Source organism: Phoenix dactylifera, chromosome 11, assembly GCF_009389715.1.
Source record: "Phoenix dactylifera cultivar Barhee BC4 chromosome 11, palm_55x_up_171113_PBpolish2nd_filt_p, whole genome shotgun sequence".
In the NCBI taxonomy this organism is placed as follows: domain Eukaryota; kingdom Viridiplantae; phylum Streptophyta; class Magnoliopsida; order Arecales; family Arecaceae; genus Phoenix; species Phoenix dactylifera.
This window is the reverse complement of record NC_052402.1, coordinates 14,503,919-14,645,237: the sequence shown is the minus strand read 5'-3', so window position 1 is coordinate 14,645,237 and position 141,319 is coordinate 14,503,919. Positions and strand designations below refer to the sequence as shown.

The following is a 141,319-nucleotide window of genomic DNA, read 5'->3' as shown; positions in this document are numbered from 1 at the left end:
ATGAGAAAATTTCAAGGGCAATATGGTAATTACACTAAAGGTTAGTTTGGATATTTTTTTTTTGGTTTTTGGGGGGTGTCCTGAGCAGGGGGGGTGTATATAGAACTACCCACCGTCTTCCAGAAAAATTTAGAGCCAAAAGACAACTTTGCCCTTACAGGTTTTCCTTTTTTTATTTGATCTCCTTAAAACCGTTCACCCGTTTCCGGGAGTTTTCAGGAGTTGGGATTCTGACTCACGACCATCCATGCCCCTTTCACGTGCATTGACACGTGCCTACCACTTATAACCCAACCCCCCTCCCCCCTCCCGGCCCCCAACCCCCAACCTCTCTGCCCTAGGTTCTCCCTTCCCCTTCCCGTGCTGCCATTATCCCTTCCAAAACCACCTCGATTCGACGCCGAGCTGCCGTTTCCCGTTGATCTCTCGTGGCTCGTCTTCTTCCCTAGCTGAGGTGATTTCTTCTTCTTCTCCGGAGTGAAGTATTTTTCGCTTTTCTTCCCTAAGCTTTGGAGAGAGAGGAGGAATCGGAGAACAGAGTTCATAATTGCGTGTGCGTGTTTGTGTTTCTTCTTCGTTTTTGCCATGGGAAATAAATTGAGATGATTCTGTTATTAGGAAAATCAATTTTTTCCCCTTTTACCAATGAAAACAGTTTTTTTTTTGGTACAAATTACTTTTCGTTTCATGGCTAGATCTATTAGTCTTCGTTTTCTTGTGACGAGCTATATGAATCAACATTGAGAACCTGCCATTCTGTTACTCGTTTTTACCCTCCCAGGGTTTGAATTAAACTGGACTCATATTTAGCCAATTATCTTCTTTGTGCCTGGCCAATTCGATTTTGGCAGTTATTAGTAAATCAGATTTCGGAATTCTGCATATTTAATCTGAATATGAACATATAATGCTTCTGAAATCAAAGCCTTTGAATGTGATTCAGATGTAAAGGCCCATTACTTATCTGATAATTCTATATATTTAAGATAATAATATTAGATGCAACCACTGTATGATAGATTGGACTTTAATGTCTCATTTGGTCTAAATTCATTATGTGCACCAATTAGTATCTTATTGATATCTGTATCAATTTATATGGATGTAACTGATGTCTAGCTTGTATCTCCAGCCATTAGAACTAGTATTGGATATGGCTAATTTTGGATTTGTATCTGTATCTCTCCAGAACATGTATGGCTACTGATTTTACTGCTTATTTAATGTTCATATCTATATATGTATTTGCTGAATAAAATTGGGTGTGGGTAATACTGATTTTATGCTTGGGTTCAAATATCAATAATTCATCAAGCCTGAGTACAATTAGATGCTATTTATAGATTAGCTACTATTTGTACACCTGATGCAGCAATATGTAATCTGAAGTTCATAACCTAGTCCATGCACAGCATTCATATCGTTTGCATTTTTTTCAATTTTAATATCTATCCAGTTGGTTTTTGGCTATTTAAACAAAATGCTATTTATCAGAATTGCACCCTGAGTAGAAACAATTGATGGAATTGTTACATTAAAGTTCACCCAGAATGATAAGACAAAGCATTCTGTTTCTATTTATGTTACAGACCAAATCCTTACTTGAGTTTTTTTGTCAGCAGGAGGTTCTGAACATATGTTAATTGAAGCTACCCGATCTTTCAGTCAGTTGCTTTCTCTCTCTGTTTATCAAAGAAACAGCTGAGTTGTAACATTTGAAATATTATGAGTGGTGCTCCGAAGAGGTTGCATGAGGAGGGAGGTCACTCTACTCCTTTAAAACGACCACTTGAAGAAACTGGCATATACTCGAGTCCTGGAAAGCTAATTCAACCAGTTGGTAGTGACTTTCACCTACCTTTTGAACACGGGCAGGATGGACGATTTGCAAAAGTCCCACGTGTTGAGCCCCGCGATGTTGACAAGAGATCATCTCTGCTGCATCGGATGCCTTCAACTCCTAACAGCTCTTTAGACCATCCAGTTACATCTGAAAACAGGTTAGATTTCAAAAATTCAAAGGATGCCAGAGAAGTTAAGCCTGAAAACCGGGAAACAAAGGCAGAGATTAGGGACCTGCACACCGATGCTAGGATGGATACTCAAGGTAGCAAGGTTGAGAATGATTCAAGGATGGATACTAGGGGGGATGAAAAGGAACCTAAGTCTGATAAGGGTCCTCACATTGACTATAAGGGTGACATCAGATTTGATAAAGACAATTACACTTCAACAAGTTCACACCTAAATTGGAAAGACGGCAAAGAACATCTAAGGGGTAAAAGATATTTTGAGTCCCCTAATGATGGTTTGGACTCATGGCGTGTCGCAAGGCAAAACACAGATGAAGCTGGAAAGGATATCACAACAACTGAAGAGCGGGATTCCATGGAAACACATGAGGCTGTTGGAGAAAACAAAGTTGATCTGAAAGGTGAAGAAAAAGTCAGAGATAAGGATCGGAAAAGGAAGGATGACAAACATAGAGATTATGGAGAAAGGGATAAGGATAGAAATGACCGTAGAAACAGTATGCAACAAGGTGGTGCTAGCAATGAACGCAAAGAAGTGCTGCGAGAAGAGAGGGATATGGAGAGGTGGGAGAGGGACAGAAAGGACACTCAAAAAGACAAGGAACGGAATGACAGAGAGAAGGACATTATTAAGAAAGAGTCATCAAATGCAAATGAAAAGGACGGTTTACACTGTGAGAAGGAATTTGTGGATGGATCTGTCAAAGTTGCTGAGCAGGAAAACTCAACATTTGAACCTAAGAGGCTTAAAGATGACAGCTGGAAACCTTATGATAGGGATTTTAAAGATAGAAAAAGAGAAAGGGATGTAGATGCTGGTGACAGACATGAACAGCGTAGCAAGTGTTATGACAAGGAATCAGATGATGGATGTGCAGAACCAGATGGAGCTACAGAAAAGGATAAGGAAGTTTTTGGTGGTGTTCAGCAACGTAGGAGGATGTTGCGGTCAAGGGGGACTCCTCAAGTACCTAACCGAGAACCACGGTTCCGGTGTAGAGGACGTGATGAAGGGTATGCTGTAATATAATTGCGCTTGGAATCTTTCTTAAAAATGCAAATTTTTGGAACCTTATCTTCCGTGCATTCATGCACACATGCACATAAATTCCATCTATATACATACATCAATATTCATAGGCACACTCACATATATATATATATATGTATACATTTACAATTTATTTATGCTAATTTGAATGTACACATACATATCACTTTCTAATTATTTTATGTGCTAACATGCCAGCTTGAGAGAAATATTGATGGTTAATTTAAATTTTAGTGTTCAGTTTGTTTGTTAGGCATAGAAGTTGATGGTAGTCACCGGGGTTCAGTTGGATCATCTGCATTACGTCCACCTTTCTATGAGGAAGATACAAAATATGGAACTGAGCCTGTTCTCAGTTTTCTTGACCTTATATTGTCTGCTGTTATAGGACCTTTTCACTCTGGTGCTTCTTAGTTGTACTTAATGTTTTTAAGAACCGCTGCGTTGGTGCCTGCCTTATTGTTTGCATCATGTTTGCACGTTAAGGACGAGATTAATCTGTAATCATTATTATTTATTATTATGTGAGTACCATCCATTTACTTAGCATCATTTGATTTGATATATTATGTGTTTTATGGATTCTTTCTTTTTCCCCCAGATTTCTGCATTGGGCTGCTTTGACCTCTGTACACCTGCACAATTCCTAGGCACCTGCACAATTCCTAGGCACTAAGCAGCCCATTGGCTGCCAGTCAGCTGCCTATAATATTTTAGCATTTACTTCAAAATCCTGCAGTTATGTATCTACCTTATTTTGAAGAGAAAGAAGATCCTGATTTGCGTATCCCTGAATAACTTTCACAGATGTGCAATTCCTAATATAGTCATTAGACAACCTTAATTGTTAGCTTCATTTGCTTTCCCCTAAGTTGGTTTATATTTGAAAAGGCAATTGTAGAAAGCTATGTTTAAGGAAAAGAGAAAAGCACACTCCAAAGAAAAGGACACTAAGATTCCCTCCTTCCTTGAGGTGATAAGGAGAGTGACAGAATAACTGCAGATGACAAGATATTATATTTATAAAAGAAAAATACAATAAAATGTCGGCAAAAACAAGCTTGTGGGAGTAAAGGGAACAACTACAATTGAAAGAAATGTGCTAGAGAAGCTCTATTTTAGTGGCTTAAAAAGGAAAAAGAAACTAATTTAGAGTGTTGCTGTTAGAGAAATAGAGAAGAAAAAGTTGAATAATGGAAAACCATCTAGGTGGCATAGAAAATTGGCTTCTTGGGGGTTATTTAAAGGTGGGAACAAGTGATTAGTTTAATTTCTCTATCTAAAGCTGATGAAATTTGGCCAAAGATTTTCTTTTTCCTCTTAATGGATAAATGATACGTTCATAGACCAGAAAATATCTGGCTCATAAATAGGTGGGTGATAAATTTATGGAGAGAGGTGGTGGGGTCATGTGAATAGCAAATGATATTATAAAAGGGGAGGCATGGGGTAGGTACTTGGAGAATTGTTGAAGCCTTTAGGATGCCTTGACTCGTGGTGGCCCCCCTTAATTCTGTCCACGGTCCTTTGATTTATTGCATGCATTTTGAAATTTATATTCTTGCTATGTCCTGAATAGGTTTCTATCTCTCCATCTTTTTATATCTATTCATTCTTTTTGCAATTTTGCATTTAACATCATCCTCCCACCTTTATTGGGTTGAATTTTGGCTTTTTTGAGGTGTATCCTCGAACAGAAAGTAGTAAAATTTGGATATTTATCATTTAAATTTGAGAGATAATTTTCTGTCTGCTATTTTTAGTAGCTTCATATGCTTTATGTGCTTCATTATCCCTTATTAGACATATGCTGATTACTTTTCTCTTTCTTTTTTGACCTTTTGCAGATCTCAAGGTCAGCCAATCTATATCATTTCTTCTTTTAACAGGTTTTGCTGATGCAAATGCTTGATTGCAAGTTGAACCAAGGGGAACATCTTGCCAGTGCAAAGCCATGTTTCTCTTCTAGAATTTAAGTTCATGGATATGCTTCTAAAAGAAATATCCATACTTGCATTTAATTGTTTACATCTTTTTTCCATTGATTTCTTCCTTTTTGCTTACTTTTTTATGATGGTTGATTTATTGGCTATAATTTTTAATTCATGCTGTTGAAAGTATTTGAATCTGGCAATTCACTTCCTACTCTTGGGAGACCTATCGTATGGTTGTGGGCCTATGTATGGCTTGTTGTATTGTTGTTACATTTAGTTAGTTGCCTGGGCACCTACACTATCACCTGGGTGATAGACAAGCCCCTGAATGCCTAGATGAGCCTTGCCAGGACCATTATATATACATGCTTACATAAAAATACTTATATATAAATGTGCCTATTAATAGTTACATATATATATATATGTAAAATAATGTGAATGCATGTGGTATATATGAACATGCAAACACACAAATGTATAGGTATACATACATAACTATATTACTTGTATATAAGCATGCATAATAATATATAAACATGCATACGTAATATATAAATTTTATTTTGATTTTATCTAATAAATAACATGTTTATGATGACAATGGAGTGGCATATTTACCTTTGACTTCAAAAAGGCTATATTACCGAAAAAGTAAATTAGCTTAAATTTTAGGTGTTAAACATCTAAAGAAAACAACAAATCTTCTTTTATATTTATTATGAATTTGGTTGCATTTAACAGACTATAATTTATCTTTAAAGTGTTCTAATTGTTTATGTTCATAGTGTATTCTCTGAAGTTTGTTAAAATGTTTAACTTATTGTAGCTAAATCAAAAAACTATCAGGTGAGTTTGGACCAGGTCTGTTGCCTGAGTGAGTGCCTAGAAAACTGCCAGGGTGACATTGCTAGGCTATTACATGGGGTTGCCTAGGCTACTTGGCAAGGCTGCAAACTTGAAACATGTCTTTATGTAACACTTCTACTAGATGATGATGCGTTGACCTGACATAAGTTGGATGGCTCAAAAGATGATCAGAGTCCATACTAAGTATTTGTGTTTCTTTAAGTTCAGCTCTCTATCATCAAGTTGGATGTTGACAAAATTATGACCCCAAAGAGTAATGGTTCAAAAACGATCGACGAACCCCACATGGTCGCCTGGGCTATTTGGCAAGGTTGAAATCATGTCTTTAGGTAACATATTTACTAGATGATAATGTGCTAACCTGACATAAGTTGGATGATACAGAGATGATCAGAGTCTATAATAAGCATTGACCCATGTCCCTTAATGTTCAGCTCTCCATCATCAACATGGATGTTGGCAGAATTATGATCCCAGCAAGCAATGGCTGATAAAAGATCAATGATGACCTCCCTCATCTCTTAAAGTGTATTAGTAATCTTTAGTCTTGGGCTGTGCTATTTGTTTTTATTTTCTTTCATTATTGGTTTTCTGCATATTTTGTAGTTTTTAGGATAACAAGAACAACATATAATTGTCAGACAGAGATTATAAATTTTCACTCCCTGACATCTCAGAGAACTTTCCTTTTGGTAGGAACTATTGGATCACACAAATTGATGCAAGACTCTAGGTATCTTGGGCCAGCAACAATGCATAACACATCCTCATTAAATCACACACATGTATTTCTTAGAACTTAAAGTCATGCCAGCAAATTTTCTGATGATTGTTTAGTTTATTGATTATAACCTCTAGCTTTCCACTAAAATAAATGCACCCGAACAGGTTAACTTGTTACTAACTTGAGGCCATACATCTTCACCTCTCTCATTCTCAAAAGAAAAAGTTCTATGTGTGAACTTCCAGTTTCTCTTCTTTTATGTCTAAGTTTTCAGTCTCTCAGCTTTATGTCTGTTCTGAATTTGTTATACAGACTACGTTTAAACGTTTGCATCATTCCTCAAGCATCTTTTAGTACTTTGAGCTCTAGATTTATTGTTGAATTCTTCACTATATTTCAGTCGTTGTGTATGAGGATTGAGGTGCTTATTTAGGATGAACTCCTGTGTCATCCTTAATAGCTAAATCTGGCACCTATGAACCATTTAATATTGTTTAATGAGCTGGATATCCCTGCCTTTTATGCATAAGATGCGAACTCAGATTGATATTGCACAGGTTCTTGTTTTTTCTGATCAAGTTTTTAAGGCAGCGAGGCATCCCCTAGTTGGTAGGGAGCCTAACTATCTAAAAATAATGTAGTTACTCATTCTTTTTTCAAATAATATATTATAAAACAAATACACTGTTATAGCATAGAAATTGATTAACCATAGCATGGTTTCATTTTACTAATTGACCAAGTCCAACATAAGAGTGATAAAGGAGAAGCAGAGTTAATTTTAAAAGTTAATTCTGAAAACTACAAATTTGACTACTATAATAATAGAAAACTGAAGCTTATAAATCCCATATTGCATACCCCCCACCCAAAAAAATTGCAACAGTGAGGGAAATAGAGAAAATCAGAAAAATAGAGAAATGGAAAATAAACAGAAATAGGGATGAAAAGAAGAAGATGAAGAAAAGGAGAAGAAAAAGAATTGATTTTTTCTTTTTTCAAATGAGAAGGCAAAGCAGAAGAGAAGAAAAGAGGAAGCAAAAAGGAAAAGAGTAAGTAGTGTAAAAAATAAAAAAAGGAGGCCTTTTGGCAATCAGACAAACTGTGGGCACCTATTAGAGGGCAGCTAGTGGTTGAGTGGCTGTTGGAGGTGTCCTCCTGAGCCTCTAGTTGGTGGTGCATAGGCAGATGGGTAGATGACAGTTGCAGAAGGGAATAACTTGCCATAGTACCATTGAGAGATGAGGGAGGTGTCGGATTGGAACTTGGAAGAAAGTGAAGTGGAAATATATCTTATGTTATTTTCTTTTAATTGAATGTTTTTCAGTCACAATAATGAAAATAAAGTGCAAAAGCACCAAAAGGAAAGAGCATATATCTGCTAATATAAGAGTGCCTGCCCTTCCATGACCTATGCTCTCTAAGTGCCTAGGCACTTAGGCAGTGCTTTTGATGTTTATGCCACTTCCTATGAATAGGTTGCATTTGAATGTAAATAAATGATTTAATTAGAATTTATCTATCTGAGTATCAAGTAAAGCCAATTGCTTAAGTTATGATTTCAGTTCCTGTCAAATACTTCTGGTATGTGGATTAAGTGTTAGACAGGCAACCTGATTCTATCAACTTTGACCTGAAGGATCCACACAAATCAATGCCATTACACCTAATTTTGGACCTTTTGTCTGGTTCCATTTTAAATACAACTGGACCTGGACTAGATAATTTTGTCTTGATTGTGTTTATTTATTGGAAAAAATGCGGTAAAGATAAGGGGAGATTTTAATTTGTTTACTCATGCCGAGGAATACAGGCAAGGAGCTTTAGGATTCCACATGTTTTTAATGGTTGTTTTTGGGAATAGAGTACATAGTTACTTATTTATGCTCTGACAATATTTGTTATTTCCTTTGTTGTCTGTAATTGGTTGTCCATATATTGCAGGTAAACCTGAAGTATCTGCAATTGTTTATAAAGCTGGCGAATGCATGCAAGAACTTTTAAAATCTTGGAAAGAATTTGAAGCATCTCAAGATACTAAAAGTGATGAAAGCTTGCAAAATGGTCCAACTTTGGAAATCCGAATGCCTGCCGAATATGTTACTTCCACTAACCATCAAGTGAGCACTAATTGATTAGGAAAAAAATATTCTTATTATCATTTTGATACACAATCTCTCAGTGTTCTGTTGAATACTTAGTGAGAATTTTTTTAGCTTGTAAATTATGTAGGGCATGTGAAAATGATTGTGGCAACTTGCTATAAGTGGTCAATAATGATGACACGACTATTTTCTCTGAAATTCCTTATAGTTAGCCCCATCGAATAAGTCATATGACATCTTTTGTAGGGCATAACTATAAAAAGAGCCTGCAAAGTGAATTAGTGGTGTTTATAACAAGTGCTAACGTAATGCCAACAGATGTACCAAAGTTCTTTGGTTTATGCCAGTTAGCTGGAGGTCTACTGTGTTTACATTTTATGTCCATATATACCTACACATTTATTGAGATCTACTGTGTTTATATACAATTTATAATGAGAAACGAAAAAGGTCTATTTTATATGATCTTAATCATAGGAATTGATGAGGCTACATGTTTAGTCAAAAATATGTCCCAAAAGAAAAGTTATTGGTGTAAGGTTCATTGCCTCTGCATTTATGCATGGTGTTTGTAGATCCTAAAATAAGACATCAGATGTTATTAGCTTGTAATGCATCTCTAGTGGTTGTTTGGTTATTTTTTGAAATATATGTTGTTTAGGGGGTTATTAACAGATGCATTTGCAGGTCAAAGGTGCCCAGCTATGGGGAACAGATATATATACGAATGATTCAGATCTAGTTGCCGGTATCTATTTTCTTATGCATGCTATTTGTGACCTTATTTTCATCCTTACATTAATGTTCTTATATGGGTCTTCTTTGCCAGTTCTCATGCACACTGGTTACTGTTGCCCAACATCATCCCCTCCCCCACCTGCCATTCAGGAGTTACGGGCAACAGTACGAATTCTGCCACCACAAGATAGTAAGTTCACAATTTCAACACTATTTACATATTATTTTTTGTATGTTATGCATATTGGGAGTTGTAAATGCTTTCAACTGCATCAACATAGCTGTGTAGCTTTATGTGCATTAGACACATCTTATTGATTAATTTGGGATAGTGTCTTTACACTAGAATTGGGTGATATTGGTTATTTTTTTATTTTATATTGACTTACAATGAAAGTGGTTTTTTCTAACTTTAGTACCTAGATTTTTTTTTGTGAAACTTTATAATGTTGATATTTGTGAATGACATGTTATCACAGAGTGAAATGCATTCTCTCTATATCATCTGGTATCTTAGTGATACTTGAAGAAATAATATGAGTAGTTAATTTTTAGATCAGTTAATGCATATGTAACTAGAATCAAGTACTTGTCCTGGTTTTGATGTTCTGTATAAGCTGCAAGCACAATATGCTAGGTAGAATAGTTTATCATGGTTAAGAACTTCTGTGTCTTTGAACTGTGAATGCAATTAAGAAAATTGTTGATATGGAATGTCCATTTGTATGGCTTCAATGTTGCTTATTATTTTAAGAATTGCTGCAAGTTGGTCGGATGGTTTTTCTTATACATGTTGGGGCTCACTTAGTGCACACATATTGCAGGTTATTAATAGATCTATGCCCAGTCCAGACATGAATGGGGGCCCAAGTAACTAGGCCTGATGTCTTTTGTTCTTTGTTTTTTTTGTGGCCTCATCCTTGGAGACATGACTAATTTGAATTGGATCAAGTTTCTGGGCCTATTGAATTGATAGTTAACGTAGTAGTATAAGCTGATTATATACTTTTATATGGAACGTATTATGACTTGGAGGAATCTGGAATTTGTAATAACTAAACAGTGTTTTCGCAATAGCCTCTGCACTTCCTCTGACATTTGCAGTAATTCCTTATGTAAAAGGATTGGACAAATTGCTGTATTTTTTCAGAAAGCATCTAAATACATAATATTTAAATCTTATGGTTTAGGGAATATTCTTTAGCTTTTTAATCAGTTATTTGCCTTTACTTAATACTAGAACTGACATTTCAACTTGCATTGTGATAAGTAGAACAACTTGATCTAGTTTGCTTGAAGCAAACCAAGTTTGCTATATTGTCAAATTCCAGTCTTTACAAGGATCCCTGAATTTTACATTTTAAATACCTAGTCTGATTTTAATTTTGATGAAATGTAAGGAATATTTTTTAGCTTATTAATTAGGGGCAGTTTTACCATAATACTATCACTTGCAATAACCTATTACGATCTGATGAGGACTGCAATGTTGACTTGCAGTTATGAGAAGTGGAACAAATTGATCTATTGAGCTTGAACCAGACCAAAATAGCTATACTATCTAATGACAAACTCTACAACGATCCTTGAATTTTACTTCTCCCTATTCTTGAGTACCTTGTGTGTAACTAGACACCTGAACCTTGCCAGGGTAATCCATTCCTCCTCTGAGTTATTGCATTAATTTAATGGCAGGTGCCACATTAAAGATTTGCAATGGTACTGCCTACCCTTCATCTGTTATAATCTGACTAATAGAATTGAGGTACAGGCATCACAGCTTTGGAACCTATAGATGACAGGCAGGTTCGCTCCAGTAGGAGTTCTTGAACTTGCCTTGTCTGTTTATTAGGCATTATGGACTGAAACAATTTTAAACCTGGCCTCCATCTTGATATATGCTACTTCTTATCAACCTTTGACTGTTTGTGTAAAAAAGCTGTTTCCTGCTTGCTATGACAACTTGAACCATAAGCAAAGTATACATAATGTCTCTTGTGTTTGCTTCCAAAAGGCATCCTTCCAAAAGTAGTCAAAGTAATGATATAAAACATGAATATGTAAAGGTCGTTATTTCAATGTGTCACGTGCTGCACATGCCTCCTTGATATGCAGGACCTGCAATGATCCTAAGTGTGGGACCCATATAAGTAGGGTTTTTTCTAATGATGATTATTAGTCTACTTCTCTCCCATTTTGGAAGTTTATTCTGAGATTATCAGCTACTATTCTCTTGATCATACAATGCTACGAAAAAGGAGCTTTTCATGTGCTACTCAAATGTGGGTGCATGAATTGCAGAGACCTATCAGTAGATTGGCAACATTTTCTAGCACGAGGCTCCAGGGAACTACTCTGTCGGAGGTTGTTCCAGCATTTTGTATGCTGCAGAGAAAACTAAGTTGAAAGATCCCACTCTTCCACAAATGCCCTGCAAACTGCATATACCACTAGGAGCTTTCATGATTATGAATATTCATTACTATCCACTTTGGTTCTTTTAGTTCATGCAAAATTTTTAAGCCTGCCTTTTTGATGTTTTAAAAGCGATAGTGCTCCTCAATACTATTTTAAATAATAGACTTGACTATTTTAGCTCGATTCTTCTTTGGAGGTACCATTTATACTTGTTGAACTACTACAGGTGAACAAGTAGTCGTTTGTTTGTTGTTTGCTGCAGACATCTTTTTTTCCTTAAATGAAACTATATCATTTGTATAGTTTTTGAGATTTATTTTCTTAATATTTGTTTAGGCTACACTTCAACCTTGAGGAATAATGTTCGTTCACGTGCCTGGGGAGCTGGAATCGGCTGCAGTTTTCGTGTAGAGCGATGCTGCATTGTGAAGGCAATAAACATCTGCTATTATTTCTTACTTCGGCTATACTTGGGATACCCATATTGCTCTTATAAACTGCTATTTTCAGATTACCAACCGTCTAATCTTCTCATTAAGTGGACGGATTAGCGTATAACTTCATGTAGTTCATGATTTGTATTCTTTTGATCTGCACTTCGTATTGCCAATGCTGGAAATGATCTGGCAAATTCATGTTCTATAATATGTCATTTTTCTTTGGCTCAATTTTATTTTATGTGACAGAAAGGTGGTGGGACAATCGATCTGGAGCCTCGTCTTACCCATACATCAGCAGTGGAACCAACTCTTGCTCCTGTATCTGTTGAACGCACTATGACAACAAGAGCTGCAGCTTCGGTAATAGCATGGGTGTCCTATATATATTTTTTTCACACCATTAAGCATGTTTTAGCCATGTCATGAATTTCAGACTGTTTTCATGCAATTATGTATATTATTAAGTTGTGACTTCCTGAGGCTCAAACCTTGTTGAGTCCCAAGGAGCGACCATTGTAGTTGCTGGAGAAGTTACATTAAGAGTAGGCCATCTTTAAACACGCTGTATGATTGAATAATTTAGTAAAAGGGTACACAACCATAAGTCTTAGGTATAAAAAGTGCATTTACATATAATACAGTACTATAGCTTTATAAAGATGCGTAGTACCATGTGACATGCAATAATATTAAGGTGCCAGTATTGTCTCAAGTCTCAACCATCACCAAACCCAACAGGCAACCCTAGTTATCGAGCCCGCTTCCTTCAGATTGTCCGCTCCAACTATTCACTCTGAAAAGGTTCCATAATGTTTGAATGAGCTACATATCTCTATAAGTAATCTTCACTCTGTTCAAAAGTATTCCCAGTAGAAAAAAATGAATTTGGAACATATAGCATAGATTCTTAAATGCAAAAAATAATGCCAGAAAGGTCAAACAAAAGTTCAACAAAATGATTTTGTAATGATGTACTAAAATCAGGATTTCTAATATGAAATGAGACACTGCAAAAGTTGATCATATTTAATTTATAAAAACAGCTTAGGTAATTCACAATGGTTCACATTTTTTTATAAAGTTCCCAGTTTTTCAAGGCCAAGTATATGTCCATTGCTAATGCAGATGATGTTGTGTATATCCTCATTGATAACAAGAATGAGGCCACCACCAATATTCTCAAAGTGCACATATGGCCTCGTCCATAAGTCATGACCTCCAAAATATAAGTTCAGAGGAGCATTTGACCAATATATCACCTAACTAGAGTTCCGCTTATATTAATCATCAATAATTCATAGGCCCAGATATACCACAAGGCTAGAGGTCCACATATGCCCTCATCATTGATTTGGGTCCCAGATATACCACTTGATTAGTGATTTGTCTATATCTCATAGATAGTTCAGTTGGGATCCAAATATACTACCTGCCTTGACATATATAATTATATATTACACATATTGCATTATTTTCAGAGTAAACATAACTTCACATGTCATTTTGAAATTTTTATTAGAAGGCACCAATGTCAACAAGCACTCTTGTGCACAACAGATGCATGTTTCAAGCGTAAATATGAGTTCAAAAATATTAACTTGAACACTCATGATTAAAATTTCCAAAGTAGTCGCTCTGTCAGCAAATCATCTCTCTTTTTTGCTCTAAGCAGTCGTCCAGTAGACTGAGTAGCCCGAACTGTCAGGCAAGTGTCAGGTGGTTGAGCATTTAGGGGTGCAAGGAAATAGACACTTAAAACACAAATTTATACTAGCATAGATCCAGATGTCCATATAAGAATGAGCCAAAGACTTTTAGCTAGTTACAGCATCAGAACACATAACAATTTTATGTATTTGAAGCTAATTAGACTCCAAACTGCAATGAGAAACCGTAAATTTCGGAAAACAACAAAGCTTTTAGATATTTAAAAGGATACCTAGACCTGGAATCAATTTGAGTTTTAAAAAGCACAAGAGATCTTAACTTCAAAATGCATGGAACAATTACTTATAATACAGTACCCATAAAGCCAATAAAATCCTTGTTCCCCCACTTTCACCCACAATCACCTACTAGCTCTCTTTTCCTTTCTATCTGACTTAGTTTCAGTAGTCCTTCTTTATAAGCATGGTCCGTCAGTTCAGTTGGTGACCAGGCCCAGAAACAAACCTTATTTTAAGTAAATGTTTTATTTATCCCAATTTTAAATGCTTATCCCAATGGTTACAGCCCTCTGCTTGGCAACCAAGAGGTTCTGGGTTATGGTGCATCTGAAGTATTTGGACCTGAGTAATTATACTGTGAGTGGATCTCCCTCCTTTTGTCCCACTCTCAAAAAACGGGGTATTATCAAGTCTTAAAGCCTTCGAATTTCATTATATCCAAACATTACTAAATCTGAAAGTCTGGTAACAAAGTCCCATTTCTTAGTCTCCAGAATTTTTTCATTTTGTATGGCACAAATTAGTACACCACACTTCAATCGAAAGAGATTCATGCTTAGATTTCTGACAAATGTATATTCTCCGAAGTGCATGTCGTTTCCTTACATAAGGATCGATGCTTTTAATGTATATAGATGCCTCTAATTAGCACATGTTATTATAGAAAACACCCAAGGCAACTCCTTAATAAGATATAGGGCATCTTGAGCTGGATTAGGACCACATAAATTTTCTGATGTTGTGGTTCATCATTGTTATCTTGTACGTTTCTAGTCCTTGGTGTGCTTGGAAACTTTGTCTTGTTTCACTTATTTCTTGATTGTTATTTACTTTTAAACTATTGTATCTCTCATTTTTACACCACAGTATTAAAATTTTTGACGTTACCATAAGAAAAAAACATGCGATTTGTATTGGTTGAAGAGGCATTGCATGATTTTTGCTGCAGAATGCATTGCGGCAACAAAGGTTTGTCCGTGAAGTCACGATTCAGTACAATCTCTGCAATGAGCCATGGTAGTATCTATTCTCACCTAATAACTTTTATATGGACGCTATGTTACTCCAATGCCAGTGTAATTTCAGATGTTTGAAACATAATTATTGTGGGACATAGCTTATTATATATATGATATTTATTTCTTGAAATTTATACGGGGAAAATTCATGTAGATATAAGAATTTAATTTTTGCTTCTTATTGATCTGATAGTCATCAACTATGATACAAAAAATATTCTCATCTATTCACATAGTTATCATTTTTTATTTGTTAAAAATTTTGTGTTTTGATAATAAACTAATATATGATCTTATCACCAGTTGTTTAACTCTATTACTAGCAATTGGTGACAGTTTGCCAAATTTGATATTCCTCAGTTACTGCAAAACTTTTTGCCCCAACCATGACTAAGGTGTCTCGTCCCGCTAATATGCGATAACTTATGTATTGATATTTTTAAAAGCTTGATGGTTTCATGCTTGTTTTCTACTTCTCTCTGATATTTTTGAGCTTCTAATAGTTATGCATATTGGCCTTTTCTTTTCTTTTCTTATTGACTTTTCATCAGAAAAGTCCCAAGAGAACCTATATTGGGTACTTAGAGTCATGTCAGTTGCACTTTACGGAATTATATAATGGAAACCTGAGTAGATGGTGCAAAGTAAAAGATTAGCATAATTATATTATATTTATAGAAATTAGATGATGTCGGTTCATGGATTGCATCTCGTTTGATTTTTATTATATAATGCAAACCTGAGTAGATTGTGCAAAGTAAAAGCTTGGAATAATTATATTATGTTTATAGAAATTAGATGATGTTGGTTCATGGATTGCATCTCGTTTGATTTTTAATTTATATGTCCTATGGTTACTTCATTTTGAACTTGACATGATGACACAATTTCAGATTTAATGATTTTCAGAGTTATTCCAGTTGGACACTTTAAGTTGCAGACTTTTTGTCAATGTCATTGTAGCAATCATGATGAAATTCACACACAAAGTCTATTAAATGCATTTTATATGATGAAATGACTTTTGTTTTTTCCTCTCCATCTTTATTGCCTCAGGCTGAAATACAGTATTAATATAGTTGCTGATAAGGGGCTGAAGAAGCCTCTCTATACTTCAGCACGGCTGAAGAAGGGTGAAGTTCTATATCTGGAAACACATTTTAATAGGTATGATCTTTACATAGAATTTTATTTTCCTTGAGAAGTTGTCTTAGTATTTTCATTCATTTTATTATTTGAAAAGTCTTCATAATTATTTGTTATGATCTATTGTGCTCACTGTTAAAGTATATTGCCAGTAGAGGTGAATTACTTCTGTATTGTACATTACTTTTTATTTTGTACTAAAAACAATTGATCAATTCCATGTACATATCTAGATGGTGCTGATTAAAGAAAGGCTTTTAAGTATTGGTTAGTTTACAGCATCTTGCGTACTTACTGAGCCTCTCTGTCCCATTTGTTCTTGAAATATTACATCTTAGGGAACTATTCAACATTTTCTGATATTCCTTGGTCACTGTTACTGTTAAGAGTAGGGAATTAATATAGGCTTGTCCTGGTAGTACTAGAAATCATCCAGTGAATCATGATTATATTAGATTATCATGAAGTTAGTAGTGCAGTCCTGGTACTAGGAATGATCCAGTGTATTGTGGCTATCATATAGTCTACTTCAATCAGCTGGAGTTAACTCCTCCAGGTTTCGCTCATTTTGATTATCATAAAGGATTTTGGGTCAGGGTAATCTCTGAAAAGTGACACCAATTAATAGATTATAGATGCAATTGATATTATTGACAAAGTTAAGCACAGGGTGATGTAATAAGGAAATCTAGATATTTTAATATTCAGTGTGAACTACAGGTTTTCATGATTATAAATCGGTTTTGTAGCGGATATCTAGTAGCTAAACTTACATCTCTCTCTTCTTTGTATCATTTACATAGGGATTTCCATACCTTATATTTTCTATTTGAAATACAATTCCGGTGGTTTAAGTTTTGTCTAAGAGGTCTTTATGTTTGTTTTGGGTGTTCTTAAGTTGTCGAAGTTGAGGATGTCTGATGCAATTTTCTATTGATACTACATTTTTTCGTATGGTTAACCATGGCTGCATAGTTATGCCATAGATAATGTATCGCATGGTTTGGAGATCTAATATTGTTCAGGGAGCAAGTTTGCACAAAAGGGTTCAAAGTGGGGTTGCAAAGATTCAAAATAAGATTCTCTCTCTCTCTCATTGGGATTGATTAGCTGAAATTGAAAGATGGGCGAGAGCAGCCCAATTGGGTGGGCATTTCATTATGTTGCTGTATAAGAGGACTTATGAGAAGTGGGTTCTTCCATTCTTCCTGTTTAAACTTGAAATTTGTAATATATTTGTTAGTTAAGGAACTATGCTATTTGCCAATGTATTTCAATAAAGCTGGTTGTTGAATGCTGAGGATACTGGTCCCTTATTATGTTTTTCCTTTTGGGAGGGGGGTTGGGGTTTTGAGAAGTAAATTGATCTTTTATGATAAACTTGGGGTTGCCTTTAGCAGTATTAAAATTATCACTATTCTGAACCATGTCCTTTTTTTGATTTTTTTTTCCTTGCAGGTATGAGTTATGCTTCAATGGGGAGAAGACTGTTTGTAATGGAACAATGCCAACTTCATCTCAAGCACCAGAGTCAGAGCAGGAGAAGCCTCAAACCCATAGCTCTCATGTCCAAAACGGGGACAGAAATTCAACAGACCGCGAGAATGTCATTGATGTGTTTCGGTGGTCTCGCTGTAAGAAGATTTTTCCAGAGAAAACTATGCGTTCCATTGGACTCCCATTACCCATAGAACATGTGGAGGTAGGTAGCTGATTCCCCTTCACTGAGACAAGCATCCTAATAAGTCTGTTTTGGTACTTTTTGTTGAGTATAGCTAGCTGTCTGTATGATGGTTAATTTAGGGTGAAGTCACAAGTAGGTTTTGGAGGTAATCTTTAGTTGGCACTATTTGGATGACATTTTGAAGCATTTTCTGGGGCTAACTTTTTTTTTTTCTTTGATGGTATGTTAATTTTGTGCTCTCTTAAGCAACTATTGCACTTCAGTTAGTTTATCATTTTATCAACCACAGGTAGTCAGGTTCACTTTGAATTGAAATGAGATGTTTGAGTTAATTTTTTTTTGGTTGCTAGAATCATTTTTATCCACCATGATCAACTCCTTGTCAAAATTTTGTTGCTCTCCGGCAGAGGCTGCTATTACCTGTTAGTCTAAATCTGATAACTTGTTGAAATGTCTGGCTGGTTTTGGTATGGAACTCTTAAGAAAAATCTAGTCATACACACACACACACATATAGATATATATATCACATATATAATCGGTTGGTAGTCATTTCCTGTTACACCCATCCACCTGTTCAGAATCATGGGCTTTTTCTGGTGCTGTGTACCAGGCTGTTCGGATGTTAGCATTTCTCATTGTTCATTCATGTAATAGCCTGGCAGCCTGGTGCTTTGAGATCATGTGTTCTCACTCTAAACAGTCATAGTTTTTTACTTATATTACTGTTTCAATGGTGCAGGTATTGGAGGAGAATTTGGATTGGGAAGACGTACAGTGGTCACAGACTGGTGTTTGGGTGGCAGGGAAGGAGTATGCTCTTGCTCGAGTCCATTTTCTCTCCCCGAATTAGCAATCCGATATATATATCTCTAGGCTCCTTACATTTATTTATAATTTCATGCAAAATGCTTGCATCCATGTGCATAATGCTGACTCTGATAGGTAAAGCTTCTTTCCTCTACGTAGTTGAGTCTTGAAGGTGTGATTTCCTTTGTGTAATCAGGTTGACTCTAGGTCACCAAATTCGCTAATTTTATGAGTAAATGATATTTATGATAGTTTATTCTTAATCTCAGCGGGAATGGTTCATGAATTTATCCGTGTGTTTCCCTTCCATATTTAGGTTTACTAAAAACGGTCAGCTGGGATGGTGGTTAATTATTGGACAAATTTTGTTCGCGGCAATTAAGAGCAAACTTGAATCTTTGAACTGAACTTGCTCGTTGGTTTGCGATCATCTTTACCTCTGGAAGAATGATCAGTCATCCAGTCTTTTTGTTCATTCTTTCCCAGTGATGCTGCTCTGGATCGCTAGCTTAATAACTTGCCGAAAAATCTAGTCTTGTGGTCATAGCTACATCCTAATTTTTCTGGCCCTTCGTATTATTGTTTGTTGCATGGCTGAAGGGAAAACAAATCAAGGGTCCGTTTGGTTTGCGGGAAACATTTTTCTTTCTAAGAATATGATTTTTGGAAAGAAAATTTCTAGAAAGAAAATGCATGGGAATATACTTTTGGTATGTTTGGTTAAACATGGAAAAGTGACAAATTTTCAAAGTGCTTATGTTTGGTTGACCATCTACACTTCTAAAAAAGTTATGTGTAATTTTTGCAAAAGTAACTTTAATGCTTTTTTAATGCTGAAGGATTTTTTTGCAAAAAAATAAAGATGAAGTGATTTCCACCTCATAGGAAAGTAACTTTTTCATGTTTCTCATGGGAAAATTTTTTTCATGAAATGTGGAAATCATATTTTCATAGGAATACAATTTTTCCATCTCTCTCCTTTGAAAACTCCAACCAAACAAGAGGCATCTTATTACTTTTCTGTTGATCACACTTTTCCTTCTTCAAACGAGCCCCAAATGTTTTTCCAAGGACTTAAGTGAATTTTGAATCATTTATCATCATACTAATATTGTTTAGTGTCAATTCTATTGCCAAAATGAGCCCCCAACGGGTCTTTTCCGGGTACTTGTAATATAACGGTCGTAGCAGCTCGTAACCATCATGGAAGACCAAGTCTTCCTTGGTACAAGAATTTTACTGCGAGAGGCAATCCCAAACTGTGGACCAGAGGCCCAACCCTGAGAACGCGTAGGGGATCGTCATGGGCTGGTTTTTTGCGGGCCTCCTAAACTCATAGCAGCCCGGGTCCGGCCCATCTGGTGTGGTTCTAATATTGTCAGGACTCCGCACCTAGAGGGTGAGATGGAAATACATGCAAATCACGAAGCAAATGCTTAAACAATGGCTACTGCTTTACACTTCTAAAGCAGCAGGATACAATTTTCCTGGCATTTAAGATAGAACCCAACGATCCAATTCCTGCTGAACCTGGTTAAAACCCCAGCAGTACCATATCTGTATCCCATAAAATTTGTTCGAGTACGGGGTCATTCAGTTTTACAAATCCCCCAACCGCCTCTATCATATATTTTGATAAATTACTTGCCCCAATATTTGTTGCCATTTTAATATTAGAAGTCTCGACGTGACATAGTATGTAGGGTGCATTTGGTTCACACCGGAATCGGAGCTGTAATAGCAATCAGAATGGCTATATTTCTTGATGCATTTGGTTCATGGCAGAAATCGAAATTGGAATTAGAATGTGATGTCCATAATGACAATATTAGACAAGAGTGGTGATTAGGTTTTGGAAAATTGAAGCATTTCTATTAAGGGTGGCAATTATGACTCAACCCATATATTCGACTGCGAACGACCTACTTTAAGCAGACATAAGCAGGTTTCGGTCATAAATGAGTCAATTTGTCTAAACTTATTTATTAGATGAATTAGGTTCATATTTAGATTTTTAACTTGTTCAATCCGTTTTGACTTATTTAATAATTAGATCGGGTCATTATCCGTCTATTAATCTATTTAAACATGTTTAACCTGTTTGTGACTTGCTTAACGTGTTTCTGACTTAATTTGATCCAACTTGCATCCGACCCGATTCGATTGCCGCCCCCAATTCTGATTTCTCTCTGGAATCGGAACTTGCATCCGATCTGATTCGATTGCCACCCCTAATTCCAATTTCTCTCTAGAATCGGAATGAAAATGAGACTTCCTCCAACCAAACTAGTGGAGTGGGAGTCACTCATTTTTATTTTCATTTCAGAGTCCAACTTCCGCCAACCAAATATGCCCTAGCGCTTTGCTTCGCATGACGCCTCATGAAGCTAAATTACTTTACCCAACAGTTTCTACCAGTGGGAGCTACACATCGAGGGCAATGGGGTGGCATCTTCTCATGAGGTACATTCTCTTTTGCAGTGGTTCTTTTTGTCATCATACTCCATGGTAAAAGGATGACAAAATAGTGGCAACATAGATGTTCAATGATGCTATGATAGTGGAAGGGAAAAAAGAAAACCACGATAAACCAACAGCAGTTTCACACCTGAATCATTTAAGCGATCAGAAAAAAATTTCTAAATGCTATCATATAAAGTCTGAACAAAAGTGACATTAAGCCATGTTTGGAAGTCCAAACGCACTTGGCTACATATCCGTCTCCAAATTCGATGTGGCTTAAGTTGCATGTAGGGCCGTTAACAAGCCGAGCCGAGCCTGAGCCTCCGCAGGCTTGGCTCGGCTCGTTTCACCAACTCCCGGCTCGAGCTCGGGCTCGGGCTCGGTACCGAGCCTAGTATTGGGCTCGGGCTCGAGCTCGGGCGGCACAGCTCAGGGTCGGGCTTGGGCTCGTGAAGCTCGTTTGCCCGAGCCCGAGCCCGAGCCCGAGCCCGCCCCATCTCCATCCCCGTCCCTGTCTCCGTCGACCGTCGGAGAGAAAAACGAACAGCCGCCAGCCGAGCTCGGTTCCGGCCGTTCGTCGAAGAAGAATGAAGGAAGGAAAGAAAGAAAAGAAGAAGAAGATAAGAAAGAAGGATAGAAAGAAAGAAATAAAAAAAAAGAGAGAAGAATGACTCACCTCGTCGCGTGCGGCGGCCGCCGGCTTTGGCCGCGAGCACTGCCGGCACGGGCTTCGGCCGCAGGCATGGCCGAGGACATCACGGGCTCGGCCGCGGGCGTCGTCGGCCGCGGCCCGACCCTCCCGTGCGAGGGACTCCCCTCCTCTGTGACTCTGTCGCAGTCTCGCTGCCGTCGCCGGTGGAGGAGTCGGCAAAGAGGGGAAAAGAGAGAGGGAGAAACGGAGAAGAAAGAGGGGGAGGGACAACCCTATCCAGTCTCCGATCGAAACCTCCGGAACCGAGCTCGGCATCAGCGGCGGAGGGAGGCAGCGAGGCATCAGCAGCGGAGGAGGAAGGCGAGAGGGGAGGGGAGGGACACCCGGAGGGGAGGAGGGGAGGGACACCCGGAAGAGGGGAGGGGAGGGACACCCGGAGGTCCCGGACGCTTCTGGAGAAACCCAGAACTCAGAAGAAAGGAGAAGAAAAAAAAAAGAGGTGGGACTAATTAACGGATTGGGTTTGGGTTAACGGGCTAAGTCCGAATCCAAACCAATCCAATTCGATTTTGGAGCCCTCTTTTGGGCTCGTTTGGGCTCGCGAGCTGCTCGGGCTCGAGCTCGGGCTCGGGCTCAGATTTAAACGGGCCTCATTTTGGGCTCAGGGTCGGGCTCGTTTGACTAACGAGCCGAGCTCGAGCCGGGCTTTTACCGAGCCGGGCCCGAGCCGAGCCCGAGCAGCTCGGCCCGTTGACAGCCCTAGTTGCATGTGCTGTTTCCAAACCCAACTAGGATTGACTCCTTTAACAAATCATTGTTGGGGGGGCGAAGTCCGGCCCCATGCTCGGCAAGTTTGCTTTGAGCTAAGACTCAAGGATCTAGGATGTCTTTCAGCACTCAAGGATGTCTCGGATACAAAGAGCATGACGTCAGGGATCCAATGGCGCAAACGGCATTGAAATCGGAGCTACGTACAAGCGGTTACGTGCTGCTAAAGAGGTTGAGGCTGCAGAAATCTAAGACCAGAAATTCGAGGCCGACCCCAGGAATCAGAATTTGACCAGGAGTGTCTTTTCTGAGTCTGTTTTTTGGTGAGGGTATTTTCCTTTGAAGTGAAAATGTATAAATAGGTCTTTTTGGGAGACCTAGGGTGAGGTGAAGAGCGTGAGAAAGACTTGAAGTTTTTTTTTGGGAGGCGGCGGCTCTTCCAAAGAAGACGAATAGATCTCTCTACGAGTTAAGCCGGCGTTCTGGGGAGTGCTTGATACCCTTCAAGTGGTATCAGAGTTTTGACAGATTCCCTTTCAAGTGGTATCAGAGCCTAAGGTTCAAGTGATTGGAGAACCAGTTATTGTCTTTTGCTGGATCTAGATCTCGAGATGGATGCTGGGAACAACAACAAGGATACAGGGATGTTCTGTTTCACCGGCATGAACTCGTGGCCTATTTGGAAGGAGAAGATGGAGGATATACTCTACTACATGGATCTGTATCACCCTATCTTGAGAGATAGTGATGTTAAGGATAATATGGATTCTGAACAGTGGAGGGTGTTGAATCGGAAAACCTGTGGGATGATCCAAAATGGCTCGATGTGAGCATATGTCCTCATGTTTCGGAATCACTTCGGCATATGAGATGTGGCAGAAACTGCACGAAAGGTACGAGCGGAAGATCGTGGGAAACAAGACTCTGTTGATTCGCAAGCTTGTGAACTTGAAGTACAGAGATGGATCTTCAATGGCAAAACACTTGAATGCCTTCCAGAGTATCGTAAACCAGTTGGCAGTCATGAAAACAACGTTTGAGGAGGAAGTTCAAGCTAGCTTGTTGCTGAGTTTTCTCCCAAGTAGTTGGGATACCTTGGTGGTATCAATCAGCAACTCGACTCCAGATGGAAGTTTGACGGTACCAGTTGTACACAGTGTCTTGCTCAATGAAGAATCTCGAAGGATGGCTAACGGTGAGGAGCATCCGCAAGCCCTAGTGAACGAGGACTGTGGAAGAAGTCAGAGACGGAAGCCCCATGGTAGAGGGAAGTCTAAGGCTCGGTCCAAGTCGAAAGGAAAGTCCAAGTATCAGTGTTGGTATTGTAATCAGGATGGCCACATGAAGAAGAACTGTTGTGAATTCAAAAAGGACTTGAAGGAGGGGAAGGTGAAGCAGAAGGATGAAGGCACATCAGCGGCTGTTACAGGGGATGACGACATTGTAGTCTTTGTAGACGAATCAGAGTGCCTTCATACCTCAGGCGACAAGGTCGAATGGGTGGTGGACACCGCAGCATCATATCATGTAACTCCGAGAAAGGATTTCTTCACAAGCTATAGAACCGGTGACTTCGGTAATGTCAGGATGGAAAATAGCAGTGTGGCGAAAATCTCTGGGATTGGTGATATATGCATGAAGACCGATGTTGGCTGCACCTTAGTTCTGAAGGATGTCAGACATGTTCCCGATCTCCGTCTAAACTTGATTTCAGGGTTGGCTCTTGATAAAGATGGCTATGTGAGTATGTTTGGGCAGGGTGCATGGAAGCTGAGCAAAGGCTCTATGATAGTGGCTAGAGGCAAAGCATCTTGTACCTTGTACAAGACATATGTAGAGATAGTAGCTCAGGATGCATCAGTAAATGCACTTGAAGCTACTCCTGAATTATGGCACCAGAGACTTGGCCACATGAGCGAGAAGGGGATGAAATTACTCTGTCAGAAAAACTCTATTCCCTTGAATGCTGGATCGATGGCGTTTCGCTCTTGTGAGGCATGCTTGGCAGGAAAGCAACATAGAGTGTCCTTCACAGAACACTCAGAGAGGAAGAAAGAGCTCTTGGAGCTTGTCTATACCGATGTATGCGGTCCACTCGATGTTCCTACACTCGGTGGGCACCGCTACTTCCTCACTTTCATCGATGATTCATCACGGAAGGTATGGGTTTATATTTTGAAGAACAAGTTTGATGTATTTGAAGCCTTTTGCAAGTTTCATGTGAAAGTAGAGCGTGAAACTAAGAAGAAACTCAAGTGCCTCCGTAGTGATAATGGAGGGAAATATATTTTCCATGAGTTTGAGAGCTACTGTGCTTAGTATGGCATTAGGCATGAGAAGACTGTTCCCCGCACCCCTTAACACAACAGGTTGGCGGAGAGGATGAACCGCACATTGATGGAGAAAGCTCGGGCGATGCTATTCAGGTCAAAGCTTCCAAAAACTTTTTGGGGGGAGGCAGTGCTGACTGCTTCCTATATTGTCAACCGGTCTCCCTCAGTTGCTTTGAAGGAGGATATTCCAGAGAGTATTTGGTTGAAGAAGGAGGTTTCCTATGCACATCTTAGAGTCTTTGGCTGCAAAGCATATGTGCATGTCCCAAAGGAGAACAGATCAAAACTTGATGATTGAGGCACACCGTGCGTGTTTGTAGGCTATGGGGATGAAGAATTCGGCTACCGCTTGTACGACCCCAAAGCCAAGAAAATTGTGAGAAGTTGGGATGTAGTGTTCTTTAAAGACGAGACTATCGCCGACATCCAGAAGAATATGAAGCCAAATACTAGTAGAAGTTCACATGATGAAGATATCCCTGTCTCCTCCCCACAGCTTCCAGAGGGGGGGAGAAGGAGAGGCTCATGAAGAACCAGTAGTTGGGGATCCAGCTGGTGGTGATGAAGCTCCGGTACGTGATGAATCTACCGGGCAAGATACAGAGCTCCCACCTCCGAAAATGCCTCAACTCCGGAGGTCCACTAGAGTGCCTATACCGTCAAGAAAGTATAATTCAGAGGATTATGCTTTGCTTACAGAAGAGGGGGAACCAGAGAACTTTGAAGAGGCTCTTTGTGATAAAGAGAAGAAAAAATGGCTGAAGGCCATGAAAGAAGAAATATATTCTTTGAAGAAGAATAACACTTATGAGATTGTCAAGGCTCCTAGGGGAAAGAGAGTTTTGCACAACAAGTGGGTATTCAAGCTTAAACGGGACAGTACCGGAGAAGTTGCGAAGTACAAGGCGCGACTTGTGGTCAAAGGTTTTGAGCAGAAAGAAGGTATTGATTTCACCGAGATCTTTTCTCCAGTGGTGAAGATGACATCAATCCGGGTGGTATTGGCGATGGCGGCTTGGATGAACTTAGAGATTGAGCAACTCGATGTCAAGACCACATTTCTTCACGGGGAGCTTGAGGAGGAGATCTATATGAAGCAACCAGAGGGCTTCGAGGTGAAAGGCAAAGAACATATGGTTTGCAGGTTGAAGAAGAGCTTGTACGGCCTGAAGCAAGCTCCTCGACAATGGTACAAAAGGTTTGGTTCCTTTATGATGAGTCAAGGATACACTTGTACAGCTGCAGATCATTGTGTCTATCGAAGGAGTTTTACCGGTGGGAGATTCATAGTGCTTCTACTTTATGTGGACGACATGTTGATCGTTGGCCAAGAAGCATGTTTGATCAAGGCATTGAAAAGAGATTTATTCAAAGCCTTTGACATGAAGGACTTGGGTTCAGCTCAGCACATTCTTGGCATGAAGATCGAGAGAGATCGGAAGGGTAGAAGACTATGGTTGTCTCAGAGTACTTATGTTGATAAGATACTTGAAAGATTTGGTATGAAGAATGCAAAACCGGTAAGTACTCCTCTGGCGGGTCACTTTAAACTTTGTTCCAGTATGTCACCGGATTTAGAGGAAGGCAGAAAAGAGATGTTGTCAATTCCATATGCCGCAGCCGTGGGGAGCCTTATGTATGCCGTGGTGTGCACTAGGCTAGATATTGCTCATGCCGTGGGCGTGGTGAGCAAGTATATGGCAAATCCAGGCAGAGATCACTGGGAGGCTGTGAAGTGGATACTTCGATACTTGAGGGGGACTTCAGATCTCAAATTGTGCTTTGGCAGTGACAATCCAATTTTACAAGGATATACAGATGCAGACATGGCAGGTGATCTTGATAGGAAGCGGTCGACTTCTGGTTATGTTTTCACTTTATCAGGGGGAGCTGTGTCATGGCAGTCGAAATTGCAGAAGTGTGTGGCACTATCTACAACCGAGGCTGAGTATATTGCCGTGAATGAGGCCGGCAAGGAACTTCTCTGGTTGAAGAGGTTTCTTCTTGAATTGGAGATAAAGTAGGAGACTTTTGTGTTGCATTGTGATGCTCAAAGTGCAATTGATCTATGCAAGAACCCCACGTACCACCCGAAGACCAAGCATATAGCAATCAGGTATCACTGGATCCGAGAAGTGCTTGAAGAAGGGGAGATGATTATCAAGAAAATTGACACAAGTAAAAATCCGGCAGATATGACTACTAAGATGGTGACTCGAGAGAAGCACGAGCTCTGTTCTAAGCTCGTGGGCATGGCTTGAAGAAGACGTGCAGTGGGTCTCTTCCTCCCATGAGTTTGGAGGGGGAGATTATTGGGGGGGGGGGGGGGGGGGGCGAAGTCCTGCCCTATGCTCGGCAAGTTTGCTTTGAGCTAAGACTCAAAGATCTAGGATGTCTTTCAGCACTCAAGGATGTCTCGGACACAAAGAGCATGACGTCAGGGATCCAATGGCGCAAACGGCATTGAAATCGGAGCTACGTACAAGCGGTTACGTGCTGCTGAAGAGGTTGAGGCTGCAGAAATCCGAGACCAGAAATCCGAGGCCGACCCCAGGAAGCAGAATTTGACCAGGAGTATCTTTTCTGAGTTTGTTTTTGGTGAGGGTATTTTCCTTTGAAGTGAAAGTGTATAAATAGGTCTTTTTGGGAGACCTAGGGTGAGGTGAAGAGCGTGAGAGAGACTTGAAGTTTTTTTTGGGAGGCGGCGGCTCTTCCAAAGAAGACGAATAGATCTCTCTAGGAGTTAAGCCGGCGTTCTGGGGAGTGCTTGATACCCTTCAAGTGGTATCAGAGTTTTGACAGATTCCCTTTCAATCATTGGATCTGACCTTACCTTTGTGTTTTGCCTAATCATGTGCACGCATGTTTTGACTTAAGAGACATCGATTCCAGCAAGGGATTTTCTAACTCATGGGTTCACTTGGCATTCTTTGGTTGTTGAGGTAAAGCCTTTCAAACAAAGTCATTGACTTCCTCAAACTAATGAACGTGCTGTAGAATGACAACCTATGTTTCAAACAGTGCTTACACTTGAAAGCTAACCCATAGTTGGAGCATTCCTTTAAAGTCGGATGATTACTATTAACCCATTTATGAGCAGTTCTTTTTGAAACCAAAATATCTTTTTTTTCGAATGACTTGCTTGAGTGACAATATGGTAACCCTGTGTGTATGTGAGAGTGAAAAAGAGCAGAAAGCACAGCATAAACACAATGATTGTGATTTAATCACAAGGAGCATTCTCCCGCGAACATCAAAATTGCACCCATTCCAACCACTCGAATTTTTATGTTTATCAATGTCTAATATGATTTTGAAGTGACATTTGCTATCGAACTTGGACGAGGCTGAGGTGAAGCTTCTAGCTGTAGTTTGAATAACGGTTGTAATGTAAAAATTTGGCAATTCTATCTATTGATTTCTTTCTCCTTGCCCAGTGGAAAACAAAAAATCAATTGCTTTGTCATTTCAAACAAGTAATCTTTCAATTACTCTTTTTTTGCCTGTATAGCAGTAAGTTTCGTTAATATCTAGCCTATAGCTCCCGGGGCTGACCTCAAAGAGGAGACTCTCACGACTTTCATTCTATCTGCGAATCTCTTAAACATTGTGGCTCTATCACTAGCCTTTGTTTGGAGAAGAAAAAAGAAAAACTATAGTGAGAAAGAAAATGTAAAAAAAAAAATTATTAGAAGATCCTTTCAGCAATTTAAAGAATCTGAGTATTTATTTAGTAAAAAAAAATATGAGCAAAGCTCAATAAGATATTGGCAAACATCCAATTGTCATTAAAAAAAAAAATTAAAGAAAACAAATTCTTCTGAAATTTTAGGGTAATGATTATAACTCATTAAAAAAAATTTTTATCTTCTTTCAAAGATAATAACAACAACAACAAAATTTTAGTTCATGATTTCAGCATCTAAGATGCCATACTGCTACTTTTCTGGATTTCTTTTTTTTCTTCTTTTTCTTTCTCTCAGTATAAATTGAATTCTTTTTTTTTTCCTATTCTCAAAGTGGCTGCCTCCTCTCTGGGGATCCATTCTCCTTTACAAATCCTTCTTCTCTCTTCTCCTCTCCTCTCCCACCCTCAACGACCCAAAGTCCATTCAAAAATCTCCCGCCAACCTCCTCTCTGCCATTCCCCCGGCAAAACCGGCTACTCCCGGTAGCCACCCTCCCCCTTCCAGTTGCGCCACCCGGAAAAAGCCTAACTTTCCCCCTTCCCTCTCCATTCCTTCGTATCCTCGCATCACGGCGACTCGCCGACGCCAATCCACGCGGGCGAACCAAACCTTTTTTTCTTTCCTTCCATTTTTAGTCCATTCTCTCCTTCCCTTCTCCTTCGAGCGCGTTCGCCTTCTCTCCGCGCCTCGATCGATCCGCTGCTTAGGGTTTTGGCCGATAGATGGGCCGGCGTTGAGGTCTAGGCTTTGACATCGGGTCTTCGATTAGGTTCGGGGAGCGGCGGCGACCATGAGCGCCGTGAACATCACCAACGTCACCGTACTGGACAACCCGGCGCCGTTCCTCAACCCTTTCCAGTTCGAGATCTCGTACGAGTGCTTGGTCCCTCTCGAAGATGGTATGGTTTTGTTCAAATCCCTCCTTTTGCATTGGATTTTGGAGTGGGAACTGATTCTATTTGTCGTTGTTTTTGGTCCTATTTGTCGTTGTTTTTGGAATGGTGTTTCTTTTAGGGTTTTTTGGTCAGTTTGAACTATTAGGGTTTTGGATGTTGAAGTGTTATTGGTTTTGGTGTGCTAATTAGCTCTGCCTAGAAGAAAATATGGAAAGAGAATAGCAAATAGAAGGTGAAGAAGAAGAAGAAGAAGAAGAAGAAGATTGGATGAATTTACGAGGCCAGTGAGCTGCTTTTAGGAGCCCAATCGAAACAATGGCCAATAAATTAGAAAATAAGCAGCAAATGGAGAGCAGGGGAAAAGAGAAGAGTTTGATTGCTTGGAGGGGATCAGTCTGTAATGACATGATAAAACTGAATGATATATATTTCTTTCTTAAATTATAATCCTAGAATGCCTCCAGCAACCGTCAGTGAGTGGATAGATCCCAAATTGTATAAGATTGCACTGAGTTTATGAAAGCGAAAACCTAGTAACTCAACCATATTAATTCAATATTGCAACTCAATTTTTTGATGCATGATCTACTTTACCACTGTGAAATGAATCTTACTTTAAGATATATTGAGGATTCAGGTTGCATTAGGACAATACTTATCCTTGACATGTGGTAGGTTTGTATCCGCCTGGCATCAATTATTATTGTTCTGCACTAAAGTGTACTAACCAAGGTCCGCCATACTGGTACTGGTCGGCGTACCGATGGCGGCCCGGACCGGTACGTACCGGCCCCATACCGGTGCTGTACCGGTCTATACCGCTTCGTACTGGTCCCATACCGGTTCTCCAACGATAAGCTACCGGTACCGGATTTCACGCTAATTCGGTACTGGTCCCAGGCCGGACTGGTACGTACCGGCCCATACCGGCTGGTACGGACCGGTACGGCAGACTATGGTACTAACCATTACATTGCAATACTCTATGCATGCCTAAATTGAGGCTGTACAATGGATCCACAGTTCTCCTAATGCTGTTTTCATGTTTTTTGTTTTTTTTTTGGTTTGGTGTAATGCTGTTGCAAGTGTACTATGTTTATCACATATGGCTTGTATATATCGAAGAAGGCTCTTGGTGTATGAGATGCAGTGATATGCACTTTAGGTAGCATTGAAAAGAAATTATCCTTACAAAGTGATTTATGACTTTTTATTTTTATTGTTGCAGAACTGAACTCTAATACAGTCCCAGACTTCACCACCTTCAGAATTTTGCGTGCTTCTTTTTCCCCTAAGACTCTTGGTTTCTCTCTTGAAGAACGGCTCTATGATCGATAATTTCACTCCTGTTTCCATTTTCCCATTTCTTTTATCTTTTGCAGAATAAACATGACTATAATTAATTCAGCGCATCAGGAGCAATGCACGTGCATTTCCTAAAGTGCAGGCTCCTATTAATCTTGCTTACCAGAGATGACCTAATTGAATTAGGAAAGTAAATCTTAAGTAGTAAAGAAATCAAGCTTTGGGCCTATGACTAGTACTAACAACAATGAATAGTGACTGTTGAGAGCTTTCCATGATGAGCCAACAAATATGTTGGATCTCTTTAGGTCCAAAAATAAAGGTAACTCTGAGCCTAATGCCCAACAAAGTGCCTTAATGATTGCAGAGATATTTTGGAACAGATTGAAGACAACTTGAATATGTAGTATAACATGAGCATGTTGATGGAAATACATGAGATGGGTTTGATCATGAGGTTGGATATTTTCTAATTATTCAAATTATGTTGATGGCTCCTAAGGTTGAAGCTGATTGTTATCAATGATATCTTCTAATCTCCATTGACAAGATGTGTTATTTCACGATTGGCAGTGATAGTAGAATTGATGGTTACTTGCAAGATATGGTTGACAAGCTAATGCCCACCAAAGAGTTGCACCAGATTCTTTTAAAGTATGTTGGGCCGTTGACATTTCTATTCCAGTCAAAATAAGAAATCTTCTTTCTTCCTTTTTTTCTCTTTCTTCTATCTTTTTCAATTATTAGGGAAAACAAGAAATTCATCATATCTGAAATAATTGTAGATGCCTCTAAATTTGAATCAAAAAGCTTCTCTTATTTTGATTATCTCCTCATTTACCCTAATTTTTGGGCCTTTCAACACCCAAAGCTTCTTATTTTGGCCTATAACTTTAGATTTATAGACCTCGCAAACAAGTTTCAAGAATGTACCATCAACCTATTTTCTTCCGAATCCACCCACATCAAACACTCCCGTAAACAAAATAAAAGGGAAAAACTTCAGGGGTCGGCATAGAAAGTTCGCCTTTACGACTAAAGTGCAAAACGAGAGGCTTTATTCGGTGCTATGGGAGTTTAATAGGGGCGGCAACAACGATTAGAAAGTGTTTACGCTATCTTATACGGTGACCCTATTTAAGAATTTGATTCTGCCAGGGACAAAGTTCTTCTGTTCAACAACCTACAAATATGAGGGAATTGGCTGCTTCTTGTTTTTTAAGTTTGTTAATTGCATCAGATGGATGCTATTGATCAATTCCTAGGACTGGTTACAGGGACTTGAGATGATGAAATTGTCAGGCAGGAATATCCAAATTTTTATGAAACATCAGGACCCTTAATAGTTTCTTATAATAACATTGTACGATTTTCAAAGTTTCAAAACCCTTACTATTCCCCCTTTTTTGTAGTAGGAAACTTCTATTTCCTCATCTTAAGGTGTTTTCCTAGTAGGAAAGTGTAACACAAGGAGATTTATTATTCTAAGAATCATATAGTCGCTCAATAAAGGTGGAAGGCAAGTATTAATGCAAAGATAAGATCATTTGAATTGGTTATATACTTGATAAAACAATCTGATGATGCATCAATTGGATTTGCTTCTACCTTTGCCAACTAATTTTCTATATCCATAGACATTTTCTTGAAAGGTCATTTTCAGTTTATAGCTAACTTTCTTTGTCGATAATGATCACTTCCATCTTTCGTGTTCTTAACAACAATTAAGCACCGTATCACTGATAATATTTCCTGTTATGGAAGAAGATGCCGATAGGGTCAGTACTGTTTGAAGTGATAGACCATTAAGTTTCCCGTCTGATGAACTCTGAAATCACTTATTTATCTGGTTTCCTTCAGCGTTGATGCTTCATGTCAACCTTGTGTAGTTTTTTTAGGAGATAGAAAAGATGCATGAGTCAAGAAACTCTTCCTGTAAATGCTGCCAGTTAAGAACTTAAGCCAGAAGCTTAATAGGTTAAGATAGTATGGAGGATTATTAAGAATTAAGCATCTTCATTTTTACAAAAGCTCTTTTTTGAGGAAGCAAATTTCTATTTGGGAACTGATGAGTGCATTCCTTCAGCGCATAAAAGTAGGTCCCTTTTTGCATTAAGACATAGAAGTAGGTCTTTAAGAAATATCAGTAAAGTTGGCTCATAAAAAATACGGGTTCATCTGGAGCAGAATTTCCTTTTGTATGAAGAAGAGGTTGTATAATCTAACAGAAGGGCGTGTAGCCACGTGTATGGTAGTGAGTCTGCAAAAAAATCAACTATTTTTGCTGAATTGGGTTCCAGAGGCTTTATTTAGTGCTGGCTGTTAAGGGCCTCAGACCACTTAACAGGTGATCATCCTCTGCATAATTTGGAAAGTTATCCAAGTTGTTTCTAACTTCTCTTGAATGAACATAAATTGTAGTTTGAATTTCAAATTCACGATTCAACCTGCCACCTTTTAAGTCCAAGCATCAGACTGGCTTCAGTTCCGTTGTCACATCATAGAGAGTATTTCTCAAAATTTTAGATAGATAAACCTTGTATGCCTACGTATTTGCATAATGGTTGGATGGTTCAGATTGCATAATTTGCTTCTATGTTTCACTTAAGCAAATAACCCTTATGAAGTTTAGTTGCATGAATGTGCAATATAATTTTATCTTGGCAGATATTATACTTCTGCACTTACATGATGTGTTTGTAACCATACCTACAGTTTACAGGTATCAGGTACATATGAAGTATCAGAAAGTGAAGCCACACTCATCCTATTAGTGCTAGGGCCCACCATCTATAATATTTCTTGTTGTACTCTGTTGATGCTAAATTAAGTTCCTTGAACAACCTACAAAAATTACAAACCTTGGTGTTGTACCATGGATTCTTGATATTGAATATCTTGACCCTACAAATAGGCCTTATTCCATCATATTGAGTCAGGTCAAGGTGTGAACTTACATATCTAATTTGTAATTTTCATGATTATGTGATTCCCTTAAATATGTTGAACATGCTGTCTAACTTCTCTGCTTCGAAGGCAAACAGAAGTTAGATGCAATTTTCTAAGTTGATCAGACCTGTTTGCTTTGGTTATGTGATATTTCGAGTCTCATCGTGCAAGGTCTTTAACTTTTTGTAGCCATATCAGTTTCCTAATTAAAAGTCTCTAATGCTTTTTTTTCTTCCATGGGACCTTATTTCTCTAAAGTACATTTTTGTTTGAATAGACATTTCATTCTTGTACAGTGATTTATATAGATTTTTAAATCCTAAAATCTTTTGCACCATGTCCTTTAAGCATCATAGTTTGCACTTTGTTGTGCTGATGTTAGTTTTGATGGAAACTGGTAATATCTTGGGAAATTCTCTATGTTATGAGACATACAAGTTTATGCAACTTTTTGTTATTGATATGCATAACAGAGCTTAGCAGTTATAAAACGGTAATAAGATCTGGCCTTTATTTTTTTAAATAAGTAAATGGTAACTTTATTCTTCATCAATAAATTTTGTTAGTGTTATGCTAAATGAGCATAATTCAGTAGCAAAGAAGCTCCTTACCTGAAAGTGATTGTGGGCATGGAATTGGTGGTGTTTCTGTTTAGCAGTTTGTCATTAACAAAATTTGGTGGATCCTATCTTGATATATTGCTGAGAGTTAACAAAAGAAGTCTTGTTCAACCCTTCAGATTTGGAATGGAAGCTCATATATGTAGGGTCTGCAGAGGATGAGACCTATGATCAGCTCCTTGAGAGTGTGCTTGTTGGTCCTGTCAATGTTGGGAACTACCGTTTTGTATTCCAGGTAATTTTTACCAAGCTGAATCGATATCTAACATGACTTTATCTGCTTGAACGACATGAATTAATAGTCTATACATTTGTACTTTTCAGGCAGACCCACCAGACCCAATGAAGATTTGTGAAGAAGACATCATAGGTGTGACAGTGCTGCTTCTGACTTGCTCCTATTTAGGGCAGGAGTTCATCAGAGTAGGCTACTATGTGAACAATGACTATGATGATGAACAGCTAAGAGAAGAACCACCACCAAGGGTTTTAATTGACAGAGTTCAGAGAAATATCCTGGCTGACAAGCCCCGTGTCACTAAGTTCCCTATCAATTTCCATCCTGAAACCAGTGAAAGTGGTGGCCAGCAGCAGCCACCGCCGCCTACCATGTCTGAAAACCATGCCAGTGATGAGCCACAGCTTGATCAGCCTCCAAAATGAGTTTTTTTATTAATGTAAAGGGAGAGGGTCCGAAACAATTCGGACAAGGCTTGATGGTTATGGTCATGGTAAGGTGAAAAGTTGCAAGTGCTTAACCTAACTGGATCTTTGTAGAATTAGAATTGTTCTGGTGGGTTGTGAGCATGCTATTCCAGCTTAACTGGCTTTCATGATGCAAAAATTTATGCCCTACTTGAATGTCAGGTGCACTCTAAGTGATCCTTATGCGCTGGTTAAGCATGATTTTGGTGTCTGCTGGAACTCTTGCTTGTTGTGTCGAAGTGTTTCAGAGATGTTTTAAGGAACTCTTGTGATTATGGTACCCTTGAGCCCAATGTCATGACTAACGATTTCATTCAATTTATATAGCATGCCTCCTGTTTAAACTTTATCTTTTAACAGAATTTTTTCAAGCTAGCTCCTCTTACCTCGAGCAGTCATGATTTGGTATACGTCTTTGTTCATCTAATTATGCATCTCTGTAAACTTTTATTTTATCTTCTTCAAACAATCTCCAAGCCGATGCTTGTTCTTGGATATTTATTGGCTACATAAAAATGAAGTCCCTACAACTAGCTAAGAATCATAGCCGACTCTTTGATGGCTATGATAAAAGGTCCTTTAATATGTATAATGGCAGAAATAATTCATCCAACAATTGTATATTTGACTTTATTATTAATTAGACGAAACAAGTTAACATTAAAATAAATGTCATCCATGGTCTAATCAAAGGTAGAAATTTTTCATCTATGACTTGCATATTAGAGCTCAATTTCAGTTCTGTGATTAAATAAAATATTTTATATAATAAAGTTCCAGAGTATATTAGATATTTACATGAGGAAGACCAAATCTCGAACCATTTGCTCGGAGGAGTATTATGGATATATAAGTTAATTTATCTTTTATTCGTGAAATAAGTTAAACATACAATATTATATGGGATAGTGAGGTTTATCAGCATTTGCTCCCAACATCAAATAGGTTTGAAATCCAAAAAAACCACTCATTTACATCACCTTGTTTTATTTCTAAAACGCTCACTAAAACATGTTCCAAGGAGGGTCTTAGAGTCCTTTAATCAGGGATTTATCTAAAGAACGAGAAGAGAAGGGGACTCAGAAATTATGATACATGGGAAAGCCCAGATATTCTTTACCTCTATCTTCCCTTTTTCTTTTTCACCCTCTTTTTAAATCTCATCTGGTTAGGTTGTCTTCAATTGTCTTCTCTCTTTTTTTCTTTTTTCTTTTTTTTTTCTTTTTTTTGTGAAAACGGCAATTCATATAGCTCTAACTTGAGTACATCTAGCCATATCAAAATAAAGTAAAGAGTGCAAAGTGGGAGGAATATCTCCTATAGATGACCAAATGATCTCCCCGGAATGCCGGGCAGCAAATGAGGCAACCCAGTCTGCTGCCCTGTTTGCCTTCCGAAAAACATGTGAAGCCTGGAAAGCGCTCGGCTCCTGAGCCAATGTCCGAATCTCACGGATGAGAGGATGACCATCCCCATATCTGTCCACTCCCCGTATCCACTCTATCACCACAGAGGAGTCTCCCTCAAGGCATATGTGCTCAGCCCGAAGTATCCGCCTCGCATAGGATATCCCCTCCCAGGCTGCTCGCAGCTCCGCACCAACCGCAGTAAGTCCCAGCGCACGGCGACCACCGGCTGCTACCAAACTACCGAGGTGGTCTCTGATGACAAAGCCAACTCCTCCTGACACCCCATCCGCCGACATATTACCATCGAAATTCACTTTGAGATGACCAAGGGGTAAGGGTACCCAAGTAACTAGGGCGAACTTGGGCGCTGTGATAGCAGAAAGAGTACCCCAGGTGTCCCTGGCCATCTCAGAAGAGAACCTAATGGTAGTAGTAGAAACCTCTCTAGCAAGACGCATGGCTCTGTCCACCACCACCCGCTGGGGTAACCGCCTACCCTCAAAAATGCCCGCATTCCTGTCCAGCCAAATAGCATGAGCCAAATATGCCCACTGAATCCCGGCCTCAACAGTGCTAGGCCGCCGCATGGACACTCGTAACCAGTGAATCAAATCCTGTGTCGACTCGACTGAAAGGGGCAGCAATGTGGGCGATCGGCTCCAAATACCCGTAGCTCTAGGACACTGCAGAAGAACATGATCAATCGTCTCCTCAGTCTCCGTACACTCCTCACAACACTGAGTGATCCTCACCCCTCGCCGTGCTAGCAAGCTCCTAGTCGGTAGGCAACCCCACGCCACCTTCCAGATGAAGAGCGCCACACACAGGTGAATCCGCATCCTCCAAATCCAACCTCCCTCTATCTGCCGTGCTGGCTCCCGGCTCAACAACATGTAAATGTCCCTGGCTCGCACCTGCGTTCGCCCTGTCGGCCTCCAGACTAATCTATCCGCCCCCTCCCGGGCACCAACAGGTAGGGCCAAGATCATCTCCGCCAGCTGCTCCTCAAATGCCTCCCTAATTAGGTCGACCCTCTATCGATCCCCCCGGGCTCCATCAAATCACAGACCCTGAGACCGACTAACCTCGATGTATCCACTGTAACCGGAAGTCTACTCATCGGCTGCTCCGTCACCCAGCGATCCTCCAACACATTAATAGCCCGGCCATCACCAATAGCCCATCTAATAGCAGGAAGCACCAACCCAGCTCTAGCACAAATCTCCCTCCACATCGGTGAATGGCGACGCCCAGTGCGCGCCCCCGACACTAGACCTCCATACTTGGCCCTCATCAGTGAGGACCACATGCCATCAGACTCCAAAACAACTCTGGCGGCTTGCCGTGCCGCTAGAGCCTCCCGCCTCGTCATCAAGGACTGCATCCCCAAACTACCATATCTCGTCGGTTGACATACAACCTCCCATGCCATCAGGTGGACACCCCTACTGCCTCTGGTCCTCCCCCAAACAAAGTTCCTGAATATCTGTTCAATTTTCCTGACTGTCGCTACTGGTATAAGAGAGTTAGCTAATAGGTAAATCGGGATCGAGGAGAGAACTGACTGTACCAATATAATCCTGCCCATCATGGAGAGTGAATGTGTCTGCCACCCCTCCAACCTCTGCCGGATACTGACTTCGAGAGAAAAGCAATCGCTGCTGCGTAGACGCTGACCAGAGATCGAGACCCCCAAATACCTCAATGTGCCAACCTGCTCTCCCACCCCCAGTATCTCCAGTATAGCGGTCTTCACGTCCGGTTTGGTCTTCGGGCTAAAACAGATAGCTGACTTAGATGAATTAACCCGTTGACCAGACATAGAACAATAATTCCGAAGAATCCGCCAGATAATCCATGCTGCCTGTCTAGTCGCCCGCGCTAACAGAAGACAATTATCAGCAAATAGTAGATGAGAAATCGGCGAGGCCTCCGGCACAGGCCTGTAAACCTCCAGCTCCCGGGTAATCACTGCATACCGCAATGTCCTGGAAAGAGCATCTGCGCATATAATAAACAATAATGGAGAGAGGGGACAACCCTGACGCAGCCCACCAGAAGACACAAAATACCGTGATGGCATTCCGTTTACCAAGATGGCAAAGGAAGAACCTCTGATACAGCCCATAACCCATATGCTCCAAGCCTCGGGAAAGCCAAACCCTTGCAGAGACTGCTGCACAAAGTCCCATCTCATCATATCATATGCCCTCTCCATATCAAGCTTGATCCCCATCAAACTCCTCTTACTCGACGCCCTACCAAGATCAAACATGAACTCCTGGGCAATAAGAACATTATCTGTGATACTCCGCCCTCCCACAAAAGCCTCCTGCTCCGGGCTAATCAGTCTCGGGAGTATATCCCTCAATCGGATAGCTAGTAGCTTCGCCATCGCCTTGTACAAAGTAGTACAAAGACTGATCGGACGAAAGTGACTGGGCTCGGAGGCATCCAGTCCCTTCGGTATCAGAGTGACCAGGGTCCTCTGCCAATCTGTAGACATCACGGCTGTGCTAAAAAACTGCTGTAATGCCGCCGTCACACCCTAACCAACAATCATCCAATACCTCTGAAAAAATAACAGTGGAAAACCGTCCGGTCCCGGCGCCTTGTCCCCCTCAAGGGACCACATCACCTCCTTAATCTCCCTTTCCGATACCGGCCTAATCAGTGCGGTCGTATCCTCCTATGCCACCCGTACCAGTGGCGATACAATACCCTCTGAGATCCCAGAACCCGTCTGCTCAGACCATCTGGCCCTGAAGAAACCCTCCAGCACCCTCCGAATCATATCTGGATCCTCCACTAACTGCCCATCCTCATCCCTGATCGCCCTGATCCTATTCCAATGCCTCCTAATCACTGCCGCCTGGTGGAAAAAACTAGTGTTCCGATCCTCCTCCTGGATCCACTGTACCCTCGATTTCTGTCTCCAAAACATCTCCTGTTGTCTCAATAGGAAAACATGCAAGGTTAGGAGAGACCTAAGCTCCCCCATCTCCTCCTCTGCCAAACTCCCCCCCAAGCCTCCTGATCCTGTAGCCTAGCAATGGCCTCCTCAGACTCCTCAATCCTCCTGAAGATATTTCCTACCTCCTCACGGTTCCACCTCCTCAGCCTGCTCTTTGTCAACTCCAATCGGCGAGACACACGGTACATAGCATCCCCTCTAATCGATACCCCCCATGCCTCCCTTACAATCTCCCAAGACCGTGGGTAGCATGTCCAGAACTTCTCAAATCTAAAGGAGGAGTGATAAGGAAACAACTGCATCAGTACTAACCAGTAAGGGACAGTGGTCGGACGCTATCCTCGGCAAGTGACGGACCTGACAGTCGGGGAAGCACTGGGTCCACCCGGCTGTGGCATAGACTCTGTCCAATCTCTCCCAAACCCGAGCCTGCCCCTGCTGATTATTACACCATGTGAATGATGGTCCGGAGAAGCCCAAGTCTACCAGTTCATTTGACATAATGAAATCTTGGAACTCCCGGATCTCCCTGTTATAAGTAAAAGCCCTCCCCCCATCTTCTCCTGGGGATCCATGATACAATTGAAATCCCCCGCCACCAGCATGGGATAGCCCTGAGTGACAAGTTGAGACACCTCCGCCCACAACCGCCTCCGCACTCTATAATCTATACTGGCATACACAGCTGCTATCACCCACGAACTACGGTTATCCTCCGAGATCACTAAGATGACCTCCTGTCTACAAACATTGAAAACATCAATTTGGTAATCACCCTGTGCCCAAGTCACAATGATACCTCCAGATAGTCCTTGAGATTCCACTGTAAAAAAACCCCAAGACTCCGAAATCGCCGCTCGAGCCTTCTGAAGGCTTTGCCCGGAAAGTCGGGTCTCAAACAAAACACAAATTTCAGGTTTGTGCTGCTGCACCAACCTGCGAAAAATCGGGGCAAAGGAAGGCTTACCTGCACCCCGACAATTCCAAAGGAGGGCTCTCATGGTGCACATGGTGCATCGGCACAACCCACCTCCCCCGGCCGCTACCGCATTTTGGTTCCACCTCCACTTCCGCACCACACACCAATGCTCCTTCCTTCTCCAAGTCACAGTGCATCACCTCCTTAGCTGAAAACAACAGCCGCTGCACAGCTTGATGATGTGACCCAATTTGCTGTTGTGCCATTTGGCTCACTGTTCCCCTTGGACTCACAGCCACATTTTGTTAAAAATCCTACCCCATCACCATCAGCACAGTGTGCCACCTCCTTCCTGCTTGGATCGCAGCCTTTGCTTCCCACCAAACTTGACACGGAAGAGAGGGAACCCCCAACAGCCCTGTTATTCTCCCTTCCCACTGAAACCCCCGTGGCCAAAGAGTCTACCTCGCCGGAACGCATCACCTCTATCTGCTCGCCGGCTTCCCCAGCTCCCATCTGCACCGGCAATCCATCTTCAACTCCCGCCGGCTGCCTCCTTCCTCCGTATCCACCATCGTGGCTGTGTCCGCCGCAAGGGGTGGCGGCGAGCTCTTGCTACGCCGGCGACCACCTCCGACCGAGCGGAAGCCCTCTCCCCGGGGGGGAGATCCCGTCGAGGCGTCACACTCGGGCCGGTCGCAGACAGCAACCCGGCTCCCTGATGCAGCCCAGACCCTGGCAGAGCCCGATGGGCCTTCACCGGACTCCGGGCCCTTTTCAGCAGACTTGGGCCCGGTCCAGCCCTACCCATATCCACCTGGCCCAGTGAGGGCGTCCGAGTCCCCCCCCCCCCCGGTCCACTCACCGATTCATTGCTAAGCTCGGTCTGCTCGCCTGGTTGACTCAGGGCGCCGTCCACCACCTCAGTCGAACCGCCCTGAGTTGACTTCTCTGGCGACCTCCGCCTGGCCACCTTGGTTGGTTTTTGCCAACCTTCCAAGTCCTGCGGTGAAACGGGCAGCCGCAGCCCCCAATCTCCCGCGCTCGGATCGACCGCAGCCGTCGCCGGAACCGAGCCCGCACTGGTGCTCGCCCCCGTCTGCTTCAGCTTCCCTTTCCACACTTTTGGTGCCCCGGTGCCCTCGTTCCAGCTCATGGAAAGCCAAGGACCGTAGATCAAAGGATCCTCCGCTCCCTTTGGCACCTTCCCAGAGACCGGACACCGGCCACTACTGTCAACTCCCGCCTCCATTCCAGCCGTCGCCGGAGAAGAAAAACCTCAGGCTGCCGCCCCATGACCAATACGGCCGCATCTATAACAATATTCAGGTAGATTTTCGTATACAAAATCCTGCCAAATCTTCCTCTCCAAACCCTCCTTAGCTCCCTTCAAGAAGATCCCTGGCTTTAGGGGAGCTCTTATGTCGAGCTCCACCTTCACCCGTGCAAACCCCCTCTTTTTTCCTTGGTCCGTAGCCGCGTCCAATGCCAATGGTTTCCCGGCCGTCGATGCGATCTGGAGCAATGTCTCCTTTGCCCAGAAATCCAGCGGCAGCCGCGGGAGGCGGAGCCAAGCCACCACCCTTCCAGCACCACCAGAGCCAGTAATGAAGTTTGGTTTCCACCGTTCCATGGTGAAGAGTTGGCCGGCCACTAAACACGGCCCCCTCACCAGCATTGCCTCCCGATCCCTCTCGCAGGCGAAGCAGACCGCCAGAACATCGTCCGCCATGGTGACAACCTCGACATTATAGTCCAAGTTCCCCATCCGTCTCAGTTCCCGCCCTACCCACTCCGCCGGCACCTTTCGCCCTACACTCTGCATAAACACAGACGTGCTCCGCCACTCCTTCCTGGTCATCTCCAATCTCTCCTCAGGGACCTCCAAGACCTCCGTGAAGCAGCTCTTGAGGGCTCCTAGCTCCCGCTCCGAGATCCAGTGGCGTATCCACCGACCCTGGTTGGCCGTTCCCTTAGCAACCGCCGCCCATGACCTGCCTTTTGAATCATCCCGGAGAGGATGGTGCCCCAACTCCCCGGCCCTCCCACGCTCCCCCCTCTCCCGCTCCTTAGCATTGGTGTCGGCCATTTGGCCCTCTCACCACCCGTTTGATGAAATCCCTCCAAGACCGCACGACTATTGGTACGGCTCTCTCTCACTCCTCTCCCTCACCCGCAACGAATACCTGCCACAAAAAGATAGGGAATCTTCCCTCTTTTTTCTCTTAAAGATCTTGGAAGCTTTCAAGATTATGTACGAAAAGCACCAAGAGCTGAGGTGGGACAAGGGGGGAGTCATTTTTTGAATTATTTTTTTAAGTATTCTTTGACCGATTTCTTCAAAAGTTGCCTTCTGAAAAATCTTGTCTGCTATTAAAGTTCAGTCTCAGTCAACTGGAGAAGCAAATTTGAAGAGCTCATTCTCGTTGCCCGTACAAGCTCCCTGCCAATCCCTTTCGTCCGACTGGCGAAAGGTGCTGAAAATTACCACCTGTCATGTTGCTTTTCGGTCTGCACTGTGTTTGCTGTTTCATTTCTACTGCCGATCCAACCCCACTATTAGTTGCGGATCTAGTGAAGGCGACATTCGGGACAGTCGCTAGTCGCTACTAAGGGAGGCTGATCTTCTCATCGCTAGTCGCTACTAAGGGAGGGTGATTATCTTCTCATCTAAAGACATAAATATCCATCAAATTTGCACTGATTTTCTATTCATACCACCTAAATATCCCAGCTGAGCCCGTCAACCGTTAAGGCTAATATGGTAACTTCACAAGATCACCACTCACGTGGCGGCGTCGATCTCTGCCCCCTTACGATGTACGTCGGTATAATGTAGCACAAGGAGCCTCTCAATCATTTATCTATCGATCTAAGTCATCAAATAGATCTCAACCATTCAAAGATCAACAATCGCTTTGCTTAAACTGATCTGTGGCGCAACATAAATAATAACCTTGCGATAAATAGAGCTAGTCTCAGCTGTCCCAGCTCAAGCTCGATCGCCACCTCGCTGATTCTCCATCGATGGCGGACGAAGCCAACTCCAAAAACCTAGAATCCCTACCCCTAGATTCGTGCCCCAATGAAACCCTAGTCGACGGCAGCGCCCTCGTGGCCCGGTCCCTCGCCCGCGCTGGCGTCCAGCACATGTTCGGCGTGGTGGGGATCCCCGTCACGGCCGTCGCCACCCGCGCCGTCGCCCTCGGCGTCCGCTTCCTGGCCTTCCACAACGAGCAGTCCGCTGGCTACGCCGCCTCCGCCTACGGCTACCTCACCGGCCGCCCGGGTGTCTTCCTCACTGTCTCCGGCCCCGGCTGCGTCCACGGCCTCGCCGGCCTCTCCAACGCCGCCACGAACACATGGCCGGTCGTCATGATCTCCGGCTCTTGCGACCACGCCGACTTCGGGAAGGGAGACTTCCAGGAGCTTGACCAGATGGCCGCCGTGCAGCCCTTTGTCAAGCACGCCGCCAAGGCCACCCACGTCTCCCAGATCCCCCGCCTGGTCCGCGAGGTGCTGTGCTCCGCCGTCGCCGGACGGCCCGGAGGGTGCTATCTGGACATCCCGGCAGACGTTCTCCACCAGACGATCCCCGAATCCGAAGCTGGTAGGGTTTTATCCGAGGCCGAAAACCCTATATTTCAAGAAGTTAAGCGCGTAGGAGCCCTGCATATCGAAAAGGCGGTGTCTTTACTGAGAAACGCGGAGAGACCTTTGATCGTGTTCGGGAAAGGCGCCGCCTTTGCTCGGGCCGAGAATTCTCTCAAGAAGCTGATCGAGACCACCGGAATTCCGTTCCTTCCAACGCCGATGGGTAAGGGTTTGATGCCGGACACCCACGAGCTTGCTGCCACCGCAGCCCGGTCGCTGGCCATCGGCCACTGCGACGTTGTTCTTGTCGTCGGTGCAAGGCTCAATTGGCTTCTCCACTTCGGAGAACCTCCAAGATGGTCTAAAGATGTGAAATTTATACTGGTGGATATCTCCAAGGAGGAGATCAATCTCCGAAAGCCCTACTTGGGCTTGGTGGATGATGCAAGGAGGGTGTTGGATCTGATCAATGAGGAGGTCAAGGACGACCCTTTCTGTTTGGGGAGATCACATCCTTGGGTGGAGGCCATTTCAAAGAAGGCCAAGGAGAACGTGACAAAGATGGAGGCTCAGTTGGCTAAGGATGTGGTTCCCTTCAATTTCTTGACCCCAATGAGGATTATAAGGGATGCAATTCTTGCCCAGGGGAGCCCAGCTCCGATACTGGTGTCGGAAGGTGCAAACACGATGGATATCGGGAGGGCAGTGCTGGTCCAGAATGAGCCGAGGACAAGGTTGGATGCAGGAACATGGGGAACAATGGGGGTTGGTTTGGGTTATTGCATTGCAGCTGCCGTGGCGTCACCTGGTCGCTTGGTGGTGGCTGTGGAAGGGGATTCTGGCTTTGGATTTAGTGCCATGGAAGTTGAGGTATGATTGATCTTTTCCTTACATATAAAATGTAAATATAAGTCCAATGGTTTGGTTAGATTTATATCAATCTGATGGATTCCAATATAGCAGGGGGCTGTTAACCTAGATGACCTATGTGTTGTTCCGGATCGACATCTACTATAGGGCATCCTATTAAATTGATCGCAAATTCTTTTCAAGGACTAAATCTACTACATTTAATTACTTTTATATATGTATAGCCAGTTAAATGCATGTTGAGAAACAGAGGAATTTTTAGAGGTGCTTTATATGTGGCTGCGTACTGTTATGCGTGAGTATCATATGATCACATAGGTTGGAAATGTTCATCAGTTATATAGTGGAAGTATTTTGTTTATCTGTCTCAGCTTAAATCCTGGATGAACAACCTTGTTATAGTTTAATTCATTAGAAAAGGAACATTGAGCATCAGTCTGAGGTTCTATAAGGACATTGCCAGATGTGTGGCATTTTGACCGTAGGTTCTTCAAAAAACATGGCCTGTTAGCTAGTTATTTGCAGTGGCTTGTTTGCTCTTGCATCTATAGTTATGTATGGCAGCCTGAGTTGTATGTACTTGATGAGTTTGAAGATGTAGAATTGCCATGTATTATGTTTTTAATCTAAGTTTGAGGTATGTTTGATCTGCACTTCTCAATGTAAGGTTTAAATGCTACTTTAGAATATTCTTGACTACTTGGGGAAAGAACATGACCGTTGAAGCATTTTATGCACTTAATTTTATATTTATAAGTTTAATTATCCTCTTTCAAATAAGAAGAGGTGGCTATGAGACAAATAGTTTGTCTTAAGGTTTGCCATGCCGGTTGGTACTTGTACGTACAGACCATACCATACCATATTGGTATATAGCATAGAGAGCATACCAACACTCAATATTTCGATTTGGGTACCGCACTGAACGTACCGATACTATAATAAGATGGTATCAGTACGGGTCCGATACTGAAACGGAAAACCTTGGTTAGTCTGTTCTTTTGATTTCGGACTTTCTTGTTCAGAAGTCAGAACCTAATTTCAAAAATGATTGATTTTTTAATTCTCCTGTTGCAGACATTGGTAAGGTACCAGTTGCCTGTTGTGGTCATAGTCTTTAACAACGGTGGAGTATATGGTGGTGATAGAAGAACCCCTGATGAAATAACTGGACCATACAAAGAAGACCCCGCCCCAACTTCTTTTGTTCCAGGTGCAGCTTACCATACTCTAATGGAGGCTTTTGGAGGTAAAGGCTATCTTGTTGGGTCTCCGCAAGAGCTCAAGTCTGCTCTTTCTGAATCTTTTGCTTCATGGAAACCTGCTGTAATTAATGTCATCATAGATCCATATGCCGGTGCAGAGAGTGGGAGAATGCAGCATAAGAACTAAATCTCATATTACTTTTTTTTTTTTTTTTTGCAGTTTCTCGATTCCTATTAATAACCATTGCTTTTCATGCAATGTATGTTCTTTTTCACTTTTAACCCATGTCAGTTGCCAATTACACGGATTATGTAAGTGTTTGTAACTTTGAAATTTAGGGAGATGATGCTGCCTCCATATGTTGAAGATATTTGAGGCAACCAGTGAAAACATTACTGTATGCGTAGCATTTTCCTTTGCTTCTTTTATTAGCCATGATCCCATTTATATATTGATGTATTGTCCTTCTCATGGACAATTGGTGAGATATTTTTATAATTTTATTTAGAAAACAAGTAGTTGTGTTTACAGTGCACTTATATTTAGCTTTACCTGATTCACATGATGAGATAACTTAAAAGGAAAATGTGGCTTAAGATATTTCTCGATGCTTCCCTGAAGTGATGGGGACTCGATTATTTGTTATCACTATGATGTATCTGAGCTTGTTTCCTCTTCTACTAGATCCCCAGGAAGCCATATGTATCATGACAACAGTTCTAACATGAGAAATTAAGTTCAATGATGATAATTTAGTGACTTGCAACATGTAATGATGTCTTTCTGGGGTCTTACATCTCGGCATAATCCATAAACATACAAGAAAGAGAAAAAAAATTCTATCTTGGCATGTAATGATGTGAGCTGGATCAAGGAGTTGTTTCAAGCATGCCTGGAATTACAAAAGAGAGAAAAATTTTAGATGTGGAGTTTGATTGTAGAGAGTTGACAGATTAAGGTTGACAAGGATGTTCATTCAGGAAAATATAACATTTCCTTAGGCTAAAACATCACTAAGCAGACAAAAAACCATGCAGCAATAAATTCAGACAGTTATTTTGCAAATTTGGGGAAATATAGAGCTTAGTTAATGCCTATATAAGTAAATATTTTAAAAAAGAATAATATACAGGTATGTGATATGCATTTGTAGCAAAAAAACACAAGATTAAACAACATAACAAATAATATTAAATAGAAATAAAATAGGAAATAATGATAGGATATAGATAAAGTTATTAGACAGAAAGATAGAGATATGGTAGAAATAAGTTTGTTAGAAAGAAGTTAGCACTACAACAATAAAGGGTTTTGGCGACTCTATATTGCCGACCCTACAAAAAAGCGTCGGCAAATTTTTTTCTTGCAACGGTAACTGCCGACGCTTGTAGTATGAGTGGGGACAAAATACGACGACGCTTTTAAGCGTCGGCGTAGGAAAAAAATACGACGACGCTTATAAGCGTCGTCGGACTTCCCTCCTCCCCTCCACAAAACCCCGTCGGATGGAGGTGGGCTGTCTTCTTCTCTTTCGAACAAGGCATCGGCGATTTGTGTGATTGCTATTCTCGACCACCGGATTTTGCATAGCGACGAAAATAACCATTCCCGACCCTTCTCTCCCCTCTCGTCTTCTTTCCGATTGGTGGTCGGTGGGCAGAAGGGGGACATGAGAGACGCCTTAAGCTTCAGTGCAGCAGCAGCGGCAACTGTACCGAAATTACCATTCTGCCAACTTGGTTCATTCCCCTTTCTTGATCTTACTAAACCCACTCTCCTCCCTTATAAAACCTTCTATTCACATCCCCTCCCCTCTTCTTCTCATCCTCCCCATCATCATCTGCCCTCTCGGAATCCTATTTCCGCCTCTCTCCGGTTCGTCGTCGCCGCCGCCGCCGCCGCAGAGCAAGCAGCATCCATGGCGGCGCCATCCGCTGCAGAGTCCAAGCCCTTCTCCGTGCTTTTCGTTTGCCTCGGTGAGCCTTCCCAATCCCAGACCCTGGAAAGCTATAGCTCCATCCTTACCTCTTCCTCCTTACTTTGGGTCTCCTTAGCATTAATTCTCCATCTCTTCCTTCCAGGCAACATCTGCCGAAGCCCTGCCGCGGAGGCCGTGTTCAGAGACCTTGTCCGCAAGAGGGGATTGGAGTCCAAATTCTGGATCGATTCCGCCGGCACCATCGGCTACCACGAAGTAACTCTCTGATAATTCCCTGCATTCCTTTATATATATATAAATACGATCTGCGATTAACTGGTTTGTTTCTCTTGGGGTTGAAGGGTAATCCAGCGGACTCAAGGATGAGGGCAGCATCCAAAAGGCGTGGGATCGAGGTGACTTCGATCTCGAGGCCGATTCGCCCCTCCGATTTCAAGGAGTTTGATCTCATACTAGCCATGGACATGCAAAACAGAGGTACGGAGTAGTAGAGGGACATGCAAAACAAGCCTCCTCTTCCCCTCCGCCTATTCCCTCTCCTCCCTCGGCTTATCCTCAGGTACGCAGCCGTACCCTCCTCTCTTCTCCTCTCTTCTATAACTTGGTTTCTTTGGTGCGAAGGGGGCTTACAGAGGCCCGAAACCCCGGCGGGATTTGGTAGGCGACTGGGTCTCCAACAACGATGGGTTCGTCCGGAGCTTGCCCATCTTCGTGGGCGGCCTCTCCTTGCTCGCTGTCCTCCTTAACCGCGCCTTCTCCGGCATCGCCCCCGAGTTCTTGAACGACGACGGCGACGAGAATTCTCCATAATATCTGTCTACTTTCTTCTTCGATCAACCTTATCTGTTACCAATTGAGTGATCAAAGATAATTCTCCATAATATCTGGTTCTATCTCTCAAGATACCAAGTCTCATGATTGATTTCTTTATTCTTTTTATCAGGTACCATGTTTATCTGGTTAAACCAATAATGAGAATTTATTTTTCTTATAATAATTGTCTTATTTGTTTATCATGCTTTTAATTATTTCTAGAATTTTTGTTTTATGATTAGTAATCCACTTAAAAATTGCAGGTGCTATCTGTGGCTGTGTACAACCACTATAAAAGAATCTATCATGCATCTTTACAGAAAGTGTATGTTTTCATGTGACCTTTATATCTATTTCAGTTTTCCGCTATAATGCTATGGCTTATGTTGATCTTGTCTTGTTATATATTGTTTCTTTAAGTTTAAGCATATCTAGATTGTTGACTTGCATTTATAAGCATCGAAAATTTGCTTGTTCTTGTGATGGTCTTCTGATGGTTATGCTGAGCTGAATTTACTGAAAATACACAGATCTGGAGCTGATTCAGGGAATTTTGAGGCTGAAAATGATGATGATAATGTAGAGTTAGAGAAAAGCAATGTGCTCTTGATGGGCCTTACTGGCTCAGGTATAATGTTTTCCTTTTTATTTGTTACATTTTTATCATGTGATGGTTTTGCTGAACATGCTGGCACTTGTTATGTCCTATCTATCACCATGAGAACTAAAAAGGAATTATCTACTGGATTTTATTGATTGATGGTCTGACCTGCATATAAATTCTTGTGTTGTCTGTAAGGACAGGAAAGACATTACTTGCAAAAACATTAGCTCGCTTTGTGAATGTGCCGTTTGTTATTGCAGATGCAACAACACTGACACAGGTAAGTGCGCTACTGTTCTTTTAGTTCCCTACTATGTTGAAAATAAAAATTATATATTCTTTTCTTAGTATGTCCTATGATCCAAGTATCTTTACTGTTGCGATTTCCTAGCTTTTCAGATCTAATACTTCTTTTTTCTTACAGCATATATTTATGATTCAACAGCTAGCCATGACCTACTTGATAGCTTTTCTTTTGTTTTGCTTCTTCTGTTCAATTTCTTTTTGATAATAGGAAAGGGGACCAAGAGTTGAGAAAAGTAATGGGAGAAACAGCCAGATGACATACCGGGGGGAACCACCTCTCAAGCTTTAAACATGATGCCTCACCCAAATGAAGAGGTGCAAACTATTGGGCTGTTGCCCAATTTGTTTCTTGAGCATTTTTTTACTTAAAAAATTTGGTTACTTTCTAAATCGTATATGAAATAGCTCGTAGCAATTGCATATAATAATAACTAATATACATCTATGACTACTGTTTTGATGCATATATTGTAGCAATTGCATGCTTACAAGGGATTTCTATGAGGTGGCACTTGTAAATTGAGTAGATTTTGGACCTATTTGAGCAAAATGAAAAACAGAAGGTTGATATGCAGCAATACAAAATGCAAGAGGTATTCGCAACTCAGTACAAAATGTAATGGGGTATTTATTTTTATCTCAGTTTTATCAACTTTCTAGCTACTCCTTTAAAATCTATAGCTATGCTTAGAACCGGTTTCTTATGACAAACTCAAGGAGCATCATTGGCATTCTCTGATGAGATCTCAAGCTCCACTTATTCAACAACCTTCTTTGATGTTGCTGTTTCTCTGTTTGTATGGGTACTGTGGAGTGTTTGGAAGTAGATGTTTGGTTGATTTGTACTTTGATCTTGTGGGTGTTCACCTTTTTTTGGTGCATTGTTTTGAGCTATTGCCTACCTCAGACATATGATAGGTTGGGATTTTGTTGGTTTTGAGCAATTAACCATTTTCCTAGCATTCTCTGATGAGATCTCAAGCTCCACTTATTCAACAACCTTCTTTGATGTTGCTGTTTCTCTGTTTGTATGGGTACTGTGGAGTGTTTGGAAGTAGATGTTTGGTTGATTTGTACTTTGATCTTGTGGGTGTTCACCTTTTTTTGGTGCATTGTTTTGAGCTATTGCCTACCTCAGACATATGATAGGTTGGGATTTTGTTGGTTTTGAGCAATTAACCATTTTCCTAGCATTGCCATAAATGCCGAATCATAATATTTAATGCCATAAATTTTTTTTAAAAAAAAAAAATATTCTAACGACGCTTTAAAGCGTCGTTGAAATCACGAAATTTTTTTTAAAAAAATAATATTCTAACGACGCTTTAAAGCGTCGTTAAAATCACGAATTTTTTTTAAAAAAAAATAATATTCTAACGACGCTTTAAAGCGTCGTTAAAATCACATTTAACGACGCTTTAAAGCGTCGCTAAAAAGCGTCGCTAATTTCCGACGCTTTTGCAAGCGTCGGAAAACATTTTCTCCACTGTAGCATAGGCGACGCTTTGCCGACGCTTACGAAAGCGTCGGGATGGTTTTTAGCGACGCTTAAAAGCGTCGTTAAAGGCCAAACAAAGCGTCGCTAATGACCACTATTCTTGTAGTGTAGTATAGAAAGAAAGGGATTTGGAGGGTTCAAGAGATCCCATCAAATGTAGAGCGATGTGCGGTAGACACATCTTTTGTTTCCAAATTTATTCATCTCTGTGATTGTTATAAATAAAGTTTTATTTGTAAATCGGATAATATTTCCATTGCTCTTTTAATATCTATAGTCCTATTAAAAGTAAAAAAAAATTAGTTTTGGTCATCCTTATGGAATTTATATAAAATATTTTTTAATGATAGAATTAATTTAGAGATCAGTTATAAATTTAATGGATAAATTATTCCGATCTTTGATTAGTCAATGGATGGCCTTTATTTTATAGATTACTATATTTCATCATAAAATTAATCATAGGTTCAGTTATATAAGCACGAATTATTTCTACTATTAGATGTATTAAAGGACCATTTTATAAGAGACATTTAGATGCAGTAACTAAAGCTACTAAAAAAACATGCATTTTTTTAGTAGAACCATGCATTTTGTTTTGGTATCTTAAAAACCCATCGGTTCTGGAGTTTTTGAGTGCCTAAGAAGATGAGAACAAGAAAGGGGATGCTCTAAATCGGCGATTATTTAACGACCCAACCATAAACTCTGGCTTTAGTTTCTGTTTCGTCGCCTCCTACAAATGTAAATTTGGTTCACATTCCCCTCTATCTCTATATTTGCATTGCTTTAATTTGATTTTTATGAATAGATTATTGCTTTTGCTATCTTTTTAATCTATTTTGCACATCAAGATGTAACATCATGTACTTTTAGTTTGCTTCTTTGACCGACGTCCAAATCCCCAGCTCCTTTCTACCAGTATTAATGAATTTATCTTGAGTCATACAGGAAAATAAGGAGTTGATCATCATTTTTATGCACCACCCTGCTAGAAATCTAGGAATTTTACTGCTAGAAATCTATGGTAGCAGGTCTTTCCTGTGCAATTCACACCCCTATCATCTATATAATCAATTGTAAATCATCTAAACAAAAACAGAATCTTCCTGCCAGAAATCTATAGCAGCAAATCACATTATAACGGCATGTAATAGTGTAAAACGATAAATATAGTGATGACTGAAAGGTAGTGCAACATTGCAATAAAAATGCAATGCAGATAAAAAAAAATTAAAGATATCTAAATTAAAAATACCAATATGGTTGAGTGAAGAAAATACAGATTCATATAAATCATGATCAATTTCTGGATAGTAATAAGTTTTAATACAATGACTCATATTCGAATCCCCGGTATTTCTCATCCTAGCTTTTTTAAAAACACTCCTATTTCAGCTCCAAGTTCTTTTTTACCAGATGGCTTATGCAGTACAAATACATAAAGAAAAAGTTAAAAAATATTAAATTTCAAAGGGTTCTATACAGTCTCATTTCACCAACCTAAAGAGCTTCTTGCTACATACGAGGCTACTTGATTTGTAGTTCCACCATTTAATATATAGTTCTATTGACCTCTCATGTATTTAATCTAGAAGGCAACGTCTCCGACAATCATGTTTTTATTTATTTATTTATGAGTTGACTTCCAGACTCGCTCCGTCCTGTCGCGCCAATTTCTTTCCTTGCTCCATCCAAAATCTAAGACAAGCTCTTTGCAAGGGGAGAGAGGGGGAAAAAATGGCTCTTTCCACCGTGAGGCTACTGGAGCTCCCTTCCACCACGGTGCCCTCCCCCTATGCTCCCGCTCCTCTCTCTCTCGCTCTCCCTTCTCCGCTGCCGCTTCCGTCTCCTCTTCTCCGCATCCGCCTCGGCGAGCGCAGCGGCGGCGGTGACTCCGACGCTCACCGTACCCCCCAAACCCCGAACTACCCCTGGGACGCCGCCGCCGCCGCTGGCCAAAACCCTAACCCTGAAAAAAAACCCAGCCTCCACCACTCCCGCGCCGCCTCCGCCTCCTGGCTCCAGCAATGGACCCATCCCGATCCCCGCCCTGCCTCGCCGCGCCGGAGACCTCAGTCAAACCGACGCCGGCCGAGGCTCGATCGAGAGGATCGTGCATCGGCTGCGGAATTTAGGCCTGGGCCTCGAGGAGGACGAGGAGGTGGAAAGAATGGGCACAAAATTTTAAAGGTTGCATCTAATTGATATATCTTATTTTCCATTTTCACCTGCATTATTTGGCATGATTTATGGTCCTGGTCTTCACTAGTGTTTCTAACTTTCTTAACAATGCATATGTGAATTGACTTAAATCTCAAAGTTTTTACCGTTGTTTGTAGCTCATTTTCTTCTTTTACTCTATTTGTTGTAACTCACTGTTTTGAATATCTTTCTCTCAGTCCAAGGCATTTTTTTCCTCTCATTTATAGTCGTTAACTTATCAAGGTTGCTTTATGGATTAAGGAGAAAAAAAGAAGTACAAATTGATAAAAAGGCAGAGACTATCTGTGAATTCGAGTTTCAAGGTGTATGGACAATAACTGTTTTACCTTACAAGAAACTGACAGGAGGAATCTTGCTTCTCCGGAACAAATATTACATTGTCATGTGTCGCGGGAAGGATTTTCTTCCGACCTCAGTAGCATCTGCTTTGGCGGAAAGGCAAGAATTGACAAGAAATATTCAAGAGTTGAGGAGAAAGCATGCAACAGTATTGTTGGGGAATCTCATGCTGATGGACTTGAAAGGCATGCACTTGCAGGTACATTAGCTGAATTTCTGGAGGCTCAGGCATGGTGGGGAAGAAATATATCTGCTGAGGAGCACGAGGTAATGAAAGAAGAAGCTTCCAGATCTGAAAAGGATAGGTTATTCAAGAGGATTGAACATAACTTTATATTGTAAGCCAGTTTCTCCTCTGTACCATCCACTTAAATTCATTTTAAGAGATGATTTTTAGCAGACTCCTTCCATTTTTTCCTAGCATAAAATTTTCCAATAACTTTGTGAATCAAGTATCTTTTTCTCTTACCTCCTTTCCCATCCTTGTTTTCTGTCAGATTCCTAGTATTTGATTCTGATGTCTTGTTCTTTTTGTGTTTGTGTGCTTGCTTTTCTCCTTATTCCTTTGCTTCTATAACTTGTTAGTTGGTATCATTCAACCTTGGAATGTGTTGCATGCTGCACATCATTGTGCTGAAATGTGATTAGAAGACATCTGCTTCTGCTGTGTGCTGTTCATCCTGTAAGTAATGATGCATTATTCCCATGGGGTTTGGAGATAAACTTTTTTTTTTCATTTTTTTTCTTTGTAACTTCCAGTTTTACATAATGTCTTGGTTTTACTGTATGGCTTCTTTTTTAGTTTAAAAAATAGTCTAGTACTTAGTCATGAAGAGGCGTCTGTTGAGTCTGAATAAGATGTTAATGACAGTGATTATGATTATAATGATGATGGTGATTTAGATTTTGAGACAAGTATTTCCAACATATGATCTATAAAGCTGGAATTCACCTGTACAATGATTCTTGTGAGCATTCTGTCAAGGCATTTTGCTGAATAGGGGTATCCTTGGTTTTTCTAATCCTTGATTTTAATTGAAACTGTAATTATCTATGCAAATTTGGATCAACACTCAACATGCACATTACACACCAAAAGAGGGCACTGGCATACATGCATAAACATTTCATTTCCCATTTATGAGAACAGGGATCCAGTGTCCATATAATTCCAATCTTATTGCTATGTCTATGCACCGTGTAATTGATACATCACTTCATTAATCTGCTTATTTAGATACTACAGGATGGCATAGTTTGAACTGATTGTGGAGGCTCTTGAGTACTTCTTTTGAAGTGCTTGATTCAGGTCAAAAGGGCCCAAGAAAGAAAATCTAAGCTATATGGATGGAAGAAGTGGAAAAAGATTTTTTTTTTTTTAAAAAAAAAACTTGTGATAGCACCAGAGAGTTTCCTTAACTGGAACTGTTGCAGGGGGGCCTTAAATTTAGTCCCACATCGGGTAGTAGCGGAAAGATTCTGTGCCTTAAATGGGGGATAGAAATTCTTTCCTCTCGAGGCGCCTTTTGAAGGGCAAAACCATGAGAGCAGTGGTCTCCCCCCGTCTACGCTGGACGCGCTAGCCGGAGCGCCCAAAGGGCAGTGGTCTCCCTCCGTCTGCGCTGGACGCGTGGGCCGGAGCACCCAAAGCGGACAATACCTCGGGAAGAACGCAGTTCTCTTTCTCTGCTAGCTTAATGTGGGCTATGCTGTTGTGTGAGGCTCCGGCCAAAGGCCGTCCCCGCAACAGGAACAATTGGCAAACAGCAATCCATATAGCTGATTCTAATTAGTTGTTCTAAGGCAGGAAGGTTATGATTATTGTGTTATTGTTGTCTCCACTTTTAGGTCTTATGCTTTAGTTCTCTGTAACCTTGCAGTTGTGGCCCACTTTATTTTAATTTTTGCAGATTTCAGTCACTTTTGTTTATTTATTTTGTTCACAAACATCTTAGTTTTGAGATGTTTGGAAGCTTTTGACCTAGTCTCACAAACCTGTTATATGCGTCCAGGGTTCAACAAATATGTGCATTCACTGCCAAAATATGTGGCTTCAACTTTACTTAAAACTAAGGTGTTCTTAGGACTGCTAATGAGCCGAGCCGAGCCCGAGCCTGGGAGAGCTCGGCTCGGCTCGTTTCACAGAAGCTCGGGCTCGGGCTCGGTAACGAGCTCTGTATTGGGCTCAAGCTCGGGCTTGCTTGGCAAAGCAAAGGCTCGAGCTTGAGCTCGTAAAGCTCGTTTCAATTACGAGCTCCAGAACGAGCCCGAGCTCGGGTTCGGGCTTGGGCTCGGGCTCGTAATCGGGCTCGGGCTCGGGCTCGATAACAGGCTATTTTTCTCTATGTGGTCAGATTTTTATGAATTATGGTGCTGAAATAAAATTTTTCAGTGAGAGACTAGAGCTCGTTTGGGCTTATGAACTGCTCGGGCTCGAGCTCGGGCTCGGGCTTGGGTGTAAACGAGCCTCATATTGGGCTCGGGCTCGGGCTCGTTTGACTAACGAGCCGAGCCTGAGCCGGGCTTTTACCAAGCCGAGCCCGAGCCGAGTCCGAGCAACTCGGCTCATTAACAGCCCTAGGTGTTCTTGCTGTTTTAATAATATATTGTATGTACTATTTTAAAAAGTGGGTTCCTTTTGCAAGCTATGGGAAGAGACTGCAAAGATATTAGTTGTTGACAATATTATCAGCTTGATTGAGTGGCTCATTATATGATGATACAGTAATACAAGATAAAATCTATAGATATTTGTACCAGCGCCCTAGATCCCATCTTCGCCCAGGTCAAGGATGTTAAGGGCATCTTGGAAGCGGCTATCTTTGCCAATATGGTCCATTATCTACATGGTTTCAGCTTGCTCGTGCTCGTTGACAATTTATCGCTCTCTTGCCTCACCTTTCTCGTTGGATTCTATGATCATAATAATTATTGCTTTTATCCCTATTCGTAGTCACCTTTCATTTCATAATGGATTGTTTTCCCAGTAGATTTTGTGGAAAGCCGATATGTTGCTAATAGAATTCTACAGGTGAGGCATTCTGACTTTTCGGATTCGTTTGGTTAGCGGAATGAATTTTTTTTTATTAAAATATTTTTTTTTGAAAAGTTGATTTTTGAAGATATGATATCTGAAAAAATAGTTTTGGTATGTTTAGTTGATCATGAAAAAATGGTACATTTTTTTTTGAAAAGATGTTATCCATAAATTTTGATGACTTAAGAATAGTTTTGAAAAAAGGTATCTCAATTTCTAGCGGATGGAAAAGTAGCTTTTCCATATTAATTATAATATTTTTTCTAAAATATAAAATTTTATTATCATGAAAATACTATTTTTCGTAACAAGATGTCTTTTTTTCCCTTTTTTTTTGTTAACCACAATTTTTTTCCCTTATTTTTCTATAAACTAAATGAGTTTTTCATGTTAAGTAATATATCTGTATACGTACACAAACACACCCTTACATACAGATGTTGGCCTCCCTTCCCGACCTATGTTTAATGCATACAAAGTTAATATTTGATGTTATTCTTTGCATATAGTTTAAGTTATTTTTCCTTTCTAACACAATTTAAGTTTTTAATAATTATACCATGTACTTACCAAAAAAAATAAATATACTATGTATATAGAGAGGAAAATGAGCAATGCACGATCATTACAATCGATATTTGAAACTAATAGTTTCAATAAATAATGATTAAATATAAAATTGCAGTCCATTCAGGTGGCTGGCCGACTAGGATCCTTAGTGGGATGTTCCCATCCCATGACGTTGTCCTTCGTAGCCTTTAGAATCGACAGAGGCTAGTGCCAAGCCCCGGGGGAAAAGGACTTCAAAGTCAGCGCCATTTTGTCTTCTACCTACTTCCTTCCCGACCTCATAGATACCGATCGCATTTCCATCCCACTTCCACCTCCGAAACAAAAAAAGAAAACAAAAGCATATCATATCTTTAGCGAAAAAAAAAGCATATTATATCATATCCTTGCTCCCTATTGCGTGGCCAGAACTTACCGCCGAAAAATTTGACTGCAACCGTCGATACTCCGACTTGCATCCAAAGAAACTCATTCTGAACCCTTGGATCTCCAAATCAGCTGATCTTGACGACGGATTAATTAGACTACTTCATATGGACTTCGTCAAATTCGTCTGCCGTGGATGTTGCTGTCACGATGGGAGTCCACGGGAAGTGTATTCGGCCGCGCACCCTAGATCTTGTGCACCGTAGCTGATCACCAATCGTAAAGGGCCCTTAAACGGTGCACCCCGTTAAGGGTCTCTCTCAAAACAAATAAATAAATAAAAATAAAACACAAAGGAAAAAAAAAAGGGGAAAACTCACTCCTCTGGCAATCGGGTTTTGCTCAATTCAGATTCTCCGCCACCATAGGACCGGAGCCGATCAAGATTGTTGAGCTTTTCTAGTGGTATCACATAGAGTCATTCAATCGATCCCCCCAAAAAAAAATCTCTTATTTCGGTTAGGCTGGACAAGCCACTTCTGCATGGATATGAGTAGAGGCTCCAATCTCATCGGCCCCAGAAGTCTCGTGGGTTCTTTGAAGTCGAAGTAGTAACAAATGTCAGCAGAGCAGGATGACGACTAGGCACCGAGAGTTGAACAACAGAGGACGGCGGCGGCAATGAGAAAGAAGATAGAAAAATCTTCACAGCGGAATAAGAGGACAGGGTGCAAAGAGAGCCATTTTTTTTAATTATTATTCTGATCTTTTTTGTTTAATTTTCTTGTGGCACAATCTTTTTTTGTTTAATTTTCTTTTGGTACAATTTTTTTTGTTTAATTTTTAAACGGACTCCTAACGGAGTTAGGGCATCTTTAGAGTTGTGATCGGCATCCCACGCGTCGAAAAAGCTGGGGCCGCGCGCAGGATTTGCATGATATACCACAAATCGGCGGGCATCTCACCCGAATACACGACCTCCATCCTGACCGTCCATCAATTGGTAAAAATGATGTATATAAAAATTTCCCTTCGGGACCCTACTATAATAAGCAAGCGCCCCTGGACGGACGACGAAGAGGCGCGATCCCTTTCTACGTCTCTTCAATATAGAGGGAGAGAGAGAAATAGAGGGAGAGAGAGGATGGAAGAAGGTTTGCTATCGAAGGAGAGAAGAGAGAAGGAGGAGGAGGAGCAGGAGGAGGAGGAGAGGGAGAGAAGAGGGTGGGTGGGGGCGGTGACGAGATGGGGCAGTGAATTTAAGGAGGAGGGGAGGAGGATGGGGTACGTGGCGGCGCCCATGGTGGCCGTGACGCTATCCCAGTACTTGGTCCAGGTGATCTCCAGCATGATGGTCGGCCACCTCGGCGAGCTCGCCCTCTCCAGCTCCGCCATCGCCACCTCCCTAACCGGCGTCACCGGCTTCAGCCTCCTCGTAAGTTCGTTTTCTACTTCCTTTCTCTTCTCCATTCTCTTTCCAAACACTTGGGATTGAGGGGGTCCGGGATTGGACCCAGGGTGTGGCTGGGCGCGGGCGACGGCGGCGACGGGGACGGGCGGTAGAGAAGTTCTCAAACGAGGCCCGCCGCCGATCACGTATTGCCATATTTTTTTAACTCGAAACCCATGGCTTTTTTTTATTACTTTGGGTTAAGATAGTGAACAGGCTAAACTACTCCCTGGAAGTGAAGTGTATCCTGTTTCCAACATGATTTGGTAAGTTCCAAGAAAAATTGGCAGACTCACAGGCCGTCGGCCCACGTGGTTGGCTTCTAATGCTTGCCTGCGACTTTAGTTGTTCTCTCTCTCTAAACGACAAGCAATGATTCCCTGCCTTGGTCGTTGGAAAGGATTACTTCAAAGGCTCATTGAGTGACCACCACCAAGTGTTGTGATTCTTGTGGATAACCGAGTCGACAGGACATGTTTTTGAATTGGCATTCTTTTGATCTGTCATGGTGCGAGGCGTGTTGATGTGGTGCTTTTGGGAGTGGTCCAAACGCGCATGATGAGCGTCTACCTCCCCATATTGCACCAGTTCTTCGTTGCTACATTAGATGGGTGACAATTGATAGGAGTATTCAAATGAGTTTTGAGCTAAGATGACAAGAACTTGGGTGAGAGATCGGCTCTCCATCTTACTGTTTTTTTCGGTTGAGAAAATAGTTGATTTAACTGAGTTCTAGTTATTCTACAAATTGCAGTCTGGGGATTATGACTATTTCGTTTGATAAATAGCTAAGGACTTTCTTGTCACACATAATTCATTCTAAATTATTTAGCCTTAATCAACTAAAATAAAAAAAAATTACAAAATGAAAGAAAGTTATAACTACAAAATCAGTTATTAGTTTGTAATAGGTTTAGGCCATTTACAACCCGTAATTTTTATTGTAATAGGTTTTCTAACATCATCATCTTTGAGCTAATTAATTGACATGATTCACATGATAAACAGCTAGGAATGGCAAGTGGACTGGAAACATTATGCGGGCAAGCCTATGGGGCACAACAGTACCACAAGCTTGCAATACACACCTACAGAGCCATTCTATCTCTTGTTGTGGTTTGTATTCCCATCTCTCTCATATGGGCCTCAATGGAAAAGATCCTCTTGTTCACAGGTCAAGACCCTCTGATCTCACTAGAGGCAGGGAAGTATGCTGTCTGGATGATCCCTAGCCTGTTTGCCTACGCCACTGCTCAAGCTCTTATGAAGTTCCTTCAATCTCAAAGCCTAATTCTTCCTATGCTCCTAAGCTCCATGACAACATTATGCCTTCACATTCCTCTGTGCTGGGTTATGGTTTTTAAATCTGGTTTGGGCAATGTTGGTGCTGCTCTATCTATAAGCATATCATATTGGTTGAACGTCTTCATGCTTGTGCTGTATATCAAGTATTCAGCATCTTGCAAAAGTACTCGCTCACCAATCTCAAAAGAATGTTTCAGAGGGATCAATGAGTTCTTAAAGTTAGCCCTTCCATCTGCCGTAATGATATGGTAATTATCAACATGATATGTTTAAAATTATCTTACGCTCTTCATTTTTCTATTGAATTTGTGGAGTAATGGATATTATGCTGGTATTGATTTCAGTCTTGAGTGGTGGTCCTATGAGCTTCTTGTCTTACTTTCTGGGCTTTTTCCCAATCCAGAGCTCGAAACTTCAGTGCTTTCTATTTGGTAAGGAACAATTTGAGCTGAGTGATCTATATTAAGGCATTACTCTTATACTCACTTTATCTTTGTGGACAGTCTTACTAGTATCTCAATGCTCTACACCATTCCATATGGACTTGGTGCTGCTGCTAGGTAAGCTCAAAACTCGCATGCTTATTGTTATTATTTTATCTTTTTATATGTCTTCATGCATAATTGATAAGACGTCCATTTTTTTCTTTTCCTGTGAATAGTACCCGGGTGTCAAACGAATTAGGAGCTGGGAATCCACAAAGAGCTCGGTTAGCAGTACGGGTTGTGATGTTTCTTGCAGTTACGGAGGCCATTCTTGTGAGTGGGACCGTTTTTGCCTTGCGTCGCATCTTGGGTTATGCCTACAGCAATGAGGAGGAGGTCATTAGTTATGTCAGGGAAATGGTTCCTCTGGTTTGTGTCTCTGTAATAATGGATAGCCTACAAGGGGTCCTCTCAGGTAATCTATTCCTTCCTTCTCTCTGACTTTTGATTAAAGTTGCAGTGGCACCATTACTCAATCCAAGCTATTATCATTAGCATGAAAATTGTTGAAATGTTTTTCTGGAGCCTTCTATGGTTACTTTTATGTTTCTCTTACAAATTAACTTTCCAATCAATATTGACATATTAGTAAAATCAAAATTTTTGTACCTCTACGTGATGAAGCTGTTTAGGATGTCCAGCAACTTGTGTGGTAAAATGAGGAAATATTGATTATCATGGATTTGAGGCAAGAGTTCATTCTATTGTATTAAAAGAATGGTCTATGCAATACTAAAAAGTCATTCTTTCTTTCTTTCTTTTTTTTCATGAGCCTGTTCTCTAAATTTCTTATGTATTGGATATGATTATAAGAAAGTTAACAAATAGTGATATTGTAGTCATGTGAATATTATGGTAGATATATTGAAGATAAGCAGATATACTGTGAGTGAGATTATACATCATGTTGAAAGTCTTTTACCAGGCATGTTCGGAGCTTAGCAAAAATATCTGAATTCAAAAGCTCCTATTTGAAACAAATCTAATAGGTAATTTGCTAGATAAATCTAATATCATAGGTATATACCTGCAATTTCTTTTCTCAGGAACCTGAAAATATCAGCTTTAGGATGCATAAAATTTCAAAATTTCTAAAATTTGGACATAAGCCATGACTTATGCTTGGATCCAGTATCAGATCCTTCTGTTTAGGAATATCAATACTCGGAGAACTCGCATAGTTAATGAATATAATGTAGGATTGGAAATATATCTGATGAAAATCTTAATTTTGAATCGTCAAATTTTATGGACTGATTAGAACAAAATCTTGATGCTATGTCTTTGACTAGCTCTATGAAACTGCTTCTGTTGTCTTAGCAATAGTGGTGATCTATTATGATGTAAGATGATTCTAATCCAGAGTACAGATTATAGGGAAAATGTGATCAATGCAGACAATACAAATTACCTTCTTGGAGAAACAAATTGTTCAACTTCGTATTTGATAGCTCCTTCTTCATAGAAAGTCTTTACACTTAACCACTATGTGGTCATCTTCTGATTTGTCAGGTATTGCAAGAGGATGCGGATGGCAGCACATAGGTGCTTATGTCAACCTCGGGTCTTTTTATCTCATTGGAATTCCAGTAGCTGTGACTTTGGGTTTTCCATTGCACATAGGAGGAAAGGGACTTTGGATTGGTATATTGTGTGGGGCTACGACGCAGTCAATTCTTCTCTCTCTAATAACAGGCTTCACAAATTGGCAGCAACAGGTGTGTTATTCCCTTCACCAAACCTGGCCTCTGTTATATGGATGAATTATTGAAGCGACAAAGTATCTAAAATTTTATTGTGCTATGCCATGGTAAAATCAAACTACAAGAAGTAAAAGCATTTCTAAAATCGGTTGTGACAGTGATTAGGTGAAGATGTAAGAAACTTTTCAATTTGTATTGGTAGAGTAGATTATCCTATTAGCTATATTGTTCTATTCTACAGTCAGTGTGCTTGCAGGGCTGGTGTTAATGAAGAGTCATGAAACATTTAGTGATTTCTTTTTCTGGTGTCAATTAACCTTGCAGGTAAACATGGCAAGGAAGCGATTATTTGAAGAAAGATTACCATTGGAGGATGGTCTGAGATGAGCCAGCAAATTAGTCCTTATCCTTCTGATTTTGGCTTGTCCACGATTAGTTTTTTATTTTTTAAGAATTGTAACACTTAATTTGGTCGGGAAGCGATGAGTCTTGCACAGATGATGCTGTAGCAAGTTGCATTTTGGCTTCTGCGGGATCTTGTATGAATCGAGGTTCGTATCGGGTCTGTTATGTATTTGAACAAGGGTTGACATTGGTATTGATACGAGTTTTCCCGAGTGAACCAAAATTGTGAAATCAATGTAATGAAATAGATGAAATGGAAATTGCCATTTTTTGCTTGGTAGAAATAAAAAAATTGTAAAAATAGAGGGCTAATAGACAGTATAAACTTATGTATGTAATAGCTCAGAACCTCAATGAAAAAGACTAGCCAGTATTATTTGGATTTCTTGATCTTATATAAATATCGAAGATCTACCTCACGAATAACTGCTGTAGGATTAAAATACGCCTGCGTGGATCCTCACATACTTTTCCATTTAAGTTCTAATATCCTCGTCAGGCTAAGAGTTCAAATATTGTTCGTGAAAAAACAAACTTTAATTTTGCTTGTTCTTAAAAAAATAGTTTTAAATATTTCATTCATTAGTTGGCGGAAAATACAACCATCCAACAAGAAAAATTAGTTTGGAAAAAGAAGGGTGGGGGTGCAATTGTAATAAATAAGAAATAAATAAAAATTTCACCTTCAAGTTGACAAACCCATAAAATAAGGTAGCTCCTATTAAAGGTTAATCAACTATAAAATGGAAAAAAAAAAGAGAGAGAAGAAACATCTTTATTTTGATCAAATTAATGACCCAATTTGGGTATGGATTAGATTCTAACCTAATGATGACTTAAATATCTTGGGATTTGCATGGTTATTACCTTTTTCTTTAAAAAAGAAAATGGGTGGTTATATCCTAATACACCAACAAAAACTATTTATTTTTTATTCTCACGCATTGATTTGAAGGTGGCTGCATCACACTTAATAATGCATTATACACCATTAGAGTTGTACCATCATTATTTTGAATATTTTATACTGAGCCGCTATTTTTCCTAAAATATCTTATTCAAATAAGTCCAAAAACATGCTTAGCACCATTTGTTGAAGCTACGATAATGATAAAAATAATTTGCTGGAAAAATAAAACTCTCAAACTATTCACCTAGTAGCTTTTCACTATTATGAGTTATTGTAACTAATCTAAAATTTAGAAAGAGAATCTTAATAGTTAAAACCCTTGTCTCATATTTTAAAGTTTTCATATTTAGGTCATCTCTGAAATGCAAATGTTTATTAGGGCTATATTTAGGTTATCTTTAAAATCTAGCATTTAAAAGTTTTACCTTCAAAAGTATTATCTTTAGGTTATCCAAAAATCTTAGCATTTGATACACCCAGTCCTTTATTTGACTGTCGGGTATTTTGACTGAAAAATATATTTAGTTTATCTTTAAAATCTAGCATTTAAAAGTTTTGCCTTAAAAGCAATATCTTTAGGTTGTCCTAAAATCCTGACATTTAATACATTCGGTCCTTTGTTTGATTGCATGGTATTTTAACAAATATTTTAATTCACAACCCTTGATTTCAATAACTATTTAATATTTAGTTACATGCCTAAGTAAGTACAAATACTAGCCTAAGAGTGTTCAAAACTAAATATAAAATGTTAAATGTATAAGGACTAAACATCAAATAGAATTAAATAAAAAATCAGGTGTCAAAGTTTTCTAGATGCTTTTCTTATAAAGACACCTAACAGCTCCCCCTAAACCTATCCTAAAGCACACAAGAAATATTGGTATTGATACTTCTTTATTACTCTACTCTAATATGGAGGGTACAAAAACAATCCTATGTTCTTTATTATTGTTGCTCCTCTTCATTTCTCGTTAGTCTCCTTTCTTCCTCTCATCTCTCTCTCTCTCCCCTCTCTCTCTCTCTCTCGCTCTCTCATTCATTCTGCACGATACTAGAGAGGCAACCATTCTCACCATAGCACAATGATGGATCTAGGTCTTATAATATTTTGACTAGGTTTGTTCTCTTTTTACCTTGACCCATATTTAACTTGAACCTCTTGAATTTTGAAGATATATCATCAATATTGATGGTAGCAATTAAAAAAACTAATCGAACCTAAAATCTTTAAGTTAATTTTATGGGATAATCTTTTGTTGGATCACTAACTATTAGAAAACAGTGCATCTAATGATTATGTACAATGACTCTAGCAGTTGTAACATGTACAACACATCTACCACTAAAACTTGCAAGGTGCATTTGCATACAACATTAGGTTCTTTCCAATCTTAATAGAAAATAAATAAATATAGATTATTTTGCATGTAATTTAGTCGATAAAATGCTGTTGTAATTCTTTGTATTTAACATTACTAGAGTAGGAAAGAATCATCAACAAGGTTGATAGTCTCATGTACTAGTAGTGTAAAGGGAAATTGAGATTACTACATTTGATGACAACATGGAGCAATAAATATTGTTTGTCAACATTTTTTTGCTTTAATTTACTTCAATTCCATCTATGGTTAGGGGACTTTGCACTAGTAATTCCCCATAGCTAGCCACATGGATGCAAGATCCTGTGGATCAAAAATTATTATAAGTGATGGTATATATAAAATCATGATAAATATATTTTACAGATTTGCAAATGTTTAAAATATAGTTAGCTAATGTTCTGTTTAAATTTTAGCAGTGGAACCAACCTATGTTGTAGCAAAAAAAAAAAAGTGCCTAGTTTTCAGTAAAAGTTATAAAAACTCTTGCTTTAAAGATAGCAAATGTGTTTAAGTTTGCAGGGGAAAAAAAGGCTTCAAACTAGGAGGTGAGTAAAAATTCTTCATTTGACTTCATTTCGATTGTGTCTACTACAAGACTTGTTTAGAAGCTGTGCCATATAAAATATATGGAATGAAATTATTATCTTATGGTTAGTGGGTTCAATGCTGGTTGTTATTTTATTAATGAGGCCTTCATACATAACTGAGGTTTCTTGTGGGCATCAATCTTATGAGATTCGATATCAAAGTGATATATCATGTCTTCAAGATTTGCTTCACATAAGAAGGCGGCAGGGTGTATTATTTAGATTAAAACACAAACAAATAACTAATAGCTAGGAAGGCTCATATGATTAAAATTTTAAAATAAAAAGCAAAGTATTGAAGGTAATTTAAAATCAACATATCTATTTATGGGCAAACAAATATAGGAACATCGCTACCAACAACAACGGATGATCCAAATAGTCGAGTGCTGCTCGGAAAAATCATGAAAAAATTATTAATAAATCATACTTCTCGACCATTATCGAGTTCTTGATGAACTTATTCGCACAAAAACGATCCAAATAATCATCCAAATTTATAAAACCTTATGCAATGAACACATTGAGCACATAGGTTTAGGTTGAGCCTAAACCAATTTGCACACTACTCGATGCATCTGATTTGGAGTGGGCTATTGAGGGGCCACGAGCCATCCAGGAAGCTGTTGCCTTATGGACACGAGTGATCACACGTGTGCCGTTCTGGAAATCCGTTCATGCCTCCATCGCAAGGGTCAACGTTTTAAGACCAAAGCCTGGCCCATAGTCAGCACGGCCCGGGTCCATTACATGCCCTACTCTTACTAGGCTACGACTTCAGAGTTCCGACTGCCGACTTCTTGCAAGTCCGCTCTCTCTTCCTTCCCAATTCCCGAACGCTTGGCGAGCGAGAGCAATGTCGAAGGGAGGGAGAAGGGCGTATCTGGGTGGAGTCTTGGAGTCGCACGTCCGGAGCATCCAAGAGATCTTTCAGGTGGGCCATCTCCGGTCTCCTCTTCGATCCTCGCCTCCCAATTCTTTCTCTTGGCTTTCCTTTACTGCTCCTTCTTCGTTGGATGGATTGTAGATGCTCGAGGAGCCCCCTCCTTCGTCTCTCGACAAGGTGGCGTGGTCCCAGGTCACCAAACTCGGCGACGAGATCTCTAAACAGGCAACCGTAGGTAAGTCTTTTCTTTTGTAATCTGAATATATTCTTATGGGGTTTATGTGGAGGTTAGCTTTGAATTGTTCCTAGTACTTGGATGGATTCTTGAAAACGATGTAAAATAATATCTTTTATCAGAATGGATGAGACAGTATGCACGATCATTATACTGGCATGGCCAAAAAAGGGTTTTTGTAATTTTGTCATAATTTTACCTGCAAAGAGTTGATTTTTTTTAGTATTTTTTATACTTTTGCTGCCATGGTCCGCAATTTGATTTGGAGTTGTACTGAAATAGATGAATTGCTAGAAGAAGTGCTGCTAGGGAGAGAGTTGTATCTCATGTTCTTTATGTTCACTTAGCTCTAAACTTGTGCGGCTGTTGGATGAAATGCATAAAGAAAAGGACTGATTTCCCCCCGTGCCCTTTCTCTTAGGCCTCAAGTCCACTCCTTTATGCTTAAGACTAGGGAACCAAGAAACACAAGAATAACAAAGTTAACGACAAGACCCTTTTATTTGCTTTGAAGCTTGCTTAGAGTTTGCTTTGTTTGTCTTCATATAGAGCTCCTATTTTATTTTAAGCTAAATGCCTAGGATGATGCTAACTGGATAACATCTAATGGATTTGGATTCTTTGAAATTACAAATATAAATCTGCACAACATGATTGCAAAAATAAATTGGATAATTCCCCTGTTTCACAAACCCTAAGAGTATGCTGGAACTATTGGACACCCTCTAGTGGACTCTTGAGACTCATATATCTCATTCAGCCTTGCTTGGCTCTTCCATGTTCTCATGCCTAGGTAGAAGGCTCATTTGTCTTGCTCCCCTGCTTCATACTAGTTGAGTGCATGGGCCAAGCTACCTCCTAACAAAATGACCAACTTTTGAGAGAATGTTTGACATCCTAAAATTTAAGGATGAAACAATATATTATCCCTTTCCCATGGTAGTAACCGTCAGGCTTGCGGAAATCCAACTGGCCACTTAGGTCTTGTAGTGGTAACATGTGCATGTTAATCTGATGATGCCCATGAAATAACAGTTCTTAATATAATAAATATAAGCAAATATCTGCTGTACCTATCTAGAAATAAAAAGTAAAGGTTGTCTAGAAGCCTTCTTGTAACTAAATTATAACAGTCCATTTTGAGGCAAAGTACTTGGGAAAGGACTTTGAAGTCAATTATGTTCTATCCACATCCCGATAATTACATTATAATATTACATTTCCATGACAGGCCTAGTATGATGTATTTGGTGGAGAAAAGAAAGTCTAAATTGCTGAGTGATGCATGACAAACTTGAAGGATGGACTTCATATTGCAATAGTGGAGTTACCTTTGCTGCAAATACACTAAACCTGCCATGTGAGGGCTGAAATTGATTTAAATCCAGGCATTTGTTGCAAGTCTCCTTGCTAACAGGAGATGTGGTAGCACTGTTGAGGAGGTGTGGGGATGGGAGTTTGTTGACTGGTGGAAGTTGGTTTGAATTGGATGCTGTTTATCTGAAAGCTTATGCAATGCAGAAAAGGCTCAGGTCTGTAATATAGCTAGTGATCAGGTGAATGATGGCTGAAAACAAGTGAGTTAATTGAGAAAGATGTCCCATGGTATGTAAGGGCATGCTAACATGATATCAACAAATTTGAGATACTTTGTTGATTCATTTTATGTGTCTGTATAGCAAATGTTAACCAGGCAATAAACTGTATCGCCAGCCAAGCTAGACTTATTTTCTAATAGATAGTAAACTAATTTATTGTCAAGGCATTATTCTTACTCCATATGAGTGTATTCTGGTAGTCTTTTTGGTTGTCATTCCTAAAGAAAAACTGCAAACTTAACAGAATCTGTCAGATGGTGAAATTTCATATGGTCATACCTAAAAAGTTAATTATGAGCCATGCTGTAATAAGGTAAATCATATTTTGTGAGGACTCATCCTTGAAGGATAACAGCATTGGCTTGTTGTTTGTTAAGAGTTACATGATACACGATTGTGTACTTGTGATGATGATAACAGCTTGTATAGCATAATATTGGCTCATATTACAGTCACATATGCAATACACCATGATAGAATGATACACGATGATGCTCATGCACTTCGTGCTCTATTTTCTCTGGATGTTGTCAATATCATAAACAATATTGCAAGCCTGAAAATTTGATTGTGTTTTTACAGTTGAGACTCAGCCTAACGTTAACTCTAGATGAATTGGTGCTGCAATTCTGGTCAAGGAAGTTGGAAAATGGAGGTTTTTGCCATTCTTAACAAGACCAAGGTAAACCATTACAATGGTTTACATAGGCTAGCTCAGACTATTGAGGAGCAACCATTGTTTTGAATAGAGGGGAAAAAGCCACCTTGGTGGAGAGCAAGGGTTGAGTACTAGTTCAAATCAATTTGTACAAGGTGTACTGTACCATGCATATAGGGAATTGGTACTCAGCATGCCGCTCGCTATGCAACACACCGACTCATGGTAGTTAGTGTCACATTTTCTGTGCCAGTACCAACATAAATTGTGTCGGTATAGTACACATTGGTTCCCCACCAGTACTGGTTCCAGTATTGGTATTTCAACCCTTGGTGTAGGGAATTGTGTACCTGAGATACACTTGTGGCAGGAAGCCTCATTTAAACGATCCTACTAGCAACTAAACTATTTTTGGTGGAAGTTAATTTCAAGGTCCATTTTTCTGTTTAGTGGATCAGAAAGTCTTCAGAGCCTATTTGTTAAGGAAGGTGGAGAGGATTGATAAGGAAGCTATTTGGTATTTTGTTTTCTTCATTTAGGAAGGATTAAGGTAGGTCTGTCATGAAGCATTACACAAAAAGGTCTGCTGTAGCAGGCAAGAAGTGTGCCCATCCGGTGCACCAAGATGACTGCAGGATTAGTCTTGTGATAGTATTTTAGTGCAGCTATAATTTGACTAGAGACTCTTCACAAATTCTGATTCTTGAATGCTTTTACTAGACAGATGAATTCACATGTCAATTAGGTTAAATTTCTTAGGTTCTATGTTTAAAGGGCAAATCTGTTACTTGTAGAAGCTAAAAAGCTGGCTGCTTGAAGATAGAAAGGCCTGACATTACAGAGTCCTATTTAAGGAACTGCATAGATATATAGAGGCTACAGGGGACAGACATAGAGGCCTTTCTGACTCAACAGTGGGAACATAACAGGGAAAAGTGCTTTCATACACTCTCTAGCTGTCTGGTTAGTCTATTATGGTTGCTGCATTTATCAATTTGGTTAGTGTGGTTAGGGTGTAGATATAGACACTCTACCTTTATGCTTATCTATCATTACGGTTACTACATCATTCATAGTGCAGATTATATCAGACCATATAGTTCATATAAGATTGTGTTTTAGCCTTATCAAATTTTTGGATATTACTTTTGAATTTTTTGGAGGGCCTGCATAGCTTGTACTCTCGAGGTAGATAGTACCAGCCAGTGTCATTCTACCTTCACACTTATTTTTCGCTCTAAGAATATAATGAGGGACCGATTAACCCAAAAATTTGATATGCAATGTTCCATTCTCTCCTTTTTCTCCTGCCACCCTGTTCCTATTCCACTGTTCTATTTTTCTTCTTTCTTCACCCAATGGTGATATCGTACTGAATCAGAACATATGTATATTGTTTGCTTGTGTGCACATCTTTCCATTACTACTGCGATGCATTGTTTCTCCTCATATTTACCATTTTTATATTTCATTCTGATGAAAATGTGGTATTGAATCACATATGTTTGTGCATGCATATGCACGCTTATGCATGTCTTATGTGCATCATGTGTGTAGATGTTAAAATACATGGTAAACATCACAGAAAGCAAAGCAGAAGAGAGAAGGGAAGAAACCAAGGGAAGAAGAGAGAACAAAGGGCTTGATGATGGTTTAAATAGGCTCATCATGTGCTCCTTTCTTTATCAACTAATTGTTTAAGTATGTAGGGTTTAAGTTAATTAGGATTCCCTCTTGTTAGACATGCATCCTCTTAGTTTCTCTTTCTCTTTTTTTTTCTTTTTTTTTTTGCAGTCAAATGGCATTTTTTTCTTTTAAATGATGTTTTCTATAAGGGTATTATCTTTAAAGAAAAATGAGCGTAAAGGAGTGTACATCACCTTATGGTCCTTATCTATTCTAGTACTAAACCCAAACTCCCGAGTGTCTCTCCATTCGTGAGTTCCTAGTTATCCATCTCTGTGTCTCCCTATTTTCTTACTGCTAGAATTACTATAATCTTAAACAAGTCTACCTGGTATAGTTCCTGTCTTGCTCCAAGGGAAAGTAACAGGAAAAGTGCATATCCGAAATTTGACGGTGTGTTTATCAAATATATGAATAAGAAAGAAATCTTTAATAAGACTAGAGGATCATAACTAAGATTTGTCATGCTGACCCATATGGACTATACCATATCATACCATACCATATTAGTAAGGTACCATTACGATACTGATATTCACTTTGGTATATGAGTCGAATTTGTCTGTGCCAATCCAAACTGAGCAAAACCGCCCTGTACAGCTGGGGGTGAGAAAAAAATATTGAGAGCCTGTTTTGGTGTAGGATGTGTACCATGTCATACATACCTAATTGTACCATATCGAACCAGTAATGTAGTGTTACAATTTTGGGTTCCTGTTCTCCAGACTTTGATCGCAGCCATCCATAATACCTGACGTGCATCACATGGGCCAAACTCTACTCTTTGTAAATGAAACTCTGTTTTGTCACAAGTTCTCACATCCATACTCCTTTAGGCATGTCATTTTATAACAAAAGAAGTTGCTTAATTTTCGTAACTCTTTTGCAGTTAAACTTGACCACTACATGACCATCAAATGGATTAGCATTTTGAACTCATATTTTTCCTAGTTATCTGTTGCTAACCAAAAAGGCAAATTGCTAGGCTTCATCACATTTCGTCATTTGATAAGACCATGCCTTACAGCTTCTAAGGTCTTCTCAATGTATACCTTCGCAATAGAGAAAGGAACCGACGTGGCCATGATGTCTGAGTACTTTTCAGCTTTATAGATGTATGTTCAAGTTGTTCATTCTGCTTTTGCTGTCTTGCAGCTGGAATGCTTTGGAGTGGAGAAACACCTGATGTGAAAGCACTGGAGGAGAACATGGGGGCATACTGCAATTTGCTTCATGGGTTTATTTTACTTTGCCATGGTAGCACTGTGGGCGCTGGGCCAACCCTCCACGCGAGCATCTGTGCTTCTGCAAAACAAGTTATTGACTGCAGCATTTCACTGTTAAGGGAAGCAGTCTCCTCTTGTGGTATGCATCTCTCTCACCTTAATTTTTTGTTGACTTTTTATGATGTCCAAAGTTTTTGAAATCATTCCATCTCTTGGGTCTTAAATTGTGAATTGAGAATTGAGTCAGACGACATCTTGTCCAATTAATCATATGGTTAAATATTTGAATCCATCTCAGTTTTCGGGCAATTCTGTATGTGCTTGCTTCAAATGACCTTTTCTTCATTTATAAGATGGAAAGCTCTACATTACACTTAGGCACAACGCTAGGTCGAAAATAAAGCAGCCTTATGTTTTTAAAAAAATTGTGCAGACTCTCGCAGTTCCAATAAAAGCTTATCAATCCCAAAGCTGTCAGGCTTGGTTTGGGAAGCATGTGATGCCCTTAAGAAGACTCCCACCACAAACTGCACTGCCATAGGGCGGGCCATGGCTCAGGTTGCAGTCTCCGTTAAGGATGTCCTCCGGGAATTGGGAGAACTCAAGCCTGCTGCTTCTGATGATGATTCAGCTGATGGAACTTCCGGCGAAGCTGCTGACAAACCACAAGACTCTGATGAAGAGGGTGGTTTGATTGAGAGTGACCTTGGTGATGGCCTGACACCTGAGGAGATGGGCATTGCTCAGTTAGCCATTAGCGTGGTGTCTGATGCACTTACCATCATTAAAGAGGTGATCAGGTTTATTACTGGCTTGCTCAAGAGTTCAGGTCATGTGCGCAGCACCGAGGATTATGTTGATTCGTTGGAGAGATTGCTGGGCTGCTGCCAGGAGATGGGAACCCAGGTTAATGAGCTTGGAGCTTCTGTTTACCCTCCGCAAGAGATTTCTCAAATGAAGTTGATCTCAAAAAAGATGCACGGTGGAGTCGATGAGATGCGTGCAGAAGTTGGCAGCCTTCAAGGCTCTTCTGGAGGTGTATATGAGGCCTTTGAAGGTCTGAAGAATTCCCTGGGGAAACTAGAGTGTATGTTGGGGGATGATCTAGTTCCTGAAATGGGAAGGCTTGCCGTATAGCATGCCGGAGATATTTTGTGTAGCATCTGCACTGTTTCTTTGAGCGTGTGAGCGATTATTTATGGTTCAGTAGTTTGGGCCTTTTGTGTAGCAAAACGCGTTTCGAAGTGAATTTGACTCAAAAAGTGAGGGAATGTAATGCAATCTAATTTGATCACAATAGGTTAGAGTCTAAACAGGTTCCACCATCACGAAGAGAGAAGAAAAGCAAAATTTCTTCTTCTTCTTCTTCTTCTTCTTCTTCTTATTATTATTATTATATATTTTTTAAAATAAACAAATAAATATTTGTTTGCAGTATTTTTTATGAGGATTCGCATCTCGGTATCGGACTTTATAGTGGTATCATCCTATTATAGCATCAGTGCACAGTATTGTTGTGACATAAGACTGCGTACCGATTTGATACCGATCGATACGGCAAATTTTGTTTTCTAGTAAATCATATTTGAGATGTATGTAGAATTTGTAATCATGATTATTGGCTGAAGTTAATATTTTTTTTAAAAAAAAAAAAGAAATCTTCTGCATTTGATTTTTATTTTTTTATCAGCTAATTTACTTGAGACCGGTTATATGACCATACTTGATGTCTTTGCATGCTACGATAGAATGCAAAGAGGTGGACATGATTATATACTGATATGGATAGTGCTGGGATATAATTTTTTCTTTCGCCCATAATTGATTCTAAACCATGCCGTGTTCAACCAGAACAGCAAAAAAAAAACCATTTGACAGGCTTCATGGATGACAACTGATATCTCAGGAAGTAAAATATTTGAGTTCCTAATACAAACATCTTACAAGAGCACCAAGATTATACATACAGACAGTATCGAATATAAACAAGCTCGTCACTTTCATCAATGCACATCTAAACGATATCTAGAGCCCCCCAGCCATTCAAACTTGATTCATTAACCAGCATCCTAAACCATGAGGTTTATAATCCTGCAGAGATACTACTATTAACTTCAATTAACATAAACCATCTATTTTAATCAATTCATAAGCATGTCACTCGCTCGAACATTCTGAATGTTATCGATGGATCGAAAGCATTCAAGAATGCTAAGATAGCACATGTAAAGGCCTCTTAATCAAGCTCAACAAGCACCTTAAATATTTGGGAACACCACGCCTAACTAGAGCACTCAATATGAGGGAATTGCGTTCCAGGTATGAGAAAGGAATGCAAGCGCATTGCGGTCTCTTTAAAAGTACGCTAGATCTCATTGAACAGGCAAGGGAGATGCTCTCTAATTTGCTGCTAGTTTTGGGTTTGATTTAATGCCAAAAAGCTAAGAAGAGCAGTGAGATTTATGAGTTAGCATTTTACACCTTTTGCTTCTTTCTACTTCTTGCAAACAATGGTGTATATAGTTTACCCTGGATACGTCTTACATTATTTTGTGCTAATTCGATTTAGATAAGTAAACAGCCAGACAACCTTGGGTCCCTCCTAAAAATTTCTGGCATCGGACAAGGGTACAAGTGCTTGTTTGTGTTTTTCCCTCTGGGATTCATTTCATATCTAAACGGTGAGCATATTTATGATCATATTTATCTATGTGCCTATCCTGCACCATAGTTATAGGGAAACACATTTCCGTCCCACTCAAGTAGGAGTTTCTAGGAAAACCAAATTAGGAAACTGATGAGATTTTTTTTTTTTTTTTTTTAGCAACTCACTAAGAAACCTGAATTCTGAATACAAGGAAAGTTCTATAAATTGGATGCCCAATACTTGAGTTATGAGAGAATGGCTTAGCAATGAAGAGAGAGAGGAAAAGGGAAGAAGGAAAATTTAAATCAAAGATTTTTTTTCATGGTCTTGATAAAACCATTAAAATAAATCAGTAATTTTATTTATTTCCATTCAAAAGCAGAACAAGGAGTAGGGAAAGGAGTTTTTATCAAACATTCATGAATTAATGCACGCAACCTGAGAAATCAACAGAAATCTATTTAAAACTAGTTTACTAATGATTTTCTTATGATTTGTATGCATTTTTCACATATATGTGTATAATACTTTTGCTTTCTATGTGATCATTATTTTTGTTTCATAACTAGATGGAATGCAAGATCTTTTAGAAACTGTATGATAATCATGACAATGAAATGGATTTAAACAACTACCTCAAAGCCCCTGGGTTTTGATTGCAGAACTAAGTTTTGATTATTTGGAGTAATTTCAAGGATGGCTTCTTCTTCAGAATGATCAAATTCCAAATGACAAACCAGAAACTATCAACGCCTTCTTTTTAGGGTAGGATAAGGGAGGGAAACAGTTAGAAAAAACAAACTGTCATAAATAAGTCTCAATAAATTATAATCACAATGGTTTCCATTCTTTTTCTGTTAGCTTCATGAGGCAAAATAAAATACATAGAAGAGAACTCCAGAAAAAATTTCATTTTGTTAAAAGGTCGTACAACTCAGGAATCAGAATGCAATATCATCTACTTTTAACTGGATCAACTAATAAATAACTCCTGCTAGCTGATGTACAAATACGTAATTACATATAAAAACAAGCTAAAAAATGCCATGGCACATTAAAGTAACAGAAGAAACCCAAGGCCTCCCATCCACCTAAATACAAAAAATATGCATTGGGTATGGTCATAATTCAAAAACAAATAAAATATTAAATGCCAACAACATTTACCTCTACTGTGCTTGTGATACCTAATGGGTTTTCATGGACCCATTTGAAGGCAAATCATGCATTAGGTGAAGCAGTTAACGACCAATTAGTTTCACCATCCATGCACCACCTAAGTAGAGACCTAACAGTGGCCCTGCCAACAGTAACTGGGTCAGCGGATCGGTTGATGGTGTAAGCACAGCAGCAGCAACAACAGCGCCAACCACAACATATCTCCAGATGGAGAGCATTTGGTCTCCAGACACCAAACCAACCTGCCCCAACAAGAGCTGTATAACTGGAACCTGCAAATCAAAAATTAAAAAGCATGTGCAATGAGTTGGGAAGCCCTGGACCCAATTTAGTAATTAGTGTCAGCTTTCTTGACCTTGAACACTATCAGTCTTGTAACCAGAATCCACAACCCTTGTCCAACTAACATCTCTTATAGATCTATAGACATGCAAACTCATGTACCAGGATCAATAAATAACAGCAGTTTTGGAGTACTACTCGAGCCCTATATCTAATGAGAAGATCATATATTGATTGTTAAGATGCTCTTAGTCTTCAACAGAAGCAATGATGAAATTTGGATGCCCCAAAAAAAAATGCATGGCATGAAAGATAAGACAGAAGGGTGGCCAATGAACTAATTGACAAAATAATAATAACAATAATAACAATTGTAGAACACATATATCACAAGTAGCAGGAAAGAGTTGTACGGGGTTTTTTTTGTGCTGCATAAACATGTATATGAGGAATGAGATGGCTGCAAAAAAAAATTGACAAGTCCCATTGGAACTATATAAGCATATGCTACAAGCCACTAACAGCGTGCGCATGCCCAGAAAGAGAGAGAGAGAGAATGCAATGACAGAAAAAAACTTGAGAAGGTATTATTTCTAATCTCCACTTATTCTGTCCATAAGAGAAAACTTGACTTGTCAAGGCATAATGTGGTTTCATGATAGGGATCTCTAAAGTAGCATGCTCTCATACGAAAATTCAATAGAAATGTAATGGAAATATTCAACAGTACCTGAAATGACAATCCTGTGCTGAACATAAGCACAAGCACAAACTCAAAGTATTGATCAATAGACCATAACGATTCTACTGCCCCTTCTGCATAGTTAACAAAGAAATTTAAGGCTGCTGGAGTTAGAGTTGAATAGGAGAAAGCAATGCCAGCATAAAAGAGAACCGAAGAGCCCAGGACAATAGGCCCTAGGAACCTTCTTTCATCCCTTGTTAGACCAGGAAGAACAAATGCGATGATCTCATAGAGAATGACAGGACTCCCCAGAACAAGCCCACAGTAACCAGATACCTGCTTAGCATTAAAACACTTGTATCATAATAAGCAGAATCATTTCCTAAAACTGCTGCACATTGACATATTTAAACCCTCAGAAGTGGCATGAGTGAGAAAAAAGCCCTTCATGGTAAAACCAATTAGTTTCTAATTATACATGGCTGAAGGTAAAAAAAGGAAAGGGAGGGGGGTTCTACAAATATCAGCCATTATTAATGAGAAAGATACATTAGAAAAGGCTAATCAGACAGCCGATGCCAAAAAGAAGAAGCAAAACACAGGATCTACTGAGTTGTATTAAACAAATACATCCGATGAGGAGTATTGGCTTCAAGAAAAAATGGTGCAGTTGAAAGACAAACAAAAAATATGCCTCAGCAGTAATTAGGTAGAATAGCATCTGATAAAGACAAATAGTAAGTAAAGGCAGCCATTTTTTCGAAATTTTACCTTTAGAGTTGTAAAGAAAAACTCCCCAGGAGACAGTTGCAGAAAGCGAACTCCTTGAGCACTTACAGGTGCTTCAAGGAGCAATATTAAATCCTTTGAAAAAGCAAAGCAACCTAAGATAGCGGCTCCTACAGCCAAAACAGAGACAAATATTCTCTGGCGAAGCTCCTCTAAATGGTCAAAAATGCTCATCTCTTTATCATCAGGAAGATGCTCTTTGCTAGGATAAAGAAAATTATAGACAGTGCTTTGCCCATTATCTTGCTTGATGCTTTCTGGGGAGTCTTCTTGGAAGTTTTCTGCCGCACCAAAATTACCGAAAGAATTTAGGTCATGGATAGCAAAGTTATGTATTTCAATTCCATGTTGCATCTTAAACTAAATGATTATGGTTGCAGTACTTTTGAGCTAACCTAACAAGATTTAGAAAGTTATGACCCGTACTAGGTGAGAACATCTGTTATTTCAAGGCAAATTACATGTATAAATAGGAAATTATCAGCACAGTTGTAGCTTTCATAAAGGTGCCAATAAGTAGCAGGACTCAACTGAACTTTTGACATTAACTGCAGAACACAGAGCAACTACTGGAATCGCAACAATTATATGAAGAATAGTTATGTATGAGCGAGAGTGTAATAAACATGACTAAACTGGACATTCATTTTCATGTAGTGGCAACATCAAGGAATCGGACAAAAGTAACAGGCATACGTAAACATATAGCAATTCAAAAATCTGCATGAAGTTGCATATTATATGTACTAACCATCAGCCATATGATAAAGTATTGTTATTTTTGGAGATCACCTTATTACTGGGTATCCAATAGTTATCCTTGGCATCCAAGTATATCAACCAATACAGAACTATATGTAGAAGCAGAGGAATACTTTGAAAGTGTTAGCACTCATTGATGGGTAGATCCAAGATAAATGGTTTATTTCCATTCTCATTAAATTTTCTACTTTCAACATCATATAAACATGGGTTTATGATACAAAAGAACAAACACAAAACCAGTTTGCATTCAAGAATCTAGATTTCCAAAAACTGTTGAAAAATCTGTACAAGTAGAAGAAACACAAAGCTTTGGCATTTTTTTATGGAATATCAAGTATTTCCTTGCTACACTGCCCATAAGGTTATTCATTTTTTGTGGCATTGCCTCAAGCTATACTGTTAGCAAATTAAGCACCAAATCTCTACAGGACTATCATGTTAGAAGAAAATAATATTAGCCTGTTTTAAGTATAGGCTCAATATTTTAGCCTTAGAAAAACCCATTCAGTCGTTAACAAATTATATGCATGAGGTTTTTGGAAGCCTAAACTATGGGGCCTATTTTGAAACAGCCTTATCCTATTTTTCTTCTAATATGTTAAGTAAATAGCAATTTAGTTTTGAATTCCAAACAACACAGCTTTTGGCAATTTCACAAGGTATGAATGAACAATTGCCTGGACAGTTGGGTATACAAATCAAGCTTATGCTTCAGCAATCCACTACGATTTCCCTAGATTTCCAGGAGCCTTAATGAAGAGGAGAAGAAGGCAACATTAATTAACACAGGGGAATTGGATTCATCTCTAAGCATCAAGAAACAGCAAAACTGAAACACAATTTCGCAAGCTGTAGGTTGTGGTTACAAATTGGTTTAGCAGTTAGCAAAGCCTTCATTTTATGTTACTTTTTGCCTGTTTTGCAATGGTGAATTAAGGTTCTAATCCTTGCCTACAATAAACAACATAAAAGGAGGCATGAGGCACATGTCTAGCATGTCCTTCATTGTCTATGTCAGATTCTTTTACTCATAAATACCTCAAGCATTCTCCTTGGGCACTGGTGAGGACCTCATCTTGAGGCATCTGAGAAGTTTATTCTTGCAACATTGTCAAGTTAGATTTTTCTACGAAAGAAAACTTCAGTATGCCCCAGCTGTTCTTGGGCATCTTATTGGTTTAAAAACAGATATAAGCAAATATAATGCCTTAACTACAAGCGACTTACCTAATATCCTTTACTCAAAAAGAAATAAAAAATGAAATCTGTGAAAGTGTACCTATTTCCATGGTATAAACTTACATTTTTGAGTTCGTGAACCAATATCATTCCTCCATTGGATCACTACCTTGCATGTTTAAACTTCCTTTTTCCCTAGTCTCAGTTTCATTTGAAGTCTTAACCAATAGTTCTCAAAGCTATGAAAAATATGACACATGCGTATGTAATAACTCCTCCATTTATACTGAGTTCTTCAAGGAGTAAACATGAAGTTCAACTTCAAAATACTTATCAGAGGGGGCATCCAAAAAGAAGTTGGCAGAAGCTTCACTTTTTAGGAGAAAGGAGGGCTACAAGAGCTACAAGAGCCCATTGATTTAGCCTTAGGTAGATATTACATAATACTTCACAAGTGATTTCAAGCAGAGATTCCAATGCTGCCGGTGTCTTACATAGAGCATATATTATTCTAGTAAGTGCCACTCATCTTTGGTTGATTTAAATATCCATTTCTTTTATGGGCCTCCACAATAACTTTATCATTCTAATATTCTAAAGTTCCTTTACTATAGCTCCAAATATTCTGACAACTAAATGAGAATAATATTTTGTGTATGCTTGCCATAGAAAAGAAGAACCTTTATTAATTATGCCCTGAACTTGGCAAGTGATGAGGAATGTCCACATCAAATCCTATAATGAAAAGGGGAACGAGAAAAAACAAAGAAATAGAGAGGTTAAAGAGGGGAAAGGAGATTTAAGAGAGGAGTGAAGGAGAGGAGAAACAAAAACAGCTATGTAGGGAAGAAGGAAAGAGAGAGGAACAAAAGTAGGGAAGGGAGAGATAAGAGGGAAGACAGATGAAAGAGAAGGGAGAAAAGAAGATGGGAAAGAGATTCCAGTCCAAAACCTTAAACACTATTTCATCCATAAAATCCACCAATATATAATTAAAATTATTAAGTGCCTCTTTGCCACTTTAGAGAACAAGCCAAACCCCCATAAAAGAGAAAATGCGTAAGTCACTATTTGAGCAGTACTGGCTCAAAAGAAATCTACATTTGCGCCAGCTCAAAAAAATGAATAAAATGCATACCAAAAATTAGCTTAAAAATTATGAAAAGTAACAAAACCTTAACCTATGCCCCATGTAAACTATAACTACATCAGCATGCTAGTGTTATGTTAACTCTAGCATAGTAGTGCTGTGTGTTAAAGCTCCCTCAGTCCCATGCCTCCAACTAAAGCTGTGACTATCCATTGACTTTGTCCAAGAATACCATCTATTAAAGGGAATTGCATGCATAAAATGAAAGGTTTTAAGTATAACCACTTATTAAAACTCAAACTTTACCCAGGATACTTTTGCGCATTAATTTCTTTGGATATAGTGTCATCTCTATATAGAACTCTACATTTATAACCGTATAACAAACCCATATAAGAAAGACAACTGAATCAACTAGCACCATCAAAACTCAGGTAAGAATCACAAAAGTAGGTTATAATTTACCCCACCTTCACCTCTTCCTCTTCCTTCTTCATATTAAAAATCTAATAGCTGTCGGAATTACCAAAATAGATCAGACCATTGTGCGCTTTTCTACTTCTTTGCCCTATAAGGCTTCAAACTTGCAACAATATTCAAAGAATCTTCCACCTTTTCACTAAGACAGCGAAGTGTGAAGCATTTCAGCCACTCGCAATACCTGTTTTAAAAACTGAATTATAAAACCTACTTTCAGGAAACCATTTTCGCAACGATCTTCTGATCTGTGGTGAAGCAATTCTAAGTCATTACCTCTAAAATCTCAATCCCATTCGCCCACATTCCATAATAGAAAAATCATATATTTGCAGATCATATCTATAATATTAGATAGAACCCACATAGTTATATCCTTTTCTGTATATAGAACTCTACATTTATAACAGTATCACAAGCCCATATAAGAAAGACAACAGAATCAACTAGCACCATCAAAACTCGGGTAAGAATCATAAAAGCAGGTCATAATCTACCCCACCTTCACCTCTTCCTCGTCCTTCTTCTTCATATTAAAAATATAATAGCAGTCAGAATTACCAAAATAGATCAGATCATAGTGCGATTTTCTACTTCTTTCCCCTATTAGGGTTTAAACTTGCAACAATACCGCCGAATCATTAACATAGGAACAACCTTACAAGAACAAAACTACGAAAACGAGACCTCGCTTGAGGAAAATCACTAATTTAGAGTCGAACACAAAAAAATTTAAAAAAAAATCGAGAGTCATTAGCGTTGGTAATTCGTGATTTAGTATGAGTCTGCGTGATTCTTGAAGTAATAAGTCATGATACTGTCGCTTGCCCGTGTGGTGAAATTTCATAGAAATTCATCAGAGCATGAAATTGGAAAATTTTACCTTGCGTAGGATCTTCAAAGTCGATGTTTTTCTTATTTCTATCATCAAAGTTTCTCATTTACCAACCAAACAGTTCCCAAATATCTGTAACTTCTAAAATTTGCAAATTTTGAATATGCAAAAAATGATAAAACCTATACTTTTTAAGTTAGCATACATCTGAAAATTGGAGTCTCTAAGAAAAATTCCAAAGAATAGTTGAAAAAACGGAGAAATCCCTACCGGGTCTTTCCTCGACGGCGGCCCCAACACCGGGCAATGGCTGCAGCTGTTGCTGCCCTTCTCTGGCGTCGTCTTCGAGAGCGGAGCGGAGGAGCCGACGATGCCTGCGGGGAGAGCTCGGGAAAGGCGTTACTTTGGTCCGCGGAACAGCGTACCGGTGCTGCTTGGCCGCACCAAGGCGGCGAAAGCAGCTGCTAAGTTGTGGATGGGAGACCAGAGCCGTGCTTCCCATCTCTCTTTTCTCTCTCTCTCTCTCTCGCTCTCTTCCGCCGGACTTTTCTCTTTCCTCTCGTTTTGAAGCAGGTCGAGAGGTGAGCCAGAAATGGCTAGCGCTAGATATTCTGTCGGCTCTTCATTCCTCTCCTCTCGCTCTTCTTCTTTGTTTTCTTGACCTCGGTAATTAGTGGAATCTCCATTTTGGCACTGCTCTGCCTCCAGGCGACGGTTCAAAATAACCGCATTCCTAAAATAAGCATCGGAGAGCTCATGTTATGTCGTAAAAAGATGGATCCATAGTGGCATTAGGATTAACAGATGATATTCGTTAAAATAAAAAATAACAACCACGACCATTGGCCAATTATTTGTTATTTACATGTTATCCCCTATATAAATAATATCTTCAAAATTCTTTTTTTAATTTTTTATCACATAAAAATAAATTTATGTTTGGTGAACAACAATTTAAACAATAATGGTGTTATTCTTTTATTATAATTTCTTTATTTTAATGATAAAAAATTGAAAACACACATAATATAATAAATAATAGTCATTAATCATTATAATAGTCAATAATGATTTTGGTGGTGGCTTATTATAATGGAATAATGTCACCATTTAAATCTTGCTCGAGGCCGCAACCCCATTCAAATGGTTGACAAAGGTATTAAAATTATTGTTTTGAAATGTAATGTAAGCTCATCTTGTTATTAGATTAAGCATGGCCATGGAAGCATAAAATATAAAACTATTAGTTGTAACTTTGTTTAAGGATGCAATGAGTCGAACAAATCTGAGTATCAAGCTATTCTAACAAGAGTTGGTATATATTGTCGTGCTTAAACTAATTTTGGCTTCAATTGTTGGACCTTAGCACAAAATAAGCTCGGAGCCAAGCCTTTCTCCAACCAAGCCAGGCTTTTGTTTTGCAAATTAGCTCACATCTAGATCCAACTCATCTATGAATGAAGCTTTTAGAATTGTGTGAGCCTGGATCATTCACTAATTGAGTCACGTCTCAATGAACTACAAATAGGCCGATTTTGAGCTACTCATGAATAGCTCGGATCCTTTGTAGCCCTAATCTTGTTGTACAATACAAAGTTGCAAACTTTGGTGGATCAACTCTATCTATGTTTGGGGATGAAAATCGGCTGGCCAAAAAGCCTAATTTTGTACTACTTGCCAAATAGCTCTTTCCAAAATTGTGCAAAATTGTAACCCAAGCCTGGCCCATCTATATAGGATTCATGGGCTATTTTCGGCTTCACTTCTTATCTAATCACGTATCAAAGATTTATAGCTCAGTTTGAGGCTGCAGGACCTACAGGTCATTATGCCATATTAGATCAGCAAAATGGAAGCTCCCTATCTTCGTTTCCCTCAAATCTCCATCACTTTCGTCAGTTTCAAGCCCCAAGAATGGCGACTTCCAATTCTCCCGGTCCTCCTTCCTCAACCACTAGGGTGGTGTACATATTGGAGGAGAAGGATATTGCTAAAGATGTGCTTCATGATGGTAGCCACAAGTAACCCTACAAAATCTCCTCCATCCTGTCCCAAGATTCTCCCCTATTGGAATTGCACGAAGGCTTCAAAGCCATCCTTTAATTTTAGAAAAGGTTAAATTAGAAGTTATAACCCAAATGTTTATTGTTTTCTAAAAACGAGTGTTTCTGGAGACTCGATTTCCCAGGCTTACTGTGTTCTTGGCCAAAAAAACTGGCAACTTGTCTGTATTCCTTCTGAAGGTCTCTCGAGAGGTATGATCATTATATGGAAGCAGAATTTTGGCGTAATTGACTTTCTCTATAAATAGATAAGTTGCCTTCGGTGTCATTACTCCTTCTAGCGAGCCATCTTTGAGCCCCCGATATGATCTATGTCTACAATCTGGACTGAAGCTACCATAGCTATTAATGTTAGGATGCCTACATTAATGCATATCGAGGATTTCAGATATGATAACAGCCTTTTTGTAATTTGCCATCTTGCCCGGTATATGATTACAGCCGAATGACCTCCCAAGTAGCAACCAACGTTGGTAGGGCAAAAGAGGAGATATATAGAGCTCCTGAGATCCTGCTGCAAGGATGCAGGCAACAGTGCGGGGCCTTTTTTTTCACTGAACTTGGTGCATTTCGTTGGACCAAGGCTCCAAGCTGGTCCATTTCACATAATGAGAGAGGAGAGAGGAAAGTTCCTTGGCTTCCACATCCATCTCCCATTGGCTTGGCAGCTATTTTTGCATTACTTTTTTTCGGTTAGAAGTGGCAGCTGGGTTTCAAGGAACGTAGAAGATGAAGCACCGTTGATGAAACATGATTATAGCCATTAGACAAATTATTACAATACATATATATATATATATATATATATATCCAGTTTCAACAAAAAGCAGAAGAAAAATCAAAGCCGAAAGAGCCCAAGAGAAGGATACAGTCGACTCTAACGACAGTAGCAGCAAAGCTTCTACGACTCGAGCTGGGCGTACCAGATGCCCTGGATCTTCACTTCCTTGGGAACCTTAGCCCCCAAATCTGTATCAGAAGGCTGAATGCTCTCGAACACTCCGATCACCTCCCCCGACTCTGGCTTGCTCTTGGTCACGCTCAGCGTGATCGTCCCGGTCGACGACGACGTGTTCTTTATGTTCTCCTTGGTGAGCTCCTCCTCATCTCCTCTCCCTCCGGCCGGCAAAGCCACGGCATTGTCATAACCGGTAGACCCTCCCCTCCCCTTGGGGTCGAGGAACGAGGAGCCCCGGTAGCTCGGCACCAAGAACTGCCCTCCGAAGCTCTCCGGCTTGCCCGAGGCCACGAGCTGCTTGACAGTAAACAGGAATGGCACTCTCTCGCCACCCGGGAGCTGGACGGTGACCGCCGCGTAGTCGATGCCATCCTTCTCCACGAAATTGACCGTGCCGCTGGGAGAGACCTCGAAGGGGCCCTCGATCTCGTCGAGCGTGTAGGTGAGGCGAGTCATGAGCTTCGTTTTCTGGAATTCAGGTGGGGAGTTCTTGCTGACACCCTCGGCTTTGACGGTGAAGGAGGTCGGCTCGAGGCAGAGCTTCTTCATCTGGTACTTTCCGGGCTTGAAGGCGAAATTGTCGACGCCGCCCTCGATGGTCGGGCACTGGTTGGCGGTGCCCGTGCCCTTCACTTCCATGTATGTCTTGCTCTGGATCTCATCGTACGTCAGCCTCTTGGGCACTCCCTCTGCGTTCGCTCCCTGTTTCATGTGGCCGCGGTGAGAAGCGATCGAGGACAAAACAAAACTAGGAGAAAGAAAATTTATCTTAATATAATTATATATATTATATTATATTCAGTATTTCTGAAAAGAAAATTCAGAGGATTTGTTGAATGGGAATACTAGATAAAAAAATACAACGTGAGCAGGAGAATTCTGATCCTCGTAAGTAGGAGCTGCAAGATTATGCTTTCTACTCGTATATGCAAGCATAAAGAGAGGAGATCTTTATGAAGAAATCCCAAGGGCCTATTTTTCATAAATTAAAGACGCGCTCTAACTTGTGGGAAATTTTATTTACAACATCAAGAGCTAGGGGAGGGATTATATGGAAAAACGAAGCGCTGCGCTTCTACCGAAACAACGAGGGCCGAGGTGGCGAGGGCGAAGCCGGCGAGCTTGGTGGCGTCGGCGCATTTCTGAGCCAGGTCTCGGAGATCCGACTGGAGCGAGCAGGTGAGCCTGGCTCCTGCGGGCTCGAAGCCGAAGGCCTTGGAGAGGTGAGAACCGGTTCTCAGTTGCTGCCCGGCCAGGTTCCGGCCTGTGGCAGCGACCTTAGCCGGTTGCATCAACGTAGCCGCGGCTTGGAGTGACGCTGCCATCCTCTTCTCTTCCTCTTCGCTTCTCTCTCCTTCTCTCCAAGCGATCTATCCGAAGCCTCTTTGTGAGGGAGGGGAGGTATTATTTGGGTGGCGGATAAGAGGATTGGATAAGGGATTCTCTCTCATTGGTTCCTTGGCGCTATGGTGCTCATTCTCTTCCTTCACACGTGGCAGTTTGCATGGCTGTCCTTGTTCCTATGCGGTGCTTATAGGATGTGGCCCAAGTGGAAGAAGCCAACCAATGTGGCAGCTGCCATGTCAAGCAAAAACTTATAATATATAGATATCAGTACAAATTGCAGAATCCCAAAAGCCATTGCGTCTGAAATTTCCAAAGCTCAATGAAGAAATGCTGGTTGATGCTGAATGAATATGCCATACATAACTTTTAGGATTCTCTGGTAAGTAAATTCGGCAATTAGATCCATAAGATCCTTCAGGTAGTTATGTATGAAGATGATAAAGGATTTCGCAGTTATTGATTTACTGCAATGGTAACTTTCTCTCATCAAACAATAACACTTTTAATAACTACTGGGATGATCGCATTGAAGGTGCTTCATGAACTGTTGAGCATCGTCACGGTTGCAAGCTTATTTTACACAATGAAGAACTTGTCACAATCTTGTGGAGGAAGAACGATAAGCTTTTTTTTTTTTTTTGCTGAAAGCGGGTGCTTCATATAGTACGGGTACGAATACACCCAATAAAGTCAAAATACAAGACCTCACGGAGTGCCAATGGCAGCTCCGCCTCTCCTACCCAAAGGGCATACCCCGAGTGGTGGGCCACATGGCCAGCCACCCAGTCGGCTGCCCCATTGGCCTCCCTGAATACATGTTTGGCCAAAGTGGCCCCTCCCTGACTCATCATCACAATATCGCGAATCAGGGGATGGTCTGTAGTCTCACCCCCCAATCCCCTCTGAATCCATCGGACAACAGTGGCCGAGTCCCCCTCCAAGATAATCGAGCTGGCCCGCAATACTGCCCTCGCATGTCGAAGGCCTGCCCAGGCGGCGTGCAGCTCTGCTCCAGGCACCGATGTATCGAACAACTGACAGCCACCTGCAGCCACTACCCTGGAGTGTGGGTCTCGTATGACAAAGCCTGCACCGCCCCGCGTGCCGCCATCCAGAACCGCAGGTGCCGCCATCCAGAACCGCAAGTGGAGCAGAGCCTACTATAATTATCTAAGTCTAAATACGTATAAGCTTTTATATTTTGATATATAATGCTAAAATAGTTAAAAGCTCAGAATGCAGAGCATCTGCCAGTCAACATGCAGAGCATATACGTATTTAGACTTAGATAATTATAGTATGGGTGGTGTCTTCCCTCTCTCTCGAAAATAATAAACAGTTTGTTGTGATCCTAAATTTCTATATGATAATTATGCTACATCCCTCAAGACCCACATTAAATTGTACCTACAAATTCAAAGTGCGCTAATAATCATCAATGTAATTTAAAATTCTTGGTATTCATCATCAATTTAAAAATATAATATGACATTTTATTACTAATTTATTGAGTATTTTCATGAGTATCATTATATGGTCCTCATGACTTTGATCTTGAAGTTTTTGAGATTATATGTGCTCAACTGTACTAGCTATCTAGCTTTATTGAAACAAAAAATTATGTTGTTTGTTAAGTATCATATAGTAGATTATTATATTTTTCTTAATCGCGTGCAACGTGCATAGCATGGGCTTTCTATGATATAAGTATGATTTAAGTTCTCAAAAATTGTTAATAATTCTAATAATTATAGAGAATTTCCATAATAATCTTAGTTAGATCCCTTTTTTAGATAATCTAACCATACCAAACTTCATTGCGAGAAGAATCCTAACATTGGTTGTCTCCAAAGAGTAGGTAAAATCTTCGTAAGTTGTGACTTCCATGATCTTATACATTCTACTAGTCCGAAGTATTTTAAAATCCAAATTCACAGTGATTTATTGATTATAGACAAATTTAGGGTGTATTTGGTGTTGCTTACGACCTGCCATGTTGGGGTGAAGTGAATTTAAAGCCATTTCTCAAAAAATGACTTTGATCCACCTTAAGGCTTTCAGTTATAAAAGTGAAATGAAAGTCATTTTAACCTCTAAAATAACTTTCATCCAAAGCAACTAAAAAGAAGATAAAGTGACTTGGGCCCGTTTGAGAGAACTTTTGGAGAACCAAAAAGTATTTTTTGGCCTTCTAAAAGTACTTTTGGATGAAAAGCGATGTTTGGTAAAAATTTTGGAAAGCCGTTTTAGCATTTTCAGAAAGTTGAAAACAACTTTTCGGAAGAAGCTCCATTTTGAAGCTTTTTGAAAATGCTGTTTTCAGCTTTATCGGGAAGCTTTTTTTTTACCAAAATACCCTTATTTAAAAATCTTTTTTTTTCTTCCAAATTCCTCCATCCAACCGCCTCTTCCCCTCTCACCCTTCCCACTCTCTCTCTCTCCCCTTTTCTATCTCCTTCTTCTTCTCAACGCCGTCGGCCCTATTTTTTTAATGTTTTAGGAGGCAGCCCGAGGCAGCCCACATGGCAGCCACTATGCTGGCCACCACCCGTGGCCGCCGCTGCGGCCTGTCGCCTCGACGAGCCCGCACGGATGTCCAGCTCGCCGTTGTGACCCACCGTAGCCGTCGAGCAGTGGGAAGTAAAACAAACAAAAAAAAGAGGAAGGGGCGGCCATGGTCCCCGCCTCCCCGGTAGGCGCTGCAGCCCCCCGCCCTAGCTCCCTCCCGGGCCCCCTCCCGCGGCCGCTGCGGCCCAGCCCCTTTCCGACGCTGCCGGCCTTGTAGGAAGAGAAGAAAGGAGAAAAAGGAAAGAGAGGAAGGAAGGAGAAGAAGAGAAGAAAAAAGAAGAAGAAAATGACAGAAAAAAGAAGAAAAGGAAAGGAAAAAAGAGAAAAAAGAAGAAAAAGAAAAAAAAAAGAAGAAAAGAAAAAAAATAAATATGTATATAAATGAACGAATAAATAAATAAATAAGATAATAAATAAACATATTTCAATGAAATAAAATAATAAATAAAAAAATAAATAATATTTGTAATTATTTAATTAATTTTATCACCTAGCTAGAAAATTTGTTAGAGAGATAAATAGTCATCAGAAGAGTGAAAAATTAATTTACACTATTAATTATAATATTTTATACATTTATTATTGTATTATACTATAAATATAATATTATATTACATTATATCATAATACATTGATATATTATGTTAAATAATTTAATATTATATTAAATTATTATCCTATAGTATACAATGTTATAGTACTATATTATAATAATATTATATAGCATTATATAAATATTATATCATATTATATATTTATGTATTAATATATATTATATTTTATTATGCTCTGTTGTATAATACTAGTAATGTCCTTTATGGTTATTTTGTTATATAAAAGTATTTTCTCAGTTTGTTTACCAAACAAATATTAAAACGCTACAGCACTTTAGAAATGTAGTAACCAAACATCAAACAACTTTTTATAAAAACTCTACTTCCAACAGCTCTACTTCCAACAAAGCCCTAAGGCTATTCAAGTTCTGCAGCCATTTGATTGAGAGAAAAGACGCAAAAGAGGGTCTCTCTATCAATTTTCTCTCAACTTTTATTTGATTTCAACCATGATCACACTTTTAATTATTAAAAGGTATATCATTAAAAAGTATAATATTAAAAGGCATAATATATTTCATAATAAATATATTAAATAATCCATAAAATATTATCCACATATTAAAAATAATCTATAATATATTTTATTCAATTATAATAATTATATTTCATATTTAAATAATATCATTAATTAATGTGATTAATAGAAGTAACTAATATTAGTATCATTTATTATTTATTTCTATTAAGAATATCACTATTTATCATTCAACTATTGGAAAATAATTATAAAATATATTATTTTATTTAGTAAATAATAGATATATTAATAGATAATGATGTGAAATAATTATTATAATATCATTTAAATATTGAAAGTAAGAATATTCTAATAATGAATAATATGGATAATTTACTATTGCTAAATTTAATAAATCTAATGTTATTTAATTCTTAATGATTAATAACATTAATTATTATTTCTTTATTATTAGTATTACTAGTATTTATAATTTGATAATGAAGAAAACTAATATAGCAGATATTATCTTGTTCAATCAATATATGGTAATATTCATTTTTAATTAATAAACAAGTAATAATATAATGTAGATATTGAGTAGATAGTTTACAATAAATAATTTATCATTCAATAAATAAATTTTTTGTTATTTTTATTATTTATTATAATAATGAATAGCACCAAAGAAGTAATAATATTGTTATATGAATATTAATAATAATATTATTTGAATAATATTAATTTTTCAATTGTAATGAATAATAAAAATAATTATCACTATTAGTAATTAATAATATCAATATTATTCAATTAATAATGCTATAATTTATTGTTACTTACAAATAATAAAAATATTATTTATTATTCAAAAAATAAGATATATCATTATTTTATTAGAAGTCTTTTAGAACTATATTTTTTAAGATTTTTTTTTGTTCAAACCAAACAACAAAATTTTACTTTCTGCAATAGTCACTTTTACAAAGTAAACACTTCTCCCTTTGATTACTTTTCTACAACCAAACACCTTCTTTCAATAAAGCTAAAAATTATTTTAAAAATACTTAGCTAAACTAAATACAATATAAAACAAATTCTAAATAGTTTAATAAAGAAGATTCCACAAATTTTATTAAAAAAATATTTTTTATCTAAAATCTTTAATAGTAGCCTCATGCATATTTGCACATGTACGATAACTAATAATTGAAAGATTAGTAAAATATTGTAAGTTATTTATTGTTATAAGAAAAGGAGGCGAAGTCAGAAACTAGATTTTTCAAGTGCTTTTTGTGATTGTTTTAGTAGTAATTTTCTGATAATATTGTCAAGCACTTATTTTGTTCAATAAGCGCCTTTCTATTTTTTTAAAAAATCGAAGAATTTGTTAAAAGGTAGCAAGCACTGTTGCAAGAATTACCTAACAGCCTTTTGCCCGAATAAGCCTTACGCAACACTGACAAGAGAAATTGCATACGTGTCATCCTCTTTTTGGCTGGGAAAAGCTCTTTGCTTCTTGTCTTCGTATAGCCAAGAAAGCTGCACTCTCGTCTCTTTCCGAACCCTAGCGCACAATCACCCGCCCTCCGGCTTCCGCGTCCACTTCAAGCCTGACGTGGTTCCAGGAGAAGCCGATAAATTCCCAAAATATCCGACACAAAAGGGCAATTCACGTCATTTCTCACCAAACCGGTGGCATTTACCAACCCCGCCCATATGGCAGCTACGTGAAAAGAGCCACACTTGCTCCGTCTCTCCCACCCCAAGAACCTGCCAAGCGCTAATTCCAACCCCCTTCTCCACCCGGAGCTTCCATCCAAACCCTAACCCTAACCCTAATATTCTCTTTCTTCCCTCCGAATTCTCTTCCGAGATGGCCGGCGAGCAGTGAACTCCTCCCGGTGCTCGCTCCACTGCGGACTCCTGCCGTTGGAGCGATGTCCCTGGACGGCGCCGTCGAGATGAGGGAGGACCCGCCTGCGGGAAACGGGAATGGGAATGGGGCGGTGACGGTGGCGCCGCCGACCGGCCGGCCATCTTATGGCAACCGGCGTCTCCGGCTGAACCCGAACACGGAGCACAAGCCGGAGCGGTACGACGACCTGGAAGCGGAGTTGGATCCGTCCATCTTCAGATCGCTGGAGCGACACCTCCCCCCGAGCATGCTCGAGGCGCCGCGCGACTCCAAGGTCCAGTTCATGAAGGAGATCATCGCCAGGTACTTGTCCGATGGGGAGCGAACCAGGGTGAGCCGTCTCTCTCTTCTCCTTTCTCTCCCTCTCTCTGTGTGTGTGTGTGTTTTTTCCTTGATTAGGGTTTCTGGAATTAGGGTTACCGTTTTGTGCTTATGTTTTTCTATTTCGAATTATATTGAATGGTGGATGACGGAAATGCCCTTGTCCACTTGGTTTGCCCTAGCACCAACAAATCGAGTTGGCAAGCCTGGCCTGTGGTATAACCGGCAGCAGAAGTTGCTGGGAATTATCTTTCGAGCCGAATAGCAATCCATGTGCCAGTCCGGAAACCCATCTAACCGTTGGGTGGTGCTAGGGGTTGATCGGTTTGCTCATGATCTATTACTTGATAAGCTTATTGTGGCATGGATTTTGGAGCAGTATCAGCCGTTGGAAGATATCTGATTTGAAAGGAAGTCCAAGACTGTTTTGGTATGTGGAAAAATTGCAACGTTTGGTTGATTTATATTCAAATCTATGGATGGATGAATTGCAACTATCTATAGTTTATTGATGGGTTGTGGTGAATTGAAGGATCAGTTGATTTGGTCTGTCCCTGTGGAGCATCTGGGATCATTTCCTAGTTAGCAACATCTCTCTATATTCATAAATGTACTTTGTGTCTTGATTTGTTGCACACGTTGGCTGTACTTATAATAAACAATGGTTGGATGTGGAACTTGGGTGTCTGGGAGATTAGGTATGCGTCTTATCCAAACTTGGTGTAGTCACTCAAACATGGACTTCAGGTAAAGACTCAATGAATTTTGATGCCACATTGTGTGATTGTTGCAGTTTGCATACTTATGCTAATTACTAGGAACTAATTTGAAAAAAGGAGAGCAAAGAAGTGCAAGTGCCAAGAGTCTGGAGGCCACCTACAAGTATTCAGAAGTAGCTCTATTTTCTTCACTTTGAAATGTTAGAATAGTTATAAAAGGAATTTTTGAACTGGTTTATGATAATAGTTAAATACTTTATGCACACCAAGGTCGAAAAGTTTCTCTAGATCAACTTATAACTTTAAGACATTCAGAACTAGAAGATGTTCATTGAAATGGGACTTTGAATCACTTTATGTTGCAAGCATGGGTATTTTGCCTTTTGAAACACTCTTCAGCCTTACCATATATTGAATCTAAGATACGTAAAATAATTATAGAATGATAGATGCATCAATAATCTGGTAGCCCAGTGGGTTCCTCCAAGGTAGTCCAGATTCGAAACACGCGGGCGTCGATTAAATTCAGGGACCGGATGCCCCATGCCTGGACGCTGCTGGAGGGAGTGCTACTAGTCTGCTGGCAACGGGAGTGGTGCTAGGGTGACGTACTCACACGTGGGTAACCACGGGTGGAGAAGGCACGCAGAAATTTGCGACTTGAATTGAACATGCTCCAGCGGGGATGGGGCCTAGTGGGGGTTGCTACACGGGTGAGGTTCTCCTCGCCCCCTTCTTCCCTTTCTCTCACCAAAAAAAATAAAAAAAATAATCTCAGTAAATGCAAAGTCTGCTAGAAAAATACTTTAAATACAAATTTGCCCTTGTTCCTGTATTGATTGATAGGGAGGTTTTGATGCTTAAACTAACTCTATATTTTAAATTGCCAACTGCCGAGCATGTTAAATCACTTTATCCTCTTAGATTCTTGACTTCTATTGTCAAATTCTGATCATATTTTTTAGGTTAAGTAAGTCATTTTCCAGCTCAACAGATAATAATAGCTTCTTACTGTATTAGGTTCAGAGGCACAAAGAATACAGGCAGAAGATAATGTCAGCATATCAGGTCCGTCTTCTGATTGTTTTTTATGCTTAATTTTTAGGTTTTTGATTTTTAGGTATAGTTTCTCTAAACGTTGATGTTGGATATGTTTGATCAACTTTGTGCTTACATGCGTGCATGTGTGCGCGCAGGGCCGGCGCACACGCAATGCGCGCGCGCACACGCACGTGTGGGTGTGGGCGCGCGCATCCTGTATTTCCTTTGTATCTTTTCTTGAAGCAAGTTTGTAGCAACCAAGAGTTTGCTCATCGTAATATGTGATATATTAATTTCTGACCATTTTCTCATAATATTGACAGCTTCGTTAGTTTCTTGTTTGTTGTGACCGTAGTCTTTTTTTTTTTTTGGTGAATGACAAGTAGGAATTTATTTTTTTTATTCACATTATTTTTTTTTGTATATCAAGAGATTGCGATATGAATTGAAGGGCTGGAAAATATGATGGTTCCGGATCTTTTGTGTTTAAAGCACCTCACAGTACATGAAGATGGTTATGCTCTTTTGGCACCAAGCTGTGGGATTTCTTGTAAACATCGGTTATAAATTGTTCGTTTTCTTGAACTATTGATTCATGTCTATGTAGTTTCTAATTATTCTTAGTTTCTTACAGTACATTCATATAATGACAGTCTTCCATGCGTGCTGTGCTGCATTTCCTTACTTGAACTGCATCGAACATGCATATTTAGTTAATTAGATTGAGACTTGCAACACTTGGCAGGTCATCCATATTTCTCAAGGATAAAGAACTTACCATTTAGTATTATAATGATTGAAATTTTATAATACTAGTAATTAGGTTCATGGAAGTTAGCAAAAATGATAAAAATATGATTACAGATTAAAATATTACAACTAAAACAAAAATAAACTAATATGTAAAATTGAAAGAAAATAAAAAAACTAAGTTTGTAAATTGAATTTAAAATGTAATTCAAAGCAACAAGAATCCACGTTCAGTTCAGGAGGGATGGTATGGATTAAGAGAAGATGGGATGATGTATTTGTTAGAGAGATATTAAATAATTTAATATTTTAATTTAGGAGGGATCAAAGGGGAGAGTGGTGTGAATTATTGAGAGGAAGAGAGGGAATTATATGTATACATGTTTTGTGTGTGTTTTAATTTAAGAAAGATCAAGGGGGAGAATATTGTGAATTATAGAGAGGATGGGGGGGGGGGAGTTATGTGTACATGTGCATGTATATGCATGTGCATGCATGCATGAAGAGAGAGAGGAGGGCTAATTTAGGAAAGAGTGGGAGTGATAGCATGGATTAAGAGGGACTTCCATCAAAACAGAAGCTAGAATTTGGTACAGTTTTGTCCCTGTCGATTGAATTGCAGAGTTCTTGCCAAAATTGCAATGCAAGCAATATTCTTGCATTATTGGGTATAGTGATGAGTTGGACTAAAAATAAAAGAGAAACAGAAAAAGTTAAAAAGAAAATAATTATCCTAATAGAATCTTATAATTGCCAAAGAGATTGGCCGTCTTGGGATGAAAAGTAGAGGCAGGTTCTCAATACAAGAGAAAATGGATGGGAGAAGGACATATATTTAGTATTTACTATATATGCCATTCGAAATTGTTCTTTTTAATGTGTTGAATTAAAAGTTAATGTTAATTCTGGAATCGAGGCTGACAAATGGAATCTTTGTATGATTATTCCACAAAATGAAAAATCCCTTTTATAATATGGTTATAGATTATGTTACTTTATTAAACCATAACCATCAAACTTTACACAATTATTTAGGGGTTCTTTTTGTAAATCCTTCTCTGCCAAGTATTTATTGTAAAGCTACAACATTGCCTCTCTAGGCCTTTTTAGAGTTCATGGCAGCCTTTATCGAAATGGTTGTAGCCCTTGTTTGAGTAGTTTGAATCTTTGTCTTAAGGTGCTACACAATCTTTGGAATCTTGATCCTGCTTCTGCTAACTTTTCCATAAGCTTCCACCTTGATTTTCAGTGGAGCATCTTTTCTTGCTACCTTATGTTATCAAGATTAAACTGAGTTCAATAAAAACTATATCATTTATTTTATTTTCCAGATTCTTGAATCCCTATATTATTTGATTTTGTGAAATTGAAATGAGTAAAGCTTTATTATTTTTCAATGTATGATATTATTTATATGGAAAATGCTATCTAGGTTCTTCCAGGTTCTAATTGTATAGAGTTTACTTTTTTATGCTTGCAGTTACTCTTCATTTAGGGATCTTCCTCTCTGTTTCCTAACCATATGACAAACTCAAGCTGGTCTCCTTACTAGGGCCTCCTTAAATATGAGGTTCATATGCCAGTGCTTGATGATTATTTACCACTCATTTTGCAATTGCTACGAATCTAAAACCTGCCACAATTCCTTAAAGTATTCATGCTTAACTACGTTTGTTCTAGTCTTTCGACACATTTATCACAATGAATCACTCAACATTACATGCTAGGCTTTACTATTAGCTTGACAGAAATTTTCTTGTCATAAAGGCATCACATCAGCAGGCCACATCACCCACCAGGCTATAATTCATTAGATGTATTTGTCCATGTCTTTTTAATATTTAACATATCCAAGATAACAAATGATATCATATTTTGAAATTGGGATCTAGCTGGGGCTTTGTTTTCATGCCTATTATTACTAGAATTGCATTTGATTTACTTCGTTCTAGTTCTGTTAATTTTTAAGTCCTTATTCACCAAGGCTTCCCTCTACAATTATGATTTGATATTCCATTCTATCATGACATCATCGACTAGCATGATATCATTTTATATAATTTGTACTGCACTATCACTTCTTGAAAATTCATTTTGTATTCATTTTGTGAGACATGGCCTAATGCTAATGACAAGTGTCACTGCATGTCCTCAGCAATTTATAGGTATCTTCTAAGTGCATCTTGCTTCCGTAATGCCCACTAAAATACCTTGTTTGTCACTCTATCAAATGCTATCTCCTAATTGATATAGAGAATGTTAGAATGCATCTTCCTGCGAAATCTTCCCAACATTTTCCAGCTGGTGATATTGGATTACTTGGGATTAAGGATTCGGTATCTATAGTTTTAATTCCTTTTTTAAATCAAAAACATGTTTCTGTTTTTCTTTAGTTTCTGTATTAAATGAATGACCCATTAATAGTGGCTTTAGGTGCTGGGTTAAGTTGAGACCATCCTACTTGAGCACATTTTTCAAGGAGAGATGGTTTAGCTGGTTTGGCAAGGACGGTGATCATGACAACCATGCTGCATCATCTACACCAGCGTTGGCTTTATGATTATGTTATGCCATTTCTTTTTACTATGCCATGTAGAATAGTGCAATTCATTGATATTCTTCATGGAAGCATAAACTGGGTTTCATCTACTTATCATTTTACCATATGCAGTAGTCTGAAAATGATTAGGCGGGACAAAGTTTGAAATTTTTTTGAAACTCAAGAATAACTTTGGTGATGAATTTTATGTAAGAGGAAATTTTGGTGAGCTCAACAGTGTTCTGATTAATGTACAGTTGTGCACAATTGCTTATATTTGTACCACTTACAGTAGTTTCCCTTGTAGTTTGTAAAAAAAACTTGGGGAATATAGGATGACAATGAATTACTGAATTTTTAGTAATAAAGGTGCTGCTTTGACAGCTGTGTTATATGTGATGGCCTAGTTGAGCAAATTATTTTTCCATTGGAATGTGATAGATGCTGTTAAGATACAACTTCTTACATCACTTTGATGATAATATAAATGATTGCATTGTTTATGAGTTAAGAAGTGATGTTAGCCTCCTGTAAATTACTTTCACATCATGTCTGGAAAATTCATTGCTTTTTCTTGCTTCTTTTACCTCGACAGCCTCTACATAAAGAGCTATACAACGTACATCCTACAACTTTCTTCGTGCCGTCATTTGTTAAAGCAATCAATGAAAACACAGAGGAGAGTTTCAGAAACATAATGTCAGAACCCTCTCCTAAAGTTTATACATTTGCTATGCTTCAGCCAACTTTCTGCGAGTTGTTACTAGATGAGGTACTCCCTTTTTTTTTTTAGCACCATGAAATGGTCATATGTTTTTCTACTAAAAATTTCTGACAGCACGTGTATACTGAACGTGGACTTTTTGTTCATATCATGTTGATTTATTAGGTTGAAAATTTCGAAAGGTGGGTCGATGCAGTTAAGTTCAAGATAATGAGACCAAATACGATGAATAAGTACGGTGCTGTTCTTGATGATTTTGGCCTGGAAGCTATGCTTAACAAGCTTATGGAAGAATTCATATGTCCCATATCTAAAGGTGATGAATATGTTGTCCCTTTTCATTTTTTTATAACAAATGATTAGTGATCAACTTGTCATAACTTTTATTTAATTTTTTAAAATATGGAAACCTTTCTTTTCTTGTGGTGGCAGTATTTTTCCCGGAGGTTGGTGGATCAACACTGGACTCGCATCATGGTTTTGTGGTCGAGTATGGAAAAGACAAGGATGTTGAGTTAGGTAAGTTGGCATAAACACATCTATTGAGTATAAGTTTAGTTATTCTTTCTTGGTGCATATTCTTTTCTGTTAAGTTGAATATCGTAGTTAAGTAAATGAAGGCTGTACAATTTTCTGTATTGTTAAATCTAACATATATGGCTTGTACAGGGTAAAAGGTTTCTTAGTAAGGAATGATACTCATATTTGGCCTTTTTGCTTATCCACAATCGTCTTCCTTGGATTACTTAGTATGTTCATAAGTTAGATTTGGGAATCACCCAGGAAATACAGCATATCCGATTATCCTTCCTGAATTTAGAAAGAAGCAATGCTATTTTTTATTTTCTTCACCCACTACTTGCCATCCTGTTTATGTCTAGTCTTTGTCTCCTTGATTGTTTTAGATATTAGAAATGCTTTTTAAAACGTGAAGATGCAATATTTATTGGTATGGGTTCTGTGCTTTGAATTTGTTTGACTTGTAAGAAGGGTTGGAAATTAAATACATGCTTAGAATTATGTTAATAAGGAAATCCAGAATCTTAGGAAAGCAAATACTAGTTGATTTATTGATTGCATTTATGTAGAGGCCACTGATAAATAGAGTGGCAAGAAGATGATAGAGATGGTGAAGAGAATACCTATTGTTCTTGAAGGATTTATAGATAAATCTGGACACAACAGATAATGATTTATAATTGAGAGAGTACTTAATTTAGGCTGCTAAGAATGGACAAAGAGGAAAGTGTGCGAAGGAAATGCTAAAAATCTTCGCATTCAAAAGCTAACTACAATAAAGGGTCATGAGTCATGCTCATTGGTTAGAGAGTTCAGTGATTTTGTTGCGTAAGGATTAATATCAACAAAAGAGACTGTAAGAAAGAGCGAGGGTAGGATGTATATGTTTCTGTTGTCTACTGTTTTTTAGTTACCATCAAGATTTCTTAGACTTGTATTAAGTGCCATACTGGTCAGGAATTGGGTTAGTACGGATGTATTGTCGCAGTACCGGCTTGGGGTTTTGACCTCTTATTTTGTTTTCTCAATTTTTTTGGTTTTCAAAGTTATTTTAAGGTTTGGAACTTGGAACTAGGTTTTTAATGTTTTATTCATTATATGGCACAAAAATTTTTCTTTTATACTAGTCTTGATATATTGTATACCTTGTTCTTTGTGCAAAATTAATAAATTAAAATAGATATTTTGATGAACTGTAATTTAAAACTTATATCAAATAATATTAAATCTCATAATACATGCATCTAGTCCCTCATGTCTACGATGCACGTAGTTGTTGGTGTCTTGTTCATAATCTGGCCTTGGGACTTGACTTCAACTTAGACACTATGCCCACCCCTCTTCTAGTAATCACTCTAGCCCGAAAAGCTATCTGATACTGATTCTCTGTTTGATACTGAGCTGGCCGTCCAATCTCAGGGAAGATAGAGGTAGCAAGTTATGATCCGTAGTTTGGCGAAGGCTATGGAGGGTGGGTGCCACTCAAATATGAAGTCTTAGAAAGGGCTACACATACGGGTGGTATGTTGACTATGCAGAATAATTGGTGTATGATGATATGCACTATTCGCTAGATCCCGAGATGTCTAGGGTTCCTACTCCCCCTGTAACATCATTAGTTGTATCGGTGCTACATCCCGAACCATTGCAGGAGCCTCCTCTCCTATATGCTAACATCATTAGTTGTATCAGTGCTTCATCCTGAACCATTGCAGGAGCCTCCTCTCCTATATGCTATCTATCTTCATGTGCTTTATATCATGCGCCATATTCCATATCTTGCATGGTATGAGTGTAATGAGATCCATTGATGAATTGACTTACATCATATGGTTGCGAGTCATGTGCACCCATATCATGTCCATTGCTACCACCTTGGCCACCAGATACATCATCACTTGAACTGTTATTTTCATTATTACTCGTATCATGAGATGATTTAGGCAATTGATTGTCCAAGGATTTAGTAGTCTTGAAATTTGAGTGAACTGGCTCCTCATCAGCCCTTTCTACGGATTTGCATTTGTCTTTGCTTTCTTTTTTGAGTTTGAGTGGATGCTTGAAGAACTACCTTCTTTTCTTGCCGATCAAACTTGACCAACTTTGTTAGGTGGCTCGACTAGGCCCATCACCCTGACTGGCCCTACTTTCCTATTTGACTCGTGTACCATGGTAACCTCTCATTAGCAACTCCTTATCATATCTCTAGCTCGAGTTCTTAGAGTTGTGTGATGATCCTAGCCAGTTTCCTTCTAACCTTTGTGGTTGCTATATTGGGCATCAAATGCCTGTGAGCGTGGCATGTGTCACTCTGCCCACTACTTTGAATTCATCCTAGCTTGCTTTGCTAGGACATTGGTTAGTCGAGGTGATCCTGGCTCATCAAATTCTAGCTGGCTTTGTTGATCCTCAAGCCACCCAATCATAGGATGCTCTTCATCATATACAGGGGATGATCATATTTTAGTTCCCTCTCTATAAGGCACTTCAATTTTAAGCTTTGTATTGTAGTGCTCATATACTAGATCACTTAATTGCTTGGCAGGTTCTTTGTTTGCTATGTAGTAATGAGCAAATTGATCAGATGCCCTCATAGCCACCGAAGGAAAACTGTCTATGTGTGAGTCGCCGATGTACCCAAAAAAAAAAAAAAGGAAAACTGTCTATGAGAGGATCCCAGTAGCTACCTCCTAAGGTATTGGATGTCCCATAAAAAAATGGAGTCACCATTCAACTACAAATGCAATCCCAGATATTGCATACCAAACACCATTTATCATAAAACATTAGTTAAATTAGGTGTCCAAGAATAGCTACATTCCAAGTCTTAGCAAAACTATAGAAGCCCTCCCTAAATGCTGTAGTTTGTAAAGTCATTCAGTTTTTGATGTAGAACTTAGAAGGGAGTGACCGATCTGGTAGTAATTTTTGTATTGCTTGGGTTTGTTTGTTGGATATCAAGTGCCTCTCTCCTTGATTGCGTGTTTTCTCCTTGTTTCTTAAGCCTTACTGCTTTTTTTTTTCTTGTTGATATCATCTTCATATTGGTGTGCACTCTTCTAACTTGAGGTTTTGCTCTACTTCAGGTTTGTTCCTTGTCACTTATATGCCACTTCTTATTTTGTTGATAGAATGAATGCATTTAAATTCCAAAAGAATTATAAGTTTCAGCAAAATTTGCATACGAATATGATTTTCCCCTTGCATTGCTGTGATCTAAACTTTTGATTGTTAGAATGTTTAATTCTGCAGAACATTTGAGATACAGCTGGATTCCAGAAATCAAAGTTTGTAGTTCAGTGTGATTTTGGTATCATTGCATGTGAATATTGTAAATTGCTTGATTGATTATCATATATTGTTGGCTTATTTTAGTTTCTATTTCTATATATATATTCAACTTTTTTCTCCTTTTTCCCCCTCTATGGTTGCCTGTGAGTTTGCTGAGTGAGACGTGTAATTACTATAGGTTTAGGCTGTTCTTTTTTCAAAATTTTCAGCTTGATTTGTAGGTTTCCATGTGGATGACTCAGAAGTCACGCTAAACATATGCTTGGGCAAGCAATTTTCTGGCGGTGAATTATTTTTTCGAGGCGTTAGATGTGACAAACATGTAAACTCAGAGACCCAACCTGAGGTATGTTAATGTATTATAAATCCTGGAAGGTTGTAAATAAGTAAACTTATATAGCTAAATACCTAATTCTGATGGGAACTGATCTAGTACCAAAACTCAAGAAAGTAGACAATTTAAGAAAACATAATGTCTACCGATATTTAATGGGTAAGACCTCGATTGTAAACATCATGCCTGTGTTTGCACGATGTGAACAGCATCATACTGTGCTTTCCCCAGTTCATACATCAAGGTGAACTCTATATGACCTTGTATATCATTTTTTTTATAAGATACAAAAGTCATGGTAACAAAAGCTTATTTTTTTTAATGTAAATCAATTTGAGAGTTTTGTAATATTGAATAGTCATGTTCTGTATATTTGATTTGCATGTTTAAGTGATCCACTATAGTAGTTTAGAATGTAGTTTTCATTGGTAGTCATGCTAAATTCTTTCTTCAAATGAAGAGGGAACTTACTAATCTTTATTTTTGTAGTGCCTTGTAATAGTGATCTTGCTTTATTCACAGGAGATCTTCGACTATTCCCATGTCCCTGGTCAAGCTGTACTTCATCGTGGTCGTCATCGGCATGGTGCCCGTGCCACAACATCTGGACATAGGATTAATTTGCTTTTGTGGTGTAGAAGGTATCCCCATCCTTGTCTGTATGTGCACATGTCTGAGGTTTATTTCCAGGTTGAGATCCACTAATATGCACAATCAGTATATGTAGAGTAGATTTGGACAACAATTAGCATATGTAGAGTAGATCTAGACATTGTTCAGTGGAGTTACAAATGAATGACTGTTTTCTGAGGCCTATCATAATTTTTGATCCTGTCAAAAACCTGGTTTGGCTGGGCATAGAATCTATGCAAGATCTACAAAAACTGGCAATGAAGAGATAAAAGATCATAGAAAGAGGAGAGAAGTATGGCATAAGGATGTTTTTGCAGTCCCTTGTTTTTGTACTAAAAGGGCATTGAAGTACTCGAGGCTCTTGCTAACTGCAGGGTTTAGGGAGGGTCAGCTGTATGCAGTCTTGCCCCCTATGCAATGAGTCTGTTTTCATATTTTGAACCCATGGCATCCTGATCGTAATGGAGCAACCTTACTGTTGTGCCAAGGCTGTGCCTCAGTCTCTTGCTTTTGTCTAACTCTATTAATTAGTAAGAAAGAAGAAACAAAACAAGAGGGCTGTGAGCAACAAAATTAGGCATGCGTAGGCTTATTCTGATCCAAATTGAATGCGATTCTTAACTGGTCTTTGAATATTGTCTTTATGTCATAGAACATTAGTTACAAAATATTCGTAGCCAGGTAGGTTTGGTTGTGAAAGTGGACCACCTATAACCAATCCCACGTACCACCAAAGATGATTTTACAAAGGTTGGTGCATTAATAATAGAAAATATGATGAAGCTGCTACGTTTAGCTAACAAATCAATGAGATATCATTGACTTTTGTTGGGAGGGAGATTTGTAATTGTTGTTTATTATCAAGAGTTTAACTCAACCATGTTTTTTGATGCAAAGAGTTTAAGTCTTATGCTATTCTGGATCCTTAAATGATCTGCAATAGTTTCTCATTTTCGTGTCTCTTTGTAGCCCAGTGTGTTTTAGCTATGAAAAAGCAATATGCAACATGTTATATTTCTCAATCTAGTAGCTCCAAATCTCTGCCGGCTCTTTGACAAAGATGTTTTGAGGATTTTTCTCTGAAAATATGATAAAATCATATATGATATATATGTTCTTTGGAGTTGTTGAACATGGATCCAGAAGCCTCTGCTGCGGAAGGATAACATATTACTGAAACATGTTATTTGCTAGTAATATTTCTTTTCATAATAAGTTGAAGTAGTTAAAAGAGAGTGCAGTACTTTAATTACACCTGAATTCCTGCTCATGTTGCTAGTGGTTTGAAATTGGAATGTTAATTTTGAATGAAAGATGGTGTATAATCAATTATATTTTCCAAAGCTATTTGAATGAAATCACGTGGGAGATTCAGTTCCCTCTAGCATTAGGCTAAGTGGAGGCATCTGCTATATGCTATTGCAAAGTAATGAGTTGGTTGACCTCCATTGCAACAGGAACTGTTTGTATGCCTACGGATCCTGGTTTGGTTCAAGCTGTATCTGAGGTTGATTGGAGCTATAGCTAGATAAAGCTTGTAATATTTGCTGATTATGCAAGCTATCACTAAAACAAGGTCATGATTTAAAGATGTTTAATGGATAGTATTGTGCAGCCTTATTTTTTATAACTAAACTTTTTATCATGAATTAAATTCTAATTGTGTTTGTCAGTTTACTTTAGATAATAGTCCACTTTTACGTGTTGCATGGTGTGACTTTAGTACTATTCCATGTTGGTCCGTACGTGGCATACCATACTATATGAGTAGGATACTTAAAGTACCGTATTAGCATGCCCCTTGTATCAGCACTATGTTCTAGACTGGAGTTTTGTGCCGACACTTGGTATACTCGTAAGCTGGTACAGTAGACTTGCACATCCATTAGGTCAAGCTAGCTTCAGGTTGGGCCAAACCTCAACATCAAGAGCAACAGAACTGACTCAACTCCAACTTGGCTTTGGACCAAAATTTTGGAGTCTGAGTTCAATCTGACAATAGAAGATGTATTCATGCACTTGGTCCCGCCTGAATTCAAAATGCACACCTTTGTCTAAGGGCCAACAATGGTAGTCCATCCCTCTATGCTAGAGACCAAACATGAGCGAGGGAGAGCATTAGTGGGAAGGATGATGGGGAGAGAGAGATGAAGCAGAGATGATGGTCTGGTAGTTGCGACATGATCAATGGTGAAATGGATATAGAGATGGAAAGAGAAAAAGGAGCGAGAGAGATGCCTGGAGAGAGAAAGAAATCTTTTAGAGGGATATGGTGTGTGAGAAAGGATCAAGTTGAGTTTTGATATTAGGGTTTTAACTCTTTAAGTATTTAAATATTAAATTTATACTTTTGATAAATAGTTGGGCCAGGTAGGGTTGGTTTGTCCTTTTGACTCAGCTTGAGCTTGGCTTGGTCTGTTGTGCCAAAAACCCCAGTTTGCCCAATATTGGGGTGGGTGGACTGGGTCAGGTTGGCTGGGTTGGTTGGCTTTGATCAGGTCTATGGTACAGGTACTGTTATTGGTACTTAAATCCTTGTTGCAGACTCATAAATATAGACCGCTTTTTATTGTTTTTATCTGAGAGATTAATACATTTATTTGAAGGCGTCAATTGTCTAAAGAAGTGACTATAAGCTGAAGATTTGATGTGTCTATTTGATGTTTCAATATGTATGTGTCTATTTGATGGAATTTTAGTCTTAGTCCTCCTAATACAGATCAATGATAGAATTTCTAAGTTGAAACTTCACACTATTAAGTATGTCCTACAGTATCTTAAATGATTAGACACAACATCAGTTGTTTTGTAGCTTTCTTATTTACGCATTAGGTGATCATTAAAAACTATTTAAAAAAAATAATTAATGGTTTAGAAGCATCTAGATACATTGAATCTGAGTTTGCATGTGTTTTATGATACATACATATATATGGTGATCAATAGTATGGATTTTCAACAATAATATATTCAACATACACGTCCTTTAGGTACTATGCATTGAGTCCCTTGGATGCATATGTATGAACTCTCAAATACATGTACCTTTGGTTTATAAATATTTTAAAAACTGTAGATCATGATCAATAACATGGATCCTCAATATCCCTATTATTGATTTTGTGTTGCTAGGTTTGAAGCTTCAATCATACTGATGCAAAATTAACAGTAAAATTGAAAAATTGCACCATTGAACGTGATATACAACATCTGAAATGTCTAGAAAACAGAAATCAAAAGTTTTGGAAATTTCCTATAATGCACAAGTGGTTCTATTAAGGAAATTTGTAATGGTATTTTTTGAGTTGACATTTGATTTAGAACTTTGAAGCATCTACGTTAGTTCAATTATTATTTGTGTGCTCTAATCTATCTGGATCAAGATCAATGATTTGGATTTCTAGTTTATAGACTCTACAATCTCTTTTGAGTATGGTTTGCTGTACCGGTCCGTATCGGCCGGTACAGGTCGGTACGTACCGGTCCGGCCTGGGACCGGTACCGGATCAGCGTGGAATCCGGTACCGGTAGCTTATCATTGGAGAATCGGTACGGACCGGTATGGACCGGTATGGGACCGGTACGTACCGGTCCGGGCCGCCACCGGTGCGCTGACCGGTATCGGTACGGCGGACCTTGCTTCTGAGAGAGAGGGTGAGGAAGTCTTGCACAAGATTTGTTACCCAGGTCCAAATACTTGGGATGCACCACTCATGACTTAACCATAACCTCCTCCAAGGAGAGGAGTGTCACAACTAGGGCATTGCCCAGATCATGAGTGTACAATATATCTTAGGACACTATTGGATTGATATTCTTCTTCTTTATGTTCACTTGATGCATGCACAATAGACTGTCAAAGCATGGGGATTTTTGTTTTTGTGCATCTTAATATTGCAGTTCATGTTCAACCTTGTGGATCCTTAATATACATAGCACTCTTATTTTTCATCAGTCATATGGAAAGCTTCAAAGGGTGAGCCCCGGCACAATGGAAAGGTTACTTTGTTTGATTTGTAGGTCACATATTTGAAACACTGAAATGGCCTATTTTCATACAGGGGTAAGGTTAGGGATGTCAATGGAGAGGATTTGGTACAGTTAGTGAAAAAATCAAAACCGAACTCGAGATCCACCACTGCTTTTTGAAACCGAAACCGAATGTTTTTTGAAATAACAAAACATAACCACCACCCAAAAAAAAGCATAAAACCAAAACCGAAAAACCGAAAACCGTTTAACTTTTTTTATTCTTTTCAAAATTTATATATATAAATATCCAAAATAAAGATATCATCTATAATTTTTCTATAATTCATACCAAATCAACTAATAAATATGTCCAAAAATAATAACACAACTATCCAGCAAACTCAATAATTCTAAAATAATAACACAACCATCCAACAAACTCAATAATTCTAAAATAATAATACAACTATCCAACAGATACAATAATCCAAGTTAAAAATAAGTCCAACTGCATCAAAAAAAAAAAGTCCAACAAATACAATAATTGCGAAGAAGTACTGAATGGAGAAAAAAAAGCCGTCTCTCTAGCTTCTAGGGTACTTAGAGATATTGGGTATGTTTGATTTCGGGTTTGGTGTCGGTTTCGGTTTCGGGTCGGAGAATTCACCAAAACTGCAACCGAACAGTTTTTGATTTTTTAAATCATCACTAAAACCATCCCCATTTAATTTCTTTAAAAATATCCCATTCGGTTCTGGGATGGATAAAATATTTGGGTATCTATCCCTGTTGACAATTGACATCCTTAGGGAAGGTTGCATAGGACCCTCCTTAGACCCAAAATGGCTGGAGCCTTATACACTGAGCTGCCCCTTTTTTTCAGAATGGAGGCTCAGTTCTACTGGGAATGTGTGCATGCTTGTGTATCATTTGTATGTGCATAGGTTAGCGCATGCATGTGTAATTCTCTCGAATTTATGTTGTAATACCTTGCACATGTTTCATCTGGGATAACTTCTCCGGCGAGAGTAAGTGTTGGGGGGAGGGTAATGAGCATGATCTGGTGGTTCATAATTGTTAAATTTATGTGCAAGATTTTTACTGCTTATTAATGTTGAGCCTCACATGAAGTTTTCTGCTCGTTATTATTTGTTTCTGTTTCCTGGTCAATGTTTATATTGAAGGAGACATGGGAATTGTGGCGCTTGATTGTCTCATAATTGTCTTGAAGTATTTAAGACACCCATTCTGGTTTTCTGAGTTTGAGTTCTTGTGGCTAACATTCGGTGCATGACCATCAAGTTACAGATTGTTATGGTTAATCATTTTCCTACATTCTGTCCTCCTCATTCTTCAGTATAGCATTTGCCATTTGATACCTACCATTCAGGAGCAAGAGTATGCTGCAGCAACTGACAGACGACAAAGAACTACTTTGTTGTCGGATGTATTTCTTTTCCATGGCAGTGTGCTCTGAGTGTTTTCTTAAACTTGCCGGTAACCTCTTTCCTCTCTTCTCCATTCCAGACAAGGCCTCAATAATCACTCTCTAGTTAGGTTAGTGAAATTCGACTTTCCTTTTGGGGCATATCTTCTCATTGTCTGTGTGAGAAGGAGACACTTATCTTGGCGGCAACTTTTTGCGGAAATATTCTTGGCATGTGCTCAGAAATCATGATGCATTCCTCCTGATTAATCAGTCATCTTCTTTCTTCTTTTGTGTTTGTCATATTTTCTTTTGCATCACTTTTTCTTTTTTGTGATTCCGTTTCCTTTAACTTCCAACTATCTTTTATGTATGCAATTAACAGCCATGTGGTCTACTAACTAAATTCATTGTGCTACAGTTCAGTTTTTAGGGAGATGAAGCAATATCAGAAGGATTTTTCCAACTGGTGTGGTGAGTGTCAGCGTGAAAAGAAGGAAAGGCAGCGTCACTCAGTTGCTGCTACCAAGCTGGTTGCATTCTTACCTTGTTTCACTACTATGGAATTCTGAGCATATTGTGAAACTTGAAAGAAGTTAACAGTGCATGACTATTAGAATAATATTTGCCTTTGTTTCTCTTCAACAGGCATTCCTTCGGAGTGGAGGATCTTGCATCTAGGCAATTTTTTTGTTTGTAATTTAGATTGGATGGTTGTAAAATAGCAAGCTTGCTCCTCCCTCAGATATCAAGTGGTTGCTATTGTAATTCACATTAGTTCTATTAGCCCCTCTTTTTAAATGGTTGTACTTTGAAGGATATTTGTAAATGGTAAGTAACTAATGTCAGAATCCTGTCATAATATTTTAAGTACAGTTGATTAAATCGTTGCACCACTTTTATATTGAAATTCTGAATGGTTGGCCATAGCTACGTGCAACCTTATGGATATTCAATTGCGAGTATAAGAATGCAGGATTCCGTTAGAAATACTGTTATTGTACTGAGCAAGCAATATGTCAGTGAACTCAAATTTCTTGGAAGGCTCTTACTTTGTCTTTCACTGGGAGGCTTGAGTCAAGTCTGTTCTCTATGGATGTGGTATGTTTTTTCCCAAGGAAAATAATCTCTACATCTTCTTGAAGAAATTCATTAAAGTCGAAGTAATGAGTTGGGAAACATTTTGATGCCTAAGCATGGGTTTTTTGTAGAATGCTTTTGAAAATCATCGATTATAATTTTGATGAAAATGGTTTAACATATGGAGCAATTATTGGCTAGTGCTTGGAAAGGATTGGTCGAGCATTTTTCTCTTCGATCAATTGCATTTTAGTTGGTTATTCAAAACTGCCATTTTGTTAATGTTTTCTCCAGCTGCTGGGTTGTATGTATGTGCATTTCTATACCATTGACTGGGGATATATGGAAGACCATTGTAACTGTTTTTATTGAAGGTGGAGTGAAATCAGGGGTCCAAAACTCACTTAACTTCGAGTTCGTTCCAGTTTGAAGCTACAGGAGAATCAGGAACGGAGAGCTCTCCCTTTTTTTTCCGACCGGCTCTTTTGGTCTTAAGAAGTCTGCAGTCCAGTATGGCTGAAAAGTTAATGTCATGTATCGCCTGATTGAGGTTCATGTTTCCTTATAAGTCCATTTTATTTGGACATCTGAGGTGTTTACTTGGTAAATTGCTTAGATTCGATAGCATAAAATCTCCAGCTTGATGCTCTCAAAAGATCCAGTGGGTGATTGCTGTCGTTTAATACGTATAGATATTTTGCAGATCTCCCTTGTGAATACTGCAATGTTCCATATTAACCATTATTGTCTGATAATTGAATTTGTGCCCTAGCAAATTTAGCTATTTGCAAAAATAAATCCCTGCCTTTGATTACTGAAAACTTCTTTGAACCAGAGACCATCATGCCCTTCATTAATCTTCAATCAGAAGCTACCAGTAATTGTTAGCATCTGTTGGGGATGACCCATAGCTGATAGGCAAATCACGATGAGCAAATCTGAGGGGGCCTGAGTTGAAGAGGACTGAAAATGGTGGTTCGATGAAGGTCGGATAGTTGTCTAGAAAGTGTTGAATTATTGTGTTTGTGTGTCATCTTGTTCTTGATGATTTTTCAGATGAAATAGCGGAGGTTCATTCTTTCTTTCTTTTGTGTACCATTGGAATTTTATATATATATATATATTGATTGCTGTGATGATAACAAAGAAACGAAATTCAATCAAGACTAGGGGAGGACAGGACTCGAAGTGAGGTCATTTGTACAACCTTCAATGACTTTAACAACTAAACGAGTTGTCCCCTTCCTAACGGCACAAATTGTCACCTTATAAAACCCTTCTCTTCATACTGAGTAAAGGAAATTCCTCACATTAAAATATAGGCTTTATGTTGCCATAATCACTGGTGCCCGTGCTCAAGAACCAATTTTGTTAGATTATCATAATAAGTTGCATTAAGCCCAGACTCCTTTTTTCTTGGAACTATGAAACTATTGTGTTATTATGGTCATTATTAGCAGTTTAAATGACTTATAGCAATGATATAACAATGTCACAAACTTTTTATATTAAGATAGTGCTATTTCTTTTTAGATAACAATAACAAAGATACATTAGATATATCATTGTTAAACCTTAGATTTTTTTAAAAAAATTCTTTACCATTTTTTGAAAAATTAAGCATAACAAACCTACACAGGTTATTCTTGTTGATATGTCTTCCGTTTATACTTGGTTTTTACCCATCACAAGGCAATTGCGTTCCCACTCTGCCACCCTCCGAGGCTCCTCGCTGAATCATCGGAACGGGTTTGTAAGTTAGCGGACCGGATTCGGGTCAACCTGAACATGCCCTACTCTGATCCGTTTAAAAGGACTAATCGTAGTTTATAGATCGTAGGAGGCCTCTGCCCTTGCTCTTCTCTTCCTCCTCGGTGTTGCAGACGTACGGAGGAGAACCCGGACGAGCGGCGTTTTTTGGGGACAGAAGGTTGGAACTTCGAAAACCCTAACCCGAACCCTAATGCCTTTCAGTTCTCCAATTCTCTCTTTGAATTGTTTTTTTTTTTTTTGTGATTCTGCCCTCTGCCAATTGGTAGAGGTGTAGAGGGAATCGGCGATGGCGGTACATGAAGACGGGAGAGCTTCTGGGAAGAGATTTCACGAAGATGACGATGATATGCCCATCTTCAACGCCGAGAATCTTCAGAGCAACATGAAATCCATCTACTATAGGTCCAATCTCAAGCCCTAACATCAATTTATGAATAGATTCATGGTTTTTGAGAGAATATTGCCTCTATAAATTCAAGTTTTACATGATAATTCTATGATACTTAAAAGTTGCTCATGTTCTTATTACTCGTGACATCTGGGTGTAACTTTGCGCACTGCTGTCTTATAAGAGATTTGTTCTTTTACTTTGTGCGTGCTTAGAAATATGTAGCGTATGGTCTTAAAGCTTGGATTTTTGACACTCTCCTCTCTGCATGTAGACTATTCTGTTGCTAATTTTGCCTCTCAGGTGTCCCTGGGATTCAGGGTAATATAATTATGAGCTACTCTGTTGGACCTCATTTTTATCACATTTTTGACCTTATTTTTATCTTTGCCATGTAGACTATTTTTTAGTAGTTTAAAAGATATTTTTTTGTCTCTTTATAGAGGTTTCATACATCTGTAATTAATGGACGTTTCCAGCCTTCTTTGTTGTTGTTATTAATTACGTTTATGAAGATTTAAGAGATAGTTAGAGAACAAATGTTAGGACGAGTTAGAAGTGTCCTAGGACCAATTGGCATTATGAAGTGAGGTTTAGGGAACAAGACTTAAGGTTTCAAAGACCAGATGGTTGAAGAACAAAGACTGGAGAGAATTATAGAAACCACATTGCAGAAAATGATATACTATTCATATTATGGGGATAATTATAGAGGTTAAGAGTATTGCAATAGGAATTTGTGTGGTCACACCTCATCATAACAAAGCTTAGGCTTGAAATTCGTCTTCAAGAACAAAAGGTTGATTGGCTTAAAAGAATAGAAACAAAAGTATAAAATAGAATTAGAAACAAAGGATTCCTTATTATTTTGACAAGTGGATAGAAGATAGGTACAAACTCCTTGAACAAGAAATGCAAGGTGAAACTTAGTTGGCAATCTTTAAGCAAGTTGCTATAACAACAGGACATCAATATAACAAAACAGCGTAGTTAATATACCTGCAAATGTGGTCTTGGTCCATTATTTAATATGCAATTTGTTACCAGTAAGCTGGTCAATGCTTCTCCGAGTGTGAGAGGCACACTGGTAACCCAAATATTTCGTAGAATATCAATTTTATGCCCAAACAGAAAGCAAGAATACCGGAGACAGATTAAAAAAGAAAACAATTGATCTCCGGTTTGAAAGTAGGCTTCGCTTTACACTGATCTTCAGTCCTCTCACATGCAAACAACAAATTTATAAGAACTAAAACTGAGATATATTCAGGCGGCACATATCCTCTCTTGAACTTTTATCACTGGCTTCAATATGTAGAGAATTGGCTGTTATCATCTCACCAACATAAGAATCCTTTAGATAAGGAATGAAACTAATTGTCTTCTATTAAAATTCTTAATGTGTTCTGAAATCCAGTTAAAGTTTTATTGCCCCAATGTAGCCTCATAAAAGATCAACGGCTCCACCAAAAATATAGATAATAACCAATTTTCTTCAAATCTGATTCAATCTCGATCAATATGCAAAGGGGAGAAAATAATGGATCATAAAAAGTAGAAGGAATAGGGGAAAAGAAAGAGAAGAGAAAAGGCCTGCAGCCTACTTTCAATCCGACAAAATTTGCATAACCATTCCAAGACTACATTAATAGACTCAATGCCCCTTTTATAACAATAGAAAATCCCTAATGCAATCCTTAATCACCAAACGAGCATTAGAAACTCCCGGGTAGTGTAGCATGAATGATATCATGACTAGTACCAGCTACAATAACATGACTTATTTAATTATCTCTTAAGGCTTTAGATGCAAAGATCTCAGCCATAGATTAACATAAACCCACTAAAGATTAAATAAATAAAAACAACAGAAAAAAATTAAAAGCGAAATAGATCTGTTCTCGCTTTGACAATCTGCAACCTTTAGATGCATCATTTACTTCTGCTGAATAGATCTCATCCCTCGGATCTTTTTGATGGCATAACTTGCATGGTCCTTGTTCTTGGATTTCAAAAACTTGATGATGCAAACCAACACATGACCTATTTGCATTCAGATCATTAGACAATGGCTCTATTTCATGTCGATTAACAATTGCACATCTTTCAATCACCAGTCAATTAACAATTACAATGATGGATCTGGTAAAGCATCAACGAATGGATCTTCAAAGCATAGGGTCTTGGGTAATAACATTGAATGCTCATGGATCTTCTCTTCAGTGATTGGACACTGTGGATGCTCACATGATTGATCAATAATGATTGAATATGAATTTGTTGCTCTAGTTATGGAATTTCAGCTGATTGGCCTTCCTCTATCATGTTGGAGGATGATTGTTTCATTATAGGATCCTTGTTTTGCAGATCTTGATCTAGGAGATGCAAATGATAAAAGTAAATTGAAGAGTTTATTGAGTAAAAAATGGAATCTTTTATTCAAGAAACAAAGTGAAGGATTAAAAATTTGCTATAATGATGTTTACAGAAATTTAAGTGCAAACTTCCTTGGGTGAAATGGAAAATAATGTTTTGGGTTTCTGTTGAGCATGGCATCCATTTTGCGCAACGATGTAAAATATGTAAATTTATGTTCAGAATGCTGTGGGCAAGAAATCAATTATGGTTGCTAAGGAAAGTTTGCATCAGGAATCTCATTAGGCAGATGACAACTTGGGCATTTTTTATTTATTTTCAGTTTAAATTATTTGCAAAATTTGTGAGTTGTTTCTTGTAAATTTACCTTCTTGCTTCATGTGGTTAAGAGTCAATGTTGGTTTGCTTAAAAATATTGTTATTGTTAATTTCAACTGATGTAGCAATTAGATGCCTTATCCAAACTGCAATTGGGTTTGCTACGTTGCTTCCAGAATGGGTGGAAAACCATCTAACAGAAAACTGAGCAGCGAACTTCTGTTTCTGCAGTCGTACCTTCTTGTCTATCATTGGTGGAGTGGTTGCTGGAATTTGGGGATTTACTGGCTTGATGGGCTTCATTTTTTACTTCTTGATTATGGCAATCGCTTCTTTGGGATTTGCTGCAAAGGCAAAATTTTCGATCCAGAAATACTTTGATTCTTGGAACAGAATTGTAGTTGATGGATTTCTGGGCGGCCTCATGGTATGATTCTAAATCATTTATATTGGTTGTGGAGTTTGTCTGTCTATAATATTTCTAGCAAAGTGCAAGTTTATAATTGCTTCTGTAATACATGAAATGTCTATTTCCTGGCCAATTGTCTTGTAAGAAATTCTAGTAACTATGCCTAAACATGTACCTGTTATCTTCCTGATGCATAATGTTTAAGGCTTCTTGCTTCAAAAGTTATAAAAAACTTCTTTTATTCTCTAGTAACATGGATGCAATATCAAATCCTGCACATCCTTTGATTGGTTTCCTTGGTGGAAATTTGTGAACAGTTTTTTCATGTGTAATATAATATAGCAACCATTTCCTAGGGGTTAGAATACCAGATCTTTTTTCTTTCTATCATTTAGGATAATATGAACTCCAAACTTCTGTTGATTGCTTAATAGAGTTGATGTGTCGACTCCAATGCAGCTTCTAATTGGCTTTAGGTCTGCAGCTGGACAACAATGTATTAGATAGAATTCAGAAGTTATAACAACCTGGAGAACATATGTACGGGACTACCGTTTATTACCTCTCTTGTTCTACAATCTCACACCTGAAACTTGGTAAACAATCATTCTGTTTGATTTACTGCTATCTAATATGAATTTCTGGGTAATATTTAATTAGATTTGGATGTCTGGAGGAACTCCTTATAAACTATGCCATGCCATAAAGACAACACACAAATATCAACAAACTTCTACTATCAGTAGGCACTGATGAGGGAAGAGGAAAAGATGACCTTGTTTCTCCACTTGATTTACTGGTTTCTCCACTTGATATATCAGCAGCAAGTAGACAAGTGCATGCACTCACCCGCATATATGGGCTACAATCAATGATGTGACTATCTGATAACTTATTCTTCAATAACTAATTACTTGACCTTTATTATAAATATATAATAGTTTCCTCACTCTGGTTTAGGCAACCTGTCCTAAAATTTCAAATAGTACTTTGGAAATTTTTTTTTATATTAATTATGTTCTCCCGATTCCCACTTCTGATCCTCCATCCCCCCTCCTCACCACCACCCTCCCCTCTTCCTTCTTTTTCCTCTTTCCTCTTTTCCACATAGTAGCATGGATACCCCTGTTGAAAGAAGAAGATGAACAAAAAAGGGCGACTTCGGCCCCCTATTTCACATGGTAGCATGGGTGCCCCTGTCTAGAGAGGAGAAGAGGAGGAGCAAAAAAAGGGGGATTTCAGCCCCTTGTTTCACACAGTAGCATGGATTCCTGCCTCTGTGCAAAGAAGAAGATGCACCAAAATGGGGGATTTTGGCCTCTTGTTTCACATAGTAGCATGACGCCCCTATCCAAAGAGGAGGAGGAAGAGGAAGAAGAAGAGGACTTTCAGCCCCTTGTTTCACATGTTAGCAAGGATAGCCCCGTCTAAAGACGAACCGTTTCACACAATAGCATGGATGCACCTGTCCAAAGATGAGGAGGAGGGGGAGGAAGAGGAAGAAGAAGAAGAAGCTTACGTGGTTGATGGCTTGATGCTGCTGCACAAGAGAGTGAACCGTGCCACACCAAATCCTGGAGTTTCTGTTTTCCCCAAAAAGGGGGATTTCATCCCCTTGTTTCACACAGTGGCATGGACACCCCTGTCCAAAGAAGAGGAGGAGAAGAGGAGGAGGAGGAGGAGAAGAAGAAGAAGAGGAAGAGGAAGGAGGAGGAGAAGCTTACTTGGTCGATGGCTTGTTGCTGCACACAAGAGAGAGAAGCAGCTTGCCAGACCAAACCCTAGAGTTCCTCTTCTCCTGTTTCCTCTTACCGAATCAGCTTCTCAGTTAATTTCTGTTGGCTTTTAGATTGTGCAGCTTTGATCAATGGTTGAGATTTATTACTACAGATCTAATTATGAGATTGAATTTTTTATTTAAAAAGGTGCATCTTTTTTTGCAACTTAGAGCTTCAACAAGGCACACAACTTCAAGTCTTTTTTTTTGTACCTCTCTAGAGGGGCTTTGCCTCACTACAGGTGAAGTGCTTAGATGGGCTTCACTGTTGCCTTGCATTGAGGCATGCCTTTGACAACACCGGAACCCTAAACTGGCTTCGAAGAAGGAAATTGCCGATCTGTGATTGAGGGTTAAAGAAGAGGAGGTTGGAGATGGATGGTGTTTATATGAGTGGGTTGGTGGAGCTCGGAAAATAATTGGGTGGTTGATACTCTTCAGGAAGAGAGAGAGGAGAGGGGTCTTGGAGTGGGAGATTTTATATAAGGTTGGATTAGGATGTTTTCGTAGAGAACATATGAGGTTACTTGTGGCATTTTCGGGATTTTGGGTCGGTTAGTGGATTTTTGTTGGCTTTGATCATCTTGGCACGCATGTATATAGAACTTTTTTCCTCTTTTTCCAAAAATTCCTGTTATTCGTTTTCTCTGATTTATACTAAATACCCCTGCAGGCAAACTGTTTATATGGGTTTTTGCTGACATGGCAGCATGTCATTAGAAGGAAATGAAACTATTCAACGTGGTTCTTCTGCCATTTGTTTTTATGCACTACGAAGACAATGCATAACATGAATAAAAGAAGCAAAAAAATAATAATTATACACAACTATTGGTTTGTTCTTGAATTATGAGCTAGTTAGTTTTTCCTGATTTTTTTTTCTAGAGAAAAATCATATGTCTAAGACTTTTTTAGTTATAAAGAATGTCTCATTACAAGCAAGGCATATGGGTTTATAAAAATTTGGACTCAACATGTTAGTTCACAGTTATTCTTTGTCAAAACTCAGCCAATATCAAATCAGCAGCAGATTAAGAATAGCTAGAAAATAAGTAGGTTTTGACAGGAGATAAAATTGTAGATTTCAAAGGGAAAAGTCTAATAATGATCAATTCTAATAAGTATATGAACTAGCCATGTAATATCATTGGATTAATCCAAGAAGCAAGGCACCAGCCATGCCTAGTTCATGCTGGCCTGTATGCGCTGTACTGACACAAACTAGCACCTAGCACCAGTTCCAATTCCAAATGCTCAAGTATTGACAAGCCTATTGCTACTCCTCAAAACTGAGTCATAAGGTTTATAACACCCTTTTCCAATTTTTAGTTAGCTGATTCCAAACCTGCTGGAAGGGTTTTTTGCTAAGAACCAGGATCCTCTCCAGGGGGTTGAATTGGAGAGGTCCGGTCTCTCAATCATGGCCATTCATGTATTGTGCAGCAGGTGTGATTGAGAGGGTCTTAGTCAGCATCATGCAACCTGCTGTCCCATGTACCACAGGGGGCTCAATTATGGTGTTTTTGCAAATCATCGATGGCTATGATTTAGAGATTGGACCTCTCCGGTTCAACCCCAAATTGATGATGATCCAAACTCTTTGCTATTGGGAGCTTGGTGGAGGGAGTACTTAATGTAGATTGAGCCAAGAACACCGAGAAGTCGATGTGTAAGGGCCACCATTGCATAGCTATCATGGTCATTATCCCACCCATTTTTTTCTTAGTTTCTTGTACAAGATGCTTGCAAAAATTATGTATTTTTGAAAATCATAAGTAGAGAATTGTTGTTGGTTTGATCAGTTTCTTAGGAATGCTGGATTCTTGCTTTAGACATGAATCTGGGATCAAATTGAGGGATCTTGGGAGATTTAGGTGAATGGTAGATAGTATGTTGGAATAATATTAATTATCCAGAATAGACTCACTTTAGATGGCATTGTTGGAATAAGTGACAAAGTTCAAAAATTGTATAATGGATACTGATTTAGATAGTATGTGTCCCTCGCTGTCAAGATTAGTATCCAAAGGGCTCTTCTGATTTGAATTAAATATAAAATGCCTCCAAAATGATGAGGTTATAATATGTGAAAGAAAGACTTTCTAGAGTCTTATCTGAAAATAGATTGTTGATTAAACGAGTCTTTTGAAAAATTTGCTAGTTTGTGCTTAATCATTTTTGTTTTCAGCATGCTTTTTTTCATTTTAATATATTTTCCATGTTTGCATCTCTATCTCACTTTTTTTTGCTTGATACTGCTAAATATTTTCTCTAACATTATGTTAATTATGTGTTTGCAGTCCTTCGTGCTGTTCTGGACGTATCCTTTTATCAGAGTAGAAAGTTTATGTTTTTACGTATTCTTTAACTTGCTTGTTTTAATGGATTTATATTTTTCACTACCATTTATTCACTAAATTCCTTATGCAAAATCAGGTCACCCTTAGTTGTCTCATTACTTTCCTATTTCGTCACTAAAAATTGGTTGTGAAAAAGAAATATTAGCAACTTTAACCTTAGCAAGTGATTGCCACATTAAACTATCCTATGTCTTCTCTCTGTTGTATCTTTGTGTATGTAGCTATAAAAGAAATTATATAGGAGTATTTTCACAGATAACCAACTAATCTTCAATATCCAAGAAATAATATTAAAAGGAGTTTTGTGAAAATGACTGCACATGTACCCCCTTGATAAATACTTCCTTATCGAACAGTGTTAGGGTACCAAAGAAAGCTCAGAAAAAGGAAAGACAACCAATATGTAGCAATTCTATTGCTCGGATTCTAGCTGTTACCAGCTTGAGCAATAGGAAGGTCGCACACAGCTGTGTATCTTCTGTATGAGAGTCATGTCAGAGAGCATTGCTCATATGTTTCAGTATCTAGTTTAAAAGCAATTTTATATATAAGATTTTTACTTATTTTTTGCTCTTTGATTTAAATATTCAAAAACTGATCTTCAAAAGACTCTTGCTTGCACTTTATACCAAAGACAACTTGAAGAACTTGAGCTTGCACCTACAACTGCCTTCACTTGAATACTTCACAAGCTGAACTCTTATTACTTTTTATCGGCCATATTACAATTCAAAAGGCTTTGCATCCAGCACTTATAGACCGTACACAATAAAACAGGAAGGTTTTTTTTTTTTTTAATGTTTGGCGGTGCGGGGATGGCGGAATCTGATGTATTCCTCGGAGAAAACTCAGCTGTCCTACCTTCCATACTCTTTCACATAACTGTATAATAACAAGATTGATATGGTGCTTCAACTTTTCAGTTGCAAGATCTTTGACATTTTCAGATTTGCTTATGACATTGTTCATATATTCTGAGCAAAGTGGAGCTTGTGGTTGTGCTTGAAGGTGATGCAGAGTGGATGGTGTTTGTCAAATGCCAATTATGCGCACGGCAGTCAGAATACATAGCTGCTGAAAGCTATTATCATGATTATTTAGTAGCCACTTGATGAGAAACCCTCTGGCTTATTTTTTGATGTGTAACCTTTTCTTATTTTATCCTAACATTGAGGATTGCAGCAAAGTCGTCATTTTCTCTATGTATTCTTGGGGAGACCCAGCTATCTTCCCATCCATACTCTGTTTCACGTAACTCTATAATGACTAGATACAATATTTCAACTTTTCAGTTGCAAGATTTTTTTTAATATTTTCATATTTGCTTTCGCCTGAAGGGTGATGCAGGGTGGATGGTATTTATCAAATGCTAATTGCGCTCACAGCATCGTCAAAATGCATTACTGCTGAGAGCTATTGTCATGATTATTTAGCAGCCGCTTGATGAGGAGAAACCTCTGGTTTATTCGCTCGATGCATAACCTTTTCTTTCTTATTTTATTCTTATATCGCGAATTGCAGCAACGTCCTCATTTTCTCTTCTTTAGTGACCGAACATGTTAAACCCGACAATGGACTCAAGTACGCAAAACCTAAGCCTAATCCAATACCAAATCTTACAAGGTCAACAATATGGTGTTGAATCAAGTTTCGTTGGTTTGGGTTAATCGGACCAAATTTAAGTCGGCTTGATAGGAGACTTTGTCGATACAAATAAATTTTAGCTTAGATTGGTTTATTAGTTTTCTCTAGGTCAGGTTGGGTTGGGAGTCTTAATTACAAAGAATTTGGTTTGGATTTGACTTAATTTGGTTCCCCAAGTTTTGAATCAAATACCGGTCGTTGGCGTTTTCTAACCTGATTCAGACCCAAGTTAGATACATATTGGCCAGTCTCTCCAAACTATAGATCGGGTCGTTGGCATATTTCCAAAAATACTTTTAAACTTTTAGATAGAATGAAGGAAATTTTTTTCTTTTGTTAAAATATTTTATATAATTTTTCTGCTTAATTAAATATAAGTCAGTCCAGAATATGCTGTTTTTTTATAATCAATTAAATATGTAGAAATTATTTTTAGCTATCATATACTCATATATTAGTTTTTCAAAAAAAAATATATTTCAGTATGAAATTTTTTTTCTAACAAGCCAAATAAGTCCAAAAACCTAACGAGGTGCTCCTGCCCTCCACAAGTGAGGTGGAACGGTTTGGCTACAAGATACTAATTTTTTATTTTTAGGCTTTTTTACATACATATTCTCCGAAATATTGAAATTTACATGAATACCCTCCTAAAATTAATATTTACATGTATACCTTTATAAAATATTTGTTTTGCATATATATCCTTTATTTTCTTTTTTCTTGCATATGCGCCCACACCTTCTAACGCCGTCAAAAAAATAGCAGTTTACAATTGAAAATGACTGAAATATCCTTAATGAGTAGATATGCAAAAGAAAATATTTATAAGGGTATATATGCAAATAATACTTTACGAAGGTATTTATGCAATTTTATATATTTAGGAGGATTTACATGCAAAAAATTTTAATTTTAATTTTTTCTATTTCAACCTGCTTTAACGCTTAGATTTGTCTAGTGCCTGCTTCTTAATATTTTCCATAAAAATATTACTTAAAAAAAGATTGATACGACAATTTGATAACAAAAAGAGTTATGAAAGTTTTTTTACTAATTATGAAACTATTTTACTTTATTCCTCTTCATTTATAACAACCTTTATATCTTATTTTATCGAAATATAGCTTATAATATTTATTGTTATAAATGCATATATAAGAGTATATATTTAGAATATAGAAAAAGATTAGAATCTCTTAAAGGCATACGATATATTGCAATGATCAGGCTTTTTTACTAATGTTATGCTCATAGATAGAAAAACAACATCAATCATTCCTAAGCAAAATCATTAGACTTCGAACTCTTCAGACTTATTAACAATCTATACGGCCATGTAGTAGAAGGTCATCCTCGACAAATTCGAGTATTAAAATAGGCTGAAATAGAAAAAAATAAAATTAGAATTTTTTGCATGTAAATCCTCCTAAATATATGAAAGTGCATAAATATCCTCGCAAAGTATTATTTACATATATATACCTTTATAAATATTTTTTTTACATACCTACCTATTAAAGATATTTCAATCATTTTTAATTTTAAACCGCTAATTTTTTGATAGTGTTAAATGGTGCGGGCACATATGTAAGAAAAAAAAAAAATAAAGAATATACATGCAAAACAAATATTTTATAAGAGTACACATCTAAATATCAATTTTAGAAAGGTATTCACATAAATTTTAATATTTAGAAAAATATGTATGAATTTTTTTATTTTTATTATTTTTATTTATGTCTGTTCACGGACTGAGAGAACGGAGTACTTGGACCTGGTGCCTGTTCCCTGGGTCTGCTGGTGGCGGCCACCTACCACTGGAGGCTCCTCCTCGCCATACTTCGCCATCTGAAGCGCACAGTCATCGGCCTCAACGCCCTGGGTCAGAACAATGATGGCCCTGTTCTCCTTCCTCCCATCTCTTGTGTAAGTTCACTTATTTATTGGGAACTTCATAGCCATAACACCAGGAGTTTAAAGTCCATAGATTTCTTATACATTCTCATCAAAGAATACGCTACAGTCTCAGCTGTAATCGACCACTTTGGTTCAATTTTGAAAAAAAATAAATGAAAACGTATGAACTGTCACAAACTACTGTTGATTAGATTCCTCTGCTACTTCAGCTCAAAGCATCAAAACATGCAGACCAGCCATGTGTTCGAAGCTGCTGAAAAGACGATTACAATTGAAAGGTTGGCCTACTTTTGTTGGGGCATAGGGAATTGGAGTGAGCACCCAGCTTTCCCCATGGAAGTTTTTTTATTTATTGTGCCTTGAAGAGGCTGATTGATGCTCAGTTACCACCTTATAGACGAGAATCTTCTTCCTTCGGCGAAGTGATTGATGCGACCCAAATGAATGACCAACTTTGGGCACAACATGGTGGGTATTTTTTCTGTAGCTCATGCAATTGGGCATGTGCAAACTATAGAAAGACGGACTCAAAAACATCCATTCAAATTGCCAGTGCCTGATTATTAAGTGAATCAGAATGGTGGACGCTCGGTTCAATAGATTGAAACTTTGCTTCAGTTTCAGTGACACCCAGCAATAATATAGATGGCCCGCTGCATCGTACAAGGACAAATATGTCACTGTGCTATCCCTGTAGCATAAGATTGTAGGTAGGGGGGGATTACATCGCTGTCATTCACTAATCACTAGCTTTTATTTTGCTAAGCGTTCACTATCTTCAATGAGATGCATAGGTCTGATGAACAATACTAAAAAAGACATGTCTACAGGATCCAGAGCTGCAGGGAGTCTGTGCTTTCTCTGAAACCAGGAGGAGACCAAGGTCTGCAAACTGGTTATCACAGAACCAACACAATTGTGATCTCATGGCTGGTCGTTTTAATTGGTGGGACACCATTTTGTTCGGTGGAGTTGATAGGGTGGCAAAGGAGTAATGTGTCAAGGTGCCATCATTTAAGAATAGTGAGCTAATAGCTTTAAAAAGAAAAAGATCAAAAAACAATTAGCATCCTTCAAGTACTGAGGACAAGGTGACAGGGACTTGGAGGATGGGAAGTACAGAGATTTTTGAGTTGAGATACCTGAAGGTAGCCGGTATCTAACAAAGAATTAGACAATCCAACAAAGTCACAATGCAGCTGAGCTCCTTTGTACTTCTTTTTGATCCTTGGGAGAGTATTTGCCAAACGTCACCATTCCTTTCCGGCTCACCAAAAACTTGACCACATGAGCGATGCCAGAACCACACACTGCTTATCAACAGTGTCTCCAACTTGACCTATTATTTATTGAACCAAAAAAAAACTTGACGTATAAATTTAATTTTAAAATATTATATGTTATTAAAAAAAATAGTAACAAAAATAGACAACAATCTGTTTATCTTATACATCAATTGCGATAACGTAATGCTGATATCAATAATGACTATTATTTATTTTAGTTTTATTATTTTTGTTATATGCCTCCAATAATTTAGAATCTTATCCAAAAAATCTAGTTAAAATATGTTATTTGGATTTCTTTATCCTGTATAAATACTCAAGATTTATTCAGTATATAACTAATATACAACTAAATACATGCTATATCGTCATATATTTTTTTATTTAAATTTTAGCACACTCATTAGACGAAGAGTTCGAATTCATTCAAATTCAATCATAAATAGTTTTCATTAGCTATGAATTGAATTTGCTCTCATACTATTTATAATAACTTAGAATCTTATCGAAAAAATTTAGCAAAAAAATATTATTTAATTTTTTTGGTTTATATAAATATCAAATATTTATCTAATTAATGCGTGGTTGATATAAAACTAAATATTCACCGTGATATAATGCATCGAGAAAGAGACGTTGTTCTGATTCACGTGCTTTTCTTTGACTTTATATTTATTTATTGATTGATTTATTGAAGGGGCGGAGGAGTTTGTGGGGTTGATAAGATGATGGGCCCAGTCAAATGGCAAGAAGAAATAATTGTAGCCACTGCAGACGGATGTAGACATGCAAATGAGCAGGACTACAAACCAAAGTTCTACAGTGCTGAAGCTGGATGGAAGGCCACTTCCATGGAAAATTTAAAATATCCTCAGCTCTGGTCCGGCCATTTGCATTCACATGCACTGAGCAGGCCATTCTCTCTTGTTTCCTTGTGTCATGACCACGACCCACACTGAAGAACGGTGTTCTAGCAGTGCATACAGTGCGCAATAATATCATGGCATCCACAGTGCTGCCCACCACCGCAATTATCACCCTCGCTTCCCTCATCGCTGTCTTTGTCGGCACCGCCGCCGCCGCCGCCGCCAACTCCGCGGCCTCCTCCTTGTTGGTCTACGGCAGTAAGACAGCCCTCTCCCTCTGCTTCATCCTCGCTTAATTTCCTCTGAAACGTGATCCAGTCCATCGATCCGCCGCTACGCCCATGCATGTCAGCATCCTCCTCGCCGTGCCCGCTGCCACCACCGCATGGAGGGACGGCGGCGTCTCCGCCGCCTACGTGGGGAGGAGTACTGTTTACCGGGGGAGCTTCTTCTGGTCCCAGGGTTTGAGGGGGTTCTAAGCGTCGTTCACTCTGTTCATCTGGATCTTTTTGTCCGGTTCCAATGTTGGCGAGTCCTGTGTTTTTTGCTGTATTTATTGGAGTACACGCGAGGCCTTCATGACTCTTTCGGTGGGAATGATGAGGCCAAGGAGGATGTATATATGATCGTATATATGTGGGTAGAGATATACGAACTCGTGAAAGCACATGGGATATCGATGCTTGCACGAGATATAACTTTGTCCTTAACAGCTTAATATAAAGTCTACTTATATTCTAGCTACGCCTCATCTCATTTGGTACAAGGTCTTCTTGAGCACGAGTTATTTGGAATTTCAAATTCTTATATGTATTTGTATATGATGTAATTTACTATGGACGATCGAGAGTGGATGATGTAGCACAAGTGCAGGGGAAGAGAAGAAGGAGGAAGAACAAGGGAGGGAGAAGGAAGAAGTGGTTATAGGGATGCAGGAAGAAGAGAAGGGGAGGAGAAAAAAGAAGAAGAACAAGAAGGAGGCTAGGGTTTTTTTCCATTCAATCATCAATTCCCTCATATATGAGAGGGGTGGTCTTTATATAGACCTTACATATTGACCCAATTACATAAACCCAATTGACTAGTTTAATACTAAAACAACGGACCAAATTGACTTGACTAAGACAAAAGTAAATAATGCAATGAAAGAAAATGACTCGGACTCAAATGGACCCAATCCGGGTCTGATTCAATCCGGGGGCTCAGGATCATCTGAATGGAGGGCTCTTGCTCTGATGTCCCCATCAGTGGAAGGTTTGGAACTTACACGGAGTCCTCATTTAGATCTAGTTCTATTGCCACAGATGTATTGGTAAAATTATTTATTAGTATGATTTTAGAGATCACGTAACAACCTACATCACCTATAATATTAATTTTATTAGTATGATTCTATATCGGCCTATATTATTTTTTTTATACGAAATCTGTATATAAGTATATATAACTCCTGGGATGTATCAAATATAATAGAACAGAAAAATAAAATTATTTTTCTCTTTCTCATCTACTCCTAGCTCGCTCGGTGAGAACTAATTCCTTCTTTTTGTCAAGAGAAAAAAATAATAATGATGAAATTATCACATAGAGTACAATCTATCGTCCATGTTTACTATCAGACTTCGTCTGATTGGATGGTCTTGCAGGGGATGCAACAATGCCTATAGCCTACGTGAGTCTGATTTATGTTTTCAATGCTAGGTCATCGTCGTTGCTGCATGTCCTTTTCTTTTCATGAAGCAGAAGGTTTTACCACCCGAAATTTATTAAGAATAATATACAAGAAATGTACAATATATATTCGCTTACATGGGGTTGTTGGTTTAGCCCGAGCGAACTTAGTCCCCCCTAGGGTCTGAGTTGTGGTTATTACATTCGTTCCAACTCTACTGGAAGCTTTCTGTGTTGAATTGCTTCAACATATTGGAGATCGGGATTTGGTATTTCCTATGATGGCATGAAGTCCAGTTCTCTAACAGGGATAGACTCTGATGAAGTCCTTTCATTGATCATTCTGTGTGTGTGTGTGTGTGTGTATATATATATATATCATGAATCCCCTTGTCAATTTGAAGGATGCAGTACTCCTCATCTTAATGACTAATATCCTTTGAGATTGACTCATATAATCCGCACGGTCACTAACCAGCTTGTAGATCTACAACGTAGGACGTGGAAGCCGCAGCCACTGGAAAACAACCAAAAAGATCAAGGCATCACGAAGTATATCATGATGTTAAAGAGAGTAGGCCATGGTGCTCGGAGGCCTGTCACTAATTTTGTCACTGACTTGCATAAAATAATCATACTTGGAGCTCAGAATATAGAAGAACATAAGGGCAACTGTTTTGGGTCTTCAAGCATGCAATAAATCAACACTTGGGTGGTAAGCCTAAACCAAAGAATTTTCCTTCACAATGCTGCGGACAAGTCTTTGTATAAGGGTGTGGGATTGCAGCTCTCATAGTTTATTCCTTGGAGTTTTAGCTACAGTTATTTCGGAAGAAGATTCAATATAGAAAAACGCGAAAAAAAATGTTGCAATCCAAGTGGTGTGGTCAAATTAGATTGATGTTAACACGATGGAGAATATTTAATCAACTTTATTTTTATAGCTAGAGTTCAGTGTTGCAACAAGGCAGAAAAAATGCCATACCCCTTGAGGTCAGATCCTTTAAAGAGCAGTTGCGACGTTGTCGCCTTTAAAGAACAGTCGGGATCCCTCATTACTTCTTTTAACAATTGATAACATGGAACATGAACAACAATTAATATTGTAAATTTGTAGGTATTTTTATGTACCAAAAAAAAAAAGTTATAGCTATTATTTGGCAAGAGAATGTTTTGTTGCTGCAATTTTTGCAACCCAAGCTCACAGACAAAATTGGATCCCAACCTTCAAATATGATGGCATTAGCTTTGAATTATCATACCATCTTCATTTAGTCAAACTTTAAAATAACATATTGAGTGCCATCAAAAAATCTTTCATGAAAAATGAACTGGACTGATCTTTCTTTGTTAGGTTCGTGCTCTAGTCTTAAAGACAATTTCACGTATCTTATGGTGATTTATTCCATAATCTTTCATCACATGCTTAAAATTCTAACGATTGTGATCTCATATTAACATTATGAAAGGAGCATAAGATACACAGTTGTTCTAGGAGTTCCTTTGTTTTATCCTATTTCCTTCCTGTTGGCAGTAAGCCATACTCCAGCTGAGTGTTTCCCAGAAGTCTAATGGCAACTACATATGCAACCACCTTAGGGAAACAAAAATATATACACCCCATACTTGCTTTATAACATGACATGAAGGGTTGTGACCTGAACAAATCTGTTCTTCCTTGATCAACTTCAAATGTGTATGATATAAATATGAAGTCTGAATTAATTATTGTGCAAGCCAAGGCAAATCAAACCGTTAGTGCATAGAATGGAAAATCTTAACCCAAAGGGCCATGTTTGAATTGCAAAAAAGCTAAAATCTGTCACAAACTTAGTTTGGCTTTGGTTATCTATATGACAACACCAATGATACGTATCCATTTGAATAATATTTGGTGGAATTATCCGTGAATTGAAGCATCGGGTCGCACGTTGTACATCATCCAGCAATGACAGTACCGAAACATCCTTAAGAACTTTTCATTGATTGATTTCCTTCAATTATTTCATCTGTACGCCGATTCAACTTGCAGAAGTATGCAATATCTTATCTGTTTCAAGTTTGCATCGCACCATACTAATTCACTCTCTTTTTTGGCTAAAATATTCACACAGTTGTCATACAAAATGAGAGATCAATGTTGTTCAGCCCCCAGCCAATTCATTGAATAAGAAAGGTAAATAAACAAATAAATAAGTAAATAAATAAGAACAAGTGCAATCCTTAGCTCAAAACCGCTGCTTTTTACATATCCACAGGAATCTTTGCTGAGACCACCTTCTTGGTACCTAGAAACCGGATAATTTGTCATCTTTGCCAGTGGTGGCTTTCCCACTTACGACGGTCACGGTCACAACATCGCTTTGTCTTCGCCACATTTCTTCACTATAGAGTGCTCATCCATTTCCACTAATAGCAAAGGCATGCAGATTCTTCCCAACTCTTATCCTTTTCTTTTGTTGAAGAAGATCGGAACATAAGTTTACTTTGTTATATAGTATATACCCCATATTCTTGCTATTAAGCATCTCATGATATCTATGGGAGTACAATGTAGGTATACTTAAAGGTATAGCCAAATGTCGATCTAGAAGAGCCAGCAGGCTTTTCTACATCACTTTCGAGGGTTCTCTGGACCACTGAGGCACGGATGCTAAGGGCTCTTCGGGAAATGTTGTTTTCTGATTTTTTTGAATATATTCACATTAGAGTGGTGTGAAACACCCGTCTTAGCAAAAAAAAAAAAAAAAAAAAGAAACAAAAAAAAGTATGGCTAGAGAATTAGAGAGAGATAGAGAGAGAGTGGGGGACGCGGAGATATTGTTTTGTATCTTCATGCACATGTAAACCATATTAATAAAACTAAGCTGCTAACAAGGAAAATTAAGATATATGTCAATCTCGTTGATCCAGGCAGTCTAACTACTGTAGATATCAGTATCCATATCAGGAATGGATATGATGATTTTCTTGACTATATATGCTTAACCATATACCACAGCTGTTTAAACAAAGATTCCATTAAAACTGAGGTAGACGAGAAATATCGAAGATGATCTATAAACCAGCCAACAACTCAACAATTCATAAGATAAGAAGCTAGCAAAGAAAGGTCCCTACTTACATGTCAATATATAATTTCATTTAGTTGTTTCAAGTTGTAGTAATCGAACAAAGGCTGCAAGCAAGCATCTGTAAGCAAAGTAGGAGAAGTTTTTCTCGGACTCATCATAAGGATGCCTTCAGTTACGGATGCTAACCTCACTCCGAAAAACAGTGACTGATTTCGTATCAGAAATATATGGTGCAATTAATTTGAACTATCATATGAAAGATGCTGATCACAGTAATTGAAGTTCAAGTTCAGAAACAATTAAGGACATATTTGACTACCTCCGATAGCAAGATCATTGGAGCACAAGCGCTCTCTACTAGGTTGCTAAGGCCTCTTCCCCCTTTTCTGGAGTCAGAAATTGGAATCTATGGCATTCTCGTGCTGCTCAATATTGATTCAAGTTCTAGATTAAAGGACTATGCTGTGTCGTGTTGCATATCCGGTGCACATGAACATGGAGGTGAAGGAGTAGAACTTGGGGATGGAGACGCACCTCCAGAATTTCCGTTATGGTAGTAGATTGGAAATTAATATCGGTTCTGGAAATACCATCTTAGTAACTCGAGATGGTCGTTGGATTAGAAACTTTCATGATACCTGAAAGATAAGCATGTAGGAGTTACAGATGTTTTGCCTAAACATCTACTATGGTAATTTAAAAGAACAATCCTCAAATCTTATAAGAAGTGAAATAAAACAATCTTTTGGATGCACAAGGTTAAAGAACGGCCAAGTCACAAGCAGTTGACATGGAAAACTAAACAACAGCCAAAGCAAAGCAATTACTTGTAGGTCTCTGAAACTGCTGCTCCAGCATTCCATCAAAGACTTTCTCGAGATAGACTGAAAAAAAGAATACAACAACAACAACAACAGCAGATTAGCATGGTCAAATCATTCGAGAACTAATTCAAGAGGATTCAGCAAGAGGCTGAAGGTGATGACAGAAGCATAGAGAGCACAAAGGAATGAGATGCAAAGGGCCTTGCATGTCATCATCTGTGCTCTCTATCTTCTGTCAACAGCATCACCGGATGCCTCCTTTGCCTCTTACTAACAACAAGCTAACATCATCTAGAGGAGCAGATCAACAAAGGAAATTAGACTAGGAAATATGTAAACAAAAAGAGTCTTAATGCCTGTATAAGAACCAAAACGACTCTTCCACACCCTCCTATTTATAGAAGGGAGTGACCTAAAATGGTGACTGGAGCTCAAACAGAGTACATTTGCTTGATTTGCCTTGATTCCAAGATTAGGTAATGGAGCACAACCCTGCAAAAGTTTGATGGGGATCGGACAGCTAAAGGAAGACATGCATGGGCCCATACGCTGACAAGAAGTTAGGAGGATTGGGTAAAGGATATGGACGTTCATGCAACTAGGCCACAAGCATCCCCCCAACGCCCCGGGGAAAAAGAAAGGGGGGAAAAAACAAGGCTAGAAGAATGGATAGGGGTTATTGAGTATATCTCGAGTCCATAAGTTCTATAGATATAAAATAGTATATTTTTTTGGAGCTGGAAAAAATCTTGTATTTCCATAATCTCTAATTTTCATGATAAAAGTTTTATATTATTTCTATCTATGGATGTAGATTAATAGATTGGATTATATAAATATTTTATACTTTTATTTTTTTTTCTTCTTATTTCTTATTCTCTCTGTGTGTCATGGTGGGAAGAGGAGACAGCAAAGGGTTGAATTAAAAGCTTTCCCAACCACACGTTACCCTGCAATCATATCTCCCACTGTTTCATCCGTCCATTACAGGAGAATAATGGGGCGTGTCCCCAAAGGGTGGTCGCGTTGAGACCCCAAGCCTATTTGCCACAAGTGCATCTATTACAGGTGGATGCACGATGGTTCCACTTGACTGATGGAATCCCGCAAACCAAAGCTAGTATCAAGTTCCCTGAACAAGGCTTCCCCCCGGACGTGCATATAGAAGTTACCACGCATGCATCATCCTCAGGTTTGTCTCATTTTCTGGTTGAAATGGTGACTGCAAGTCTCAAGCGTTCAAACTCGTATTGGTCAAGCCTACATACTAGTTTTACGATCACTAAGTGAATCTTATTGTGAATGCTGAATGAGTAATACAAAAATTTCAAGCAAGAAAGTTACATGACTGGTATAGCTTTTTGTTTTTCTTCTCTTTTGGGTCCAAGACTCCAAGTGATGCATGGTCAGTGCGCGTAGGTGCAACAGGAAACTCATACATGAACTATATAACATTTTTGTGGGGGACTGCACACAGCATAATGGGTGGTAGATTGGATGTCAAAATCTTTTTGGGACTCATGGTGGTAGGACCTTGTACATGAGGAAATGGGGTGGAAAGAGGCAACTTAGGGACACGGGGGAAAAGAAAACACTACACTTGCGTTAAGGAGTTTCCATGCCTGCGGCTGGAGATAGCGGTGTCCTTTTTTTTCCTTTTTGGGAAAAATGAGAGAGCTTTTTCATGTAATTTGGACTGGAGCGCTTCGTGGAATCTTTCCCTTTAGGGAAGGGACTTGGAAAGTTGGGGGGAGGCCGACAGGAATCTTTTTATCAACTATATGACCGTAGTGTCCATGTTCCCTGATAACTCTTTCTATTATTTCTATCGCTGTAATGATGTTTTGCGATCTCTATCATGAGCTAAGCCCGCATAATATTGGTGTTGTACAGTCTTACGTGTCGCCATCCTATTCACGGAGGTAGACTTTATTGGCATGTTCCTGGTATTCCGTCTTCGAGGGACGTCAGAGAGGGATAGAGCGCGGCCCCACCAGGTGTGCCGTATCAACGTAGATGCCTTTCCCACCAGGGGCTCGTTTCGCTCAAGGAGGAAAAAAAAAAAAAAAAAAAAAAAAAAAAAAAAAAAAAAAAAAAAAAAAAAAAAGGAGGAGGAAAAAGTATAGCCAACAAAAAAAAATAATGGAATGCCTCATATTTAATTAGAGTTTTCTAAAAAGAGAAACAGAAAAATTGTATTCCGAAAATATAATTCCATATTTCATGAGAAAGTCTTTTTCACGAAAAACATGAAAAAGTTACTTTTCTATGAGCCGAAAATCACTCTATTTTTATTTTTTCTAAAATAACCCTTCAGCATTAAAGAGATATTAAAAATCTAATTTTTATAAAGAATATATATTATGAAAATTTTTTCAAAAAAATAGACGGTCAACCAAACATAAGCACTCTAAAAATCTGTCACTTTTCCATGGTCAACCAAACATACCAAAAGTACTTTTCCAGACATCTTCTTTTTAGGAATCTCCTTTTTAAAAATCATATTTTTAGAAGGAAAAATATTTTCCGTAAACCAAGCAAGCTCTGAATGAATTTTGGGTGGTAATACCTCCCTCTACATAAATATAATATATATATAGAGAGAGATGCCTTTAAAGATTTGTTTTTTTGATACAACGGCGGTTCACACTGATCGGGTGTAAGTATGGCTTTCGAGATCATTCCACTGGTGAAAAAAAGGGCATGATTTCAAGCCAGTGGTGCTACTTTATTATAATGTCTTAAGGCACCTTTTATTTTGAAAAATTTGGTAGGTACATGAGCATGTCATGACCACCTACTATCATGTGTATATTTGGAATCTCCTCCGAGTAGATGCATGGAGAAGAGAGGCACGACCATTGGATCATGGCATATACTCTTAATTGCATTGCAAAATATGTTTGCATCCTATCACAAAGGGTTCAGATTTAATTGAAAGAATATCAAAATATCTTTTAATACTTATCCAAACAGTCAAGTTTATTTGTATATATGGTATAAGTATCATCAGAATGAACATTTGATCTGAAATATTCATGAATTTTCTTTCAAAAGGGATTATATGCAACAATCTCTTCTACATGGAGGAAAATAGTGCAAAAATATGCAAAAATGAATGCAATTTATATAACAATTTTGAAGGCCCAATGTATTGGCATGAGTTTTGTTCAACGAAGTTTATTTCAATCCTCTTAAATCCCTCCCTTCCCATCTTAAATATGTTATTCTGCACAATTGGTTGGCTCTTTCGATTCCGCCTACTTCAATCTTTTTCCTCTCAAATTCTTCTCAACCATATAAAGGTTTATCCGATGATATTTGAACGACGTAGGTCAGTTGGATCTCACTACTAAGATTTATACTTTAGATTTCTTTCAAGGGGAGAGAGATGCTAGATAAAGGTATTGGTATTTTTTCAATATAGAGAATCATTGTGCATGTGCATAACTTTACCATGGGTGCCAGCTAGTATGGTTGATAAAGCCATTGGGAGTCCCTAAAATGATTATAGAACATAGTTTTAAAAGATTATTAAGAACAAAAAATTGGTAATTTCATCCCATATTACCACCAAAAACCTAAAATTGGACAAAATTGGTAACTTCACCCCATTTTACCACCAGAAACCTAAAATTGGGTTTATGCCCTTTCTGATAATAGGGTTATTAGGAAGCATAGCGTCAATTTGGATAAAAAAGCATTTTGAGAGAGTAAGAAAAGAAAATTGCCAGGATTATTATTCATAAATATTAGAAATATTTTAAATTATTTTTGGAAATATTTTAGGGTTTGGGGTATGCATAAACAAAAAGGTAGTTGGACACACCATGCTGGCCTTATAATTCAACATTCAAGCACCCTCCATATATCACACCAAATCTCGTAATTTACACCAATCTGCTTGCACCATATGGGGGTGGCAAGAAAATTTTTTTCGTGCCAAAAAAAAAGCCCTCTAATATTACTCTATATCTTTTCATTAAAATCATTATCTTGATTTGCGGCAGTAGGAAGTATTTGCAAAGCTCCGTGATCCCTTCAAATTCTCCTCTTGCTGACTCTTTTTAATTTTAGCCTATTTGGACGAGGGGATTCATTCATAACTTTCCTAAGTTGGAAGGAGTTAGCAAGTAAAGGGCAAAGCATCATATGCACGAAAAAAATCTTAACCGGGAGAGAAGTTGCAGATGCTCATGATTTTGACAAATTAGAACAATGAATGGTAAAGAGCTCAGGTTACAATTGATTGTGATCTTTAACCTTCCAATAGTGAATCAATTGCAATGTTTTGTTGGGATTTTCAAGGGGGGAGGTAGGTGGGAGTGGGGTGCTGGCTCAATTAAAATCCAATTCAACCCTGTCTATTGCTTTATCCAAAGTGCCAGTCACGAAATTGGGGCAACACATGGGGGCATGGATATTATACCCCCCCACCAACCTAATCTGTCATTAATTTGGGAACAAATGGCTATCCTAAAATCTATGATATAGTTCGAATTATTTCTGAAATAAAATGGAGCAAAATAAAGGGTGATTTCCTTGTCCTCGAAAAATAGGAATGATTTCCAGAATCCTTCATGCCTTCAACTTTTTTCTTAGATTGGTTTTCTAGCCGGGCGAGGCCAAGCTTGGGCCAAGCCTTACCCAATTGTTAACACAATTTACATAGGCTTGAGTTTGGTCTGGGTTAGCTCTCAGACCTACTTTCTAGGCCTAAGCCAGCTCTTACTAGGGCTTTAGACTTCGAGCCCGACATCGAGCTTCCTAATTATTTTTTTAATTTTAGAAAAATACTTGAAGATGCTTTAAAAATGCTAAATCTGTAACTAAACATTGCCGACAATAATTTCAGTACTCAATAACTAAAATAAGGTACTTTAAGATTCTAAATCTTCTCCTATTAAGTTTACATATCAACAAAATCTAGGATTTAAAAAATTCGATGGACTGTGCTTTCATTCCATGTCTGGCCTGCTTAACAAAGAAGTAGCTCAGCCTGCCGGGCCTAAGTTCTGGATACAAGCCCGTTCAAAAGGCTTCAGGGCTGAGAGGTCGGCCTGGCGGGCCCCTGAACAGGTATAATTGGAAGTTGCCACGGGGTGGTTCGATTCTGAGCAACCCTTGCTTAATAGAATTGTTGTAAACCTCGTGCTTCTAATTGAGCCCTTCCGTTCCGCTTCTAATTATTGATATGAAGTCATACTAAAAGCTGCTTGGAAATTTTTAGTGATATAATTGCTAAAGGCTTCAATTCTTTGGCATGCAGTCATGAGACAATAAGATGCACCTTGATGTAATAATATATTGACTCGGGCATGTAGAAATCTATATCGTAGCATTTGTATGGGGTTATCATCCCAAGATCAAGAATAATATAGGTGGAGGTGATGAGATTATCAAATTTGGTTGTACCACAGCGATCCTATATTGCAATGATCCTAAATCATCCCCACTTCTCGCCCTTACGGTCGGAAATTTAAGATCACGCCGAGATAGTGATCTTAGGATGAAATTTGAAAGCAAAAATATTAACAGTCCAACAAAAAAAAATTGGTATATCAATATTATTTATAGATATTATATTATATTGATATTATATATATCATATTATAATATATTATTAATTATATTAGTCTCATTTCATTATTCAATCATAATTTTAAATTATAAGAGAAATATATTATTGTACATTATATCTATATAATGATAATGTAAAATATTACTTCAATTTGCCTTATTTTCTTAATCAAGATAAATATTAGTATGAAAAAATTAATATATTATAAGCATAAATAAAAATATTAATTTTATAATAATAATTAATATATTTTTATAGGATTGATAATTTATAAGACTGAGAAATATATTTTTGGGCACATAGAACTCTATATGGGCTATCTTCCTTTGGGTGCGGTTTATTCAGGGTGGAGCAGGCACTTAAGATTGGTCTAAATATTGTACCAAAGAAAAAAAAGATTAGCCTAAACGGGCTCGACATGCCAGGTTCTGGGCCGGCGCATGGATGCAATTAGGTGCACCAACTCTTGCTGAATTTATTCCCCAACTTGTACTGTGCAGTGTAGAACCATTTGCGTTTCTATTATAATATAACAATCATCATATAATTTTATAATAGAAAAATAATATTGTTGTTCTTTTTTCTTGAATATTTTAGGGATTGATTTGGTTTGTAGGAGGATTATGAAGCAACAGAATCTGTTTAGATTGATAGCCGCTGGTGGCCGTCGCATGTCAGGGCTCATCGTTGTTGGGGCAGAGCTGCAGGCTGCTTGGGAGGGTTTATCCTTCGCGAGGAGGGTCCTCGGCGCCTAGCGGGTGCATCTCGAGGGAGACTCTTCTGCGGTGATCGATTGGATCCAGGGTGCGAATAGATACGGTGACGGTCACCCGCTCATCCTAGAGATCCGGAGATTAGTTCAAAAGATAGGTGATTTTCACGCAGCACATGTGTACCGGAAGGCGAACAGAGCAGTTGATTGGGTCGCCTCCTATGTCGCCCGGCACTCCGGAAAACTTCTTTGGACATCTGTAGCTGATATTTTCATTTTTTTGTACTCTTTACTTTCTTTTAATTTGGCTGGATGTACTCAAGTTAGTGTAAACCTCGGACCAGATGGACCGAAGTCGGCGGTCCATCTGGGGATTTTGGGATTAAGGCGGTGGAGAACCGCAGCTGTTAAGGCAGTTAAAACTGCCTAACAGCCGCGATCCCCCACCCCTTTGAGGCGGATGAAGGCTTATAAAAGCCCTGGAGTCCGCTGAGGGGGACTCCATTGATCATCTTCTCACTTTCCTCGTTCTTCTTCCTCTGTGCAAGGAGTCGGACCGGGAGCTGTGGTGCCGGAGGGGGAAGGATTTCCAGCTCGCCACCTCGTGGTGCTGCCGAAGCAAACAAAGGAGCTCGCCGGAATCCTTCACGGCTCATCGGAGCTAGGTAATTCCTTAATCCCCTTGCTTTTCATTAACGGTTTACCTACTGTTGGCCTAGATTTAAATTAGTTAGGGTTGATTTACAGAGGAAGAAGGGTAGGGAGAAGATGAAGAGAAGGAAGGAGAAGGATCTAACCAATGATCGGCTGTGATCCGACATTGGCCGGGGATCCTCCTCCTTCATCCGACGGTAGTTTCCTCCCCATTAAAACCCTAGATCTAAAATTCAAAGATGAACCTACCTCTCGATTCATGGGAGGGATCCTTGGCTCGTGTAGGTCCGGTTTCCATGGGTGGAGCCGGCTGGAACTGGACCGGAGATGGTCGGAGCATACGAGCCGAAGGGGGATCTTCCTGTTTCGGCCGTCGTGACATCGTCGGGCCGACCGCAGGTGTCGGCATATGCCACCTGCTTTGGCTGGTTCTGTCGCTCCACGGCAGGTGGTCGGGCTCCATTTCTTCTGCCGGAAGTAGAGGAGGAGAACCTCGGTTGGGCCGTGGCTGTTGCAGGTGGAACCACGGCCGCCGCCGGTGCCATCGGCTAGCTGCAACGCCACCGATCTCGAGCTGGCCTCCTCCCGAATGCCTTCCGAGCACCGTCCAAGCTTGCCTCCGGGTTTCATGGGGGAAGAGTAGAAGAGGAAGAGGAGCTCGGGGAGGGAAGAAGAAAGAAAGGAAGAGAAGGTTCGGGAAGGGAGGAGAAGAAAGAAAAAGGAAAAAGAAGAAAGAAAAGAAAAAGAAAATGAAAGAGGGAAAGGGGTTTTCATGGGCCCAATAATCGGGTTTGAAGTTTGGAGGAGTGGGTCATCTGGGTCATGATCCCACCGAGATGGGAAATTGGGCTATTGAATTTAGGGCCTAAATGTTCTAATTACTAAATTAGGGAACCGTTAATATGAAGGAAAATGCCTTAATGGGCCTTGGGATGGCCTCAAAATAATTGTAATTATGAGGGCTTGAGATTAGACTGGACCTAAGGAGCCCAAACCTTAATAGAAGGGTCAAATTGAATATGGGCAAGATCTTTTGTTTTTTTAATTAATTAGATCTGATAAGGTTTAAAATTGTGAATTAACTAATTATGTTTCTGGCCCTGAATACGAATGGGCCAGTGAGTGAATCAGGCCAAGGGCCTGATCCAGCACCCAATTAAACTTTGGGCCTGAATGCAAAAGGGCCCTGACTTGAACCCAGGAGCAATAGGGTCAAACCCGAACCAGAAAGTGACCCAGACCTGAACCAAACTTGGGTCTGACCTGAACCAGAAAAATTGTTAGACCAAAATCAGACATTGGGTCAAACCCAAATGGAGAAAATTGAACAGACCTAAATTGAAAATTGAACCAGGATAGAGACCTAAGAATGAAATTGAGTCCTATGGATGGATTGTAAGCTGGGTAATTAAGAAAGATAGTGATTAAATGAAGTCGAATGCGTAATTAACAAGTAATTTAATGATGTTGCTAGGTAATTGAAGAATTGGTACTCAAACCCAAGGTTGGTGGGCGAATTATGTAAGTAACCTGTCTTAATCTTATTATGGATCATGTATCACGTTTTATAAGATGAAAAAGTATTATTTATGCAATTGGAATTATGTATAAGAATTGTGGAAAAAGTACATGATATAATCTTATGTTTTATCAAATACTTGTGATTACTTGATTATGAAATTGTAAATGATTATTTATGTTTTCACAAAATTAAGATCAAGCATATGTTAGCAAATGATTACATGATTTTGGATACACAACATCCATCATTATTATTATTATTATATTATGTACGCATGATTATGATGATGTAGAAAGATGCATGGAAAGAAAAATAAAGTTTTCAGCATGATCATGAATTTTATTCAGCATGATGCCATTATTCACTTTCCAATGTATCGATGAGAAAAGATTTATGAAAAGCATGATATGTTTGTAAGAACTCTCAGATCGCTATGCATGACCCCCGCCAGTGGGTAACAGTAACTAGGCATACGACCCCAGCCAGTGGGTAAAAGTAACTTGGCTTTACGACCCCAGCCAGTGGGTAATAGTAACTGGAAGAAGACCCTGCCAACGGGGAACAATAGTTGGCAAAGATTATGGCCCTCACCAGCGGGTTACAGTAGCTCGGCATACGGCGCTCGCCAGTGGGTTACAGTAGCTCGGCATACGGCCCTCGCCAGCGGGTTATAGTAGCTTGGTTTAGACCCTGCCAACGGGGAATAATAGTTGGCAAATATTATGGCCCTCGCCAGCGGGTTATAGTAGCTCGGCATACGGCCCTCGCCAGCGGGTTATAATAGCTTGGCTTAGACCCTGCCAACGGGGAATAATAGTTGGTAAAGATTATGGCCCTGTGACGGGTAATAATAGTGACCATAGCTGCACTATCATCTGAGAACACGAATTTCAAAGTATGAATAATGACGAGTACAGATTTCAAAGCATGAATAATGACGAGTACGGATTTCAAAGCATGAATAATGATGAGTGCGGATTTCAAAGCATGAATAATGACGAGTACAGATTTCAAAGCATGAGTGCGGATTTCAAAGCATGAATAATGACGAGTATGGATTTCAAAGCATGAATAATGATGAGTGCGGATTTCAAAGCATGAATAATGATGAGTACGGATTTCAAAGCATGGGATAATGACAAAAGTTTTATGATGCATAGCCATGTTTATAAATGGACATGCATAGTTTTATGACTCGTTTGTTATATGAAATGTTTACTTTGCTACAACTGTTAGTTTCTTAAATTAATGCACTAGTATGAGAAAATATTATGCTTGATCAGATAAGATTATGCATTGTTACTTATTGAGCTTTATACCTCATACCTATTTATTTATGTTCTTACAGATGAATAGGAGATACTAGGAACGAGGAGCGTGACATGCTTCAGGGTTATGGGGAAAAGAAAATGACACATTAAATGTTGCTATTTTTAGATGCTTTGTAATCAATCTTTTATTGATGAAACATTTGAAGTTTTAAAGTGGCTGCGTGTTATTGCGGGCAAAGGTTTGCAATAGCATGGCTGTGTCATGATCCGATTTCGGGGCGTGACAGTTAGAGCTATATGAATTGCCGTTTTTACTTTAAAAAGGAAGAAAAAGAAGAAGCAGCAACAGCAGGAACGGAATCCGTTGACCCTATGAATTGCATGTTTTGGCCGCCTCTTGGTCGCCCACATGATTTACTGGAAAAGCGGCGCGATAATGCCAATCCGCGCCATATATTGCGAGGAAAATGGAATTCCTTGACTTGGACTCTTCCAAAGGGAAGACGTGACTGCAAAGTATGAAAGCAAAAAAAATTCCTTGAACCCTTCCAAAGGGTAGAAGCGACTTCAAAGTCTGAAAGCAAACGAGTTCCCACCGGCCTATCTACTTCAATATAATTATGTACACTAGTTAAAAACAGATCTTGTTTCATAATCACAATTGAAAGGGGTTGCTCGATGTACCTCAGAGGCTGAGTACAATGACTGACTACTTTTATATGGTCAATCGCTTTGAAGAGTGGCTTGGGAATTACGCAATGAAGGCCTCTATCTAAAGATCCGAATAATCATTAGGGCTGAAAGCGGGTTGAATTATATCAAACCATATTTATTTTTATATTCGATTCGGATCGGATTCAGATATAACTTTTTAGTTTGATTGAATCCGGATAGTCAATTCAAAAATCTTCCGAATACGAATACGGAAGTAGATACACCTAATTTTTCTAAATTTGGATCCGGATCCGGATATCCGTATAACAAGAATAAGTAAAAAGAAGAAGTTTAAGTTAAGTTAAATTAAATTAGGAAACCAATTAAGTAATTAGCTAAACCTAAATTAAAAAGAACTAGATATCGGATGACCGTCACTTAAGACAATAATCCGAATATAGAATACCTGATTCGAATAAAAATCCTTCGAATCATCATGTGTCTGGAAGGCTCAAACCTCTTGTTTGATCATTTCATCCATCTTTTC

At 38.9% G+C, this 141,319-nt stretch overlaps 11 protein-coding genes, 2 long non-coding RNA genes and 1 pseudogene across 30 annotated transcripts; 10 read left to right on the top strand and 4 right to left on the bottom strand.

Annotated features, from left to right (window-relative positions):
• The first annotated feature begins 310 nt into the window (after positions 1-310).
• LOC103715165 (CWF19-like protein 2) lies at positions 311-19,204 on the top strand. Of its 2 annotated transcripts, none has more exons than XM_008802704.4 (12): positions 311-454; positions 1,623-3,047; positions 4,932-4,939; positions 8,557-8,732; positions 9,405-9,465; positions 9,547-9,645; positions 12,210-12,304; positions 12,560-12,673; positions 15,209-15,276; positions 16,335-16,445; positions 17,883-18,126; positions 18,851-19,204. In XM_008802704.4, exons 2-12 carry the CDS (start codon positions 1,726-1,728, stop codon positions 18,959-18,961), a joined length of 2,409 nt encoding a protein of 802 aa, XP_008800926.2. In that variant the 5' UTR covers positions 311-454; positions 1,623-1,725; the 3' UTR covers positions 18,962-19,204. The 2 variants fall into 2 exon arrangements, with proteins under 2 accessions (XP_008800926.2, XP_026663519.2); XM_026807718.2 differs by having other exon boundaries at positions 321-553.
• Positions 19,205-29,166: 9,962 nt separating this feature from the next.
• Positions 29,167-35,647, top strand: LOC103715164 (histone chaperone ASF1B-like). Its single transcript, XM_008802703.4, has 3 exons — positions 29,167-29,722; positions 34,713-34,828; positions 34,918-35,647. The coding sequence occupies exons 1-3, from the start codon at positions 29,614-29,616 to the stop codon at positions 35,254-35,256; spliced, it is 564 nt and encodes a 187-aa protein (XP_008800925.1). The 5' UTR covers positions 29,167-29,613; the 3' UTR covers positions 35,257-35,647.
• A 6,232-nt stretch (positions 35,648-41,879) lies between these two features.
• On the bottom strand, positions 41,880-42,689 carry LOC103715176. Its single transcript, XM_008802718.2, has one exon. The coding sequence runs from the start codon at positions 42,687-42,689 to the stop codon at positions 41,880-41,882; it is 810 nt and encodes a 269-aa protein (XP_008800940.2).
• An 853-nt stretch (positions 42,690-43,542) lies between these two features.
• LOC103715163 (2-hydroxyacyl-CoA lyase-like) lies at positions 43,543-46,755 on the top strand. The gene is made up of 2 exons (XM_008802702.4): positions 43,543-45,064; positions 46,142-46,755. Exons 1-2 carry the CDS (start codon positions 43,628-43,630, stop codon positions 46,454-46,456), a joined length of 1,752 nt encoding a protein of 583 aa, XP_008800924.2. The 5' UTR covers positions 43,543-43,627; the 3' UTR covers positions 46,457-46,755.
• A 1,184-nt stretch (positions 46,756-47,939) lies between these two features.
• Positions 47,940-48,697, top strand: LOC120112542 (low molecular weight phosphotyrosine protein phosphatase-like). The gene is made up of 3 exons (XM_039132112.1): positions 47,940-48,246; positions 48,352-48,464; positions 48,551-48,697. The coding sequence occupies exons 1-3, from the start codon at positions 47,940-47,942 to the stop codon at positions 48,695-48,697; spliced, it is 567 nt and encodes a 188-aa protein (XP_038988040.1).
• A 38-nt stretch (positions 48,698-48,735) lies between these two features.
• Positions 48,736-54,475, top strand: LOC103699575. Of its 5 annotated transcripts, XR_005514007.1 has the most exons (6): positions 48,736-49,152; positions 49,286-49,347; positions 49,553-49,650; positions 49,827-49,906; positions 50,141-50,247; positions 50,407-51,014. It is a non-coding gene; the product is annotated as an uncharacterized LOC103699575 (long non-coding RNA). The 5 variants fall into 5 exon arrangements; XR_005514005.1 differs by lacking the exon at positions 50,407-51,014 and adding an exon at positions 54,001-54,475 and having other exon boundaries at positions 49,827-50,247; XR_005514004.1 differs by having other exon boundaries at positions 50,141-51,014.
• A 4,569-nt stretch (positions 54,476-59,044) lies between these two features.
• On the top strand, positions 59,045-63,600 carry LOC103715162 (protein DETOXIFICATION 12-like). 2 transcript variants are annotated; one of them, XM_008802701.4, is made up of 7 exons: positions 59,045-59,403; positions 60,427-60,971; positions 61,068-61,154; positions 61,227-61,283; positions 61,385-61,623; positions 62,721-62,926; positions 63,236-63,600. In XM_008802701.4, the coding sequence occupies exons 1-7, from the start codon at positions 59,113-59,115 to the stop codon at positions 63,296-63,298; spliced, it is 1,488 nt and encodes a 495-aa protein (XP_008800923.2). In that variant the 5' UTR covers positions 59,045-59,112; the 3' UTR covers positions 63,299-63,600. The 2 variants fall into 2 exon arrangements, with proteins under 2 accessions (XP_008800923.2, XP_026663518.2); XM_026807717.2 differs by lacking the exon at positions 59,045-59,403 and adding an exon at positions 59,523-60,085.
• Positions 63,601-66,975: 3,375 nt separating this feature from the next.
• On the top strand, positions 66,976-73,784 carry LOC103715161. The gene is made up of 4 exons (XM_008802700.3): positions 66,976-67,132; positions 67,226-67,319; positions 72,417-72,626; positions 72,921-73,784. The coding sequence occupies exons 1-4, from the start codon at positions 67,055-67,057 to the stop codon at positions 73,622-73,624; spliced, it is 1,086 nt and encodes a 361-aa protein (XP_008800922.1). The 5' UTR covers positions 66,976-67,054; the 3' UTR covers positions 73,625-73,784.
• Positions 73,785-74,392: 608 nt separating this feature from the next.
• Positions 74,393-83,059, bottom strand: LOC103715160 (sec-independent protein translocase protein TATC, chloroplastic-like). Of its 3 annotated transcripts, none has more exons than XR_003387177.2 (5): positions 82,686-83,059; positions 78,052-78,350; positions 77,326-77,616; positions 76,302-76,585; positions 74,393-74,578 (listed from the first exon to the last, which is right to left on the bottom strand). XR_003387177.2 is itself a non-coding variant. In XM_008802698.4 (4 exons), exons 1-4 carry the CDS (start codon positions 82,915-82,917, stop codon positions 76,376-76,378), a joined length of 1,032 nt encoding a protein of 343 aa, XP_008800920.2. In that variant the 5' UTR covers positions 82,918-83,059; the 3' UTR covers positions 76,016-76,375. The 3 variants fall into 3 exon arrangements, 1 of the variants encoding a protein (XP_008800920.2); XR_605339.4 differs by lacking the exon at positions 74,393-74,578 and adding an exon at positions 76,016-76,225; XM_008802698.4 differs by lacking the exon at positions 74,393-74,578 and having other exon boundaries at positions 76,016-76,585.
• Positions 83,060-85,222: 2,163 nt separating this feature from the next.
• On the bottom strand, positions 85,223-86,860 carry LOC103715159 (oxygen-evolving enhancer protein 1, chloroplastic). The gene is made up of 2 exons (XM_008802697.4): positions 86,516-86,860; positions 85,223-86,138 (listed from the first exon to the last, which is right to left on the bottom strand). Exons 1-2 carry the CDS (start codon positions 86,759-86,761, stop codon positions 85,380-85,382), a joined length of 1,005 nt encoding a protein of 334 aa, XP_008800919.2. The 5' UTR covers positions 86,762-86,860; the 3' UTR covers positions 85,223-85,379.
• Positions 86,861-92,000: 5,140 nt separating this feature from the next.
• On the top strand, positions 92,001-109,522 carry LOC103715157 (2-oxoglutarate and iron-dependent oxygenase domain-containing protein CP2-like). 9 transcript variants are annotated; one of them, XR_003387176.2, is made up of 10 exons: positions 92,004-92,674; positions 94,404-94,451; positions 98,309-98,485; positions 98,603-98,753; positions 98,870-98,956; positions 102,469-102,593; positions 103,107-103,222; positions 104,672-104,790; positions 109,034-109,145; positions 109,261-109,522. XR_003387176.2 is itself a non-coding variant. In XM_008802693.4 (9 exons), the coding sequence occupies exons 1-9, from the start codon at positions 92,366-92,368 to the stop codon at positions 109,291-109,293; spliced, it is 1,158 nt and encodes a 385-aa protein (XP_008800915.2). In that variant the 5' UTR covers positions 92,010-92,365; the 3' UTR covers positions 109,294-109,522. The 9 variants fall into 9 exon arrangements, 7 of the variants coding, with proteins under 7 accessions (XP_026663516.2, XP_026663515.2, XP_026663517.2 ...); XR_003387175.2 differs by having other exon boundaries at positions 92,008-92,674; positions 103,104-103,222; XM_008802693.4 differs by lacking the exon at positions 104,672-104,790 and having other exon boundaries at positions 92,010-92,674.
• Positions 109,523-111,464: 1,942 nt separating this feature from the next.
• Positions 111,465-120,391, top strand: LOC103715156 (ER membrane protein complex subunit 6). Of its 2 annotated transcripts, none has more exons than XM_039131714.1 (5): positions 111,465-111,622; positions 111,732-111,867; positions 114,779-114,974; positions 119,034-119,090; positions 120,041-120,391. In XM_039131714.1, exons 2-5 carry the CDS (start codon positions 111,752-111,754, stop codon positions 120,050-120,052), a joined length of 381 nt encoding a protein of 126 aa, XP_038987642.1. In that variant the 5' UTR covers positions 111,465-111,622; positions 111,732-111,751; the 3' UTR covers positions 120,053-120,391. The 2 variants fall into 2 exon arrangements, with proteins under 2 accessions (XP_038987642.1, XP_008800913.1); XM_008802691.4 differs by having other exon boundaries at positions 111,466-111,622; positions 119,034-119,053.
• Positions 120,392-124,889: 4,498 nt separating this feature from the next.
• Positions 124,890-125,582, top strand: LOC120112541 (annotated as a pseudogene).
• A 2,863-nt stretch (positions 125,583-128,445) lies between these two features.
• Positions 128,446-130,726, bottom strand: LOC103715155. The gene is made up of 2 exons (XR_001879899.3): positions 130,382-130,726; positions 128,446-130,192 (listed from the first exon to the last, which is right to left on the bottom strand). It is a non-coding gene; the product is annotated as an uncharacterized LOC103715155 (long non-coding RNA).
• Positions 130,727-141,319: the final 10,593 nt, after the last annotated feature.

What these genes read in the sequence shown, in the direction of transcription:
- LOC103715165 (XM_008802704.4), top strand. Translation starts at nt 1,726, where the DNA reads ATGAGTGGTGCTCCGAAGAGGTTGCATGAGGAGGGAGGTCACTCTACT. An exon ending in CAACAAGAGCTGCAGCTTCG is followed by an intron (nt 12,674 to 15,208) that starts GTAATAGCATGG and finishes TTTTTGCTGCAG; the next exon opens with AATGCATTGCGGCAACAAAG. An exon ending in TACCCATAGAACATGTGGAG is followed by an intron (nt 18,127 to 18,850) that starts GTAGGTAGCTGA and finishes TCAATGGTGCAG; the next exon opens with GTATTGGAGGAGAATTTGGA.
- LOC103715164 (XM_008802703.4), top strand. Translation starts at nt 29,614, where the DNA reads ATGAGCGCCGTGAACATCACCAACGTCACCGTACTGGACAACCCGGCG. An exon ending in CTTGGTCCCTCTCGAAGATG is followed by an intron (nt 29,723 to 34,712) that starts GTATGGTTTTGT and finishes TCAACCCTTCAG; the next exon opens with ATTTGGAATGGAAGCTCATA. An exon ending in ACTACCGTTTTGTATTCCAG is followed by an intron (nt 34,829 to 34,917) that starts GTAATTTTTACC and finishes TGTACTTTTCAG; the next exon opens with GCAGACCCACCAGACCCAAT.
- LOC103715176 (XM_008802718.2), bottom strand. Translation starts at nt 42,689, where the DNA reads ATGGCCGACACCAATGCTAAGGAGCGGGAGAGGGGGGAGCGTGGGAGG.
- LOC103715163 (XM_008802702.4), top strand. Translation starts at nt 43,628, where the DNA reads ATGGCGGACGAAGCCAACTCCAAAAACCTAGAATCCCTACCCCTAGAT. An exon ending in TTAGTGCCATGGAAGTTGAG is followed by an intron (nt 45,065 to 46,141) that starts GTATGATTGATC and finishes CTCCTGTTGCAG; the next exon opens with ACATTGGTAAGGTACCAGTT.
- LOC120112542 (XM_039132112.1), top strand. Translation starts at nt 47,940, where the DNA reads ATGAGAGACGCCTTAAGCTTCAGTGCAGCAGCAGCGGCAACTGTACCG. An exon ending in CGTGCTTTTCGTTTGCCTCG is followed by an intron (nt 48,247 to 48,351) that starts GTGAGCCTTCCC and finishes TCTTCCTTCCAG; the next exon opens with GCAACATCTGCCGAAGCCCT. An exon ending in GCACCATCGGCTACCACGAA is followed by an intron (nt 48,465 to 48,550) that starts GTAACTCTCTGA and finishes TTGGGGTTGAAG; the next exon opens with GGTAATCCAGCGGACTCAAG.
- LOC103715162 (XM_008802701.4), top strand. Translation starts at nt 59,113, where the DNA reads ATGGAAGAAGGTTTGCTATCGAAGGAGAGAAGAGAGAAGGAGGAGGAG. An exon ending in ACTTCAGTGCTTTCTATTTG is followed by an intron (nt 61,155 to 61,226) that starts GTAAGGAACAAT and finishes CTTTGTGGACAG; the next exon opens with TCTTACTAGTATCTCAATGC. An exon ending in GGACTTGGTGCTGCTGCTAG is followed by an intron (nt 61,284 to 61,384) that starts GTAAGCTCAAAA and finishes TCCTGTGAATAG; the next exon opens with TACCCGGGTGTCAAACGAAT.
- LOC103715161 (XM_008802700.3), top strand. Translation starts at nt 67,055, where the DNA reads ATGTCGAAGGGAGGGAGAAGGGCGTATCTGGGTGGAGTCTTGGAGTCG. An exon ending in GCATCCAAGAGATCTTTCAG is followed by an intron (nt 67,133 to 67,225) that starts GTGGGCCATCTC and finishes GATGGATTGTAG; the next exon opens with ATGCTCGAGGAGCCCCCTCC. An exon ending in GGAAGCAGTCTCCTCTTGTG is followed by an intron (nt 72,627 to 72,920) that starts GTATGCATCTCT and finishes AAAATTGTGCAG; the next exon opens with ACTCTCGCAGTTCCAATAAA.
- LOC103715160 (XM_008802698.4), bottom strand. Translation starts at nt 82,917, where the DNA reads ATGGGAAGCACGGCTCTGGTCTCCCATCCACAACTTAGCAGCTGCTTT. An exon ending in TTTTCTTTACAACTCTAAAG is followed by an intron (nt 77,617 to 78,051) that starts GTAAAATTTCGA and finishes AATGCTAAGCAG; the next exon opens with GTATCTGGTTACTGTGGGCT. An exon ending in GCACAGGATTGTCATTTCAG is followed by an intron (nt 76,586 to 77,325) that starts GTACTGTTGAAT and finishes TTTGATTTGCAG; the next exon opens with GTTCCAGTTATACAGCTCTT.
- LOC103715159 (XM_008802697.4), bottom strand. Translation starts at nt 86,761, where the DNA reads ATGGCAGCGTCACTCCAAGCCGCGGCTACGTTGATGCAACCGGCTAAG. An exon ending in CCTCGGCCCTCGTTGTTTCG is followed by an intron (nt 86,139 to 86,515) that starts GTAGAAGCGCAG and finishes CACATGAAACAG; the next exon opens with GGAGCGAACGCAGAGGGAGT.
- LOC103715157 (XM_026807713.2), top strand. Translation starts at nt 92,366, where the DNA reads ATGTCCCTGGACGGCGCCGTCGAGATGAGGGAGGACCCGCCTGCGGGA. An exon ending in AGATAATGTCAGCATATCAG is followed by an intron (nt 94,452 to 98,308) that starts GTCCGTCTTCTG and finishes TTACCTCGACAG; the next exon opens with CCTCTACATAAAGAGCTATA. An exon ending in AGACAAGGATGTTGAGTTAG is followed by an intron (nt 98,957 to 102,468) that starts GTAAGTTGGCAT and finishes CTTGATTTGTAG; the next exon opens with GTTTCCATGTGGATGACTCA.
- LOC103715156 (XM_039131714.1), top strand. Translation starts at nt 111,752, where the DNA reads ATGGCGGTACATGAAGACGGGAGAGCTTCTGGGAAGAGATTTCACGAA. An exon ending in ATGAAATCCATCTACTATAG is followed by an intron (nt 111,868 to 114,778) that starts GTCCAATCTCAA and finishes CTGTTTCTGCAG; the next exon opens with TCGTACCTTCTTGTCTATCA. An exon ending in GATTTCTGGGCGGCCTCATG is followed by an intron (nt 114,975 to 119,033) that starts GTATGATTCTAA and finishes ATGTGTTTGCAG; the next exon opens with TCCTTCGTGCTGTTCTGGAC.